At 52.4% G+C, this 138,991-nt stretch overlaps 5 protein-coding genes across 12 annotated transcripts in view; 1 reads left to right on the forward strand and 4 right to left on the reverse strand.

Moving 5' to 3' along the window:
* Positions 1-37,072: 37,072 nt before the first annotated feature.
* On the reverse strand, positions 37,073-76,441 carry RPS6KA1 (ribosomal protein S6 kinase A1). Of its 2 annotated transcripts, XM_086625969.1 has the most exons (24): positions 76,379-76,441; positions 69,990-70,034; positions 67,744-67,808; positions 54,269-54,323; positions 49,541-49,657; positions 48,384-48,465; positions 47,961-48,041; positions 47,076-47,155; positions 45,596-45,702; positions 45,013-45,050; positions 44,737-44,879; positions 44,134-44,204; positions 43,796-43,884; positions 43,510-43,574; positions 42,407-42,509; positions 41,984-42,111; positions 40,509-40,634; positions 39,951-40,040; positions 39,545-39,703; positions 39,172-39,333; positions 38,476-38,552; positions 38,206-38,323; positions 37,655-37,792; positions 37,073-37,329 (listed from the first exon to the last, which is right to left on the reverse strand). In XM_086625969.1, exons 1-24 carry the CDS (start codon positions 76,439-76,441, stop codon positions 37,207-37,209), a joined length of 2,325 nt encoding a protein of 774 aa, XP_086482095.1. In that variant the 3' UTR covers positions 37,073-37,206. The 2 variants fall into 2 exon arrangements, with proteins under 2 accessions (XP_086482095.1, XP_086482096.1); XM_086625970.1 differs by lacking the exon at positions 67,744-67,808 and having other exon boundaries at positions 54,269-54,322.
* A 15,747-nt stretch (positions 76,442-92,188) lies between these two features.
* Positions 92,189-95,695, reverse strand: HMGN2 (high mobility group nucleosomal binding domain 2). Its single transcript, XM_086625983.1, has 6 exons — positions 95,576-95,695; positions 94,705-94,749; positions 94,333-94,362; positions 93,976-94,026; positions 93,523-93,618; positions 92,189-93,109 (listed from the first exon to the last, which is right to left on the reverse strand). The coding sequence occupies exons 1-6, from the start codon at positions 95,588-95,590 to the stop codon at positions 93,074-93,076; spliced, it is 273 nt and encodes a 90-aa protein (XP_086482109.1). The 5' UTR covers positions 95,591-95,695; the 3' UTR covers positions 92,189-93,073.
* Positions 95,696-97,205: 1,510 nt separating this feature from the next.
* DHDDS (dehydrodolichyl diphosphate synthase subunit) lies at positions 97,206-109,538 on the reverse strand. Of its 6 annotated transcripts, none has more exons than XM_086625978.1 (10): positions 109,516-109,538; positions 108,172-108,252; positions 107,181-107,297; positions 106,413-106,555; positions 105,564-105,680; positions 105,267-105,368; positions 104,484-104,598; positions 102,118-102,225; positions 97,440-97,509; positions 97,206-97,335 (listed from the first exon to the last, which is right to left on the reverse strand). In XM_086625978.1, coding segments are annotated over exons 2-10 (837 nt in total). In that variant the 5' UTR covers positions 108,235-108,252; positions 109,516-109,538; the 3' UTR covers positions 97,206-97,333. The 6 variants fall into 6 exon arrangements, 5 of the variants coding, with proteins under 5 accessions (XP_086482104.1, XP_086482103.1, XP_086482105.1 ...); XR_015222838.1 differs by lacking the exon at positions 97,206-97,335 and adding an exon at positions 97,631-97,782 and having other exon boundaries at positions 97,491-97,509; XM_086625976.1 differs by lacking the exons at positions 97,206-97,335; positions 97,440-97,509 and adding exons at positions 97,747-97,782; positions 99,045-99,264.
* Positions 109,539-114,056: 4,518 nt separating this feature from the next.
* On the reverse strand, positions 114,057-126,324 carry LIN28A (lin-28 RNA binding posttranscriptional regulator A). The gene is made up of 4 exons (XM_086625982.1): positions 126,294-126,324; positions 125,284-125,462; positions 115,378-115,562; positions 114,057-114,270 (listed from the first exon to the last, which is right to left on the reverse strand). The coding sequence occupies exons 1-4, from the start codon at positions 126,322-126,324 to the stop codon at positions 114,057-114,059; spliced, it is 609 nt and encodes a 202-aa protein (XP_086482108.1).
* Positions 126,325-137,240: 10,916 nt separating this feature from the next.
* CRYBG2 (crystallin beta-gamma domain containing 2) overlaps positions 137,241-138,991 on the forward strand; it is a 7,681-nt gene continuing 5,930 nt past the window's right edge. The window contains exon 1 of one of the 2 annotated variants that reach the window (XM_086625968.1): positions 137,241-138,991. This exon is cut by the window's right edge and continues 289 nt beyond it. In XM_086625968.1, the coding sequence (XP_086482094.1) occupies positions 137,253-138,991 (1,739 nt within the window). In that variant the 5' untranslated portion in view covers positions 137,241-137,252. The other variant, XM_086625967.1, reaches the window with a different exon arrangement.

The following is a 138,991-nucleotide window of genomic DNA, read 5'->3' on the forward strand; positions in this document are numbered from 1 at the left end:
AGAGCAGGAAGAGGGAGGAGAGAAGCCCTGGATGCGGCCTGTCCTATGCCAGCAGGTTCTGTAGTTCTGAGGTTTCCTTCACATGGTACGGGTCTGCAGCAGAGCATGGAAGATACAAAAAGATGAGCTATTTGGATTACAAAAACCAAAGTCTCAGAGATCAGGATGCAGTTGCCCAGTAAAAATGGCAGTCATGGTATGGTTTGAATCTGGGTCCCGTGTACTCAATCTGTGCAGGTGTCTCCTCTGGAATATGGAAATATTTGGAAAAGTGAAGTTTAAGTAAATGCAACATCAAGGAGAGGGAAAACATCAGAAAACAATGGGTGCACACTCAAAAGATGCTTCTGAGGTCTGAGACTGCCATTTTAGAACATCACCTTAAAACAAAAAATGGAGCAGAAGCAGCCCCAATTACCAGCGGCACAGTGAAAAAAGCACAGGGCTCAGCCTGCGTCTAACAGTCCATGGGATACACCACAAAAAATCCCATTTTAACAACAGTGGTGACAGTGGGGAGACTTGAGTCCAGAGCAAGAGGTACGGCAACGCATAGAAGGGCTGAATCGGTGCCAGCACTGTGTGCCTGTTATGGATGAAAACGGATGAAAATTTTGGTGTCTACTGCTGTCAACTCAACACTCACACTCATTCTAAAAGTTATAATATAAAACATTTATCATCTAGAATGCAGGTGGCGAAACAAAGAGGTTTATTCCAAAGATGGAAAGTGGGAGGGGAGGCTGGACAGGGCAATAAATAGCAAAATTTTAAATGTATTCCAGAGCAATAAACTGCCCTGCAGGCCCTCAAACAAAGACAGCTTTGCCATTTTACAGTCTTTACAGTTGACTGTGCAACGCAGAGCAGATTCCGTCTCAGCAGATTGATCAGTTCCACAGCTGTAAACAAACTACTGGAAAGAAAAGGGTAATAAATGATGACATCGGTATTGTGATCATGTTCAAAGGTCTTCATGAAGGCTGGAGCCCCAGGATGGTGCTAGAATCTCACACAGAAGGCCCCGTGGCTTAATGATATCTCTGTGGACCACAGTGCAGCAAAACCGCCAAGATACTCTTCTTCAGAAGAGTCTGAAACTGTAGAACATGCTAGAACAAAAAGTTGATCTACATGCTCTCTTCAGAGGAGCCTCTGTTATTTGATCAAACCCTGAGTTCTAGAAAGACAAGCAAAGGGAAAAACTCCTTCAACACATCAGGCCAGACTCACAAGTGAGGCCTGTGACTTTAGTCACGTCTGTGGTGGGCTACAATGCACCACAGCACCAACATACTCTTCTTCAGATGTTTCATTTATGCTAAACTTATCAAAAAACACAGCAAACTGAAATCTGCCATTTAATCCCAGAACCGCCTCAAGCAACCATCTCCCCAGCTCCAAAGCTACAGTCTTACTTCAGGAAGCAAAGCCACAACATCTAACTGAGCACCACCAAAAGTCTAATGACTCCAGTTCAGGACCTTAGGTTGCAGCTCAGGTGCATCTGGATGAAGACCCCACTCTCACAACCCCTCTACGTGTGTCAGTCTTTTGGAACCTTCCTCAGAGAGCGCTATGGCAGACTATGAAACCCGGTGTTGATTGTAATGTGAAAAGCAGACTGGATTCCCCAGCCACCCACACAATGAGGAGACACTCACTTTACCAAATGTTTGTGAAAGCTGAAGCAGATTTTGGAATACGCCTCATCAATGAGGCCCTGGCACTTTAGTAAATACTAAGGCACTCGATGAAATTCCAACTATGGGGTTTGGGAAGCAGACGCCAGCACAGTTCTCAACAACGTTTCCATCTCATAGCTGAAAATCCTCTCACCAGCCACATCATCCCGTGTCGTTAACTACCATCTTTCCAGCTCGGCAGAACCGGACGAGACTTTTCATCACAACGCACCCAACACTCTTTTCTCAGCCTGAGCGATCCCGGCTAAGTGGCGTGCAGCATTCCTCTCTTCCCCATCTCCCCAAGCGCTGAGCACGCTTTCCTCCACGACAGGCTCAGCCCCTGGCTGCTCAGATAGGCTGGGGAGCCAGCCCAGCTCTCACATGGCACCGCAGGCCACCACCACCACTGGGCTGGCTCCTCCTGAGTGGAAGTCTCCTTCATGAAGGTGGCCATGCCATTTAACCCAACACTAAGGCAGTTTAGGAAACCTGGTCTAGATTAGAGGACTAGAAACAGGAGTAGTGTCTCCCCCCGCTGAAAAAAAAAAGAGGAAAGGCTCTGCCAACTGTGTGATGGCAAATATGGACTGAATCGTTGACATGGAAACCGGACTAAAGTCAGCCACGCTCCCTCCGCTCGCGCACACACAAGTTATCATTATCCTCAGCCTTCCAACTTGCTACAAACGTGGAGTGGATTATTACTTCGGGAATTGGGTGGAGTTTCTATAATAAAGTATTAACTGGCGCGACTAAGCTAGAACGAAACGAGCTGAGAAGCGATTAATATAGTTGGGCGAAGAAGGATGCTCTTCCATTTTCCTGAAAGGCACAGTGTGCTGAGATATGCAGACTGGACCCAAGAACAAGAGACCCATCTATTATAATTCATGGAGCACGCTGCAAAATATGGAATGGAGCGGAGAAAGGTTATCTGCTGTACCTCAGCTTCTCCGAGAGTAGTTTTGCTAAAGAAAATTACATTTCATAGAATCATAGAATCATAGAATGGCACAGGCTGGAAGGGAACCTTAGAGATCATTTAAGATCATCGACATTTCCTGTAAATATGTTTATATTTGGCCAGCCCATTCCTTCCAGCATTTTAGCCACTGTCGTATCTAGGTTAAGCGCTCTCGTTGCAGCTTCCTAACCACTAAGATTAATATTATTTGAATTATTTGGTTGCTGCAAGTGGCTAACGTGCTGGGCATCGTGCATGACAATGCTTATTTATCCTCTTAAAAAAAAAAATATGTCAAGATATTGTATGATGCCCCTCTCCAGCGCTGGCACAGTGGCACAGGGGCAGCCAGCGGAGAGCTCTGCCAACCCAAGAGGAGTTTCAGCAGAAGGTAACTCTGCCAGTTTGCTGAAGGCAGCAGCACAGCTCAAAGGCAGGAGTGGATCCCACAGGGAATTTTGCTGCTTCCCACGCAGCGAGCAGCGCAGGTTACAAAGGGAGGGGGCCGAGCCCCTGCCCCAGCCCCGCCGCTGCAGCCCGGTGCTAACATTTGACAGGGAGCTGCAAAACTTTGGATGCGCGTTAAGGGAGGAAAACGGGCTCAGCCTGGCTCAAGGAAACGCGTTATTTTAGCAGGAGGAAAAGGCGAAGCGGAGTTCGCGGAGCGGAGCCCCCTGCGCATCCTGCGCGGCGCCCCGCGGGGGGGGGGGGGGGCAGCCGGGGCCGGTGTCACGCGAGTTCGGTGCCCCACGGCCGCTGCCCCGCGCCCTCCGCCCCCCCTTCGCTCCGCCATCTCCCACCTGAGCCATCCCCGGCGGGGTGAAAGTGGAACAGGAGGAAGTTTTGGGGCACGTGTGTGCGGATTCGGGGGCTAATCGAGGGGAGCAGCTGTCCCCCATGAATGAAAACAAACAAACAAACAAAAAAAAACCCCACAGGTTGGAGCTGGAATTTGGTAATTCCAAAGAGAATTGAGAGATGTTGGGAAAAGGGGCAGCTCGGGGAGGGGAAACAAGAATAAAGTGCAGGGAAAGAGCAAACCGCATTTATTTTATACACGTGGGTGTGCACACCGGGCTCCGCAGCCGCCCTCAGACACCGCCGCTCCAGCACCGAGCACTGGGAGAAGGAAGAGTAAATCTACTTAAAAAAAAGAAGAAAAAAAAAAAAAACACAACCAAAACCCACCAAACAAAACGCGGACCGGAGCTTCTAAAAAACCCTGCACTGGATCAGGAGCCAACCGTCTAATTTCCTACCGAATCCCACTAGATTTGGGACCCGTCGGGTGGGCTGGCAGAGCAGCCACGTTACACTCCAAACCCCACTCGGAAGAGTTAAAAAAAAAAAAAAAAAAGGCTTTTAAAGCTGCCGAAAGAGAAAGACCTCAACTCTGGGCCTGGATTTTCCCACTGAAGCAAAACTATTATCCTGTTTGGAATACTTGGGAAGCGGCAGCGCCGTGCAGGGAGGTGCAATGAGCCGCGGGTTCGCCTGCGCGCAGAAAGCTCCGTGTACCGCGGTATTTCTCCCACCCTCAGCTGCTCTTTTCAGTGGAGTGTTAAAAAAGAAAAAAAAAAAAAAATCACTCCCGTGAAATTCTGCCCTCCTAAAGTGTATTTTTAGAGAAGTTTGAGTTCAGGCGTCACGACTGGGGCGGGGGGGGGGGGGGTTGCTGCGGGAGAGGCAGGCGCCGGGGAAGAAGGTTTTTCCACCCTTTTCATGAAGCTCTCGCACTGCCATTTTCCCGAGCAGGGAGGCAGGAGCGAGGGAGGCAGAGCCGAGCGCAGGCAGCGCTGGCGAGGAAGTTTCTCACGGCAACTGCGGGCTGGATCTGGAACGGAGCCTTTTGTTCCCGGCAAGTTCAGCAGGAGAGGGAGAGTTGGAGTGTGCTTGGAGAGAAAAACCAGCGGAGAAATAAAATGGAGGGGAGTAGAAAGAGAGGAGAGAGCTGAGCTGAGCTGCCCGAGCAGCGAGCGCGGGTGTTCTCCACCGCACGGCTGCTCGTTAGGAAGTTGGTGCGGGAGCCTCGGGCAGAAATCCCTTGTCCAGGGCATGGGAACGAGTTCGAGACTCGAGGACCGGCGCTGCTGTGCAGGAAGTGGAATTTTCCGAGGGGTTCACATCCTTCGGTGCTCTTTTTGCCAAGATTTTATCTCCTTGCTCCATGAAGGCTGTCTCATGGAGACATCGGGGAAAAGGCCTTAAAGACGAGGCGTGCTCTAGGTCTGCTTAAACTAAATAATTAGAGGTAGGGGACACCCTCCCTTAGAAATTACAGGGAGGTCTGATGACCAGATGCAACTTTGGGTACTCCCCTCCTTCCCTTCCCTTTCCCTTTCTCCCCAGTGAGTGTTGAAACATCCCACGTTATGACCAGGATCTCTGAATGGGGTGAAAAGGCACCTAAAAAAAAAGCCCCCCCCCCATTTAATGCTTATACACATAAACCCAGTATATCCTATATTCACATAAACAATTGGTTCTGCCTCCCAGTACCCACTGCGAATTCTTTGCTCCAAAACCACACGTACTTTACGCACGTATACAGACCCAGAATGCCAAACGCTATAAACTTGTCTGAATTAACCCTCACATCGCTGACAAACATCGATCACCTCAACAGTCACCCGCGGAAAGGTGGAGCAGAACTTTAATTCCGTCCTTATTAATACGCTCGGTGGTGGATTCAAAAAGCAAGAGCCTGCTGCTGAGGAGAGCTGCCTTTCCGCACAAGTTCGGTTTTCCGTGCGGTGTCCTGAAAATACCGCTTGATTAAAAATGTTAATCACCTTCTGCCTTGTCAGCAGAGGCAGGAGCGAAGCGCCTTCGCCCTGTGCCAGCAGCTCGACGAGGCACCACGTGGGAAATCTCAGTTCAGGATTTAAAACGTGCTTTTCCACTCCGGCCATGAGGGACTGAAAGCCTTTGGGGCGGGGGGGGGGGGTGTGTGGAAATAAATAAAAAAAAGCCCTTTTCGTGCTGCTCAGAAGCGACCTCTGTGGCTGCTCGGGGAGGGAGGCTGGAACAGCCCCGGGCCGGGAGCGCAGGCTGCGGGGTCGAGAAAAATCAAACAGCATTAAAAAAAAAAAAAAAAAAAAGGAAAGGAAAGGGGGGAGACAGCCACCAGGGAAGCGCAATTGGCTGAAAAGCGTTATTCTGCGCTTTGTAACGAGGAGTCCCACCCCGGCGATCGGAACTGGCTCTGGAGCGGCCGTTTTAACGTGCGGCCGAACACAATGATGCTCCGCGGGGTGCGCAATTACTGCGCCGTGTGCGCGATCTCCAGGTGCTGCGGGCAGCGAGCGCCGGATTTTCAAAGGCTCCCGGGGCCCGACGCGCTGAGCTCGGAAAAAAATCCGGGAGCGGCGGGGGGGACCAGGCGGAGCCCCCGGGGAGCGGCTCCCGGCCCGGCTCCCACACGGGACGGTGAACCGGGGGCGGGATGGCTGGGGCGGAGGGAGCGTCGGTAGCCACGGCTGGGTGGCCACCATGTCATCTTCGTGACTCGCTTCTGGAGTGTTTAATCAAATCGCCATCGGGGAGCTCCGAAAGGCCTGTAAAAGTTTAACGGGGAAATGTCATCAGGCGTCACACAGGAATTCCAGTTCGTCCCATTTTTAATGGTGGCACTAACTTTTACATATTCGAGAGCAATTAACAGCGTGGCTGTTAAAAGAAGATTTCAAGACAACCCAGCCCTTCTTTTTTTTTTTTTTTTTTTCTCCTTTTCCAAAATGGTGCAAATCCAGTTTACCTCTGACATGACACCCACCAGGACGGAGGTGCGATGAAAAGTATCAACGTCCCAGTTTATCCATGTATGCAGGAAAACACATTCAAACCTACGTATTAGTGAACATGTCCATTAAAATAAATATTATTTTGCTATGGTTATTTTTGGTTGTTCTCCTCTCCCCCCCCAACTTTGTTTTACTAAAGCAGGGAAACATATACAGAAACCTTCCCTGCAGTAGATGCTTTTTTTTTTTTTTTAAACGGAGCCCAGATGCTGGTCAGGATTAAGGTTACACCAAACACATTCTACATTGCCATTTTCCAAACAGAATGAAGCAGATAGATGGAAAAGACGGAGGAGGATAAAGCAGGAACGGAGCAGCACTGAAAACTGCAAGCCCTGCACTAAGGCTGGAGAGGAGTGAGCTGGGATGCCAGGAGAGACAGCAAGAAACCAGGCGGACCGCCTCGACTGCACTCCTCGCATTTAAAATAAGTATTTTGAATGAAGCAGCTGTCCGAATTTGTGCTTTAAACCTTGTATTTAAAACGGGAAAAGAAAATTCAGCTGTGACCCTCGTCTCCTTAGGGCTCAGTCCTAGAAAGCCACTGGCCTGAGGCCATCAGAGTACTTAAGTCTGTGCGTAATTTTAAACATCAGCAGTGCCGGTGATTTTCAGCATATACTCCCTTAAAGTTCACCATGTGCTCAGCACTTTGCAGGATCCGCCCATCATACTCATACTGGCTCCTCGCTCAAGAAAATGAGCATCTGTACCTCTGAGGAAACAAAGAAAATCTTTTGAAAAGGGCCAAAGATTTTTTTTTTTTTAATTTCTAAAAGACACCAGTTCATTAGTACTGGGAACTCAGACCACACTGAAGCAGAATCTCTAGGGCAAGTTATCTGAATCTATGGTTATTTTGTAAAATATTACCATTTGGCAAATTCATTCTAGTGTTTTATGTGAAATCCTGCAACAGCTTAGTTTACTCAGCACTGTGATTCAATCATATGATGTGCTTTGAAAATCTCTCACTAAAATTGATTTTAAGAGCATTTTGATATTACATAGGCACACACACGATACAGGGAAAGAACACACAAACTATTAAAAATTCATGCTATGGGGAGAACACTTAGTAACATCCCTCCATTCCAGATGTACAAAGGCAGGCACAAATAACTGATAAGAAAATTTAATCAAATAATTGCAATATTCCACATAAATAAGGTGCTGACCAGCTTTGAAACATTTGGTCGTGAAAGGCCGGACAGAAATTCTACTTATCCACCTTTCAACAGTCATCCACAAATGTGTATTTCAAAATCTTAATTCTGTAATCTAACCCACATGGGGAGCTTTAGGACTTTACATGTGTCTGTGTGCATGGATGTGACTGATTTTCCGCTTTCAAGGCCTCCATCCTGCAATTTTGCTCAAATGTACGTGGCCTAAAAGTAGGATTTTTAACTTCACAAGTAGGCACCTCAGTGAAACGAGAAATAAAATTTAGAAATTTTAAATAGAAATAAAAATTTAGAAATAAAATAAATAAAACTACTACTAATAATAAAATAAATAAAAATTTAAGCACATTCAGACCAGCTTCACTGGAACTTTTGGAATTCAGTACTGGAACTGTGAAACAAGGATATTTTTATCTAACAGTTTTCTGTGACCCTAAAGAGGCCCACAACCAAACCTCAGCAGCATCACTTCTTTATAAAGGCTGATACTACCTCGTCCACTTTCAGTAAAACAAAGGCGTTGGTCAGAACTGTTCATTTTCTCTGTCAAACAGAATCCTGAGCCCAAGACAGATGAAACATAAAAAAAGACATAATTTTCAAATATTTATAAAAATATTGAATATATCTGGAAAAAAACAGTGGGAAAAAAAAAACAAACCAAAACCCCCAAATCCAAACATTCAAGGGTTGTTGTTTCCATTCCTGTCTTTATAATTCGTACCCAAGTGAAAGGTGCTCAGAAAGTTCCATATTCATTATATGCATTGGTAAGAAGTGTCGATATGTACGTTATGAGACAACGAATTTAAAAATATTTTTTTGTCCTACCTTCAGGAAACATGGTTTCTGAGGGGGGTTTTCCAGCGGCACGGGTTCAGCGCTCCCTGGGAGCACTGCAGCCTTCCCTGTGTAATCCTCACCCTCCAGATTCACCATCTTCCTACCATATTGTTTTACTTACGAAGTCCTGGATTCAGCTCTCATTAGTTAAGAAGCTTATTTTTTTAAAAGACTTTGCCATACTTCCCAAATTCATTCTGTTTTCCTGTATCAACAGCCATGACATAGCATCTTTCCTTAGAAATACAAAAAACAAAACAAAAACCCAACAAACAAACCCCAAAAAACGTATGAAGCACTACAGTGGTGTTGTGATGCAAAAGAGTGATTTTTTTTTTTTTCTGCCACCTCTAGGAGTACAGAAATAATCTAGAATTTATATCCTACTGTAAGGAGAAAGAAAAAAAAAAATCAAGCCAAAGACTTGGAAAGTAATGTCCAGAGAACTGGAGACTAATTAGCCTGATCTCAGCAAGATATAAAACTTAAGTTATTTTTCCCCTGGAGGGGGAAAAGATCTGGAGGAAAATAAACAGATAAAATGCAACATAGGTTTAACAAAGGCAATCATGCCAGACAGATCTGATGTCTTTCTTTGATAAGAAAGCAGATTTTTCTTAGTGAAGGAAAACACAGTTGATCTCACCCACCTAAAATTCAGTAAAGCATTTGATCTGAAGCCACATGCGAAAATACAAGTTAAACTGGAAAATACGATGACTAGTCCAAGAAAAGTTTTGTGGGCAAAAAAAGGCTAAAAAACTCCGTGTTGAATTATGTTGAAATGGCAACTTTTGGGCTAGAGAGTGAGTGCTTTAAATGCTCCTCCAGCATTGGTCTCCAGAGCTGGTGCTATTTATTGCTTTTAAGTTGTATTAGCACAAAGAACTGAAAGAAGAGTGTCACTATAGCTGGTTATTGACAAAACTAAAAAGCATCAGAACAGAAGACTGGAAGATCCTAAATGAAGAACCAGATGAGGTTCTGGAACAGCACAGGAAACCTGAGGAATGGACTAATGGAATGAAGTAATAAGATTAATGCAAAGCATAAGGCTGTGCATACAGGGATTAACAGCCAAAATTATTATAAACTGGGAATTCATCGCAGTTAATAGAGACAGATGAAGACGCAGAATCATTATTTAGTCACAGAAATGACTAAACACTACAAAACCGAAGAAGATAAATGTGAGCTAAAGACCAGGTAAGGCAACCGCTCACTTGCAGAATTCTGGGTACAGTTTATATTCAAGAATTCGATGTGAAAACCAGAACAGTCATAGAAAAGGCTTCCTAAAATGGTTGTAAGGGCAAAGAATCCATCATCAGAAAAGACTAAAGTTTTATTCTAGCTAACTCCAGCAAAGGAAAGGCCGAGAAAGGATGGGGTTAGTTTGTATACATAGATTACAGCCTGAACACAAGTATTTAAAGGGTTATGTTGGCACCAAATATATATAAAGGCCTAAGTACATTCAGGATGAAAATTAGAATAGAATGTCATCTTATTAGAAAAATTAGATTTTTTAAAAAATCCTTCTAGTGGGACTACCAGACTCAAAGGAACTAACTGGTTTTATGCTGGAACTTGATGTCCTGATGGACAAAACGAGATATGACTGCCCGCAAAAGCTTGGCATAAGGCAGCTAAGGGAGGCTCCTCCAAACAGAGGGGATAACCAGTACCAGCAGCCCCCTCTGAAAGCTCACCTGCATCCTGGTGGATGATTAAGGAAGAAGATACTTACAATTAGCTTACTAAATCGGAAATTTGTTTGTTGTGACTGTGGAACACACAGATACAGTGAAAAACTTTGCCATTCATTTCCTCACTTTGCATCAGTGAAATGAGATGAAAATCTCCCTGCAATATTGTGAAGATATATTTATGGTGGTTAAAAAGTATTCAGATACTATAGTGAAAAGCATAACGAAAATCCATGACAATTAGTAATTCTGTATTTACTGCAGCACTTGAATTACATGCAATAAATAAAATATGTAAGCAAACATCAAATAACAAGGATAAAAGGAAAATCTGAAGAAAACCATTCATTGCATGAGACAGTCTGAGAAGGTTATGCGATCAGATTTGCAATTAGAGACCGTACCACAGTGGGAGGAACTGGACTAGGATGGGCAAAGCGTGAGAACTGTACCCAGGAACGCTGAACACACCGCTCAGTTCCCTGGGAAATTCATCCGGGCCACAAGAGCGTAAAGCAGCAGGGAACACAGCGAGGGAATCACACGTAGGCTGACCCGGCCCTGGAGCACGCACAAGCTCAGCAAATTCCCTGTGCCAGACAGTGCTCGGAGAACCGGGCAGGGATCCTGGTCGTAGCCAAGCCTCCACACACGGCCACCCCGGCAGCGCGATGCTCCTCCAGCTCTGCGGGGAACAGTCGACAGAAGCAGCTTTTCTACGGGTAAAGCTTTCCAAAAAGCCAGTGTTGCGCCTCCCCAGAAGACCATGAAAGCCTCACACCACATTTTCTAGTTTTTCCTAATGCCTTTTTGTTTCCATCATGAATAACATCACCAGGAATATGTATCACCCATTCCTTATCATCTAAGGTCTCCCAATCTCTCCCGACAAAACATACCTGCCTCAGCAATCCTGTTCTTCAGCGAACAAACCATGGCTTCCCTCCTGGGATCTTCTGCTTTGAACTGTTTGACCACTGGAGATGTTTTTCATGACTTCAAGTGCAGTGTTTCCATGCTGTCAAAGACTTCTTCCTTGTATCTGCCACCTCTTCACGTTTCCATAAACAATACCAAGGAGAGGCACGGAGCCAAAAGGCTTCTTCACTTTTGGTTTTCTTTTTCCCTTCTTTTTTTTTTGTTTCTTTTTCTTTTTTGCCAGTGTTCTGACCACATAACTGCATGAAAGACAAAGAGGACACCTCACATTAAATTTTATCTTCATGCCATCAATGTTTTGGACAAAATCAGAACCCCATAACTTTTCTGTTGTTGTTTTCTTCTTTCTTCAAATGCCTTTCAGATTTAACTTCGGTTCATCTCAACTCTAGCAACTCTATCTACTATTTTTTAAAAACAGCTAACAAAGTATTCTGCTCGTCTTGTTAATAGCAAAAGAATGGAAAAGTTTAACAAAAAATGATAATCTAAGACTCATAACTGTGTTCTTTCCCATTTTCATGCAAACATTCCTCTTCCAGCTCGTATTAGAACTTCTATGAAATTAACACTTTCTGAGTAATAACAAGATAAAACATAATTTCCATCCAATATTGAAAATTAACATTATTTCACAATTCCTCTTCCATTGGCAGGTTGACCCACTTGGAGTTCACAGGAAGAGTGCATTTGGAAACCCTTCTCAGATCTTTTTATTCCCTTTGTTTCCAGGCGTGACATTTTGAGTAGAGTTTATTTGTTGCCAAGGTTCAAGACACGAGCGAGGATGGGAGTTTCTGACTGGGCAGCAGTACTGCTCTAAGGAAGCCTGCGGTTATAATGGATCATGAATGGAATTTGAGTCAAGGCAATAAAGATAATACATCACAGAAATATAGAATAAGGCTGCTTTACGTAGGACACCCATGACAATTATCTTGCTCAACACAGTTGGTGAAATCTCAGCTGGAATATTGTATCCATTTGAAGTGGTTTAGCCCAGCTGGCAACTAAACATCAGGTTGGAGGAGCCCAACATGTCTTCAGGTCCCACATGAAAAAATGAAACCAGATATAAACCAACTGGAAAGGGCACAAAGAGAGTAACAGGAAAGCTGGAAGGCTGAGGAAATGCAGTCCCCAAGAACAAACTGAAATACTGGATTTGTTTCATAAAAAAAAAAAAAAAAAAAAAGAAAAGAAAAAGGAAAGCGCTCATGTGAGAATTGAGAAGGGACAAAATACCACGAGTCCGTTTTGTTACAGTAAAGGCCAGCAATGAAATGTTCATGTCTGCTGAAAGTAGACTTGATTCTCAGTAAGATTTGGCAGAGTAACAAAAGCGACGTTTAAACAATGAAAATACCAGTATGGGAAGTTGTAGAACACTTCACATTTCAGGTTTTCTAACGACAGGATACAGAACCATCTGTATGGGATACAGAGAAGCATCTTTCTTGTCTCAGAGTCGAGATGGGACCTCCTGATGTCCCCATGACAGCTATATTTATTATTATAGCAAATACAGGAAGAAAAATACTGGTGAGAAAGGCATATTTCAATTAGAAAAGTGGACTTTTAGATGAAGAACACACCATTCTGGGCCACCGTCTCAGGCTGCCAGTTCAGGAAGTTACCTGGAAGACTTTCTTGCAACTTCCAGCTCCAGAAGAGACGAGGGAGTGCGTTGAGTGGATCACTCGTGCAAATACATATCCACTCTGAGTTTAAAGTTTACAAGGCCTTTCAGATTAAATGCTTCTTGTTTTATTGCTTTTATTTTGCTGTCAAACTACTTTGATACATTTTTTTGTTGAAGATCTTCAGCGAGTGCCACCTCAGCCCACAGCAGCATGACATCACCTACAGTAATTGCTAATAAAGTCAAACACTGTTTCTTTGATTAATTTGCTCCGTTACCTCTTGTTGATAAAATCGTAGTGCAGTTTTTCCTTATAAAATGGCTTTTTTGCAGAGGCTTTTTCACTGGATGTCCATAACATTGGAAGTGTCTTTCCACTCCTTGCTTCTACCCACCTTTTGGTATTTTTCCCTGCCTCTTACAGACGTTGTACAAATCAGGGAAAGCTTAAGTTTCTAGCGAGCCTGTTCTGGAGAAGTTTCATAATACCATTCTACATCCATTCAATGGTAAATCACTTACATCGATGAGCAAGGCCATGTACAATCATTAAAAAGTTGTTCTCTGTGTTCAAAAACTCTTTCTTCTGATTCGACAGACCATGTTTATTCTTCGAACCCCCACAACCCTTATTTGATTCACGGACCTTACCTGGGAAAAACTCCAGGCAATTTCTGATGCAGTGCCAAGCTTTATGTCACAGAAGATCAGAACCTTCTTCAGATATATGCATAAAAAAAAAAAAAATTCCCAGGACAATATCTCTGACGCAAACCTGGCTAGTTTTCAGTTGGAAGTAATCAGAAATGATGCTCTTCCACAGGCGGCAAAGGGCTTCTGGATGTTGAGGAAAGTCTTTGCTTTGTATTCTGCCTCCGCAGCAGAGACCTGCATGGGTTTCCAGCAATGCAATTTTGTCATCCTGATGTTTGGCTGCCGCTACTGGCCATCCCAGTTCTGCACCAGTACCCTGTGCTATCAGTCACTGCTAGCTGACCACACCCAGAAACATTACACCAGTGAGTAAACTGCTCCAGATAAATCCCGTACAGAAGCAGGTCGATTACATCTTACCGTTTCTCTCTGTGTGTTTCTTCCATTATCAAAGTAGCAAAAACTTTCCAAAGCCACAGAACTAAATCCTTCCACCTGTGCAACCTCGCAGGAATATGCATTGTAACGGGTTTACCAGTTTCTTCTTCGTGCAACCTTGCTGCATTTTGAAAAAGAAGTGGCACAGGTGAAAAATCAATGGATGCCAAGAGAAAAGGAACAGTAATTTGCCAGGTTGACCCACAGAATTCCCAAATTCCTGAGAATTCCCTGTCAGCACGCTCTGAAAGAAAACCATACAGCTGAGGAGCAGAACACCCCCCCATGGGATAGCTGCTCAGAGGATTTGAGAGGTAAATTGATACAAGAACCAACCGTGCAGCTGATTAAGAGTGAAAACACCTGAAATGGGCATTAGGAAGTGGGGTGAGCACACTTGTGCTCAATATCGCTAACTAGCTGTAATTAGATCAAACGACCTAGATTGACGTGTCATCCCTTTGTAGACATGGCTCAGGAGGCAGGGCAGGAGCTAAGTTCAGCAAAACAGTTTCAGTACTGCAGCTTTCATCTAAGAAGGCATGGCCACACACCCACCCGAAAGTAAATGCTGCTTAGTAGAACTGCTGAATTCCAAAGAAAAGGAGTTTCTAGAGAAGATGGCATTCTTGAATCATAACCTTAACTTTTGTCATCAACAAAACTCTCCTAGTTGATTTGATAACGTATTTTCAGATGAATAACGCACAAAATTTTGATTACAAATTCATTGTGTCAAGACATTTGAAGGTCTTTATTGAGTTGTTCCCTCAGCAGTTAAGATGTCTGCATGGAAAGGGTGACTCCTAATTTGCGTTGTTCTTTTAGGACCTTTTAATTAAATTTTAAGAAAGTAACGTAGAACAACATTGCGTGAAAAAGGGTTGCTAAATTTCAGAGATGAGCAAAACATAATGTAGCAGATGGTACGAAGAAGATACGTGTGAAGCGATGTAAATAGCAGGGAACCTCACGAAAACGTGAGGCAGAACTGAAAGGACGTGCAAGACCCCTGGGAGAGCAGAGGTGATGAAGCAACAACTGAGCTGAAAGACATCAGACTTTCCTCACTCAGAAATGACAAAACACCAACAGGAAGCTCTCATCTAGTAGAAGGAAAGACCCATCGTAACGAGGGCAGTTGAGATTGTTGTGGAGGGTCCTTACAGTAAACATGGAAGGAGCAGAGGAAACAAGGACAGAGTTTGCAGGTGCCAGCAAATATATTCATCAAACACTCTCTGAACCAAAAAGAACCCCCTCAACTGTTGCAGAATTGTAATCAAAAGGTAATGAAGATAATGTCTCTTCTCCCACATTATGAACGACAGGACGAGAGGGAATGGCCTCAAGTTATGCCAGGGGAAATTTACGTTGGATATCAGGAAAAATTTCTTTACGGAGAGGGTTGTGAATGAAGTATTGGAACAGGCTGCCCAGGGAGGTGGTGGAGTCCCCATCCTTGGAGGTGTTTAAAAACCGTGTGGATTTGGTGTTGAGCAACATGTTTTAGGGACCCTGACAGTGCAGGGTGAACGGTTGGACTTGATGATCCTGAGGGTCTCTTCCAACCAGATGATCCAAATGATTCTATGAAGACATTATAAAAGAGCTAATAGTGGAAAATAACCTTGTACTGAGTAAAGACAAGATGAATTGTTTAAATTAAGCAGAAGACCAAACAAAGAGCAGCTTGGTAACTAATCAGGAGAGTTCTAATGATCAGAAAGAGCCGCAGCATCACTACGGGGTTAGGAGGAGATGCAGCCTGGGCATTAGCACCCTTTGGTGCAGAACCTGCACCCCAAGTCGTGCGAGTCACTGCGGCTGCACAGACTGCTGTCTGGTACCCCTGTCTTCTGTCATACAGCCTGACAAATTAGCGAGTAGATTCTGACATATCTGCATGTCATAGCAGAGTCAGGGTGAAGACCAAGAAGGTCTTTCTAATCTTTTGATAAAAAAGGTATCGATTAACAGACCGATAGCGTTAAATGGAAGCCACCAAACACTACTCCAATGGGTGAAGGGAGGCACACGTGAGAATCGCAATTCAGTTGAAGGAATAGTTGGAAAACAGGAACTATTCTAAATGTTTATATTTCGAACAGTTGTTAGTGACGGGCCCGTGAAATACATCACTAATTATAAAGCTGTTCGAATTAATCCTAATGAATATTCTACCAAACATGGAAGGCAGGGGGAAGAAGCAGCTAATGACCTGGTGTTACAAAAGTACCTACATCCAGAAGTTGAAAAGCATTTTCTTTCTTTGCACAAAAATATTACCATTTAAAGATGTCTTTACATGTCTCCATCTTCAACAGAAAGGTCAGATACTGAAATATAGACAGGTAAAGGTACAGAGTTTGGTTGACAAGTCTCAGGAACTGTAAGGAGGAAAGACTGGGCCATAGATTTTCTTAACATGCCTGTTCACCCAAGGTTAAACTCGGTTAGTAAAACCCAGGAAGATGGAGAGCTGCTGGTTTCTGAAGTGGCCCTTCCATGCAGCTGCAGAGAACACCCCATCGCTGTCAGGAAGTCACATACGTTGTTCTGTGAGCCAAGAGAGCGCACTGAGAAGACACCAAACTGCCCAACAACCTGTCTGCAGCTCATGGAAAATATCCATTGCATTCCAGGCGTCAGAAAAAGCGTTAACGGAGAGAAAATGGCAGCACTGCTTGGGAACGATGGCATCAAAGACGTACGGGACGACTACCTACACACGCTGTGTGGCTGCTGAGCCCATGGAAGTCGCCCTCGTGGTGCCCTCTCCATCAGGACAATGAACTCGGTGACAGGTGCATCCTCGTGGTGCCCTCTCCATCACGACGATGCACTCGGTGACAGGTGCCTCTCTCTGTCTCGTGCCCAGCACACCTCCATAACAGACCACCACAAAGTCCACTGAGCCGAAATCACAACGATTCGCGTTTTGTATCTTCTTCTGCCCCAAGTTCAATTTGTCTGGGTGATTCTATGAGGCGAACTCTGGCTACGCTAGGCTTCTCTCCTTCCGAATGGAGGAACAATTCAGATAAGAAACAAATCTCTTCTGAGTTAATAGAGGAAACTGGACGTAACTGCCTTCACTAAGGTATTTACCATACGTCTAGGCCAGATGAAGCTTAGCACATTCAGTACACATAAAACTGCAGATAGCTGCTAGGAAGAGCAGAAAACAAACAAAACAGATTCACAAGTTTCTTAGTAATTTAAATTAAGTCACTAAAGTAACAGAAAAACAAGAGTTGCTGGCAGTAGCAACAGATATCTATCAATTCCAGCTTGCTGCTTCCAGCAACACACAGGAACGGAAAAGCAGTTGGCCCCGTGTCCCCTTAGATACTGGGGGACTGGTAAACTGTAACCAGTGTGAACACGTGAGCCCCAACAGGCACTGCATTACTTTTGTGGCTGCTCATCTCATAAATTGTCTTGGAGTTCTTTCTCATGCAAGACATCGTATATAATTACAGAAAAAAAAGACGACTGCCACTCACGGGCCTGGTCCCGGGAAAGACTCGTCTTCTTTGCCGACTCAGCAGTCCACGGGGGATCGTCAGCGCTCTGTAGATGGGAGCCCAACGCCAAGAGATGATTTGGAAGAAACCAATCTCTATGGTATAACTTCAACTTATCAGTTTCGGAAAAGACCATGCACAGAATTCTTAAAATGCAATGAAATCACGGAATTTAAAATTTTAAGCATAAAAACCATTATTAAGTCATCCAAGTCCATTTACTATTATTGATGGTAAATCTATCTACTCCAGATGGGAAGAGGTCACTCTCTTCTTTTTCCAGGGCAAGTCTATGAATAATTTGAGTGATTAAAGCTCCAAGCAGGTGTGAAAATGAAAAAGACCAGGAAAGCACATGGGAAGGAAACCACATTCACATGAAGATACTTAGCTTTCATTCTGGAATCAAGAAAGGCACCTTTCATTCCCTCCAGTCCATACAGCCACGAAATACAGATGAGTTTGTACATTTTCTGAAAGAGTTGCCGCTTTTAAAGGCACACTGAAATCTTATTTTTACTTTTTAGGTCTTCCTTCTTCCATCGGAGATGACCTAAATTTTGAGCTGAAGCATTCACAGGATCCTTGCTTGGAATATAAAACAACAGCAGAAACATCAGGCTGCAAAAGAGGCAAAATAATAGGAAGGAAAATTGCAGTGAAGACCTCCCTGAATAACAGGAGGTCACAAACACGGCAGAAATAGATGCTGAAGTAGTACTATCCAGAGACAGTGGACAGAAAGTGACTGCATCCACAGAAACGCAGCAGAAGACAGGTGGGCAGGATGTGAATCTGAGCCAACGGCCGGAGTTCAGGGAATACCCAACATTTCTGAAATTTTCCCTTCAAATACATCGCTGTAGTCTTTGTGCAAAAAACGCCAGAGATACCAAAATCCAAGAGTCTCCTGCTACAAAAAAATAAAACTTGAAAGCTTACTAGGAAAGCATTCAAAGGGAATTAAACAGCTGCAGAAAGGAGCAGAGGTTGTATTTTATATGCTAAAGAGAAAAATGTATGGAAAACACATATGTGACTAGGTAATCAGTAGTACAGACTACTGAACGTCCATGCAGCTCATTATTAAAAAAAAAAAAAAGCACTTGCAGGTACATTTATTTTGTTTTATTTTATCACCTTAAACAGTCAACAGAAACCAAGATTATAATCTGTGCCTTTTTAAAATTCCATTCAACAGATGTTCATAAACAGACTTGAGACAAATTTCAGATCCCCAAAAGGATATTCAGCCAGAGAACTTTTACAAATGGATGATAAACTCCCGCTTTTTCCCTTGTAATGATTGCTTTTGTGAGACATCAAATCCTCTCTTAGCCTCATTACAAGTTCCCACCAGCATAAAACGTATTTTTCATTTCCATTTCCAGTAGTATTGTCTTCCAAAAATGGCACTGACGTTCCCAGCACAAGGCAACTCTTCTTTGCTCCTTTTTTTATGTCATCTCCTCGATATGGTATGAAGTGATTGCCTCACTGACAAGGCCCTGTTATTTTAAAAAGAGGAAAAGGTCCAACTGGTATTAATAAATATTTACTTAATGTAAGGAAAAAGGAATTCAACAATCAAGTATGAAAATCACAGGAAAAAAAAAAAGGTGTTTGGAAAGGCAAAGCTGTGAGAAGTTCAGTCCTTTTTATGAGAATGCCTGCTCAATAGCTCCTTTTGGGACACGGTGAGATGACTTCTTTAAAAGTACGGTCTAGAAATACCCCCAAATCACAGAAATTATAAGTCACTTGAGGATTTACAATGCGATACAAAATTAAGAAATAGCAGGACACACAATGAGAACGGTGGAACAAAACCAGTGTTGCACTTGTCTATGTTAAAAGGGGCAAGGCGGGGGGGGGGCTGAAATGAAATTATTTTTACTTAATTACACTCCAGTGTTCACTAGGGACTCCTTCCAAAGCGTATTTTATATTTGGACATAAATGCAAGCAGGATTCAGCCTTGATTTTACTCCTTATGACACTACGTTTCTTACATTCGAAGCCCCACAACTAGACAATGTTGATGCCACCACTACTGTTCCTCCAGCACCCGAGACCTCTTTCGTGTTATCAGTCTATTAATCCCAGAAGCAGTTAGCATAGGGGGAAAAAAAAAAAGAGATTGTTTAAAATAAAAATAAAAAAACCCCAGAAAATAATGAAAAGCTTGCAGCACCTTTCATTCAAGGATTTCAACATACTTTGAAATATGGAGTCTCAAAACACTTAAAAAACCCCCCAAACCTACCCAACTTGAAGATATTTTGAAAATGATAATACATTGAATGAACATCCACCTGTGATGCAATTACAAGAGTCTCCTACTGCAGCATTTCACACACATTCAATCCACCTTCTGGTTACAGCTTACAAGTTTGTGGTATGTAGAAGGAACAGCAGAGCTGGTTAAAGATTTTCTCTTGCTTCACATACTCTGCAAGCTTCTCATTAACTCATACATGACTTTAATCGGTGCTGAAGCACACGCTTCTTTCAGCGTGCATCACGGCTGGTCTGGAAGAAAACCCTCCACTCAATAAAATATTATTATAACCGTGAATTAGTAAAGAAAAAGGCAACCTTTTCCTAAAGTGACTGATTTTTACATGTAAAGGGTTAAACCGACCTTCACTGATCCAGAAGAGGCGATAAAACAGAACTTTAAGGACAAAAATGGAGCACTTCAAGAGATTATTATGAAGAGCTACATTCAAGAAGACAAAAACCTTATTTCTTAAAGCACAGATGCTTCTAAACCAAGAGATCGCACGTTTTAAAAAAGCACAACACCAACCCCTGGTAATGAATAAGCAAAACGAGGGGATATCAGTTTTTTTTTTCCCTGGCAGGGCTGTGGAGCTCGGAGGAAAGGGGCATTGAGCCGATGTGCTGGCTGAGCCACATGCACGTTTTGCACTTCTGCAGGGCTGTGGAGCTGGTATCGGCTGGCTGGGGGGGAGAACACAGAGTAAGCCTGAGAAAAACCCATCAGAGCTCCTGTCCTCCCCTTTCAGCGTTAATGGGAGGGATGGAAGTCTATGGGAGCTGCAGTGGGGGATGGGGCTGGCGGAGGGGGTGGGGAGAAGCAGAGCAAGGCCTTACAATCATCAGCAGCTCTTGTTCTCCTCGCCTTTCAGCCCTAGCAGGAGGATGCGAAGCTCGTGTAGCTGGGAATGGGATGGGGGAAGCAGAGCAGGATCATAGTTTAGCTTTTGTCCTTTCTCCACAGGGTTAATAGGAGGACACGAAGCCTGTGTAACTGGGATAGGGGGAGGGGATGGGGGGGGGGTTAAGGCCTCAGATCACAGCCTGTCGCCCCGCTCTCCCCGCAGGGTTAACGGGAGGATGTGAAGCTCGAGCAGGGGCAGCGTTGGGATCCGTGGGGTCCCGCGCGGAGTCAGACATCCGGGGGGGGAGGGCAGGGAACGACCGAGGGCAAAAACTTCCCTCGACGTAGCGGTGCGTTTCGGCGGGGGGGGGGTCCGCTGCTCCAGAGAAAGGAGCCACGGCCCTGGCCGCCCCCACCGGTGGGGCGGGGTGAGCCCCGCTCGCTTATCGGCGGGGCGCAGCAGGACCGGCCTGCCCGGCTGCCAGGGCGCCGGAGGGAGGGCCGGGCTGCGCCGGGGGGGGGGGAACCCGCACACGGGCGGGGGAAGGAGCGGCCCTGCGGGGCGCCCACCTGCCAGGCGGACACCGCGTCATGTGCGGCGGGGAGGGGGCTGAGGCACGACCCCAGACCCTCGTCCTAAACCAGGGGAAAGTTTCCCCCAACTTTGCCGCCCGGCCGCGGCCCGCGGAGCCGAGAGGCGGCGGGTCCCGGCCGGCCGCCCCCTCAGGCGCGGCGCAGCGCAGCCCCCCCGCGGGAGGGGGAGGGGGCGCTGTTCCCGGCTCCGCGCCGCGTTTTCCCGCTCACCCCCTCCCTCGCGCACAGCTCCCCGCGCCTCCTCACTCCTCCGCGCCTCCGGACCCCTCCGCCGCAGCCGGCGCTTGGTTTTTTTCACTTCCCCTCCCCCCCCCCCGCTCCCGCTTCCTCCTGACTTATCCCGGGCAAGGCCGAGGGGGTGAGGGTGGGGGAGCGAAGCACTTCTCTTCCCGTTTCTGTAACGGTTATCCCGCTACGGGAGAGGAGGACGGAGCCTTTCGCCGGGTGAGGGAGGAGAGGCGGTTGGGACTATTTGGCGTTGCTGCCACGGTCTCGGCGGAAGGAGCTCGCTGTGCGAGAGGCTGCGGCGTGATGCGGCTCTTCTCAGCGCTTCCTGGAAACTCCCGCTTAGGAGCGGGGGGGGGGGCGGGAGAGAAAGAGTCCCGGGCCGGGAGCGGGCGGGGGGGGGGGGACGCGGCACAGCGCAGCCCCTTCCCCAGCGCCGCACCGGGGGGGGCGCGCACGGAGCCCCCGAGCGCGCTGACCCCCCCCCCAAACCGACCCCCCCTCTCCGCCTTCCTGTGCAGATGGAGCGCAGAGAAGTGAGGGATAAACTCCCAGTAAATGTCGTGCAGGCTGGGGGGGGGGGCGGGGGGGCGCCCCTTTCCCCCTTCGTGCTCCGGGGAGCGCCTCTCGGCGCCCCTGAAAGAGAAGGATGGGGGGCGGGGAAACGTGGCGGGGGGACGAAGAGCCCTTCACCCCGGCCTTGGGGATGGAGGGGCCCGGGGGGGAGCAGGGGGCAGCGACCCTCCCACACTGCCCCCTTTTACCGCCGCGCTGCCGTGGGCTGGGGGAGGCCGCTCCCCCCGGCCCGGGGCAGTTGGCAGCCGCTCCGTGCCCGCCGCGGGCCGGCGGCAGCGGCCGGAGTTAAACGTGAGAGCGGCTGAGCGAAGGGGGAGGGGAGGGTCGGGCTTGTAAATGGGAACACTGGTACGGCAGCGCTTAGCACAATCGCGCTGGAAAGCTCCGACTGCGACGGGGCCGAGAACAAAAAAAAAAAAAAAAAGAAAAAAAAGAAAAAAAAAGAAAAAAAGTAAAATCCCTCCCTTTGCTGCCCTCTGCCTGCCGCCGCGCTCGGCGGGGCGAGCCCGGCCTGCGGCTGCTGCCGGCCGCCGGTGGAACGGAGCGCGGGGACCCGCCGAGCTCCTCGCTGTGGCTGGCGGAAAAGGAACTCCGTGTCTTTCCTTGGGGGAAGGAATTACAAGAAACCTACAAGAAACCTACAAGAAACCTGGAGAGGGACTTTTTGCAAGGGTGTGTAGGGATAGGACACGGGGCAATGGCTTTAAACTGAAAGGGGAGATTTCGATGAGATCTAAGGAAGAAATTTTTTACAATGAAGGTGGTGAGGCACTGGACCAGGTGGCCCAGAGAAGCTGTGGCTGCCCCATCCCTGGCAGCGTTCAAGGCCAGGTTGGATGAAGCTTTTGGCAACCTGGTATAGTGGAAGGTGTCCCTGCCCATGGCAGGGGGGTTGGAACTGGATGATCTTTGAGGTCCCTTCCAACCCAAACCATTCCATGATTTTATGATCTATGAATTGAGGGAACGGGGCCAGCTCGCACACCTGTGCTGCTCTTCTTGCTCAGAATACGGAAGGTTCTCCTTCCTCCCAGGTGTGCATACACTCCTCTTCCCCTCACTCCTGAGCATCGGGCTTAAAGGGCTAAAATTCATTCTCGTTAGACTTAGCTAAAGCAGGCCTGTGAGTTGAGAGGCCTTTGGGGTCTACACCTTAGTAGTTGCATTATTTAATAAGACAAGTAAACATGCACAACGTATGCAAGCCACAAAAAAAACAGTGGAGAAAACAGGAGGGGAAAGCAAGTCCGCTGATAAATGCCCGTAGTAGACAGACAAGGACACACAGCAGCGGTGAATTCCGTGTGGTTCATTAGATACGGGCTCTAGTGATTCTGCCTAACAGTTAAAGACCTTACTTCCTCTCTCTCCTCCAGTTTGTTGCCTTTTACAAGCTCATCTCTCCAGCTCTGCCAGTTTCCTGGAGTTTACCACCCTTCAAATGTGGTTGATCCTTTCTGGTGTTGCAATGCAACTCTTGGACACAAAAAAACCTGCTTTCCTCCACTGAATCCATGAGTTTTGGGGATTCTGGGACTACTCAGGAAAAGCAGGCAACATGTAATGAAATTATGTGGAAGAGAAAGATCCATTATAGCAAGTAGAGACCTGTAAATCCTGTTAGCGACCAAGCATTTCCATTGAAATTTCCTGATTCTAGATGCCCGGCACCTTTCATACACTTCCATTTCCTTAACACCATTCCCTAAACCTGTACGTGGCTTCACTTGCAAACCCAAAATCCAAATGTAGATTGAGGGTGAAGGTTGTCCTCGGCCTCCTGATCTCTTTGAAGTCGCTGTCCATCGGTTTTAGCTCTGAATTGCGTGGTTCAGGATTTACTGGAAAGAGCAGCCTCCAACTTTTGAGGACAAAGAGAGGAACATCTATCGGCTTCACGCTCCTCCAGCACCGGTCAATTAAAGACGATCTGTGCTCAGGCCTCAGTTCCCTTTTAATATCTGACTTTTAGTTAGCTGCTGTCATTATTGCACTTTTCTTATTTTGGTCTCTGTTCTCCGATCAGTACGGAACGTCTTGTAAATACATGGATTTGTTCTATCAGTCTTGCACTGCTTCCCTTCTACCATCAAAATATTAAATCACAAAAAGCTCACTGATTACTCATCAGGAGATCTGCGAATTTACACAAGACAGTTTTCTTTGGAGCAAGTCAGCAAATTAAAACCAACTCCTTCAAAAAACTTTGGCCGAGAATCGATCGTTTCCAGATCCTTTTTTTTTTTTTTCCCCTCAATAAAAAGGCAGGTTCCCGGGGAAAGCTAATAAACCGCCGCTGTTGAAAAGCCGATAGCGCACCACATTCTGATGCTCGTTGTTTTGGAGTAATTGCAATCTCGTGTTTAGATAGCAGGAGATAGGAAAATGTCACTTTGTCTACATGTCCCGTAAGAATAAATCATCCTGGATACTTCAAGGGGATAAAGTGTCTACCAACAAAGAGCTGATTCTTCAATAGTCTGGACTGAAAAGCTTTACGTTGCCTGGTAGATAGTTTAAATTATCATGGGAGGATTATCAAAAGCCTAAAAAAAAAAACCCTACGTGTTAAAATGAAGAACTCAAATTCTTCTTGTCCAACTGCAGGGAATTTGAATGTTGGAGAGAACAAGGAAAAAAAGCCCCCAGCTCCCTGATTTCATGAACTCTTAATTGAGGAAAAGCGGTTTATTCCTAAATGTCCTTTTAGTGTGCTCTAGTCCGAGTAAGTTATTGTTTTCCTCTTGTTTTTATGGCAACCACTCCAGTATTGATCACTTTAACATTAACCGCTTCAGCGTTTTTAGTGATTCCGGAGAACCGTGGGAGTGAAAAGGTGCCTCCCGCACCCACAGCCCACCCCGGGGACCCTCAGCACAAGGCTGTGCGATGTAAAGATCCACCTTGAAAAGTTCAGGTTCTGCAGTTAAGTATAAATCAATTATTCTGGCCGAAGTTTGTTCAATTAACGATGTTGATTAGCTGGCCGGCAGACATTTAGAATTTGAAACCGTTTTATAACTGATAGGTAAAGATTTTGCAGTTGGAAGTGATTTAACAGTATTGTTGATAATAGATCCAGCACAAATCCCTCTCCTGCTGTTACGTTCACTCCCCAGTGCCGGGTAGAAGAGCGCTCCTGCTTGCTCAGGGGAAAAAAAAAAAGATAATCTGGTTGACAATTGTGCGTTATTTTAAATAATTACCAGATCCGGTGTAATTTTTAATGTATTTTTTTTTCCCGCTGTATTTCTAATGTTCCAGCTAACAACGTTTTTTATTTTTAAAGTTTCTCAAGCGAGGGGAGATCACTGTGAATCCGGACTAGCGGAATCTGGTACAAAAGTGTTAGTTTTATATAGCTGCTGCTCCCGCGCTAAGCGCGTATTAAACAGGGAAAGCTGTGGTTCTCAGACCGGAGTGCTTGATGCTCGGTACTCCCACACGGCACGTCTGAAGTGATGTTACTGAAATACGCTGCAAGAGACTCCGCTCTTCAGCTTCCAAGCCTCCTGCTAGGCCTCTGGCAGAGGATGAGGGAAGTTTACAGGAGCTTCCCCAAAAAGTCAGTTAAATGATGTATTTGTGAATCAGCAGCTGAAGAAAGGGAAGGGAATCCCGCTATTAATGAAATATTTTCACGCCTGCGTGCTTAAGTGAACGCCCGTGCAGCACTGCCGTCCGCTCGCAGCTCCCGATCCGTGCAAACCCACCTCATTTCCACGCTCCAAGCGCAGCACAAGCGCGGAGAAGCGGAGGGAGGATGGCATCGGTCGTTGGAATGAGCTTCCGCCGTGCCCGCGGTCGCCTTCCCCACCTTCTCACCGGAGACTACGCGGCAGGTCGCAGGGGCCGCGGCCACGAGGAGGAAGAGCGGTGGAGGTTACCGAGCCAGAGCAAACACGTTGGAGAAGTCAGGCAAGTGCTTTTGGAGGAGGAAATTTCAAGCGTGCTTTTCCACCTGTCGCACAACCTGTTTGGCATCTGGCGAGGCTGTGTTAGTCCTTAGGCCAAAGAAGGAAAACGCAGGCAGGAGATGGATGGAGGTGTCTCCTCTCTGTGGCTGCCAAGGAGAGGTAGTGAGAAGACAGCACAAGACACGACAAAAATTGCCAAGCTGGCGTGCTCGTTTTTCAGAAAACATCCATTAGTGGAATTGTTTTCTTTGCTCAAATTTGACAAATCCATTCAAGCCCACGCACATCCTGCAGGATACATTACGCTCGAGTACCTACCTTCTCTGATTTCCCAAACAGCTCTGTCACCCTCCTGGTGATCATCTGTAGAAGGCACCTCATTGCAAGTTGTAGTCCCTTAAGATAAAATAATTCAAAATATTTATACCTTTTTTTTTTAAATGAATGAAAGATGCTCCTACGTGTAAGATGAAGACACAGTAAATATCAATAGAAGTGGCTAAACGTGTTTTATGTTTTCTGGTGATTTCAAGTTGCTCTCTTACCAATCTTTTTGCTGTTTTTCTGGCCTCAACAGATTTAGAATGATATTTCAAAGACCACTGGTTATACCATTCAGTAGCTGGAAAGAGAAGCTGTGGGTGGAGTTAAGAAGAGAGATAAAAGCAGTCTGTGTCCCAACCCCAAAACTTCCACGACGTACCTGGGTTGGCCGTGTGAACTGATGCAGAGAGCTACAGGGATGTTACACCGCAGTCCTACAACTCTTCATTCTTGCACATTTCAGGCTGTGCCTGGTTATGCATTTCTGTATTTTCTGAGTACGTAATTATCCAGCACAATACGTGCGGGGCATGGAGTAAACCCAGTTGGGAGCGGTGCACTGAGAAGGGGAGAAACGGTCTGCGTGTGGGTGGGTTTGTCTGCGTTGGTGATTGCAAAAAATGGGGAGTGCGGTGCAGAGAAAAGTCTTGTTGGGGAAGAAATAGAGATAAAATCACAGCTGTCTCCTCCTTGTAGACTAGGAGGATCCAGAGCACCCACTCAGTCATAGTCCCAAGCAGGTTACAGTCAAGGAAATAAAAGTTTCAGGCTTCTCAGAATCGAGGAGTTGGAGAAATCTAAGTGTCCTTGCTGTAAATGCAAGGTAAATTATTCATTCTCTCTCTCTCCCCCCCCTCTTTCCTCCCTCTAGTTCAGTTTTTCTTTTCATGCTTTAATCGTTTTGACACCAAGCTGTACAAAAGTAATTTAAAATTAACGTGACTGACACTTGGTAGATAGCAGGACCCCGCGCAGGGCTCCACCTTCTACTCGGGACTGCGGAGATGGGCTCTGGATTGGCTGCAGGTCCTCGGGCAGCTGATGGCGACCGAGGGAAAACATGGCAAACAATTAATTTGCTAATTTAGTTTTCTGTTTAATTTGAAACCAGAAAATTGTCAGGCACTCATCAGCCCACGAGCGAGGCTGAGCGGACTTAGGGCAGTGCTGCGCTCTTGACAGCGAAGAGGGTTTGATTAGGCAGCGAAGGCATTTCTTCTGCTGGTACCAGTAACGTTTTATAGGTTTGATAGAGTGTTTTAGCTCTGAAATTCTGCAGCATCAGGTTTCGTGTCGCCTCTCCTCAACCCGCTGCGTTTCGTGCATGTAACAACAGCCTCATTCACTGGGGGAGAGGTAACGTGCGCACGTGTGTTGCCAAAAATTTGAAAATTTGCCACCTTAAGCACAGAACGTGCTGCAGCCCATCGCGAACTGGGTACCTCCAAACGATGCCTCGGTCAGCTGGAATTTTTACAGGTGTAACTTGTGTCTACGATAAATGACGGTGAAGCGTAACAAGCCTGTATCAGGACTAATGTCCTTTGATGGAGGAAGAAATGCTCTAATTTGATTTCCTCCCTTCAGCTGTGAAGGAGAGTGTGTAATTTCAGATCTGCGCAGAGGGGGCCCTTTACGCTCAGTTTTGGGCCTATTTTGGGTTTAATAAATTGAATTGTATCTCTGTATTTCACGCATCCGATCCAGGATTTCGCTAGCGTCTCATCAGAGCGCAAAGGGGCGCGTTTATTGGGACCGAGCAATGACCACGGCCCTGTATTTAATTTCATGCGTTTGCCAGGATTTGCTGGTGTGTGTGGGAGAAGTTGGGAACCCATTAAATCCATCAGTTCGTTACCGGGAGCGTGGGACAGGGCTGGGTTCAGCGGGGAGTCAGTGGGCTAAAAATGGGACCCGTCTCCCCAGGAAGCGTCGCAGCACAGCTCTTGGAAAGAAAGACTCTTGCAGCATCAGCACAATTCGTCTCCTAAACCCAAGTGAACCGAGAGAGAAGATCTCATTTGCAAATCCGGGACTTCGCTTGGGCCTCCCTAATTCACGGATTTCCTTTTCCCCTTCTCCACGATGCTCTCTGGAGCTCGGAGTCACTAGATGGTACTGTTGCTGTTCGATTTTGACGCCTCTGCGGACCAGCGATCGGGGAAACTCACGTTTCTGCCGAGCGCTGAAGGAGGACCGTGTAATTTGTCAGGGAGACGCAAGCGAGGCGCCAGGGAAAAGAAGTAGGTCAGATCTGGTTCCTGGGATTCAGTTGTTGGAGGGGGAGCGGAGGAGGGGTGGCAAAGATTTCCCCCGAGCTGGTTTGCTTCCCAAAGAGGGGACAGGGTCAGGCGCCCATGTAAACCCCATGAAACGCCGGTGTCGGTGGCCGGGGGAAGGACGAGCCCTCTGCAGCGGCGGCCGGTGGAAGTTGTGTTGCTTTCTGACCTCGGCACACATGGAGTCGGGCTCCTGGCAGGAGGAAACGCCGGCTCGGGCGGCAAATCCCGACCTCTACAGCACACGAAAAGCTGACCCGAGGTGAGCGACTGGTTGCACAAATTCCTTAACCGCTCAGAAACACCCTCGAGCTTTCAGATGACATCATCGCCCGGGTCCCATCCCCGTTAGGAGGTCACCAACCTCTCCATCGCGGATGGTAACAAACAGGTTATTGTGCTCTGCTCTGCAAACAAGCCCCAGTCCTCCCAGTCATGAGAGAGACTCTGTCCCTGGCCGGGCAGGAGAGCTGCCTGCCCTGCCTCCGCTTGCGTTCCTGTTGGAGGGGAAAGTCAGGCCAATTAAATCAGGCAGCATTGAATCTCTAATTGACATAAATGAGACAGACAGACAGCTGGGAAGAGTGGGGGGGTGGGGAGGGAAAGGGGAGCAGGTGCCCTGGATGAGAAAGAGATGGAAATCCAACCTAATAATCCTGCAGCTTTTCTTACTCCGCGTGTTTATATTAGCCAGCAACATCTCGGAAAGTGCCTGAGCTCCTGCTGGAGGGAAATTAGTGACATAAACACAAGTTACAACCATTGCGTTGATTAGGATGTTCCCCAAAAGCTCCAAACAAACTCAAAGCAAAAAAAAAAACAACCCCAAAACTCTAAAAAGGCTTTTTAATGTGTGTAGCTAAACTAAAAAAAAAAATAAATCATTTTTTCCCCCATGTAATTTAACATAAGGCCTCGCAGCTGAACAATTACAAAATAATTTTAAATCATATTTGTTTGATTTTCCACATCTGAGCAGTGCATGACTGGGGACTTCCCCCTCTCTTTTCAACCAGGGACTGCTCTTTTGCCTTGAACAGACCCTTTCAAATACGAATTTATACAGAAACAAGTTATTGAAATTCGTACCTTTCAGAAGAATGAGGCACAAAGGGGAGTCACTTCCCGACGTCCCGTACGCCGGCGCTGCGGACGGAACCAGAATTACCAGCCCTTCGCGGGCGTCTCCCCGGGGAGGCTGTGCTGCCTCACCCAGGCTGTTGCCCTTCTGCAAACACAAATTCTTGGGGCCTTTTTTTCTCGAAACACACTTGTCCTCCGAGCAGAGGGAACCTCGCAGGGTACAAAAGTGAGGGGGAAAACGCAGGCTCGAGCGGATGCAGGTAACGAGGAGGTGGGGGGGCACGTTAAATTTTGCCGTGCTGGTAAATCCTCCGTTAGCATAAAACACTCCTGCAAACCAGAACAAAACCAACCTGTATCTTAGTTTTAAAACGATGAAGATTTGCACGTTGGGGTGCAAGAACACCGGAAATGTTTTTCCACTTAACATTTCCAGAAACTTTTGAAGTCTCTTCCCGAATATTTCAACACATTTGCCTTCATCGTTTTCCCAGCTGGGATCGTTTTTGCCGATACAGACGATTCTTCTCGGTATCCATGGGAATTGCCTCCATAATTAGACGTGCACCCAGCGCACAGATCAGAGCCTTCAGACCCAGCAGCTGGAACTGGGAGGCGGGTCTGATTAAATCTGCTCTGCCACCAGGAGAAAAGCCAGCTTTAATGAAACATCAGAAGAGCTCCCGACCCCGTCTTTAAACAGCGCAGGGAAAGGGACTCCTGCGTTACTTCGCTCATCGTGTGCTCACGACTCGCTGAGCAGAGAGCGAGCGTAGTAGCAAGTGATCTGGGGCCTTGAAATTGGGGATCTCTGTCATGAAAAAGGGGCTAATCGCCAACAATGGCATTTATTAAAGGGAGCTCACAATATGCCTTCAGAATTACAGTAAAGACACAAAACGTTAGCAGTTTCAGACCTTGGTTTTCTCCTTGATAGTTTAGAAAAACCCTTCCTCAAGCCAGCGAGATCAGGGTCAGCTCATACGTGTCTCGTAGAGGAACAACTGCTCATCTGGGTTTCCAGCCCTGACCAGAAGCGATGGTTTGCGTGCATCCACAAAAACACGCACGTGGCCGGCCAACAACTCTTCTCTTTTTTTTTTTTTTAAATTATGGAAAGTACATGATTTCTATTACTGCACACCCAATCTGCATTTAACTATCTGCCGTACAGAAAAGGGAGCTGGTGAAAGAGGCAGATGGTTGGATAGAAATTATTAATCTGAGAATTGGAGTTGTTGAGCCTGGAGAAGAGAAGGCTCTGGGGAGACCTTCCAGCACCTTCCAGTACCTAAAGGGGCTACAAGAAAGCTGGAGAGGGGCTTTGGACACGGGCGTGGAGTGACAGGACATGGGGCAATGGCTTTGAACTGAAAGAGGGGAGATTTTGATGGGATCTAAGGAAGAAATTCTTCCCTCTGAGGGTGGTGAGACACTGGAACAGGTTGCCCAGAGAAGCTGTGGCTGCCCCATCCCTGCAAGTGTTCAAGGCCAGGTTGGATGAGGCTTTGAGCAACCTGGTGTAGTGGAAGGTGTCCCTGCCCATGGCAGGGGGGTTGGAACTGGATGGTCTCGAAGGTCCCTTCCAACACAAACCAGTCTGTGATTCTATGATACAAGGTTTTTTACTTTTAGTTGCTGCTTCCACTTGATGTCACAAACCCCATGACTCCTGGGGGCTTCCGTGGAGGCTGAGACAGCGAGCTAACTGAGGAAGGCAGGCTGCGGGCGTGCTGGTGGCACGGCAGAAAAATCACCCTGTAAGCCCACGTTTCTCTGCCTTTTTTAAAAAAACAGAGCTGGGGGTTGGGGTGGAGAAGACATGTTAAAATTACAAGTAGTTTGGTGGGTGGGGGAAAAAAGCGATTTTTAACAAATAACGTTTTTCCTGCTGGTTACGGCAGCGGAGGACGCGGCGGGGACTGGGGATCAAACACGGCTCCAGTCTGGACGTAGCTGCAATCCCTGCCTGCCTCAGAAGTTGGTACAGCAAGGGCTGAGGAGAACTTACCATATCGTTTCCATAATACGATTAAAATGCAGCTCCCTGTCCAGGGGTACCTGGCCAACCCTCACATCCACAGGCATTGGAATCCACGTCCCTGTTCCCACTGCTGCACAAGCAACTCCCGTGGCGACCGCGGCAGCGGCGACGGGCGATGCTGCTCCCGGATCCCAACTAATGGAGGGTTCTTTAAGCAAAGTTTGAACTCAGCCCTTCTGGTAATTCTGCAATTTGAATATCATTTTCACAAACCTTGCCAAGACGCAGCTGAATGAGACATTCCTGGCTTTGAGTCAAACGCTGCAGTAATTAAATGTTTATAAAACACTTTCAGCACGCGAAGTGCTATTATCAGAGACAAGAAACCAACAGACTATGGCAGATCGGAGCCGGGTTCGGGGCACGCCGGCAAACACGGCACGTTTCTCCCCCTACATCTCTCTGAGAGTCGTTAACAGAGGATTATGGAGAACATCACCAGGTTCCTTTTATTATAACCAGAATAAGTCCAACCAGAATCGCTTTCTTCCATACAGACATATGTCATTCAAAAGTTTTCCCCTCTGTAGTAAATCCCCGAGTAGAGGCCAGTTGGCTGATTATTTCATGGAGGAACTACCCGTAGGGAAATGAGAAATTGCTGCTGCTTCTGATCTCTCATAAAACTGAAGAGGTTCCACCTGTCACAGGTTTCTAACACCATCTGCTGTTTAAAAATAAGATGGCATTTGAGCTAAACAGCACACGAGAGCTGGTACTTGTTTGATAAACCCGAAGTGACACCAGCTCATCTAGAAGGTTTGTGTAATCAGCACATTTCACTTTTTTGTTTTTTCAAACCCTGAACGTATTTTAGACTTGATCTTAATTACGAAGGGAATGATTTCTTGGTCAGAAGACCCAGAAACCCAACGAGCAGCAGCTGACAGCCACGTCCCCACCACAAAACTTAAATCTCCATCCAGTCCCAAGACCCCATATCCATCTTTCCAGGATTGATTGAAGCAGATTTCAAAGCAGTGTAATTCCACGCCAAAGTCTGGCCCAAAGAACCTACTTAAGAACTTTTTCTTGAGAGCTAAAGCCACCTCAGGGTATGAGGAACTCAAAGGAAAGCTTTCGTTCTATTAAAAGTAAAAATATTTACCTTTTGCCTTCTCACACTGCTGCTCATATGACAAAATAAATACTGTAACCAGGGATTCTTTTGCTGCTTCCTCGTTGAAAGCGATAACAAACTTTTTCTCCCAGAAAAACCAGCAGAGCCCTGGAATCCATGACACATCTAAATGGAAAGACTCGCCACCAATGCTCTTAGTTTTTGTTGCCTGTGTTAAAAAGCAAGGAGGGATTCTTAATAACAATATTTAAAAAAAAAAAAAGTTTTCTCCAAAGGGGTCCCTGCAGAGCACAGCCATTCACCCCGAGACAATGCAGTGGTTTTATGGCCGCAGATTTGGACAAAAATCCCCCCACATTTTAAAGTCTAATACCAAGCCGAGGATGCAGCTATGCCATCCGTCTCCTCTCATACCACGTCAGCCCCTTCACAGCATCACCCTCCATATTTAACATCTCTAACCCCCGCCACACACATCATTTTTGAAGAGTCAGAGGCTCCTTTTGTAAGCGATCGGCTCCTTACCCCAGCACTTTACACGTGCTCCTCGACAAAAGAGACCTTTTACATGTCAATTTATTTTCAGACAAGCATATCTGAAAGGGAGTTGCTCTCCGGAGTGGAATTAGTATTAATGGCAGGTGTTCCAGTGCAACACAAAAGGAGGAAGGCAGCAAGTTAGCTGAGCTTAAGTAGTAAGACAGCTTGATGTTTTAATAACCAGAGGCAAGAAAATGGAGTGGCAGCGGACCTCCAGCTTCCATGGCATGAATGAAGGTTTTATTCAGAGCCCCCTATGTACTCGCAAAAGAAGACCTTGAAATATTTTAAACGTTCCCTTTGCGTTAAAAGAGGGATTAAATTGTTGAATATTACATGAAAGCGCAGCGTCCGCCCCACATCCCGTCGAACACGCTCGGAGTCACCGAGTATTTCCGACGCCTCCGCGTGCTTGGGAAGGCGGCAGCGGCTGCCACGAGGAGGTGGTGGCACCCGGGAGGCCACCGGCTGCACAATTCGCTGCCTGCAAAAGGCAAAAGATGCAGGAAAAAGAATGAAATGCCCTAACTGGAAGGTGGGGATTTGAAGAGGAGATTTGCATTCGTTGGATGGAAAGTTAAAAAGCAGATCGGTTGCTTGGAGAAGTTCCACTAAGGAAAAAATAATAAAAAAAAAAGATTGCTGAGAAAGTTACCAGCCTTCGGTTTTCAAGACAGCCTAAATAATCATGATGGGAATATTTATCAGGCCAAAATACATTTATTTATGCTCCGTTTAATTGGGCAGAGGTCAGCACCACATCATTAAGAGGAAGGCACGACTACTTTACACAGTGGGAAGAAGGAAAACAGCCTCTCTGCTGGGTCAGCCTCTTTTACAACAGAAAATGTTGCTTCTTTACATCCCAAAATAGGAAACTTTAACTTTCCTCATAGACAAGCTGAATGAGAGCTGCTCAATATTATTTTCAGGCTCCTTGTCTATGGATTAACACGCTATTTCTGCACAGGTTAATTCCAGGTAGACTCAGCTACTAGAGGCTGGATTCCGGGATTTCTGCTCCCTTGAGCTTTCATGTGGACGTACAGAACAAAGTCTTAAAGGTCAAGTTGACTGTTAAACACCTGAAATAACACAAGCAGTTTTCCTTGTAAAGATTTCCTTCTGTACGAAAGTTAAATCCATTTTTGTCCCTTTTCAAATCAAGACAAAGGTCAGCCGTATATCCTCTTTGTCCCAAGTTCAAGCTGAATGACCTCAGACTCTGGTGAGAGCAGATCATTTGGTCTCCTCTAGGACACCTTCGAGCTCCCCCAACAAGCCTTAGTGACCCAGCCTGACACAGGCCCAACTTTCACCCCAAATAATGCAATTTCAGTTCAGATGACAGCAGTTGGTCCCAGCTGTATTTTGGCAAAGGTTTGACACCGTCTGGACAAAACCAGAAAGGGAACGAGAGGGCTCACCCGACCCGTCACAAACACCTACGGTTCTCATACGCAGAAAGATCAACAAATCTGGTTTTATTGAGCACTGGAATTAAAAAAGTAACAGCACTTGGTTGATTTGAAACTAAAAATTAAGACTTATTTTTACTTATGGAAAGATCACTCAAAACAAGTTGGTTAAAAGCACCCCAGAAAGCAAAGTGTAGCCCTTCTTGTTCACGCTGTTCTCCAAAGTGATGGAGGTCCCAGAAGCTACAGCTGCACCAAACACAAAGTTTCTCTGATTGAAACTTTGCCCCAGTGAGGCAGAGGGGTTTGATGATCTGGATATCGGGGTTTGATGGGAGGATTTAGCAAAGGTTGTAACATTTTTCCCGACTGGTATTTGCCAACATTCACAATTTCACACAAACAAGCCAGCTCCCATCCAAGCAGAGCAAACATTTGGATTAAGACCCCTCGTGACGGTCCATACTATTAAGAGGTTCCCAGTGAGTGGTGATCACCACCAACATGTCCCACCCCATCCATCGTTCCAGACCCCACCCTCTCCAACGTAGGAAATATTCAGAAAAACTGTCAAAGTGTCTGCTTCAATCCCAACGGCACCCAAAGGGACAGACCCCAGCTCCAGAAAGAAGCCGTTTAAAATTATATTTGTTTCAGTTCCCTACAATTTTCACACCTTTTCCCTTGGAACAGTTGTAGGAAACATAAGGCAGGTTCGCTGGCACGAAGGCAGACATCGCGTCAGAGGAGACAGCAAGTATTTTTAAGGAAGGCATTTCGCGTGGTGGAGCGTCCCCCTCCCCAGTTATCAGCAAAACATGAAATCCAGCTCTGCTGGGGGTCAGTGGCAAAGCCAGCGAGAAGATGGCACTGGCACTGAACACTAGGGCAGAACTTGGAAAAAATAGAGAAAAAAAATTGTGATTGTTTCAGCTTCTCACTGGCTGCTCCAGGGAGTAAAACAGGACCTGTCTGGGTGAGGCAGGAGGAGAGAGCTGCACATCTCAGATCAAGTTTTTTCATGGAATTTTCCACTTTAGAGTCAACCGGGACTAAGCAAAAGGGAAAAGCAAAAAAGAAAGTTTCCCCTCTCGTTAATACCATCAACCAAAAGTAGCAGAAATTCACATGAGAACCTTTGCTGGCTCCAGTCGCATCCTTGAGCACGCGAGCGTTGGCGGTCCCCGTAGCATTCCTGCTCCTCCTGAGAAACAGCCAGCGCCGAACCTGGGAGCTCCAACAATTCCCTGCAAGTCAGAATGGGTCGGGAATTTATTTCTAGCACGGTTTGCCTCCAGCTGTTGGTTTCTATTAGCACTAAAATGTCCTGAGAGTAAGAAATTTCCCTCCGCAACCCAAATCCTGCCGCCTCTCTTGTTGATTCCTGCCTTATTCCATAACTGGTTCTAATTCCTTCCCGCTGCAAGGTGAGGTATCGCGCCTGAGAGGCGGTGGCACAATTTGCAGCCCTACTACAGTACTGCTGGTTTTCCCATCACGGGGCCAGGTGGAAAAGCTTTGCGGATCTCCCAAAAAGCAGGCAAGCATCATTATTCCCATACGACGTGGGGAAACGACCGGGGTTGCTTATTCTGCAGCTAGAAGTCAGCGAGTAAAATCACGTCGACTGGATGACAACGTTTATTGTACAATTCAGAAAGAAACCCTGAGTTACCAGCTGTAGAAGAAAGTTAAATTAAAAAACCAACCAAACAAATAAAAAGGATGGTTTGTTTCATAGGTTCCTGCTGGAGGAAAAGGAAAAAAATCAAGAATGGTAAAAGCAGGAGGCAGAGCCCGAAGCTTTGCCGAGGAGAAGGTTCCTTCGTCATCCCGGGGGTGACAAACCGCCCGGGGAGCGATGGGGAGAACACGAAGACGGGAGGGCAGAGGGAAGGGATGAGCCAAACCCAGCAGGTGTTGTGGGCAGCCGAGCATCTGGGGGGTGCGTGGAACACCCATGGTTTATTTTGTTCAGAGAACTCCTGTCTGGGCATGGGGAGGGCAGGAGAGGGGAAGAAATGGAGCCTGAAAAAATCCACCTTACGCTCTGAACGCGCACACACACGCACAAAAAGTGAAGTGAAGGGGAGGGAAGTCCTGCACAACCACGAGTGCTGCTGGCAGGAGTCTGCAGGGTCGGCTTCGGGAAGGGCATCCAAAGGTTCACAGGAGGAAAAAGCCCAAAGCCTAAAACCCAAACGTTACGCAGTCTTCTGGCGTTGGAGAGGATCGATTCTAAAAAATGATGTAGCTACAACAAATACCTGGCCCTACACAGGAAAAGGTGAATCAGAGCTGCTTTTTAGTGCCACTTGACATCAGTTATACATTCTAGTTCTCATATACACAGAGGGATGTCTTTAAAAACTGATGATTTACACTTCAAAAAAAATTTTACAGTGACGTTCTCTCGGCAAAGATCAGTCCACACAAGGAGGAGCCAGTCTTTCGGCAGCAGGAAGGCACTTGGCCTTTGGAGAACAAGTCCTCAAGGGAGCTCCTGCGCAGGCACCGACCGCCCCGTCTCCTGCCCCTTGGCTTCAGGAGGTGCGCAGAGTCCGGCGTGCCCGTGTCGCGCGGCCGCAGACCGCCCCGGCTTCACAGGGTGGTGGAAGGAAGTTTTTTCACCCGTCTCTGTGCCAGAATGGAGGATTCGATGGGTTTCAGCTGGGGGCTTGGCTTGGAGCTGTTCAGTGCGGAGTACGTGGCGGCCATCGCCCCCTTGGAGAGAAGGGACGAGAAGTCATTTGGGTGTAGAAGAGGTATTTCAGACTCACGGCTTTACAGGATGAGGGACCAGAGTAGCCAGACCCACCAACAAAGCCAGAAGCTTTTTATTTTTATTTTTTTAATTTAAATCTCCCTCCCCTACCAACACGCAGGCTTTCCTGCTGGAAAAGCTCATCTTCTGTTGCCTGCCCTGGCCCACACCTCTCCAACCCACCGTCTCTTTGCCCACACTACCGTCGCCCCACCTGGACCGCTGCTCTCCGAAGAGGCCAGGGTACACCAGGGACCAGCTGAAGGCTTAGCCCACACTTTGTACCTTTACAAGCTGAACGTCCTGGTGATTCAGCTGGCTCTGGGGTAAGCTGTCCTTCTGCGTTATCCACGGATGCTGCAGGACCTGCTTAGCTGTTAGACGCTGATGAGGATCTACGTGAAGCATCTTTGATACCAGATCCTAAGGGCATCGGTTGGAAAGTTGGACTTCAGAAGATTTCGTACTTTAGATGCAAAAATACCACCTGTCCACCCTCAAATTAGGATTTAAATTCAGAGGCCAACTTTAAAGTCCCCAGACATCAATCTCCTTTATCCAAAATACGTTTTCAGTAGGGCTGGGAGGTATGACGCAGCAGCAAACCCCACACAGGTCACGCACGAGGTTGGTGTTGCACACAAATATTCACGGCCAGAGCTGAAACACCGCGGGGAGAGGGACGCTGCTGAGCTGCCGTGCGGGAGAGACGCACAGGGTAGAAGCTCCACAGCTGGTTTGCCCCTTTCCCTTCTGCTCCCCCTCCCCAGCCTGCTTTAAACTGGTCGTGCTTGACCTCAACCTTTAAGGGAACGCAGACGAATATCAAACCGTACCTTGGCCATGTCAGAAATAGTGTCCCAATTGCCTCCGCTGACGGAGAACTTCCCCCCACCTATCCGGGTCAGGATCTCCTCCGGAGTGTCACTGGGACCATTCGCAAACGGTGTACAGCTGAGGGCAGAGGTGAGAATATTTCATTGACTGGCCTGTGACCCAGCCAGGGAGCAGTGACCGAGGAGAGGTCCAACTGCCACCATGGAGCGTGTCCGAGAGCAAGGCGGTCATGGCCCCAGCTGCTGCCTTCCAGCCAGCCCGGCGCTTACCCTGCGAGCATCGTGTACAGGAGAACTCCCAGGCTCCAGATGTCGCAGCCCTCGTCGTAGCCTTGGCGTTTCAGGACCTGAACACGGTAAGCAAAGGGAAAAAAAAGTGTGTTTGGATCTTGTTGAGCTCCCATCAGCTCGTGAAAGCAGCTTGACCTCTGCATGCAGTCTGTAGGCAAAGCTCCCAGAGCCCGACTGAACAGCAAAGTTTTGGACTAAAGATCAGGATTCGTAACAGATTTTGGTTTCATGGAACGGAGGAACCCCGCCAGGCACATCGAAACAACAAGCGAGAAAGAAGCCACGTGCCAGTGCGGTGACACTGCAGCGCGCTCCGTTGCGTGCCTGCTCTTTTTCGTTCTTCCGCACCAAGACAGCCGAGTGGAAAATCATCCCACCTCTTTTAACTGGTCAGTTAATCAGGAAGAGAAGCAGCCTAGAAAATCCCTGGGATTTCGAAGTCTCAGTACTCTAAGCAGCCCCTCTCACAAGGACACTACAAGATGGAGGACTGCACTGTAACTGCACTTGAGATCCCCTATTTGTTCGTTACTACAGGTGGTATTTCCGTAATTACCTCTTCCAGGACGGAACAGAAATCAGGAACGGGGCAGACCCACCTGCACCGCCTGCGAGCACCGGCGAGGGAGGGACACGAGAGCTACCGAAGGGTCTCGGGTCAGGAGCGGCGCTTACCTCGGGTGCCACAAAGTTGGCCGTGTAACACGGAGTCATCAGGAGGCCGTTCTCAGCCCTCAGCTGCTTGGCAAAGCCGAAGTCACAAATGCGAATGCTCTCGGGGTTTCCCGACTCATCCACGTAGAGGATGTTGCTGGGTTTTAAGTCCCTGTGAACCACCTGTGGAGCAAAGACGGCGCCGTTCTCGTACCCCAGGCAGACACAGGTCTGAAGCTGCAGCAGGACACTCAAGCCCTGCTCTGGCCCCACGTCTGGCTGGCCAAGACAGCAACACCAGCAAGAAAGAACAGTCCTGACACGCACAGTTACTCCTTGGAGGAGAGGGAGTGTAGTGCGATGCCAGACAGCTTCCCAGGAAAACTGTACTCACCCCTTGGGAATGCAGATACTCCACCGTTTTACAGATCGTGTGCAGGACCGAGCTGGCTTCCCTCTCCGAGAAAAACTTCTGCCTGAGGATTTTATCCAGCAGCTCCCCTCCCCTCATCAGCTCAGTCACCAGATACACGTACTTCCCATCATCGTACACCTACCAAAGCACACAGGGAGGGGATTAACCGAAAAGTGCTCCCAGAGTTTCCCTTCTGTACCTCTAGCACCAAGCAGCAGACAGAAATGGGCAACACAGAGGTGGGTCTGGGGACGCGTCCCCCACCGGCCCGATCCATGGGGCAGTGCCATCGGGTTGCTCGTGCCGGAGCTGCGTTCTGCCCTGCCATAGACCAGTCTGCGCTTCCGAAACCAAAACACAGGGAAATCCTTCAAGTTACACTCACATCTTTCAAGGTGATGATGTTGGGGTGCTGCCCGTATCGCAGGAGGATTTCTATCTCCTCGGAAGGGTCGCGCTTGCTCTTGTCAATAACCTGGAAGAGCACGGAGGAGCGTCAGCCACAACAGGGTGGGAAAGGGGCCAGGACAACGTGAACCAGCTGAGCGTTCGGAGCCCTGCGGAGATCCTGTACCGTGTCCAGCCCCTGTCCCCTGCCCTCTTTAGCAGTAAGCTCTAGAAAACTCCTAATTGCTTCATCAGTTTGGTGTCTCCAAACCCCACAGTTTTATGCCTAGCTTATTTGTTAAGAGCTGACGGAGCCACAGGATGCTCTGCAAAGAAAGGGGAGATGCTGTCCTTGCCCTGACAGAGGGGAACACTGCTGCCCCGCCATTCCTAGATAATAAAACTCATGCAGTTACATGCACAGCAGCACAGAAATTATCCCTTTAGGCCCTACGCAAGCAGGGAAAGCAACTTCACTCCTGGAGGTTATTTTGGTCGTTACGGGGATGGACAGAAATCGAAAAGGGCAGTTCAGTTCAGCTAGGGAACCTCAGACCTTGACTGCGTATTCCATGTTGGTGGCTTTATGCACGCAGCGTTTACACACTGAGTAGGAGCCGACACCGATCGCCTCCTTCACCACGTAGCCATCGTTGAACTGGATGTTCTTGCCGTGCAGCTGCTGCAAGAGGAGAGTGGAGAGTTGGTGAGCTGGGAGGGTTCAGGGAAGGGTTTGTGCAACGTGATGAGTGAAATGCAACACAGAGTGAGTGACAGATGCTGTCTGCTATGTCCCACAGCTTCTCCTCCCGGCTGGAGAGGCAGATATAGGTCAGTCTATACGCTATCTGCATCTACCACGGTGCATTTCGGTGGCACCTATCGACCCGTGGGCATTCGCGTGGGTCCAGCTGGGGAGAGGAGAGCAAAGCAACTCGCATGTCCCGACCACCTTCGCACGTGACAGTTGATAGAAGTGAAAGAACAACAGGATGGAAGAATTCAGGACAGAACGATGCTGCCTCAGGCTTCCCGTCAGCTCTGCTCCAGACGGTACGGATGTCTCACAGACCCACTGTGGAGTCCTTCCTCTGTGTGATGGTTTGATGGGGGGGGAGGTTCTGGTGGCAGAAGCTGCCCACCAGATTGGACTCCCATCCCCCTCGAGATTTGAGCCAATTGGCGCCTCTGCGAATTGCCCAATTTACGCTGGGACAAAGGAACCAGGAAGGTGCTTTGCCCAGGAGCGAGGAGAGGGGAGGGGGGCGCTGCCCCGGCTCCCATCTGGGCGGCGGACTGCGCTGGGCCAGCGCCACCCGCTGAGGATGGCAGTGGTGGAGCCGTTTGGGGAACTCGAGGAGAGCCCCTCTCTGAGCCTGAGGGCCGTTGTGAAGCATGGGCACAGGCAGAGATGCATTTAGAGTCTATATGACGACCCACGCCGGAGCGAGTGGCCACAACTCCCTAAGAATCCGAGACTGTGGTAAAGCCCATGCCAGAGCAATCCGATGGGGTAAGGATGGCATCCTGCGGGTAGGACTCACGCTGGAGAAGTTTGTGTATTTTCCCCGTGAGTAGGGGATCCACTGGAGCAAGGGACAATGGTGTAAGGACTCCTCCTCCTTTAAGAGAAGCGGCAGTAACAACATGGAATGAACGTACCTGCACTCCCCCATTCCCTATCCTGCTGCACTGCTGGGGGAAGGAGGTAGAGCCGGGAAGAAAAGGAAAGGGGGGTGGAAAGGTGTTGTTTTAAGATCTGGCCTTGTTTTCTTTTTATCCTTTTAAGTAACTGGTTTTGTTTGTCTTTATTCTTTTAAGCAACTGTTAATAAATTGTTTTGCTTTAAGAAAGCCGAGTCTGTTTTGCCCGGGACCATGGTTGGTGGGTGCTCCCTCTGTTCTTGTCTCGACCCTCAGTCCTTTTATTATATTTTTCTCCTCTCCACTTTACTGGAGTGAGAGAGCGGCTGCATGGAGTTTAGTTGCCGGATCAGCCTAAAACCATGACACTCTGTCCCCCCTTTTTTACCTGTACCACGGAATGCAGAGGCGACTGGGCAGGTTTCACCTTCCCGTCCTCCATCAATCCCGTCGCCACGAAACTGAAGCCTCGGAAGAGCTGATGGGCCCCCGCGCTCGGGGGGACGCCTGGGGAATCTGCAACAAGGGTTGGGAGACAACGCGAAGGACGTTGAGACTGCGGAAGGAGAGGCCCCCCCTCGCTGCTCTTTAGTTTATTTGAGACAAGAGCCGCATCACGCAGTGCTGATCGTACCCCGTATCACCCCACACATCTATAACCTGGGGTCACCTCCTTGGTGCTGCGGCCACCCGGAGTTGGGGGCACTCGCGGGGGACAAACCTCACCCTCCTGGCACTGGCACACCCGTATTAAGCCGTACAGTATCATTTCACAGGGGAAAACTTTGGCTTTCCGTGAATTCACACGAACCTTTCGGTGTCCGCGATGTAAATTCCGTGTCGAAGTAAAAGGTGTCGTCCGGTTGGCCTACGGCGGGCTTGAAGGGCGGCTTGATTTCCCTGCGGTACAGCTTCTGCAAAACAAAAGGCAGCTCGAAAGTGCTCCGATGGGTCAGCGCTCTCGTGCGCGCTCAGAAGGGTGCAAAGGGCTCGCTGGGAACGAGGGGGCAAGAAGAGATAGAGTGAAACTGGAAGCAGCTCTGTGGCTTCGCGTTTAACTACAGCTCAGCAGCCTGAGGGAAGCCTTCTTGGCCAGTGGGATGCTTTTGAGTCAGTCTGTGGAGAAACGCTACAAGTTTTACCATATATTAAATCAAGGAAAAAAAAATAGGTAACTGGGCCCCACTCTGAAGTCAGTATCCAGAAAGTATTTACCTGGCCAGGCTCTTCCACCTCCCCCAACTCCCATTAGGGCTTTGCTGACATGTATCTCCCCAGGGACACCCAGAGGAGATGTCCTAGAAGGACGTTTGTATTGCAGCACTCTCACAAACAGCCTTTTTAAATTGCTTCTTGAAGCAAAGATTGAAATAAGTGTTACTGGCATTGCTGGAGGTTCAGTCCAGCAGCTTGCCGGGTGCCTTGAAAGCACGAGAAAACTGATCTTCAAAATCCTTTAACCAAGAAGGGGAAACCAGGGAGGAAACCAAATTATGGGGCAAAGCAGGCAGTTGGCCAGAAGCAACTGGGAAATGCTGGTTCCGTTATCACCTGCTTCTCCGTACAAAAAAAAAGTATTTCCTTCCCAGAAATGTTTCCCCGATTCCTTCCCACTTTGGGCAAGACAATCCGTGTTGTGCCAAACCCCAGCTGAAGCTGCACCTTACTGCTGAGAGATGAGTAAACTCAAACCGACGCGAGCTCGTAGGCAACTCGGGTATGAAAGTTATTCGCATGACGAACGGAATTTCAGTTTCAGGAAGGATTATTGGCAGAGGTGGAAGCAGGGGCTGGCAGCTCTCCCGTAGCCGGTCAGTCTGCCAGCATCACGGCCGTGCTATTGCCGTGGTCAGCAGAGCTGCGTTGCTGGCACCGAGCCGTGAAGAAGTTTCCTCTGATATTTCTGATACTCACGTTCCAGTCGATGGTGGAGTAGAAAGGATGGCGCTTGATCTCCTCCGCCCCATCTGGCCCAGAACCTGAAAGACGCACCCAGGGAGTGCGTTGCACTAAATCAGGACCACTGACAACGTGAAGGCTACTCCCGCGTGCGCGACACAGCCGGGTATCGCGGGGAACGGGGCTGTAACGGAACGAGCCCGCTGACCGAGCACGAGTACCAACGTGCTGCCGACCCACGAGGACGTGAGAGGCCCCGATACGGCATCAGGTGTGTTGAGAAACCAGAGCAACATCTCACCTAATCTGTTGGCTGGATTCCTTTTGAAGAGGGCTCGCAGGAGGCTCTGTGCTTCCGCGCTCAGGAACTGCGGCATGCCCAGCTTCGCTCTGCGGAGGAAGTTAAGCAATCGGTTGCAGGTTTCAAGAAGTCAACCCACAAACCAACTGCAGCACCTCCACCCCCAAAAATACAATCATCTGTTTGGCATTTACCCTGCGCCCTCCAAACTAACTGTTGGTACAAAGCTGCTTGCCAAACAATGCCACGGAGTTGCGAGAACCCCCAAATTGCGACACGGTCCGAGACACAGCCGAAGCTCGCCTCCGGTACACGCACAAAGGACAAACTCCTCTTACTTGAGGATGAGGGTCATCGTCTCCTTCCGATCCTTCCCCTGGAAGGGCAGCGAGCCGGTGAGCATTTCAAACTGGGAGGGAAGGAGAAGAAGGTCAAACATCTGAGCAAGTCAGAGGGTTGCACAGATCCCACTGCACCTTCTGGGAGCTCGCGAAAGGTTTGCGAGCGGTCAAAAGCCTGGCTCTGAAAAAAGGCAGCAGGCATCATATGTTCTCAGAAGGACCTTGGTTGGCAGCGGGAACGTGCTGGAGGCAGCGCCTGCTCCTGCGGGAGCCCTTGGATTCAGCAACCGCCAGACGGTGGCACCAGATCTGCGCAGACCCCGATGTCCCAGCGCTGGGGCGGACACGGACCCCCCAGTGCTGCGCATCCCACACCGTGCACCCCAACGCTGTGTGCCCCGGCGCTCACGGGGCCGACAGCCTCAGGAGCTCTGCCTCCCCCCCAAGGAACAGGCGTAGCTGCCTGGACAGCCCGTTATGGAGCCTTTTTGGGGAACTTGGAGAACATCCCCGGGTCAGCACATCTGCCGGACATGCAGAGTCACGTCCGGGGGTTGCAGCCGCGGAGGCAGGTCCCAGCCACGCTCGGCGGGTACGTACCATCAACACGCCGTACGACCACCAGTCCGCACTGTGGGAGTGGCCCTGGCGATTCACAACTTCGGGTGCCATATACTCCACCGTCCCGCAGAAGGAATAGGCTTTCTTCTCGTGGTCTATAGCCTCCTTACTCAAGCCAAAATCTACGTTAAGAGGCAAAGTGTCAGCGTGCAGCCACGTGCTCTGAGCCATCACACAGAGCAGAGAGGCCTAAGAGAAGCTCATATTTTGAGAACCAGCCTTGCTGGAGCACAAGGGGTTTGTGGAGTCCCTTACCTGTGAGTTTGATGTGCCCTTCTTCATCCAAGAGGATGCTACAGCATGAATGAAAAAAACCAATTTGTTATTCTCTGCAGTAAAGGCTGGTGAGAACAAGCACACGCAGCAGGGGCTGGTCTGAGAAGCCCCCAGAACCCAGAGGAGAAAGTTATCTGTCCCTTCCCCTGGACCTTTAAGCTCCCTCACCAAGACATGGGTGGGATGAAGAGCAGCTCCCTTCTCTCTATGCCCTCAGGAATGACCCGCACAGGTTGCACCACCTTTGATCCCCCAAGTAAGAACAACTGACTCATGCAGCTGGAATGCGTCTCTGCAGAGGCCCAGCCTGGTGCCTCTTCCCTCCGAAAGCTCTCAGTTGCTTCAAGCTGGAGCCAGAGACGGCCAACAATTACTGCTCAGACACGTGGTGCACGTGTGCTGCCTCCACAGCACCTCTGGCCCCAAGCTCTGAGGAGCACGAGCCGTGTCGACCGGCACTGCCACCTTCCATCAGGCTGCTCCGGGACCTCGGGGCATCCTTCAGCTTCGCCTTTGTGGAAGATGGTTGTGCCGTTCCCTGCCCGGGCTGCGCCGCACGTACTTCTCCGGTTTGAGATCCCTGTAGATGATTCCCAGGCTGTGCAAATGGTCAAGCCCCAGCGCCAGCTCTGCTAGGTAGAACTTCACGTCCTCCTCGGTGAACATGACCTGCAGGAAGGGAGAGGCAGGGGATGGGCACTGGGGTGACAATGCCAGCAGCGGGACCACCTCCGCTGCACCCACGCAAGAGCTTTCACATCCACGTTGCTCCCTCCTGCCCTTTCACACCCACATCTCCCAGGCTTCTCCCACCATCCTAATGCATCAATTGAGCAGCAGCACCAAAAAAAACGAAGCAGGTTGCTAAGCAGCAGATAGGTTTTTAAAAAACTCTTCATTTACTTTAACCAGGTTACGTTCCCAGCTGTCTTCACCTGGCACAACTTCTTGTTACCCGTCCCACTGCCTGCCCTCGCCTCGTCCCAGCGAGGCGACACGACCAGGCGACGCTGCAGCAGAACATGCTTCTCGCCTCTTTCTGTACTTGACGTGATGCTCGGCAGAAGCTGCGGCAGAGGGGAGACCTGCCTCCTCCGCTGCTGCTCTTCTGCCAGAGGACAGGGTTCCCCAGACATAGAATCATTAAGGTTGGAAAGGATCTCTAAGATCAAGTCCAACTGTCAACCCAGTACCACCATGCCCACTAAACCATGTCCTCACGTGCTACATCTACACGTTTTTTGAACACTGCCAGGGATGGTGACTCTGCCGCTTCCCTGGGCAGCCTGTTCCAATGTTTGACCACTCTTCTGGTAAAGAATTTTTTCCTAATATCTAATCTAAACCTCCCCTGGCGCAACTTGAGGCCATTTCCTCTCATCCTATCGTTACCTGGGAGAAGAGACCAACACTGACCTCGCTACGACCTCCTTGCAGGTAGTTGTAGGGAGTGAGAAGGTCTCCCTTCAGCCTCCTTTTCTCCAGGTTGAACAACCCCAGTTCCCTCACCTTCTCCTCACAGGACTTGTGCTCCAGACCCTTCACCAGCTTCATTGCCCTTCTCTGGACACACTCCCGCACCTCCATGTCCTTCTTGTAGTGAGGGGCCCAAAACTGAACACAGTATTGGACGTGCAGCCCCACCAGTACCAACTACCAGGGGCATGACCACTGCCCTAGTCCTGCTGGCCACACTACTTCTGATACAAGCCAGGATGCTATTTGGCCTTCTTGGCCACCTGGGCACACTGCTGGCTCACGTTCAGCGGACCGTTGACCAACGCCCCCAGGTCTTTTTCTGGGGCAGCTTTCCAGCCGCTCTCCCCCAGCCTGGAGCGTTGCGTGGGGTTGTTGTGACCAAAGTGCAGGTCCCGGCACTCGGCCTCTCCTCTCCTGTTGCCAGCTCTGGGCTAGCAGCAGGTTGGAGGTTGTTTCCACCCCTCTCAAAGACTTTGCGAGGGTCAATCGGCTTCTCCGGGCGATTAAGCCCAGATGAACTGAGAGCTTCAGTAAACCCCCCCGAGATGCCAGAGCATACCCACCTCTTTGGAAAGCCGAGTAAAAAGGTCACCTCCTCTGAGGAAATCCAAGATGAGATACAGCTTCCCCTCCGTCTGGAACGCTGAAACACAAGCCGGAGCAGGAATCAGACCCCTCCACTGCAGGAAGGCTCCAAGGGGTGGCATTAATCACCTAAATCCCAATGGCTCCAGTTGTGCAGATGCCCTGCGTGGTTACTGGGTTAAACACAGGTAGGGCTAATTATTTCGGGTCAATGGGATGGCCTGTCCGGGATGTTGGAACGGGAGCTCACCAGCAGCACTCTGGCACGGCAGAAAATCCTCGTTTTATGGGGGGCTGGTTCCCTCTCAGCCAGCGACGCTGCACTGAAAGGGCTGTTTTCCCGAGAGAAGGACCGGTCACGACAGGGAAAAAAGCCATCGGCGCCTTCCTCAGAGTCACAGCATCAGTCCTGCCAAACTCTGGCTTGCCTAGTTAACTCTGCTTTCCCAGTTTCTCCTGAATTAATGCTTTAATCCCAAGGATTTGAGGTTTAAACCTCTTTTCCCAGCCCATGCTCTGTTCCCCATTCAATACCTAGGGCGGGCGTGGGACCAAAGACTTTCCCGGAAAGCGTTTGTGTTCAGGGGATCGTGAAGGCTCCGGAGCAGCGCAGCCGTTGAGGGATACGGACTGACCCAGGCCTCTTCTCCATCTCAGGTATCTCCAGAAGCCTCTTAGGAACCCTGGGAGCATCCTCCAAGCAGCCTGTTGCTGGATGCCTCACGCTCATTATATATAGTTCTATAGTTTCTATTATATCAAAAAAACCCTATAGTTTCTATTATATCTTATTCTTAAAAGCAGTCAGTGTCTGTTTGAGCCTCCAGCTCCTCTCCCAGTGTCCCACCTGGCTCCACACTCACCGTAGTGGAGTTTCACCACAAAGGGATGGTTTACATCAGCCAGGATGTCCCTTTCTATCTTCGTCCTTACTCGATCACGCACTGTGGGAAGAGAGAGGAAGAGCTCAGGCACACGGTACCTCGGTGTTGGCCTCGGCCCCAGCCTTGAACCCTTTAGCACCAGGCAGCTCCAGCCAGATCTTTTCCCACCTCCAGCACTGCAACAGAGGTCTTTTACAGATGGAGAGAGAAGGAGGCTGTTTGGCTGAGATAAAAATACTTCTCAACTTGAGAGTTGGAACTAGATCGTCTTTAAGGTCCCTTCCAAACCAAACCATTCTGTGGTTCTGTGATTCATCCTGGGGCCAGCAGTGACTGCCGTGGCATCTCCCCAATGCTCTTTAAGACACGGAGGACAAGAGCATCGCAAGAAGAGTCTCCTACCTTTCAGTGTCGCCTTCTTGAGCACTTTCATAGCATAGAGGTGGTTGCTGTCTGGCGGTGTTATTTTTCTCACCAAGAAAACCTGAGGCAGAAGAACACCACGTTGGCCAAGCACTAAACATCAGCAGTAGGAGCTGGACGCCTCCCAAAGTGGTGAACCTCACAGAAACCCTAAGAAGCAGCTGGACACAGGACGGGGAAGACATAACCTCAAGCTCTCCCTGTGAAAACCATGGAGCTCTCAGGAAAGTGCTGTGTGTTGGCTCCTCTCAGCCCTGATCTCCAGCCATTACAGCATTCCTCCTTTCATACTGCACTTTCCTTCCTCTTCCACACCTCTGGCTCACTCCTGCAGCTCCTGGGGGGCTCATGGGAGCTGTCCCTTGAAGCATCGATGCTTCAATGTACCACAAACCCTCTCGGTGACTTGCTGGTCTGACAGCCAGATCAACGCCTTATTGCTCAGGTCCTGCATCCTCTCTGGATTTTTCCCTCCTTCCCTTCCCTGATGTCCCATTCGACCTGGTTTTAGGTGGCTTCAAAAGACACCAGCTCGCTTTTGCGTAAAGCCGCTGCTGCCCTTGCCCAGGCAGCAGCCCACCGTGCCCCACGAGCCCCCGCTGTTGGCGCTGGTGACTGATGGACACGATTTAACGTGCGAGCAGACGGTCTGTATGAGACCTGGGTTATTTACACGTTGAAATGGGTGTTACAGGCTACTTCCTTCCCCCTTCACAGAAGGGAAACTGGACCGTAAACACGGGCCAAAACCAGACACACGCAGCAGCGTTTCTGAGAAGAGAGGAACATGCCCAAGTCCTCCAGGTCCTCAATTCCACAGCTTGGCAGCCAGCTAGAGAGCTGCAGGAGGTCCCTCTGCCCTCTGGGACACCTGCATTCCCAAGCAGGATACTGCTCCTTTCTCCTGCTCATCTGAAAATGGAATTACAGGGGAGCTTTGGCTGTAGAGCTTCCCTTACAAGGAGGCATCTCTACAGTTGCCTTTCAAGTCAGAAGCAACTGTTTGCTAAGTGGGCTCCTCAGTCAGATTCTCCCAATCTGGTGGGAATCAGGAAAGTGGTTTTGTTGAGGGTGACAGTCCCTTTTGTCATCAAACCCATTTATCTGGCACGACACACAGTCAGCAGTGAACTCACCTTGCCGAAAGAGCCCTGTCCCAGCACCTTCAGCAGCTCGAACTGCGACGGATCGGCTTTCTCGGAGCCTTCCTTCACATGGTGCGTGATGTTGATTTCTTTCACAACACCTTCGCCCTGAAAAAGAAGGGACATGGTTGGCTGGGAATATCCTCCTGGAGAGGGGAAAGCAAGCCTTCTCGGATTAAGGAGCAAGGATTGTAGCTACGGACTCACAGGGACCACATCTGAGAGAACCATGAAGGTTGGTGCTTGTCACAGGTAATCACCTGGCTTCAACATCTGGAATAAATAAGCCATCAGTGGGCTCGTACCAGGCAGCTGTGTTAAATGTCCTCCCCAAACGCTCTGCTCCTCGCACCGCAGCCATGGCATTTCTTCGAACGGCGTTTCAGAAGGGTGCTCGAAAAGCACCTTCCTTTTTCAGGCACTGGTGGCAAAACTGGGAGTGTTTATGCCACTAGAAATCCCACAACACAAAAATACGGCACTGTTGTCAAAACACGGCCAGGGCTGGCACAAACCAGACATGTTGGAGCCCATCTGCTCGGCAATCTGAGCGACTCTGCAACATAAGTCTTAGTGCATCTTCAGCACATACAGATGATGCTTTAACAGACTCGAGCCTTCAAGAAGATTGAGGGGAAGCCAAGGTCTCTGGCACATGTTTTGTTTAAAACACATTATTTTATTAAAAAAAAAAAAAAACGTATATTGAAGAAAAAGAGCTTTAATCAGCAGCATCTAGAATAAACTCACCAAGGAAGCACACGAGAACAGCCACAGACCCCAAGGTGATGCTGGAAGACCTCCCCTCCCCAGCAAACCTTGTCCATACCTTGGTGCATAAAGCCAGAGTTCAGCTCAACACAAACACCTTGTGCTGCTTTCTCTTGGCATCCCAAACATAAAGAGACTTTTTGTACTGCTAGCCCTTCCAGCTGTGCCTTTCCCTCTTCTTCTCCTGACCACTCGTAGCCAATACATCTGTACTTGGGTCTCCTCTGACCTTGACCTGTTCCAGCCCCTCTCCTGGCTGACCACAGGGAGGGTTTGACTCAACTCCCCAGTTCTACAGACACGAATCATACTCAGAAATCCCTTGTAGCTGTACATCTTGTAAGGGCAAGTCCAGGCTTCTTAGCGCTTCGGTCCCACGTCATCCAGTGTTAGACATGGTCTGGTTGCTATTTGGACCTGAAGGCCAGCAATTATGTCCCAAAGGTCATTAAACTCGGTTGCTGTCTGACCCTTGGGCAGGTGTGGCCACCAGAGGCTGCCAGAAAGCTGGAACTACTATTGAGTTTTTCAGAAAAAAAAAAAGTTACGTGTTGTTTTCTAAAACTATTCGGCTACTTGGCGTGGAACCCACCTAATCAAAGCAGCTTTCAAAAACAACAGGAACCAAGTTTCAGCCTCTGCTTCTCCTCTGCACCCCAGCCCACTCCCCGCCCTCCCAGCACCTCCTCGGGGAGGGTGGCCTTGCCAAGTACCCGCGGATGTGGTTGCCTACCTGCACCAAGCACCCTTCCCTTCCCACTCTCACGCTTGGCTTTTTTCTAGCTTAGGAAGCTGCTTTGCTTCCCCCTTGGTCGCTTTGCTCTCTCGAGATCCTGCATTATTCAGACACAGAGATGGAGCAGAGAAGCCCACGCTCTCCGTGGGGCAGCACGGGCAGCCCCGGTGCCCGAGTGGGCAGGGGGACGGGCGCTGCCCCCGCGTCGCCCTGGCTTTTGCTGCTCTCAGCCATCACAGACAAGAAAGATCTTACAATCCCTGTAACGACAAGTTTTCACATTCCGTGTGCTCTCCCAGCTTAAATCAGCCGCCTCGAGCTTCTGCTTGCGTTTGGAGGCTCAGTCCGTGGCAGACAGCTGCTGGCTACGGACAGCTTCCTGTTTCCACCCAAAAACTGGAGCGGGAGGCAGCCAAGAGGTCTCCTCCGGCCAGTCCTTCCGCATTGCTCTCCAGGGAGAGACCCCACAGCAGGGAGAGATGCTGAGATGGACCAGAAGAAGCCGTAGGCTCTTCCCCTCCCCACCATCTTCTGGAAAACACTAGAAACCCAGTCTGCAGAGCATCAGCGCTCGCACAGCCGTGCGTGTTCCACCTCGTGGCATCCCACACCTATGCAGGGAGGAATGAACTCCTGGATCCACCTCCAAGGTGTCCAGACCCACCGTCCTACTACAGCTCTTCAGGAGCTGCGGAGCGACGTATTTCCACAGCTGTGGGAATTCTTCACCTTGGTCAACAGCAAGACCCAGAGTGTTTAACTGCCAGGTGGTTTCAGCAGCCCGAGCCGTGTCCCAGGGCGGGCAGGGATTTGCATACGCAGCCTGCCGGCCGGACCGCATCGGCAAACAGCCGCTTGTGCCAACGAGACCCAAAGTGGCATCGGCAGAGACGCTGTCGACAGCTTTCTGAGAAAAGCTTTGAGATGCCGTTTGGCATCTTGCTGACACAAGGGAGGTCTCCTCCCACGGACTCATCCAGTAACTTGCAATCCAACAGTTAGGACTCTGGAGACCAGCTCCTACAGCCCGTTTGGAAGTGCACCAGAATGAGTCCCCAGCACAGAAGCCCCGCAGCACAAACGGCCCAGATAAGTTTCTTCCAATGGCACCTTTAAACAAACTATCCCAGAAAACAGAGAAAGAAAAGCAAACCGGACCACTCCGAGCATCCATCCGAAGCATCGGCCCCACCTGGACGGGCAGCCGACGCCGCGGAGCGAAGCGGAGCGAGGTAGTGGTGGTACTGACCGGGCTGGGGAGCGGGCTGGGCGCCGGCAGCGGCAGGCTGCAGGGCTTGGCTCGGTGCTTCCTCTGCAGCCAGAGCGCCAGGAACGCGCAGATACGAGGCAGTTTAGGGTCCCTCTCCATTCTCCCATCCCGATCAACATCGCACAGCCCCAGGAACCGCCACCCCCGCGAGCTCCCGGGGAAGCACGGCCGGTTCCCGGGAACCAGGGGGGGTCCCCTGGAGCTGCCTGGATGCCCCGTGCTCGAGGCTGCCGGATGGAGGAGATACAGGTGGTTGAAGCTCAGCTGGCAGATGCGCAGTGGAGACAAGCGACTCGGTCGCACGGAGGCAGGTTCATGCTCCCACGCCTCGGCAACAGCGCTTGTGGTTGGGGCTTTTTTGTTTTTCTGGTTTTGCTTTTTTTGAAAAAAAAAAAAAAAAAAATCTCACAGCTCCTTGTTCACATTTGGGTTCCCTGGGTCAGACAAAGACGCTGACAGAAAACAGACACGGTCTAGTTAAAGTGATTTCCATCTAGTGCTGCATCAATCTCATGTCAGGCTGTGATATTGGGGGGTATTTCCATAACGGGGATATTCTGAGAAGCCACTTACTCTTTAAAAAGGAAGAGAAAAACTCCTGAAAGCCCTCCCAGAAGTCTGAGCCCACTGCGGAAATCTGCACATCTCCCTGCTCTCACCGATCCCACAGGCAAATCCTCCGGCATCACCAGGATTTGCATCTAGTCCTTTGGTCACTTTATGCTGCACGAGTCCTTGCCGTGGATGCTGGAGTTATCTAAGAGCCACCCTGGAAAGTTCCACGCGAGGTATTTTAACGGCGTTTCTGATGCAGACGGCTTCTGAGCCCACTGCTGCGCGGCTTTTATCGGCAGGACGGAGGGCAGGTATTTAGAGCGCTCGTTTTGCCTCCTTCCCCCTCCAAGCCTGGTCCCTTTTGACCCTTCTGTTGGGTCAGGACAGACAGATGTTTCCTGCAGCAAGACCCCAGAGAGTGCAGGTAAGAAAGAAACCCCTCGAGATGAGTAACGAGACGCCCACGCACCTTTGCAATTAGAAACAACCCCATGTCAGCGTTGGTGTCTGAATTTCTCCAGAGTGCAGAGCATGAAGACGACCTCGGTTTGGACTCAAGTGGAGAGACTACTTATGACTGTTGGGCCTCCTCCGCCCCCGTAACATGCTCTTTGAGAACCGATAACGAAAGAAACCAGTGACTTAATTCCAGCAAGGCAGCCGGTCCCAGCTCCGCAGAAGGAACCTCAATAGCTGATGAGATCCAAAACGGAGCTGGGGGGTAGAATGGCACCGTGCAGCTGCCGAGCACAAGTCTGGAGGAGCCTCGGTTCATACCGACACCTCCTTCGTTCTGCCACGGTCCCGGCGAAGCAGAAACCGTGTCCATAACGTGCCGTCCACAGATGAGCATCGCCGCTTCCAAGGAAGCTCGACGCTGCTCAGTGAAGCCGTGCAGGAGATGCAGCACAGCTCTCCGTGCGTGGGCCCGGCAAGATCTGATAAACCTCGTCCCGATTGAGACAATTTTGCTCGCTGTGTTATCGGGCACCCGGCACAGGGAGAGGAACCTCAGAAAAGCCATGGAAAACCCCCCTCCACCGAACGTCCGTGCGACTAAGGCTGGAGCATCCGCCCCAGCACACTGATGAGATCAGAAAGCCACAGGAGACATAAATGACAGCATGGAAAGGGGTTGGCGTGGGGAGGAAGGAGGAGGAGGAGGATGAAGTCAAGTCCAGGATGTCACGTGAGCAAGTGAGTAATAGCTGTTTTCTGTACGAGCAGCCCCAGCTCGGCGGGACGCACTGGCGGGGGAGTCGGTGCTCAGCGAGGTCCTGGCGAGCTCCGCGCATGCCCTCGCGTAGGTGGGATGAGCCATCATGGGATGAAGTGCGACCTGAACGCGTGAACCCCCCCGAGGTGCAGGTCTGCAGCAGGCTCTTACCTTGTCTGCTGCATCCACCAGGTCTTTCTCTATCCAAGTGATGTCTGATTTTGCCTGCGGGACAATAAACAAGCGTCAGCACGGAGGGGCTCTCCTACTCCACTAAAGTTTTTTCCCCCAACGAACGTGTTTAGCAAAAGCAGGTGAGCTGTTTGCAGTCGGTGTCTCACCAGACATCGCTCCTCGGGATGCGATTCGGAGCTGCGTCGGTGGCTCCAGGAGAAGAGCTGGAACCAGCTACTGTTAAAGGTTTTGATAAACTCTGAGGGGCGGTGGAGAAGGATGCGATGCCGGCGCTTAGTGTTTCCCAAGAAATCAGAGCATTGGCAAATTCTTGGCAAATCATGTTTCCCAAGAATCAGAGCACCGCCGCCAAGGAGAGAGAATTAATTTCTGGCAGGTTGATTACCGGCTAGATCCGATTTTACACCTGGACGAACTCCAAAAGCATCTGTTCTGGTAGGGATGTCCTGGATCTGCAGGGAGGTTTGGCACCTCCATGGCAAAGAGGGGGCTTCTCTCCAGGGGCACACTCAGCCTTTCTAAAGCAACCAGGAGGAACTATCCAAGTTCCAAAACTCAGCACATCCCTCAAGGGCAAGGCAGGGCCAGCCCAGCTGCTCAGCCAGGTCCCTGAGCAGCATTAGAATCACCGAATGGGTTGAGTTGGAAGGGACCTTCAAGACCATCTAGTTCCAACCCCCCTGCCATGGGCAGGGACACCTTCCACTCCAAAGGTTGCTCAAAGCCTCAGTTTACTTTGCCTCTGGGGCCAGATGCAAGGCTGTGAACCCTTACGGGGAGGGATGCAGAAGCATTTAAAGGGAGCTGCTCAGCTAGGACACAGCTCTTTCTGCCCCTAAAAACTCAAACTTGAGTGAAGCAGTAAGTTTTCGGAAGGTCAGAGCATTGATCCTCAAGCCCCCTGTATTTTAATGAACGTACAGAGGTTTGCTATCACATCCAGGTGCTTTCACCTGTTTTTCAGATAACGAGCTAAGTTTGAACAGAAAAATCACACCACCCCCCTCCAAAAAAAAAAAATCAAGTTAGGTTTGAAAAGTTTCATCTGAGAGGTTCAAGGCTTTGGCTGTAGATGAGATAAAAAACCCTAATGTGACTGCAGACAAGGGACCTAAGAGAGACTCGAGCTGTGACTTCTCTTGTTTCTTTTCAAGCCGTTTGTCAGCACGCCGGAGCCCACGGCGCTGGCGGGGCCCTTCAGCACCAGTAACATCAACCAGGTGGGCGCTGCGGGAGGCAGAAGGACCTGAAAGTAGGACAGGAGCTATGGGGAGAAGAGAGGAGGAAACACAAACCTTGAGCGAAGGGAGGAGCTGAGCGAAAACGGTGAGATCAGAGTTAAGAATTAACTGATCTTCAGCTCCGGAAGGACTGAATCAGATGGCAGGGGCCCCTCACAGTCACCTCTTCCCCTTCCTCCCCTCCATCGCTCCGCCTTTGCTGCCAGAGCAGCCGAAATCGCTTTGGCTCTGGGAGAAGGTGGTCGTCGTGGGGAGTGGGTGCCCGGGGCAGCTGGCTGCCACGTCTACCAAAGCCACAACTAAACCCCTTCCCGAGCACTCAAAAACGATCACAAAACCCTCCGCGTTCCCCATTTCCACCCCAGGGATCACACCGATCCCAAGGAAACCAGCTCCTCCATGGCTCTGCCAGCGAGCGGGCACCAAACCGCCTCGGACAGGGACGGATTGATTCCTGTCCCACAAGCGCGGATCTCCCTGCAGGGCCACCCCACCAGCACAAGCCATTGCTCCCGTGAGCTCCCAGCCATCTCCTGCCACCCATGGTCTGGGGGGGCCCATTTTACACAGATTCCTGCACCGCTGAGAAATTGTATTTGCTGCTCCTGGGATATAAAAGGAGACCAGGCCAGCAGCCAGGTCTGAGCCCAGGAGGTCGCTGAAGTCGGAGGAGGAGACAACTTCTTCTGAACTTCCCAATGCCGCCTCCGAACTGCTCCGAATGGATGGCTTAGTCATCCCAGATCAGGGGCTGGGGACATACGGTGGTTTGTTGTTTTTTGTTGTTTTTTTTTTTTTCCAACACCAAGTTGAAAATAGAAGTCCTCTTTCCTACTTTCCCCTTCTTGGAGGACGGATTTTACAAGCCAGAAGCCAAGAGACAGGTTTGTTTTAGCTCGCGTTCTGTCACTTTGCTGCTTGAGACCGTCACATCTAAATGCAAGCACAGAAAAAAAACAACCTACAAGAGCTAGAAACAGATTACGCTTTTGGCATTTCACTTCCTATTCATCAACAACTAACCAGAAGCTGTTTTAATTTCTGTTGCTTCAACACATGCTCTGGTCCCGAAACGCTCCCAAATTCTGGCAGCACCTAGGAAAGACGCTTCTTAGCAAGCAGCTTTACCATCAGAAATGCCTTTTTGGAAAGAGAAGCCGTTAATTAGAAGCGGGTGAGGGCTGGCTCGTTAAGGTCGGGCGATGCACCGACTTCTGGCGTCCTGCAGAAGAGACAAGAGCACGGCACTGTACGCACAGCGGATGTTTTACCAGCCAGACACTTGCCTCCGGGATCCTGGGCTTGCTGCGAAAGAGGAGCCTCAGCATCTCCACAGCTTTAGGCTGCTATTCTCCCATACTTTGCAAGCTGCTTTCTGAACCCAGAGCACCCCGCAGCACCCAGAGCGGCACGAGAACCCCGAGTGTAGTAGTTAACGTCACCGGGATGTATTTTGGGAGTTTTCGCTGAAAGGAAACTGTGGTTTCGTATGGGGAAATCGCGCCGCGCGGCGCCGGCTGCACAACACCAGCGGCCGAACGAAAGCGCTGGATGGCTTTACGGGTGCTTAGGCATGGCGCTTCCCATCAGCAAATCTCAGCAGGCTTTTCGAGAGGATCAGCGTTAGTCCCCCGTGCCGCAGGCAGGAAAACCCACACAGAAAGAGCAATTCCAGTCGCTACGCGAGTCGGCAGCGAGCAACCCAGCGCCCGCGCCGCCTTCCCCAAAGCTACGCCGTCCCTGCTCTGCGCAGCACCAGCGGTCCGTGGCCAACGCTCCAACGGTAGGATCGGCTGAACTGCAGGTGTCCAGGGGAGGGTTCAGCAGGAGGCAGCTCCTGCATCCTCCCCTGCTTTGTCCCTGCCCCCTGGCAGTCCCTGCTCAGCCATCTGCTGTATCAGGTCTTTGGGACGCTGGTGCAAGGTCCCACGTGAGGTTTGCACACTGACGTGTCAAAAAAGGATCCCACAATCCTGCCTGCTGGCTCAGAGGCCAGATCCTGCACCCTGACACTGCTGCGCACCCTCCTCTTGCACATCCAGGGACACCTGAACAGAGCTGGAGCAGGAAGCAGGTGGGAATTGGCCAAGTCAGGCAGTGCTGACACAGGGAGCAGAGCGGGAAGAAGGGCTTCAGCCCTTTGGTTCTGAATCAGTTCTCCCCCAATTTCTGTGTTTGCAGGGAGAAGAGCGAGGCACGTGCTCACCTCCAGCTCCCATCAAGAGGCCATCTGCATTTCAGCTATGCAAAACAGATGCCCTGGGTGGTTTCAAAAGTTACCCAGCTGCTTCACCAGTGTCACTGCAAGGGCCTTTGCTGTTTGGCAGAATACTTTTACCTGTCCCCACTCTGTACCTTAAAAAAGTCTTAGATAAAAGGAAGAAATTCTTCCCTCTGAGGGTGCTGAGGCACTGGACCAGGTTGCCCAGAGAAGCTGTGGCTGCCCCATCCCTGGAAGTGTTCAAGGCCAGGTTGGATGAGGCTTTGAGCAACCTGGTGTAGTGGAAGGTGTCCCTGCCCATGGCAGGGGGGTTGGAGCTAGATGGTCTTGAAGGTCCCTTCCAACCCAAACCAGTCTGTGATTCCATGATTCTATGAAAATAACTTCATGCAGAAGTTCAGGAAAGTGAAGCTCCCGCTCCTGAGGCTGGCACCCAGGAGCAGTCTGCACTGGAAGGCTCTGCACGAGCAGTAGATCATGTTCTTCATCCAGCGCTTCCTGGCCAGCAGCTGAATCCTGTGCTGAGACATTCCGAGCCATCCCTTTGGTCCAGCATGGAGACACCAGTCCCACTCTGGAGCGTGTGGACGTGCCAGCAGTGGGCTCTCTTCAGGCAGAGTGCCTCATCAGCCTCAGAGGGAAGAACTTCTTCCTTAGATCTCATCAAAATCTCCTCTTTTCCAGTTTATACAACTTAATCAAGAGCAATAACCTCCCTGTGGAGCAGCACCTCCCGCTCTGGAGGGAGCTCGAAATAAACGGGAAGCAAGAGACGTTGCAGCTCTGCAGAGGAAGCAGCTCTGCTTTTTGCTGTTGAAAAGAGCAGAGAGGCAAAGGCTGCTCTGTCTGGAACTTTTTTTTTTTTTTTGAAGTGGTGGTTCTCCAAAAGGGGAACAAAGAAAGAAACCTCCCGGGCCACCGCCTGCCCTCCTGCAAAGGCCTTATTTGGGCAAAGCTGATGGTTGGTCTCATTTGCAACCACAGAATCGGCCAGAACCACGTACTTTTGTCTGCGCTTCTTCGGTGGATCACCCTCGGTGCTCCCAGGCGCTCCCAGACACAGCTCCAGCCTGAGAAATTCTGCGAGACACTTGTTCCTGCACAGCTTTGCAAAGCAAAGGGCTTCAGCTGGCAGCACCTGCATCCGAACGGACCCTCCAGCTAGCACGGATGATGGGATGGACCCGTCTGGAGAGACGGGATGGAAAGAAGGGGGCTGTGCCTCGAGGCAGAGCCGTTCCAACGCGAGAGGAAGCGCTGCCCACAGCGACGAGATGGTCGTATCAGCAGCTGCAGATTTGAACTCGCTTCGCTGCCAGCCAGCGACTTCCAGGAAAGCCAGGCAGGCGATGCTCAGCACCCCCACAGGAAACCTGCCCTCCGAGCGACGCCTCTCGAGACGCCCACAGCCGCACCGGGACCTCTCGGCAGCTGAGAAGTGTCACCCCCATACCGGCGGTACCTGCACATCCCACACGCGGCAGCGTCACCACGTCGGTCCCTGCCGCCTTGCTGGGATGGCAGAGCGAGAGCCAGGGGGAGTGAGCAGGTCTAACACTCGGTATTTATCAGGAAAGGAGATGTTTCCTGGCCCGCCTGTTGAAAAGAGAAGTCCAGCCAAGCAGAACGTTTTGTAAGATCGTACCGATTTCATTCAGTTACCGAAGCTCAAAAAAAAAAAAAAAACCTGGGAGAATTCAGGAGTTTCGCTCTATCTAATTAAGCAGGCGTTGCGGTATCAAGGTTGCATTCAAAGATTAAACACCAAACCTCTCTCTCTCATGCTTGCGCATACCACACAGGCAATTAGAGAAAAAAAAATAATAATTTGAAGCCTCCAGCAGATTTAAAAACCTCTCTGCCCAAGGGGAACCTCTGTCCTGTTCTCCTGTACACATTCCACTGGGCTGAGTCCCAGCCCACGCTCCCTCGGCCGCCCTCCCTTCTGGTATGAAATCTCGTGGGCTCTGGTTTTCCCACTCCAGCATCATCCCAAACATCACTGATCCGGCATCGCTGCAGGGCAGCCTGCTCAGGGCAAAGCTCTGACCATCACTTCAACACATTTTATAAGACAGGGTGGGCTATTTCTGCTTAGTACATGCACACTGGCGTCTGCAAAAAGTCAGGGAGAAAAGATGTGAGACCTCTCACTTGAGCTCCTCAGCCACTTCCAACCACACTTGGAGCTGGAAAAGCAGCAAAAAAAAAAAAAAAAAAAAAAATCAGTCCTGGGGGTTTTATCAAAGCAGGTGGCAGATGGAGGGAAGATGAGCCCATGCCCCTACAAGACATCAGAGAGTCAGCAACAGCTTTTGCAGGAGGAGCATAAATGCTTGGGGTCAAGGACAGAGCTTAAAAGAAGAGGGAGATTCTTACAGCAATCCAAGAGGATCTGCAGGGAAAGAGCCAGCTTCCTTAGTCCTTGAAACTCTCGCTGAACAGGGATATTTGCTGTTTGGACAGACAAAAGCCTCGGGAGGCAGCGGGAGTTGGGGGGAGGCAGCGCCCACCACGGGGCAGCTTTGAAGCTGGAAGTCTTGGACAGAGTCACTTGTGCAAACACAGGTAAGGAACGCCGGAGACTTGGGCAACTGGAACTTCCCAATAAGTACATAAGGATGGAGGTGGATTCCTGGCAGGAGCTTTCCTGCTCGAGGTTTGCAGGAAGGGATTACCGAGAGGGAACAGCGCAGCGGTGGGAAAGAGACACGTTTCACCCTCCGCCGTCTCCGAGGGCTGTTTTATTGGTCTCCTGAAAAACAAACCAAACCAAAAAACAAGGGAGAGAGAAGAAACGCAGGACGCACGGTCGGAGCTGCACAGCGAGGCTGTCGGCAACGCTGGCCTCTGGAAATCTGGCTCATCCCCACCTTCGTGCACAAACTCTTACAGGGCCGAGGCAGCTGGGAGAAGGGAACGACCAACTCCACCGTGGCCCAGATAACGCCAGGAACCTCCTTCCGTACGGCTTAAACCCAAAGCCTTTGACTCCAAGCATCCTAGAAACGCTCCGCTGCCTTCCTCGAGGCGATCCCTCTCCAGAGAGGCAGCCAAATGCTCCATGTCAAATTAATTTGGTCACCCTCGGGAAGGATGTTGCTGCCGCTCCAAGCAATGATCCCGGCTCCCCGCAACGGGGGTTACAAGCAAATCCCTAAAAAGGGAAAACTCAGTCCCAGCCAGCGTAATTTTACCCTGTTTGGTGTTTAGATGGAGCCGAGTTCCGTCTTTTTACATGGGCTCCTTTCTCTCACCAGGAAGTTCTTCTCTTGTCTGCAAGAAAGTGACCCACATCACCTTCCGTGGAGGTGGACAGAGATGCCACAGGCAGGAAACGCTGCGAAATCCTGGAGGCCACAGACACCAGCACGCTCCGGCAACGGGCGGCAGAGCAGCGGTAAGAGAGCACGGGACTCGCCGGCAGAGCGCGGTGGGACAGCAGTGACAGGTACTGGGGTCTGCAGCCACGGGACAGGCTGGGGCACCCCCAAAGAGGCTGAGAGCCCCGGGGGACCCTGCGAGGCTTGCTGCCCAGCTCCGCTCCCCCTCCTCCAGCACGTTCCAGCAGGTGGCACTCGGAGCATCCTTAATGCCCAAAACGTGTTTCTGTCCTGAAACAGGAGGGTGAGAGCCAGAAGGACCCATTCCATGAATGCCTCTGCGGGAAGGTTCAGCACCCCTAAAACAGGGGGGACCTCGGAACTGATGAAGGAGTGAGATGTTTTCTCAAGCAAAGCCTGAGGATGAAGAGGGAGAAGGCAGAAGGTGGCCTCACGCAGCCGAGCTCCCACGGCAAGGCAAGTCCTTTTGCTTCACAACAATGTTTTCAATCTGTTGTTACCTGTCTCCTTTGACCAGGAGCATCAAAATATCTGCTTTATGCCAGAGAAATCGGGTCCCTTGTGGGATGGAGAGAGCAGGGACGCTCAGGCACAGACACCCACCTTGCTCTCCCCATTCTCCTCCCTGCTCCTGGCTCTCTCCAAGGGCATTCTGGCACCAGATCCTGCAAGTTTCTCTAAAAAAAAAAAAAATTAAAAAAATATCTCCCCACTCATTCCAGGCACTACGAGCCACGGCTGGCCAGGATCAGCTGACAACGAGCAGTTTGGGCTCAACATACAAGCTCAGGCAAAAGATGTTCCCAAATCCCAGCGAGACTTGCCGACAGCTCTCCTGGGCCTCCGCCGCAGAGCCGTGAGAGAAGCACTCGCAGCCGGCAGGACCGGGTGAAATGAGAGGTGCCAGAGAGGAAAACACCTTTAACTGCCAGGAAACAAAGAACTACTTAATTATGCAGCTTCCACAGACCAAATTAGTCCCTGTTTAGAAAATGCAAAGGATGCTGCAGCCCTACGCACGTTTCCCACCAAGGGGGAAAGGTCTGCTCACGGCAAACTCACACCAACACCTGCTCTGATGGTGGTAAAACCAGGAGACCCTGTCCCAGGCTTTTCTAAACGAAGAATAACATTCTCAGGAACCAGCATTAAAGCGCTGTCCTCCATCTAGGCACGAGGCAGTTTTGCTACTTTCAGCAGAGAAGATGAAAACTCTTTCTAACTGAATTATAAAACATAACGCCGGTTTCGCGACGAGAACCGAGACTTGTTTGCTGCCCTTGGAGTTATCGTGGGATGTGGAAACTATTCTCTATCGCAGGAACGCAGGAATTCCATCCTCCTCCCACAGCACACATGCTGCTGGCAGTTTTCTTGTTGCAACACACATGAAAAGTCATCTCAGGGCTTGGTAAAGCCTCTGCTCGGTCCCTACCAGGTTTGGGTACGTGGAATAACTCATCTCTCTCCCACCCTCCGGGAAGGACACGCGTGTAAGATACAGCGAGAGAAAAGAGATCGTCGCATTTTCATGCTGGCTCTGAACTTTATCAGTGTTAAAAAAACCCCAACAAGCATCCAAAACACCCCCTGAGCTGGGCTGGGTGTTACCAACACCCCTGGAGGAGCGTCCGCCGCAGCAAAGCACCAGTTTTCAAATAATTCTTGTAAAGAAAAAGATACGGTGGCAGCCAGCAGCCACCTGCTCCGCGGCTCAGCCGTGCCACGGGAATTCCAGTCACCCTGAATCATTGAATCACAAAATGGTTTGGGTTGGAAGGGATCTTCACCTAGTTCCACCCCCCTGCCATGGGCAGGGACACCCTCCACTACACCAGGTTGCTCAAAGCCTCACTGAACACTGGGAATAACGTGTTTTGCCCCGTTCCACTACGATATCCCTCCAAGTACAACCGAGGGGTAACCCCCCTCGTTTTCCGTTAGGGTGACGTTTCCTAAGGACGAGCGAGGGAAGGACCCGGATTTCAACGCCGCAGTCGGGAAACCCCTTTTTGCCTCAGAGCATCGTTGCAATGAGATCAGCGGGAGTTTCTGGGAGGCAAAGCCTCCGCTTCCCTCGCCGCGCAGGCAGCCCCAGGCACGTGGCTTTTCCTACAGGCGAAGGGCTCCAGGCCAGGCAGGAATCCTTAGGGAACAGCGGGGAGTGTGCTCAGAGCACCGGGAGAAGCCTGGCCAAGGCAGGAGAACCCCTCGAGGAGCTGGATGACACAGGTTTCCTCCAGGTACAGCACACAGGAAAAGATTTTTAAAATTTTTTTTTTTTTTCCCTTCAATAACAGAGACAGAGCTTGAGGCGGGTTAACCCATGACGGGGTTTGGCAATGGAAGAGGAAAAGCTGGAGTGGTTTTGAGGGGTGAGCCATGCCGTGCCATGCTGGAGGGCTGTTGGAGGGCGGCTCTTGCCGATACCGCAGCCTCTGCCGCATTCCTCGTGTGCAAGGCCTGTAAACTGACCCCTCTTCAATTATTCATTCGAGTCTGCAGCTCGTCAGAGACTCTGCTCCTCAAACTGGCATTTATTTGGGCTTTTTTTTGCTTGCTGTTCACCACAGCCCGGCCTTGCCAAGGACGAAGAGCAAACGCTCCGGCAGGAAGGAGCCCGGCAGCTGTCCGGCGTCACACCAAAACCAAACCCACTCCATTACTTCGACGGACGGGACAGAGCAACCAGTTTAAACTGGGCTGAAAAAGCCGAACGTTCCGAGCGGCGATGGGTGCAGCCCGGTCCCTGCGGCGCAGAGGGGAAGGCAGATTTCCAGGCAGCGCTGTGCCGCGCTCCAGATGTTCTGCTCCCACCAGGGTATCCCAGGTCCTGGGTTATCCCACCGCCCTGGGGCACCAGAGCAGTTGGGATGCTCTCGGCCGAGCAGCTGGAAGCACCAGAAGATGGCAGAGAAGGGATTTGCCGAGGTTCCCGACTTTTCCCACGTTCGACACCTTTCCAGCTCTCGGAGAAAGCAGTGGCAGCTGTGCAAACACGCCGGGACGGGTTCAAAGCGGAGCGTTTCACTCGTGTGTTTTGAAGCCCGTCGCGTTAGGGGGCTGCAGTTAGAGCAGTGTCCAACACCGACGGGGACCACGGCACTGGACGTGCCTTCTGTCCTGCGCTCAGCCTGGCGCCGGAGCTCCCGTGCCACGCTGGCAGCACGCAGCCCACACACCGAGAGCCCTCCATCACCCGGATGCTACGTGGGCACGCAGGACTCGCCCTTTGGTGGCCAACACGTCTTGGATGACTCTTTCTTCTTCCCACACCGTGAAGAGAAGGTGCTTCAAGTTTCCCCTCTGACCACCCAGTTAGCGATGCAGCTCCAGAGAAGACAGCACAACTGGCAGCAGATGTTCTGCCAGTCGGCGAAGCCTACAGCAAAGTGTGGGTGAAGAAGAGAGGTGCTGCTGGAAAGCTGAGCTATGAGCAAGCGCTAATGCAGTATGCCATGACGGAGCAGCACAAAGCCTCCCTCTCTCACATCCCACCAGAGGAGTGTTAAGAATTCCCAGCTCATGACTAGAAGTTTGGGCAGAGTTCCTCACCAGCAGTGAAGTCCAGCCTGCTGGAAAGCTGCTCCAGCTACATCCAGTTGGCAGGTGGGAGTGAAGAGCTGGCCTCAGGGACCTCGGCAGGTGCAGGAGAAGCGCAGCAAAACCAAGAACCAGCCTTACTTCTAACAGCTACTGCACCACAGAGAGGACTGGCACAGGGCCAGCACAGGTAGATGGCTCCAACCCTGTTCGCTCCAACTCATCCCAAAGAATTACAGTTCAGAGCTGTGACTGCAGCTGTGCTTTGTCATCACTATGGTGTTATAGCAGGGTGTTTCACCCAGAACAACACAAGCTGAGGTTTACACTGGTGAGGCAGGTGTTTCTCTGGCCAGAAGTTCCGGGTTCATAGAACCACGGAATGCTTTGGGTTGGAAGGGACCTCAAAGACCACCCAGTTCCAACCCCCCTGCCATGGGCAGGGACACCTTCCACTACACCAGGTTGCTCAAAGCCTCATCCAAGCCGGCCTTGAACATTACCAGGGACGGGGCAGCCACAACTTCTCTGGGCAACCTGATCCAGTGCCTCACCACCCTCATGGTAAAAAGTTTCTTCCTTAGATCCCATCGAAACCTCCCCTCGAAATTTCAGTTTAAAGCCATTGCCCTGTGTCCTGTCACTCCATGCCCGTGTCCAAAGCCCCTCTCCAGCTTTCCTATAGCCCCTTTAGGCACTGGAAGGTGCTCAAAGGTCTCCCCGGAGCCTTCTCTTCTCCAGGCTCAACAACCCCAACTCTCTCAGCCTGTCTCCATAGGTTCCTGCCCATAGCTTCCCTTGCTGAAGATGCTGCAGGGGTGGACCTTTCTGCAGGCTTCACCTAGTCAGGACATGAGGATAAATCAGCAGGAACCACACAGTTCTGGGAAAGAGCCATGTCTTCCCCTTCACCGCATTCCCGTGACAGTTTGCTGCCCGACAGCGAGGCCCAGCCCGAGCAGGTGGGGCTCCTCATGCCTGGTGCGTGCAGGTCTCAAAGGTCTCATTTATGGTGCAAAGCAGAGCTGGAAGAGGTTACTTATTCACCTCCCCGGTTTTCACTGCCATTATCACCCAAGAACAGGCTGATCAGCGCTCCCAGCCCGCACCGGCGTTACCTCCGGAGAGAGTGTGGGCACGCTCAGCACTGCAGCTCCACTCCTCTGCTCTTCATTATGAAGTGATTTCACTAATTGGGTGTTGTACTTTCAGGCATAATTCCTCACGCTTGGCACCTTCACGGAGCACAAGCTCACCCCTCAGCCAAGCTGGCTGCAGAGCAGCCTCTAAAACCCCAATTACGCCGGGTTCCATTTTTCCACTGAATTCAAGCCCTCTGTTGCCGTTCCCCGGCTGAACAAGGACCGATCTTCAGCCTACTCGACAATTAAAATCTGAAGAACGTAGGAGAGAACGAGGTTTGGCACCTGGGGACCGAGGCACAGCGCTGCTGCTGAGCCCCTGGGGCAGAGCAGCTTTTGGGAGCATGGCAAGAGACGCCCGTTCTGCTCCTGGCCTGCACGGAGACGCCGCTGGGGTTAACCCAAGGCTGCAGCAGGAGACACTTCTCTCAGTGACAGCTCAGGCTGTGTCAAGGGAAACCAGACGAGGAAGAAAGCAACCTCTGAGCCCTGAATCACAGAACGGTTTGGGCTGGAAGGGACCTTCAAGATCAACTAGTTCCAACCCCCCTGCCATGGGCAGGGACACCTTCCTCTACACCAGGCTGCTCAAAGCCTCATCCAACCTGGCCTTGAACACTTCCAGGGATGGGGCAGCCACAGCTTCTCTGGGCAACCTGGTCCTGTGCCTCAGCACCCTCAGAGTGAAAAATTTCCTCCTTAGACCTCATCGAAATCTCTCCTCTTTCAGTTTAAAGCCATTGTCCCTTGTCCTGTCACTCCATGCTCTTGTCCAAAGCCCTTCTGCAGCTTTCTTGTAGCCCCTTTAGGTACTGGAAGGCTGCTGGAAGGTCTCCCCAGAGCCTTCTCTTCTCCAGGCTCAACAGCCCCAACTCTCTCAGACTGTCTCCATAGCAGAGGTGCTCCAGCCCTTGCATCACCTCCGTGGCCTCCTCTGGACCCGCTCCAACAGCTCCAAGTCCTTCGAAAAGGAAACACAGAGGATATCAGGATAGCAGCCCTGCTCCATGAGCATCAGTCCTGCTCCTCTACCACCAACACAAACGTGAACAGGCAGCTCTTCTGTTGAGTGGCTGCAGATGTTGCACTGAAACCTGGCACCAACTGCACCGCTGCTGTCCTAAAGCCAACATCAAATTTAAAACAGGGTCAAACACCTCCAAAGAGGAGAGGAAAACTAAACACCCACCCTTGAACCTGTCTTTGCCAAAGGCTCCTGTTCAATGTAGTGTTGGATTAGCAATCTGGTTTTAGGGATGTGGAGAGGATTGCCTGGCAGATCTCAAACTCCTACAGTAGGGATACACTAGCAACATCCAGATAAGGAAAGATTTGGGCATGAGCAATCTAGGATTGCGCTCGCTGCCAGGAGACAGTTTGGCTTGGACATCCTTATGGCCACAGAGCTGGAATGCTGTTGGGACAGCCCCGACTGCAGACCCAGGCTCCTTCCCCTGTGACCATGCAAAGGGAGGCAGACGCTCCAGACAGCTCCTGGCCCGACCTGCAGGATCTTGCAGGCACTTCCAAGATACTCCGATAAACACACTGAGGTACGATGCTTGCAGGGACTTGTGTGCCACAATTGTTCTTGAAAGGTGGGAATCCACAGAGGGATAAAAGCCACAAGAAGTTGTGAAATACACCAGCTGTCCTTGGTAGGAAGCTGAGTTGGAGCTACAAAGGCAGCTCGAAAGCAGCAGATCAAGCCAGTCTGGCCCAAAACATCCCCTCGCTACCTCCGCGGCGACCATTTCATCACGGTTCATGCCCAACGACCCTCATGAGCAACAACAGCAGGGGGAAAGATGACGGAAGCATTGGACCACATCGGTCTCGCACCACCAGCTGCAAAGTTCCCAACTCTTTTGAGGAACTCTTGGATTTCGTCCTTTGCAAAGTATCTTTGGTTATTGCCCAAGCAAATAACGATTGTGCTTCTGGCAGCATCCCACTCATGGGGATAGGGAGAGGGACGGCGCTTCTGCGTGGGCGTTGAGTAATCGCCGCCGTCGCAGCTTCTGGCTATTTTTAGAAGAGATCACAGAATTAGCCGCAAAAGGAGAGCAAGTACAAACCTAGAATAAAGGTGCCTCTTCCCCTCACAGCTCTCCACGCACAGCTGGAACAGAAGGACACGGCAACGATCCCGAGCAACCTCCAACTTGAGGATAGCCAACCTCAGATGTTTACCGCCGCTTACTTCTCCTTTAGTCCTTGTTGTAGGTAGAGCCAGTGCCAGAAGCTGCTGCTGACAATGTCTACCCCCAAATGAACAGAAAAACATGTAGGCATTCAGAGAGCTGCCCGCTTGCCCCAGCTGTGGCATCACAGCTGGCTCAGGGTGCCAGAGCGTGGCCCGAAGCTGAAGGTATGTGTTTACAGGAGGGATTTCATTTGTCTGCGCTGGTAGGAAACGTACCTTGTACAAACTTGGAAAACGCGACCGCGGTTAATTCAGGAGCGCGGAGCAGGGCTTCACGTGTTCAAGAGTTACCGAAAATGGGATTGTCAGACAGCGCTCACAGGCATTTTGGCCACGGTGCCTCAGAAGAGCGCAAAGTGGGACACCTGCCCGCAGCACAGGGGCTGTGGAACGTTGGACAACTTGCCTGCTCCTCTGCACCAGCTCCCCAGCTGCAACAGGGACATCAGTTCCACATCCCACGGAGGGACGGACACAGGCACAGGGCAGCAAAGAGAACCCCACGTGCTTTTTGGCCTCTACCACCTGATATTTCTGTGGGGCTGCATCTACAGAAGGAATCAGCTGGGGTTTGTCCCAGCGATGTCCTTCAAAGGAAAAAAAAAAATTACATCTTCAATTATGTTTAAAGCAACATCCTTCAGCTGCTTTTACAGGAGGGCAGTTTAGCCAAGTGTTTGAAGATGAAAGAGGCAAAGTCTCGGCTCAAGTCTCAGAAGCCCAGCTGGAATCCAACCAGAACAGACAAGATTTTTTTTTTTTTTTTTTTTTCCCCATGCCAGAGATGCAGGCACAGGGAAGAACCGTGAAATCCCTGTTCTCAGGGGAGGGAAGTGCACAGTCTCACTGACCTGAGTTCATCTGACCCATGCCAGACTTCTTGCAGGCCACTGGAAAAGCTCCAGTCCAGCAAACGGGACGGAAACCCAGAAAACACAGTTGAGACGCAACGGCAACACTGCAAGTCCAGCGTAAGTTCCTAGAAAAAGAACTGGCTGAAGAGTGGACAATTGGGTTTTAGGTTTAAACGCCTTTTACTAAAAATGTGACGGTAAACAACTGGAAAAACGACACAAAAAGCACCTCAAGGCCTTTAGCATGGAGGATGATTCAGAGGGAGGAACGGCCGCGGGGCACTGAGGGTAAGGACGAGCTCTTGACAGCCTGCTCAGCCAGGGCTCCCAAGCCAAATCAAACACGTCGTGTCATTCCTCACCGTTACAGCGTGTACGTATCAGAAAAGGAAATCCTGAAAGGCTTATGATTTCCAGGCACTGATATGGACAGAGAAGGATGGGCACAATTAGGAAACACCCGTGCTAGCGACATCAGTCCTCGGTCTTGTACTTGGAGAGGGCTCACATCAGAGAAACCAAGTCCTTCAACATCGTGCTGCTCATGTGTGGAGCAGGAAGAGCTCCAGGTGTCTGAAGAAAGTCTAGCAGATCCAGACCCTTGCCCAAAACATGGCAGACAGCAGCTCAGCTCCTCTGCCATCCCCAGCTGATGTTAACGGCGACGCAGAGGGCGACTGGACAGAAGTAGAGCTCCTCCCAGCCCCACCGAGGCAGGAGAATAAACAGATACCAGGCGCTCAGCAAGGGCAGCTGTGCCAAAACCACCAAATACTCTGGTATTTCTCATCCCAGTTGGCAAGATCACAACACAGAGAAAGGCGTAAACACGGCACTGAAACACTCCAGTGATTCTCCCTCGTCCCCTCTGCTACGGTCTCCGGTCCGTCTCCCGTGTGCTGGACCGAGGTAGCCCTTTGGAAAACTTCCCAGGTGCGTGTGGATGACCAAAGGGACAGGAAGACAGAGGGTTTATCTTTTCCCCTACCCCAGTCCCTCACAATCCTGCACGCACTCATCCAGATTACAAAGCAGCAGCTTACAGGATTTAAAAATAGCCGTCCCTGACCCGCTCCCCAAGTCAGCTCACATCCCGCCCGCAGCTCAGAGGGATGACGGAAAGACGTAACCCCAGAGCATTTTTACCTTGGATGGAGGATCCCCACCTTCTTCTGGAGCAGCCTGCCCATTCTGCAAAGGAAGAGAATCTGCCGTTAGCACACGCGTGCACGGGGGTGTGGAGTGACAGGACACGGGGCAATGGCTTTACACTGAAAGGGGGGAGATTTCGATGGGATCTAAGGAAGAAATTCTTCCCTCTGAGGGTGGTGAGGCACTGGACCAGGTTGCCCAGAGAAGCTGTGGCTGCCCCATCCCTGGAAGTGTTCAAGGCCAGGTTGGATGAGGCTTTGAGCAACCTGGTGTAGTGGAGGGTGTCCCTGCCCATGGCAGGGGGACTGGAACTAGATGATCTTTGAGGTCCCTTCCAACTCAAACCAGTCTGTGATTCTCTGGGATGGCTGGAAGCAGCAAAGCAGGGGAGATCAGGGAACGCAGCGCTAAGAGCACAATTAACAGCCATTTTGCCGTGACGTTGGCTTTAAAACGAACATTTATCAGTTATTTTATTACCTTATCACAGCCAACAGTGCTGCAGGAAACCCGCACCACCTGCTCAGCCCCAGGCCAGCCCTGGCCTGCGAGTCCAGCTTCTGCTGCTGGAGCTCTGTGCCAAGCGACCTGGACCGCCCGGAGCAGCAGCAGCCGCCTGCACCGAACCAAAGCCCCAGCAGGTTGGGCGCAGCGCCGTGCCGGGGAAGGCAGCGGGAGCAGAAGCAGGTGGGATTTAGACACGGACACTCAGAGCAGGATAAGCACATTCAAAAGGTTTTCTGTGGATCGTGGAGGAAAACAAGGGCGAGGAGATCTTGCTTTGACATCTATTCACGCTACAGCCTCAGGCTCCAAAAATTCATGGAAGTCCTCTCTTTCCTTGAAAGAACAAGGGAAATTTATACGCTTCTCTTTCCATGTTATGGTCCAAGGGAAGAGGTGCGATGCGATTGTGTTTCAGCCTCAGATTTGTAGTGGAATGCCTGGGTTTTAGAGTCTTTCAGGAATCTAACAGAAAGCAAGCTAGCTCCTTCCCTGGAGAATCAAAGCAACATCAACCTGCCACCCATGTTAGGACTACACTATGCCCTTCTCCTCCTTGGGCCAAATTTCACTTCCTTCCTTTAAACACAAAGCCAAACTTGCATTTGTTGATCTTGACGGAGCTTCGGGGCCACTGAGAAAACCTCCCTCTAACGCTGCGCTCGCTTTCTGCAACGTTCAACGGGTGCGTCCAGGTCCACACCCTTCAGCATCCCACAGCAGGTCACTCCCTGCCTGCAGCTACCCCACAATGAAAGGTGTAACGCTAAGGAGCTAAATTGAAGCACAAGTTTAGTTCTCAGATACTTCAGATCCACAGACAACAGTCCGGAGTCTCCATATATCTTCATGTTTAGGTCTCTCCACTCCCACCTCAGCCCAACCCGTGCTGCCCACAGCACCTCGCAGAACAGCTTAGTCCTATCACAACGCGGAGTACCACCACACCAGCTGGGTGGAGAAGACCAGCTGCCTCTTGGCCTGACACTGGCCCTGCAACATTTATCTTTATATGGATCCACTCTGAGCTCCACGAGTCACCTTAGTACCAACTTAAACCGGGCTTAAGTTCCTTGCACTACCACGCAAGCCAAGTCCTTCCCGAGGAACGTTGCCCTGATGTTTACACGGAGCTCTCGGTGCCACTGGCACAAAGAACAGCTAAGAAGTCAAGTCAGAGTTTGTGTTTACGCACAGCCTCCACAAAGAGGGGGGAGACACTGCGCTCAAGATAACCAGAATTGGAAACGCGCTTACGTTTGCTGGCTCAGCTGTCACCGACCAACAATTCCTAACTCGCTGCTAATCAAAACCAGAGCTCGAGGAGGGCTGTTTATGTCCAAAACAGCTGAAGAAGTAGAATTTCCATGTCAGACACAGGGAAGCAGCGCCTGGGCCAGGGTCTGGAGAACAGACCTACAAGGCATGTGTCAAGAGAAGGGTGAGTTGATGCGTGGGATGAGCTTTTTTATTCCCCTGGGAAGACCAGCATGTGGTGAGTGAGCACAGGGTCTCTCCAACCTTTTGGCTTCAAGGAGAGCTTAGGAGACACCAGGTGCTACCTCCAGACCTGCCAGACCTCTTGAGTGCTGCGTAGCATTGCTCCCAACCCCAAGGAACACTTGTCCAACACGCTGCTGTTGAAATCCAGTCTACCGGGGATGGAAGGGATGCAGAAAGAAAGAGAACAGTGTCCGTCCCAGGGAGGTTTCCTGGGCGTGTAGGTCCATGGTCTTAGAGGGATGAAGCTCCTGATGCCACAGTCACTTTCTCCAGCTGACATAAAGCAGACGTGGAAGGAGAGAATCGCAGTATTTAGAGCCAAGTATTCTCCTTCAACCCCAGAGCAGAACCCGTACTTATTCCCTCATATGGAATTCAAGAGCCATGTGTAAGTGTCCAAGATGGAAACACACTCACAGCTACAGACTCATCACCTCCCCAGATAAAATATGGCCATTCACCACGTCGTAAGTAGAGCTGAAATGGTTTGTGGGTTTCTTGGTTTGATGCTTGTCTCTTCGCTGTCAGAAAAGAGCCTCCTGAACGTCCTGCCCCGGGAGCAACCCCGAGGATCTCCCCGCAGGCAGCACCCAGGCGATAGCTGCTGCAGGAGGGAGGGACGGCTCCTTCCCCTGGGTGCCCAGGGCAGCGAGGAGTGGATGCGGATGGTGGCAGAGCAGGGCTTGGGCTACCAAGAAAGCAACAGCATGAGCCTCACCGGGGCCCAGCAGCCTGTCCCTGCAGCTTTCCAGTGATCCCCGCTCCGGGGCAAGCGGAAACGGGGATTACAGAGCTAATCTGATGGGCATGTGGAGTGGCAGCCTGGCAGCGAGGGCATCTCCAGGCGAGCAACAGCTAAAACTGCCCGAGAGGGACCACAAAAGCCCTTCTGCACACACGCTGCTCTAATAAGTTTTCTTAATAGCAGGCAGAAAAGTGCACGGGAAAACAAATACATTCGGTTACACAATTGCCAGCCTGGCTGAACTTGGGAGATATTTATCTTAGGACATCTTGCATTTTAAATCTCTTTAATTCCACATAATCTGCAGCACAGGGAGCAATTTACAGAACAGGCCAGGGCTGCTCTGATCTGAAACCAGGACGAGTCGAACCCCTGGCAGGACCATGCCCGCTCCTGCTGCCGTCGAGGGCTGCGCTCCATAGTAGCACCATGGGCACAAGTCATCCCAGATTATCGATGGCTCTGCTCGGAAAAGCAGCCTGCTGCTATTTGTGGACCTCCAGGTTTTGATTAGTCACTTCTGAGGTGCCTGTATACAGGTACCAGGTACCCAGAGATGCTCTTTCACCCAACTTTGATGAACCATGAAGCATTTGAGCAGGAAGGAGTGGGGGAAGAAACCCTTCACCCCAAAGCTTCTTCTACTTTGACACATGAACAAGGCATTTTGTTATTATTAAGTGGAATTTATGGATCTTGCCTATCGCAGTTCAGAGGAAGGAAATGATTCTGCAAAAATAAAGATCTCCAAAAGAACTCCAAACAGACCGAGGGGTCTATGCACAAGCGTACCAGCGACGGCAGTTGCTCAGCTTCCTCCTCTGTCTTTTGATCATTGTTTCATGCATTGTTCAGCTGAGATGCTTGAAAAAGATGGTTATTCCTTTAGCAAGCAGGAGCTATTCACGACGCTACGCATATACAGGCAAAAATAATTAGCTTGAAGTGGCTGGGTTTGGCGTAATCCCACGTCAGTTGTGTCGCTGGATGTTTGCACAACAAGACAAGAGTTTAAGGAAAAGCACAGCCCTGATGACAGGATCCATCGCTATGGTGATGAAGTCATTCAACTCCACTCTCTATCGCTGGTACTCTGCCCCAGCCAGATTTTTCTACTACATAAGCAATATTCTGAATAATATAAGCAGCAGAAAGAACAAGGAGGAGAAAAAAAAAGGGAAAAAGTATTACAAAGCCAGCTCAGTCCCCAGGACGGAGGGACTTGTCTCTGCAAAGGATCAGTTGAAGCTCCCGCTGCCACCCGCTCCAGTGCGTTTTCCCGGCACGGCTCCAGGCTGAGCTCCAGCGGGCCAGGACAAGGGGCACCAGGCACGGGCCGTCCCCAGCAGCAGCCAGCCAATGCTCCCCAGGCGCAATGGAAAAACCCCAAATCCCTGAACAATAGGACTGATGCCTCCACCAGTGCGGTGACAGCACCTCTGCTCCGTGACTCAGAAAGCAAAGGTTGGAGGAAGCCGGTTTCTAACCTGGATGGCAGCGATCCCAGGGCAATTTACGTAACCGGTGTTCCAGAAAAGTCTCCTTGGTTTCTCAGTGGTGCCACCTTATCCCAGGAGAGGGTGAACACTTTCTCCTTGGGCCCCTACCCTTGGGTGATTTTAACCTCGAGGTGCAAAACTCCCTCCAAGCCCGAGTCCCAGTTCGCAGATAAGCTGCTGGATCTAAAGGAACCCTTCAACGCCTGGCACAGGCGGCGGCAGCCACCTTCGGAGGTGAAAAACAACCGTATTATCTTCCTCGTTGGATACAACTGCGCGTCCCCGCTCACCTTAAAACAAAGGGAGGTGAATCGCTAACGTCCCACTTGTGATCCTGAGACATAAAAAGACGGATCTGCAGAAATATCACCTGCAAGCGGCTCCCGACCCTGACCTAGAGCTCTGGCCAAGGTCAGACGGGGGAAGGAGGCAGCTCCGAAGCCAGAGGCAGGCCCTCCAGTTTCAGTTTACAATTACTAACACCCTGTTAGTAATGCAACGGGAAAAACAGTCCTTGCTGCTGCCACCGTGATCTTCACAGCTGACTCGGGCTGACAAATACACCGTACCCCCCTCTCTGGCTGTTTCCGCTCAGGAGAGATGCCGTGGTGCTGACACAGCGCCTGTCTGGCACCTGGAGACCTGGGATTAAGTAGTAAACGAATCTCGCCCACGGCATTCAGCGCCCTGGGCGCTGGCATTAGTTTCCTCCCGTTACAGTCTAGTTTCTAGCCTTTCAGGCTATCTTTCTACTTGGGAAGAGAGAAACCACAAATAAAAAGCCCTATCTCCCAGCAATAACCCACACCCCAGCTCTGGGTGAACGATGAGGTTTCAGAAATCACCATCAAGTCGCCGCAGGACTTTCCTCTTATCATAGAATGGTTTGGGTTGGAAGGGACCTCAAAAGTCATCTAGTTCCAAGCCCCCTGCCATGGGCAGGGACACCCTCCACTACACCAGGCTGCTCAAAGCCTCTTCTCCCACCTTCGAGCATGAACCCATCCTCGTGACTCAATCGATGCCTCAGAACAGAGGCTCTCAGCCCACCCCAGGACGTGCCCACACCTTTGCACCCACAGCGCGGGTGAACCCTCCACCCAGCACCCCACCCGCACGGGAAGGGGGTCTCTAGGAGAAGCCATGCCGTATCTGGCTGATGAAAACGAGACAACCTCACCTCCCACCGCCAGCAGACCTTCCTGCTGTCAGTACAGCGGTGGTGAAACACGGCCTCTGCTCAAAAGAGATCTCTTAAGAGGCAATTTTAAACAGGAATGAGCAAATCTGGCTGATTAACCATCACGACATCCCTAGGCATGATAGAGGAGCACCACGGCATCGAATCCAGCCAAAATGATGGGAAAGCACCGAGGTCTGAGTAAACACCTGGGACAAAATCCCCACCGTCCCTCTGGTTTCTCCAAGAGAGCTGCTGGTTCCAGTTCGGATGAGGAGATGTTTAACTAAAGCGTGCCAGCACACAGTGCCCCAGCGGGCTGCTCTGCCACGAGCCGTCTCTTCGCTCCGAAATGGCTGTGACACGAGCCTGCAGATGTGGGCAGATGCTGTGCACGGTCCCGCACGTCTGGCTTAAGAGATCTTAATTAAAAGGAAAGGAGCAAAGCAGGAGGGAAGAGCAGCCCGGCAGCAAAGTGACACAGGACCGCGACCGGAGTTGGAAACGCAGGCCTGGGAGAGCGGCTGGGGCTGGGAATAGGGAGGGCGAGGAAGCCTGCAAGGAAAAGACCCCGAATCCGAGACGCTCATCCCCGGGGCCTTCAGCAGGGACCCTCCTCCTCTGTGTCTGGGGGCAGATTTAGGAGCACGCTGCTCACGCTCCCCGAGAAGCCAACGCCTGGAAGGGCAGCAGCGCAGCCGGGAAGCCCCCGGCGCCCCGGCCGGCTGCGACCCCCTTCCCCACCCCGGGCCGCCAAACCACCCCCCCCCCCAGAGAACCGCCCGGGGCCGGGGTCACCGCAGCACCCGCAGCCGGGCGGGGCGGGGGGAGGCCGGGCCGGGCGCTCCTTTGTTCGCCGGAGCCCCGCGGCGAGGCGGCGGCGGGGGAAGGGGGGAAGCGGCGCGGAGCCCCCGCCCGCAGCGCGGCCGGGAAGGGCCGGTGCCCCGCTCACCTCCGTGTCCAGATGCACCAGCTCCATGTTGGGCCAGGGCTCGGCCAGCTGGGCGAGCGGCATGCTGCCGGCGGGCTGCCTGGCCCCGCGGGGCTCGGAGCGGAGCGGCTCGGCTCGGCGCGGCCGCCCCGCGCTGGGCACCGGCTCCCCGGGCCGGGCCGGGAGCGGCGGGGCGGGGAAGGGCGGGGCGAGGCGGGGAGGCTCCGCCCACCGAGCTGCGGGGCCTGGGGGGGGTCTCGGAGGTTTTGCCGGGGTGGGGGGGGGGTCCTCCAGGGAGGGTTTGTTAAGGGCTAAAGGCGAGGGGCTGCGTGTTGGTGTCACACGCGGGTGCTGGGGGCGGCGGGGGTGACCCCTTCCCTGCGCCTTTCGCCCGGATAAAATTTTGGATGCGAACAGAGCTTAAAAGTGCTGGGTGGGTGCTGCTCGCTCCTCGCCAGGGGTAATTACTCCGCGCTAATTAGCAAGGGGAGCCTCGAGAACACCGGGCACCTGCTGAAAAATACACAGCACCGACCGTCCCACTCTTCTGTTCCTTGGAAGGATATATATTTTTTTTTTTTCTTCTCTAGCGCTTTCGCTGTGCACACAGCGCTCCGGAGCATCCCCAGAAGAAGAGGTGGTGAGGATAAACTCGGTGACACGATTCAGGTTGCTGCTTAGCAGGAAAGTGCTCCAGGAAATCCGGATTCCAAGTTAGAGATCTGCAATGAGTCACTGCTCATCACCACCTGCGGTGTGTGTCCCCCCGCCTCCCTACAAAACATGGATAAAAAACATATCCACCTTTCTACAGCGCTTGGAGATCTGCAGAGGAAAGGATTCTAATCATGTCCCTAATTCATGGCTATTCTCACCTGCAAAGTTTCCCAAATAGGAAAAAGTTCCCTTCTACTCACATTTTACCAAAGCCCAGAGCACCATGTTTTCATGCTTCATTATAAAATTATTTGTTAAAAAAAAAAAAAAATCTTTCTAAAAGGGTGCATCGTTAAGGGTTGACTTCATCAAGGTGTGGCTGGAAATATTTAATGAGCCTGAGTGAAAGCACATCCAGCTGGGGTTCTGCGGGCAGCTGTGCCAGGGAGCCAGGGCTCTACAGCCCTTCACCTGTTCAGAGAGGCCAGCGGACTCAAAAAAAGCCAAATTAGGACAAAGCCCAGCACTTTGAAAAATTCCAGTTAATCTTGACGGCACCTGAAGCTAATCTGTAAGTCATCATCGGGCCCTGCTTGTGATTCAGGCTAAAGCTGTCATCTCTTCTGCATGTGGGGGAATCTAGCGTAGGAAATTCCCCCGGTGCCAGTAAGCATTTGAGCCAAGCTGGGAACTGCTGCCTCCGGTGCTCGGAGCCCCGCTCCGTGCCAGAAGTGTTGGAGCCCCAGATGAAGGCATTAAATCACACAGATCCACCAGACTGGTACTAAGTGAGGTCCTGTTATAGCCAATTAAACTCATGTCACTTACTGTCGGAGCAAGCTGAAGCAGATCTTGTGGAGGGTTATTCATTCAGCTCCAAAGCTATCCCTAATTTCCCCTTATTGCCTGGTACACGGTGTGCCGTCTGGTTACATCCATCCTCCAGCTGCTGCAACCTGCTTTAAATGGCATCGATAACATGATGATGTCAACACTGGCATCCCGTTTGCCTTCTCCATTTGCCTGCGAAACGCATCTCCTTTTTCTTCTGCTCCGTGCACGTAGGTGGGTCCAGGGTGGGCAAGGGTAGGACAGCACTCTGCAGCCTCCCTGGGAGGAGAAACAAAATTAGAAGCTACTCTGCGACCTGCTGTGCTTTAACGCCAGGCCCCATGAATCCAACCTTTGGACATCGCATCCTGGTGTACCTGGAGCTTCCCACCCTGGTGACATGCCCGCAGGGAATATTTAAGCCATAACGCCAGGCACAAAAGGCATTTCCCAGGACGTGACCCACTGAATGCCTCCTCCCGACATTCCAAGGAGGGTTCCGTGTGGAAGTGAGGCAGGATGAGGTGCTGAGCAGTTGCCTGCAGCAGCTGAGGGGGTAGCCTTGGTCAGGCTGGTCACTGGCTCCTGGGAAATTTCTGACTCCAAGGTCACAACTGTTATTCTAAACAGTAAAAAAAAAATAATATTAAAAATAAGATTAATTCCTTTTGAAGTGTTGAAAAGTGGCAGTTACAGGGTGGTACAACAACCAGTAGAAAAGCAAATCTTCATTGTCAAGGTCTCAGCGAAAGGTTCATGGGCAAAATCCAGAGGAACTGTTGGAAAGGCAGAGCAAGGCCTGTTGCAATTCAGCGAGGGAAGGGAGACAGGAACCCACTGCTGCTTCCATCCCCCCGTAGCTCTATTGAGATGCAGAAAGTCCTTCTTATTTCACAGCAGAAAGACAGGCAGCCTGACCGTGAACTTGACAAAAGACAGAAATTACGAAGCTTTATGGAGCAATAATTTCTTTAGAATGGAAGAAAAAGATCGCTCTAAACCCCCAGATACAACTGCAACCAAATCAAACTACCAAATTATCCTGCCCAATTCTTTTAATAAACCAGCAAATTAAAGATATTGGGGAGACCACGAACGACTTGTGCACGATTATTCCCTGCAGCTATTGTTAAAGGATAGAAGATTTTGCTGCGGTAGCTCTCTGTTATCTTCAAAATTATACTAACAACCCCAAAAAGCCGAGGTAATCGAAAGCATCAAATCCTCCTCAAATCCAAGTGTAGATATTTTTGCCTCTGCGGCTGGCTGGCTTTTGGTGTGCAACGTTTTCCTTCTCCGGGAGCCTGACAACATTTGTTAAGCCAGTTATCCCCAAAGAAGCACTTCCAAAGCGGACGTATGGAGACTGGTCCTTATCCACGCTACCAGATCCAATTTTTCCTCATCATTCCAAAAGCTGCCTCAGCGATTCCCCACCTCACCGTACAGAACCCCAGTGCTCCCGTGGCTCACCATACCCGTGCTTTTTACGGAAGGCAGGGAGCGTCTCTCGTTAGCTGCCTGCTTCATGCTACGCTGCTTTTACACATATAAGGAAATGCAAAAAGCTTGCAGGCACGAGAACACGCAAGGCTGCGTCCCAAATGCCTGCTACGATTTGCAGACTCGTGTAATCCGCTTTGTGTTTGTGCTGGGAGTCACTTAATTAGAGCTCCCAGCAACCCTCTTTGCATTTTTAAGATTGACTAATCAGTTCTGTAGTTCATCGTTCTCCCCGCTGTACTACTAGGGAAACTGAGTCATGTTTGCAATAGGTTGTCGGGGTAGAACTTGAACTCTACGTCCTGTCTTCTAATCCCCAGCTCTCAATTCCCCATCTCATTTCGTCACCTCTTCTGCTTTGTTTTTGCTCTACGAAGGAAGAGATGATAGATCACCTTGTTTTGATCCCAGGGACACGTTCTTCCCGAGCGCGGTACAAACATCACATCGAAGATAGAACGCAGGGGCCCTGGAAATGAGAACCTCTGGCTGCGTTGAACAGCAGAATTGCGTTCGGCTTTTCCGACAGATTCCTTTCCGTTCCTTAGCACCGTGTGCGACTGCAGCTGCCTCAAATGCCAGCGTTTTCCGAGGCAGGTCCAGGCAGCGGTCGGAATGCAGAAACTACACCGCAGCAGGCAGTGGGATGAAGAGCTCCGCGGGGATCGCAGCTCTCATTCCCCTGAACGGGGTCTGTGCAGACCGAAGGCTTATCCACAGAGCAAACACCTGTAACTGCTGCAGATATGTCCCGCAAAGGTGAGCATCGTGCTACCCCGCTCAGCTCACTTGTGTTTCTGAAGGTGTCTAGCACATCTGAAACCCTTTCTTTTGCAGAATATATCGCATTTTGGTTCTGCAAACTGACTATCAGTCTGCTAAGCCCACCCTGTTTCTACGTGGTATTGCTGTAAACCATGGTGTCCCTCCATGGACCAGATCTTCTGAAACGTCTCCCAGGGAGCCCCTGGCTGAAGCACACCCAGCTCACGCCAGGGAAGAGTTTTTCTAGCAGAACTGATTGAGCTGTCAGCTCCAGGAAACGCATGTGATTTGTGAATTTTGCGCCTCTCAGGAACATTGAACCGCAGCCAAGAGGTGCCTTGAGGAGAGGGACCCGTCGGAGCTGGGATGTGCCCCAGGAAGGCAGGGGAGGAGATGGGGAATGAGCTGTGAGGCGGCGAGGCCATATCTGCTGGTTGCCATGGATACAGTCGCTGCCGGTCTCCTGTATCAGTTACCTTCCCTTTCCTGGATGCACATAAACGAGTGGTGGTCTGCTCCTGTTCCTATGCAGGACGCAACCCTTGACATCCAACCAAGAAGAGAAAATCACGTTTCAAACCCAGACATCTCTTCTTAACATCATCTAAGGCGAGAGTGGGAGGTGACTTGCTTTTTCGGTATTCGAACTATGTGAGCCTGATAACGCTCCCAACCTTCGGCTGCTTCCTGGGACCTCGGAGGAGCTGTTTTCACAGCCCATTCAGCCTTTGCTCTCCTGCAGCCTTTTGGATTCGTGACAAGCTGCTACGGACTTGGACTCTGCCGCCTGCACGCGCTCGCTGTCGCCTTCGCGCACACGCACCGGGGCAGAGCTCCGCAGGCTCCCGTCACTCCAGCTCCCTGTTCGAAAGGAAAAACGAGAGGTCAGGCGTGGCTCAAACTACACCTGGAAAAGGCTTTTACAAAACACCATATAAAATACAAGCAATTTATTTATTTTTATTTTTAATTTTAATTTTTGAAGCAGGTTTGCAGCCCAGATGGTAAGTTATTTAGACCGAGTTATCCAGAAAATTTTGGTTTTAATTAGCATACAGATATGTTTGTAGCTTATTTCAGTGCAGTGTTATGCGAGGGAGTGATAACATGAAAGAGAAAACTATTAGAAACTGTAAACAGAAGTGAAACTGCCAGGCCTGTTTTCACTGTCCCCTAGCCAGGGAGAAAGCTGAGTAAACAACAGTGCTAAGTACAGTCAGTTTTTATGGTTCTTTTAGGTTTAAGAACTTGTAAACAAGCGATAGGGCTTTTAAGTGGCTACAAATAGAAGCCCTGAGTTTTGTGCTACTTGCAGAGCACACAGGTCCCAGTTTCTCCAGCCAGGGTAGGGGAAAACAAAAGCACGTTTCAACAGAAACCCAGCTCTGGTGAGAGGAAAATGTCATTGCAGCGTTCGCGGTCTCAAGCCTACATCATGCAGCTGAACAAGTCTCGTCCTGCTTCATAGAGGGCACACACAAACACTCGTTCCTAATTATCCCATTCCACAGTTTGGGATGCCATTGTTCAAAGTCAAGGAAAAAACAAAGAAACCATTTCAGAATTGGAAGTGAATTTCAGAAATCCTGATGAGAAGACAAAGGACCCCAGTAAACTATTTTCCTCAGGGAAGAAAACAAACTTCATTTCCAATTTGTTCAAGACTGACATACTCAGGACTGGCCGTATTTTATTTCTCAGTCCTCTTACGAAACAGAGACTGTTGCACACATCCAGCCTTGAAAAGCCACATCCTAAAAATAACCAGAGAAATAAACTTTCAAACTATCAGAAATTATCCTGACCGGGAACATTTTGGCCTCATGACCAATTGTATCACATAGGAAGACACAATACAAGCAAGATTTTCTAGAGAGGTGTGGGAAAGAGGTGCCTTCATTCAGGGAGAGAGAAGCAGGTCTCCAACTTTTCTTCTATTAACACTTGCTGTCTATATTTTAGAAACGAATTAAGACAGTGCAGCAGCACAGAGAGGCCCCAGCCAGCGAGCATGGTCAGGCAGCAGGTACAGCTACACGGTGCTCAATGGTCTCCTTGTTGGGGAGCGAACAAAAGGCACAACAGGTTCAGGGATGTCAGAAATTCGATTACCTGGCAAAAGAAAATCTATCCGTCCCTCATCAGCACTACAAATCCACCCAGATTCTGGACTTAGAGAGGCTCTTAGATATTTCACAGAGTTGCATGTCTCTCAGCACACCATAAAATGGGGCAGAAATACAAAGTTGGCACTTCGCTGCTTGACTATTTCAGAATATTCCCTCTTTGCTTCCCCGGGGGCAAGATCTATACCTGACAGCAGAAGAGAATTTGCTAACAGTGGGAGAACTTTTTGTTTTAGCTTTTCAAATTACTCTTTTGCTCCTCTCACCTTCATGATGAGGAAAGGAAGGGAGCTTGGAGACTGCTCTTTAGACATTTCCTCTTTCCAGAAGAGGCACTTGTGGTTTATGTTAGAAATGTAAGGGCTGACCAGCTGGGCTTTTTCTGGCTCTCTCTGACGAGAGGTTTGGTGCATTTCTCAGTGTGTTTACCTAGAGTGCTTACACCTTTGCTGATGAGGGAGGAACCACTTGATCCTTAACTAGAAAAACCCTCTTTCAGAATTATTCTCTAGTGACCATATAAGCATTCAAAGTTCAGCCCAAAGGGTTTTCTGTTAGCAGACTAAAAATCCACCCACCTGATTCTTGTGTGCTGCTCTCGTTCCATTGACATACTCCAGAATGGCTCAGAAAAGATAATTTCTAAGATCAAAAGCAAGAAGCTTACTTTTATCTTTCTTCCACTAAACTTTGTGGGTATCCGTGTGATCGAAAGCCATCTCCTTGTTACGCTGCCGCTGTGTCTTCCCTCTGTCACTGTAAAGAGGGGAGGGTGGCCTTGATCAGACAGTAAAGTTTTACCACTGGGGACTAAGTATCTTTTACAGAGAAATGTGTCCCAACGTTCATATTCAAGAACTCATAAAATAACCATATAAAAAAAAATTAAAGCAATCAAAGACTGCTCAATGCACCGAAAAACCTCCGGCACCCAGAGTGCTCAAGGGACCCGTCCTCACCGTCGGTGGGACCTCCCGTCTCGCTCGCCTCTGCTTTGCTCACACGTGCGTCTCCAGCCACTGAGTAACAGTAATTTACAAAGTAAAAACTTCAGAGACAGGTATTTTGCCACCCAGTGTACAGGTAAAAGCTGCGGTCCCCACTGCGTTGTACCAGTAAAGGTTTTGCCAGGGGCAGTGAGCGTTTTAAAAGTTCCAACTTTGCAACACGGTTGGAGTTTTGCCACTGACTTCAGAGACAGCAAAAACGAGACTTGCAGGGTGGGTAAAACGGCTTCTTTCACTCTTCTCCTGTGGGAAATCAGATATTTGCTCACAACTTGGTTTCAGAAAGTCCTGGCCAGACTTGCTGTCTTATTTGTCTATTTAGAGTCTGCACAGAATCATTTTCCCCTTAACCTAAGAAGCCACTAACACAATGCTGGAGATAAATGTCTTGTGGCAGCAGTCCAGCATAAGATAACGGTGGAAATAGGGTCAGTGGGTTGGAAATGGATAATAAATAACATCTGATGTAACTCAAAAGTCTTCTCTCAAATAGAAGTACTCTGGGGTATGCTGCAGTCCTTAAAATAGTGCGAGAAACACGGTGCTATTAGCTGTTAAGACTCAGTAACACCATATACTTGTTGAAAGGTAATATTGATCAACAGAGATGGAAAACAGTTTTTCAGCAGCTGTTTGCCAGCTCCTTGGAAATTAATACGGGAATCAATTACCAAAGGACAAATGTCCCTTCTACAACATCACCAGCTCACTTCTGGCACAAGCTCGCCTGCCGCCAGAAGGGTTTCGGAAGAGGAAGATACAGGCGGGATGGATGGGTTTAAATATCAGCACTATGGCCTTAGGAATTGTTCAGTAAAGCGAAAGGGTGATGTTGGAAAGTGAACCAGTCTGGATCAGGGTAAACCAGCCTACCCAGAGCATCGGTTAGTTACCCCTTACGGTCCCGCGGTTCTTAGCAGCAGTCACGGGGAAAACCGAGTTCTTTGCCTCCCAGTGCAAGATGGGGACGGGGTCTGAAATGCAAAAACTCTGCAGAACTCGAGTGCGGGTGAGGTGGCGATGCTGGATGAATCCCTCTTGCGAGGGAAGCCCGGTATTGCACGGAGACTTACATAAGGCAGCTGGGCATGGGAACTGCTGCTGGGTTAGCTGCACACACGAGTGCAAAGGAGCCACAGTTCTGTCTTCACCTATGTCTGGTTGTGTAACGAGCTACCTGCTCACACACCGTTTCTTCATACTGGGCAGGAACCCAACGCCTTTGATTTCGAAAAATAAATCGTTGCGCTTCTCACCGCTCCGGTGCACAAAGGCAGCGAATGCGCAAACCCGGCGGTGAGCACGCAGCGTGTGAGACGGACCTTGGGATGACTTTGGGGTGTCTCATCTCCAACAATCTGCTTACTCGTGCGTGCAAGCCGGGCACTGCATAGAATATAACCCAGCAGGGGCCAGTACACTTCAGTCCAACCAGTACGCTCGCTCAGGCAGCTGTGGGGCTGCCAGCCCAACCACCTCTGTGAAGAACAGCAGGAAAGGGTCTATCAGCACCCCCAATTCTGGGCTGAGCTGGTCTAGTATTTTCCTCCCCAAACCCAAGCCGTAAGCTCATCTAAAAGCTGGCTCATCCTTACTTTGCAGACAGAAATTGCTCAATAAACTCAACTCCCAACGCATTCCCATGCAAACGGATAAGAACCCGTGTCTGCTCGTTTAGATAATCACTGAATAATCACTGTAGGTTTGTTATCTAGGAACTAGTGGGGCGTGGTGACAGGGGCTGTTTAATGGAGCCTTGCGGATAAAATCCACGTCATATTTCTCAGTACAGCGCACACTCAGATGTCCCTGAAACATTTGGTTTCAATGTTTGCTACAACATCACGTCACAGCGCCAGTGACTGGAAATCTCCGTGTTTTTTCTTTAATTCTGGGCAGTGTCGTGTCCACTTCATCCAATAAATACATACATCCCTGCCCCAATGAATGCATAAATCCCTGCTCCAAGCAGATACTGAGAACTGAAGAAAAAGAATGAGTTTGGCTTACCAGGAGCTCATCTTCCCGTTTTGCATCCACTTCAAGGAAGTATCGGGAGGGTGTTGAGTGCTCCATGTGCAATCTCGCCAACTAAACATGGAAAGCATGTGTTAGAAGGAGAGAATCCAATGACTAAGATATTTCATAACATAAAAGGTGACGGAAAACCAGCTCTCTGCAGTTGATGGCATTGCTTCAGCCCAACACACTTTATGGGATGGCATTCCGTGAGACTTAACGAACACAACGCTGCTAAAACTTCCTGGCCAGCAAACTGAGCACGGAGTTTTACGGCAACACTAAAAATCTCGCCAGTCAGACTTTTAAGGAACATTGTGATCTAGCACAAATATTACAATTCGATTTCCTAGACTGTATTTAGCTTGTAGAGAAAAAGCACACACACTCAAAATACTGGTGTCCAAAAGCAAAAGGAGATGTGACAAAAAGCACAGGAAGCTTTTCAGTGAAGTGTTGTTTCTTTGAACGCTACGACTTATTCTGTAATCTCAGGTTTAAGATTCGGCAAGTCTGATATATGTAGTTTGTCTCAACAAGCCTAAAAGTGACCAGGCTTATATGATACCTATCTAAATCTGAGTTTATGATAAAGTATCCCTTCCCCGGTTGAGGACAGATGAAATGGATAGCAGCAGCTCTAGTTTAGGCTTAAAACTTTCAGGACATATGCCACAGCAGCTGCAATAACTGCCTGAGGAAGAAAAGGAATGGTCCAGTGATTCTTAAAATAGAATTTGGGAAGCTGAAGTTCAAAGGCTGGCTATAGCATGGACAGGTTCCTGTGCGATGTCAGCTAGGTCTGTAAACTGACAATGAATTGTGCATCTGCTCAATTAACTGAGACAGGCTGAGAGAGTTGGGCTTGTTCATCTGGAGAAGAGAAGGCTCAGGGAGACCTTCCAGCACCTTCCAGTACCTAAAGGGGCTACAAGAAAGCTGGAGAGGGACTTTGGACAAGGGTGCGGAGTGACAGGACACGGGGCAATGGCTTTAAACTGAAAGGGGAGAGATTTCAATGGGATCCAAGGAAGAAATTCTTCCCTTTGAGAGTGGTGAGGCACTGGCACAGGTTGCCCAGAGAAGCTGTGGCTGCCCCATCCCTGGAAGTGTTCAAGGCCAGGTTGGATGAGGCTTTGATCAACCTGGTGTAGTGGAAGGTGTCCCTGCCCATGGCAGGGGGGTTGGAGCTAGATGGTCTTGAATGTCCCTTCCAACCCAAACCAGTCTGTGATTCTATGACTCTGTCCGGCTTTCAAGCAAAAGCATAAGGCAAACGGAAAGTGCTCACATGCTGTGATCGCATCGATCCATTAGAGGGGCTCGGAGGGGACTCGCTGCTCAGGCGACTGTCCTTTCTCCAACGCTGACCCTCCGAAGGTGGCAGAGGAGCAGGGGCATGGCGGCTGCTGGAGGAGCGCCCCTCCCGCTTTCTAAAAGCAACTAACACTTGTGATAAACCAGCTTTCAGCCTCTCGAGCTGGCCACCAGGCAGCTTGGCTGCAGTTGGACGCTGCCTGCCATTTACCGGCTTCGAGCATCGATTCTGTGTTTCCTGGTACCACCGTGTGGTGAAGGGCAGGAACAGGCTGTTAATCAAAGCGATGCTTAATGAGATTAAACAGCGCTACACAAATCCCCCGGCCCACTGGGCTGTGGCAAGGAGGTACCGCGGGGCTGCCAAATCCAGCCTTCCCCTGCCAGCGTGCCTCACATCCAGCTCACTTTTGAAACACGGGGATAAATTAATTCAGTATCAACGGAATTTTCCTTCCTTGATTTCTGCAGGGCTCGCCAACACAGAAGCTAATTTGATGATGGTATGGCAGGGAAACCCGGGCATCTCGAACCAGGCTGCAGTCCAACAAAACCTATTCACCAACCACCCACAACATAGTAACAATCTCTGGTATTATCTCCAGTAAGAAGGAAATTACGACAAAAACTAATTTAATTGCCTAAGTTTACAATCAAGTCCTCAGGCTAGACCAGGAACCCCTAATACAGGTACAGTCAGTTCTTGTACTGAGATAACACTTATTCCCATCAACAACAGGCACCGAGATACCACTTTATTAGAATAAGGGCACACAAAATCTCCTGTCTGGGCAACGCTAAAATAGTAATGTAGTGTAACCAGATTAATAGTAACCCAATAGTAGCTCCTCTCTTGCTTCACGATTGCCATATACACAGCAACCAACAAGCTGGAGAGCAGGGGAGAGCTGTTGCCCGCAGGGAGATTTGTTAAAAATCCAAAAGTAAACTCAGTGGGACAATTGAGTAAGATAAAATAAAATCCACTGCCAAATCTGTTTAGAAGGGGAAACCTGGAGAGTTTGGGGTTTAAGTATCCAGTAGCAAAATTCAAAGTCTTTCAGTACCTGCAGTTGCTTTGGAAGGTGGAGTGATGAGATGCTACACCTCTGGGTCACCTGCAGCCACCGTAGGGCCAGTCCTTCTACGTTCTCTTAGTCCTTTCTCCAGGCTGGTTTTAGGTACTTAAGGCGATGAAATGTTCTTGTTCAGAGGCTTTAATGCATTTTAATAGCTCTCACATTTAGGGAGTTTTTCTTGATGTTTTCTTTTGCTGTTTCTTCTGCCACACCGTAGATTTTCTGGCACCCTAAAAATTCCCTTTGCAAGGAGATGATTAAAAACCCAAAAGATGGTCAAAATAGTGGGGGTTTTTTTAAGAAAAAAAAAAGCTCAGCCTTTCACATCAGAAGTCTTCGCAATGCCAACTTACTAAAGCTCTTCATTAGTCACTATCTCCTCATTAGCCTCAATCAAACTTTACTCAGCATCAGCTCCCCCTGTGCCATCTCCTTCCCGTCCCTTGCCAACGAGGACGGGCTCGTACTGTAAATTGTGAGTTTAACTAGAGCTTCATTTCATCTCTACGAACTGCAGGATAAGGACTCATTTCTCAGAAATTATAGTCAGAATATTAGTCCCTGGGTATGGGATTACCATATCTAGGATGATTTAGGGACAATGAAATCCCCGTGCCATCAAGCTAGGTGATTCTTCTGACACAAATGATCCTGCAACTCCATATTCGCTGCGTGCGCTCACGGAAATTCAGTCCGTTTTCCTTCCTTGTTCCTTTTTACACCCACCGTGGCAGGGCTCGGCTGACGGGAGGAGCATACTCTCACTTTTTCCAAATATAACTGAGCTCTGTGAACGCAAGATGAAAACCGCTGCAGGAGAAAGTGATCCTGAAACTCCAAACTGTTAATCCAAGGGCACTGCGTTAGGAGGAGCAGGGACAGGAGTTTGTCGTTCTCGGGGAGCCCTCCCAACACCAGCTAGTTCAGTTGTTCTCGTGCTTTTTTTAGCCCAACAAATGCACTTTCACTTGAAAGTAAAACCACTGTTGGGGTAAAGGTGGTTCTGCAGGATTTCGGTGAGTGACCCACTGGCCTGCGACTAGCTCGAATTAATTTCTACACAGTTTTAATCGAACACTGCTTTGAGGAGTCCAGAGACTTTTCTCAATCGTTTCTCAGTAATCTAAATGTTCTTAAGACCTCAGCAAAAATCTGAAGCATCAGGAAAACAAGGAATCATCTACAGGCTCCGCTGGAAGCCTGCCAAAGGTTTCGGCGCCGTTAAGAACTCGGCCATTCTCTGTGATCTTACCTATTAAGAGGCAAATAAATGATAACAGCAGTTTGGGTCTATTTCCCAGACAATTTGTGCTGAAATTAATAAACTGAGAAACAATTTAGCCACTAATTTTACACGGATTTAAACCATTTTGGTACACAACTACTTCTTCAAGGCCTGATAAGGAACACTGAACCTACTCATTTGCCTTTCTATTGTCAGTGGTGACTTTCTGGATGCTGGATGTTCTCTCTGCATACAAGCAGCTGCGACTCCGAGCAAAAGATTCCCCTGGCATATTGAAGCAGGCTTCTGGTTCATTGTAGGTCCCTTGTGCAAGTCAAGTTTTTCTGTAAGAGGATGGATAAAAAGAAGGTGGGAAAGGTATCAGACAGCAGAACAAGAATAATTATCATGTAAATTGACAGGGAATGTTCAGAATGGGGTAATTAGCAGGAAGACAAAAAGCTTTCATGTCTTATTCTGAGTCCAGGACACATCCAACCTACCCAGCGCTGCCTCACAGCCCAGCACAGCTGGGAGTGACAGCTCCGCACAGGGGTTTCAATGCTCAAATCCTCAGCCTGGTTTCAAACAAGATGCTTTCTGTCTTTTAAGTTGGAAAATAATGGCACGTTACAGCATAGCACCCTGGTACTGTATCACCGGAGCATCTCAAGGTGCTGCCTTCCGACAGGAGATCATTGGGTGGTTTCTCCCGTTAGCTTCGTTTCCATCAAACACTGGTGGGCTCCAGTTTTTGTAAGCTCTAACAAACAGGACAAAACACACGCTAATGCAAAGACCACCTGACAGGCCAGGTTTTTAAATGCACCCAGCAGCATAAATCGCATCCCCAGACGATACACAGAGACAATTTTCCATGTCAAATGATTCTGATTTAACAGAAAAACTTATTTTTAGCTTAAGGCGTTCTGGCAGCTGGAGATGCAGATTTGTGGCCGTTCTAACCACTGAACGCGCGCGGATTGCAGCACGGGGCTGCCTGCTCTTTAGCTTTTAATTTACAGAACTAATTAGTTGGATTTACTGTCTTTAGCATCCCTTCCCCTCCATTTGCTTAAGGAGAAGTAGACGAGCCCTGCGTGTCAAGTCAAGCCCAACAGGATAATAACTCCAGCGCAAGGGCACATCCACTGGGAAACACCTTGGATGTAGCAAGAGGTTCAGCTCTTGCAGCACCGAACATATGTGTCGCTTCCCGTAGAGACAGGCAGACCCCTCACCCAGCCAAGACACATCATCCAGGGGGGTGAAAACTTCTCTGGCAACTTTTACATGTTTGGAGGAGAGGAGACATTCTGATCAGCGAGTATGTTTCAGACCAGGATAAAGGAAAACAAAACAAAATAAAACAAAACAGGAGTTTTGTAGCAAAAATGAAAGTCTCAACACTTTCCAAGGCGTATTATGCTACGAGCACGGAGCAATATGCGTGGCAAAGGCGGTAAGGCAGTGGACTCGGTGTAACCGAGGTGTAAGGATGTTTGGAAGTTCACTGGTTAGCAGCAAGATACACAGCTGAGTAACTACAGAGCAACGTACGTGGCAGTTACCGCGTTAAAATAAAGGATTGTTTTCCTGCTCGGCTGGAGAAAACGTCCTGTACAGTAACACGCAGCACAGCACCACCCAGTTTAGACTTCAAGGTACTGAAAAGATTAATTAACAGTTAAACAGTAAGTTCTTCAACAAGGAATCCCGCAGTTACACTTTATTAGCAGTGCTTTATTTTATGAGTGGGGAATGAAGAGGCCTTCCAACCACAAAGATGTTCGCAGAGAACACCACAGCATTCCAGCTGGCAGCACTGGAATAAAGCTCTACGAAGGCAAGGTAGGGCATTTCAAAATTTCTGACTTTAAAACATTTAATTATTATTTTAACGTAATGATAATGACATGAAATCTCGATTTCACCCTCCAGAGAGCACTTACAGCATCACCAGGTTGTGACCAACTCTCAGACCATTCCGCAGCCTCAAGGCTTACCTCCCTCTGGTCCTTGAAAATTCCGACTCATTTTAAAATCCAGATTTCCAACCTGCCATCAGGTGCCTGAACTGCAACTCGCAGGACAAGGCAGAGCGCAGCCAACAGCACTGCACCCCAACAGCCTTTTTCTTGTAAAGTCTCTTCTACTCTCCACTTCACCCCAACATCTCAATCCCCCCCCAGGGATGTCCTGGGGATTCTCACAAACTGCGCCTCTTGGAGAAGGCCCTGGACAACCTCTTGAAGAGGGCAAGAATCTCTTCTCCCTGCTCCCGCATGTAGGAGTTGCAGCCTTTCAGCAGCTGCATCCTACCACTTGGTTGCTCAAGTAAGTTGTCAGTATTTTTGTTGGCCGTTTCTAAGCTGCTTCTGGGTGGAGCAGATGGCAGATTATTAAACCTCATCATTTTCACTAAGGCAAATTTAAGACCTAGCAGCTATGATAACGCGAGATGGAAAACCAGTTTCTATCTGTACGTTTCAAACTGGCTGTTTTCTGTACGTCCAGCAGCCATTCCGTGACACTTGCAGCACTTGAGACACAGAAAATTTCTTGATGTGAAACTCTGCTGCGTGTGTTTTCATCGGATTCCCTCTGGTAACGGCACAGGTTGAAACTGGTCACTCAACTCCCATCAAGAACACACTGAAGTCCCAGGAAAGGCCAAGGCGAGATGGAAAAAACACTTTGAGAAAGTTACTGAAGGAGATACTCACACATCAGGGTTTGGCTCTGATCTATAGGGTAAGTAGCAACTATAAAAATGGCACGTTTTTACTCAACAAGTCTTGTTTGCTGCTTACTCACCACCACAGCAAAGCCCGTCTTCAATCCGCAGAAGCGACAATATTCTAACACACAATCAGTTTTACGCAGCTAGTTCTGGTTTCGCTACCAAGAAAAGCTTACCAGAATTTAGTTTTCTCTGCAGAGACTGAAAGATGGCTGTATCCTTCCCCTTTTTGAATAGTACTACTTTTTAGACAATACCAAAGATCATTTATCCCAGTGGATTCACTTACACGCTCCATTTTGGGCCTCCTAAGAAGTCAAAGAGTTTCAAAACATCCTACAGCGATCTAGCTTGTAGGTGAGCAAATCTCACTTTTCACTTGTGCACGAAGACTGAATTCATCATCTGAATTAAGATGCTTAAAACAAATTCTTGGCCATTAGCAAAAACATTTCCTAACTACAAACACAATATGCAGCAAATATTCTTCTGGCATTAACCACGTCAGAGACGAAACAAAGGCAAGAGAAAGGAGAAAGGCGTTAAGAACAGTCCAAGCCAAACCGTATCCAGCTTTATTAAAGGTACTTTTCATAAACAATCATGGTAATTTAGGCAGGACATGGGCTACAATCTGCAACATTTTACAACAACTGTCAAACTCCCCTCCCTTCACGGACTACCAAAACGTAAAAGTTGCTATAAAACCGAAGAATCTTCATTTCATACTTGTAGAGGGAAAAGTTTAGAGTGAGGGTGGACACTTTCACATTTAGCATGTTGTTTAACAACTCTTCACAAACCTACCCTGACTTTTTTTGAGGAAAAAAAAAAATTAAAAACGCAGGTTTCTTAATCTGAAGCTCCACAATATAAAAGAGGAAGTAGGGCTCCTTTCAGAGCCATTCTATTCCAAATTAGACACCAGAAGTCCGGATCACCTGACAACACGTTTATAGAGTGGTAAGCCCGAAAATGCCATTTTTTTGCCATGTTTTGGAGTGACAGGCTCTAGGCAAACACCGAGGATGCGAAAGGAAACACCGAGGGATTACAAACTGCGGTTTTGAAGTCGGCAACAGGCATCTTGGGAGCTTCGATGTTCACCTGGATGCACTTCACAGAACTTAACAGATGTGCAGCACGAAGGAATCCCTTCCTCCTCTATTCAGGAAGAGCCCTTCCTCCAAAAACCAGCGGATGGGGAAATCTTTTCGTATTAAAATTTAGGTTCTGAGAAATAGACTAAGTGACATTTGTCCCCACTGTCCCTCCCCCTCCCCCCCCCCCCCTCAAAACACAACAACGAAGCGGTCTGTGTGCTAACAACATAGCTTAAAAAAAAGTAAACCAAAATTCTGCATTGTTATAAAACTTGATAAAAAATAGTATTTCAAACTGTACAGTCACCAGAAGTACACAGTTATCAAAAATTCACACGTTTTTACTTGGCTTCACCAGCACCTTCGGCTTTCTGTGCCTACAAGAAAAAGGGGAACCAGTCAATACACAAACAACTGATAACTCATTTTTCAGTTAAAAAACAGCAATTCTCTGAACAGAAGGAACCTTATCTGGGTTGCACCTCTCTATTTTTTAACAAAACTAAATCTAACATTCAAGGTACTGTAAGACAGCTTTATTATTTGCAAATTTTCCACACTTTCAGAACTTTCCCATGGCAATTCAATTGACAGACAACTTTTAACTCTTTACCAAGGGAGCAACGCCCCCCAGCACGGCTGTTGATGTGTTGCTAGTGTCATAAGCAACAGGTCTAAATAATCAGGCAATAATTCCTCTTAATTAGCGCAAGTCTAGACCTGTCTTATGTTTGATATGGAAAAAAATAATTTGCTGACGTGACAGAAGCTGCCAGAGCCGCTGTTATACCTGGTCTGTTTTGGCATCTCCGTTTTCTGCAGGGTTGTTTCCCTCCTTGCCAGCATCAGCTTTTCCCTTCTTTCCCTTGGGCAACTTCTCGCTCTTCTGTGAAGGTAAGATGACGTACACCGTTACCAGCATCAGTCACTAAGCCACAAGAACCCAAAAACCAGAACGCTAAAAACCGACATCAGACGCTGGCCTAAAAATCACGCGACGCACAATGTACGTTTGCATCTTTAAGAGATCTGACAACAACTGTGACGAGTCTTCACTTTGGTATTTTTTATGCGAGTTTTGTAAAATTCACAAGCTTTCAGTGCAAGTTCATAGAAGTGATGATGCAGCTCAACTTCACCGCTACGTAACACTGTTGCTCAAAGTTTTCTTAGTTATTAGTGGACAAATCTAAACCTCATAACCCACTCACCCTTCAGTAAGAGCACTGATGCAACGACTTACCTTTGGAGCTGCCTTTTTAGGTTTAGGCTCTGGCTTCGGAGGAGCAGGCTTCTGCAAGTGAGAAAAAAAAATCTTGTTACTCAAATTATTTTAAGAGAAACATACTACTTTTTTAAAACATTCAACCCAAATGGTATTGTTTTAGGAAAGCAAATCAAAACATCCGAAATTGAAGCACTTACGTGGTTTCTCAATTATTCTACCACTCTCACAGGGCAGTTCGTTAAGCCAGTAACTTTCAACTGAAGAACACGTCTCTCCAGAATACCCACAGTTCTCACACAGGTGCAGTATCTAATACTCAAACCTAAAACCATTAAGTTTTGTGACATCTCTGCTCAACAGGAGAATACTCACAGCAGATAACCTCGCCGATCTCCGTTGTGGCTGTTTAAAAAGAAAAATGATTGAGTTTAATGTGAGGGAATATGAACTCTCAAACACTCATAAAGTAGCTCTCATTTCAAAGTAGTAAAATCCTGGAACTAATGTTTAAGTTTTTACTTCCCTTTTCTCAAGAAACACGAGACTATCCCGTTTAAATCACTACTAACGGCTCACGACAGTTAAATAAATTTTTCATCGTTGAAGTTAAAAGACAGTTAATACTCCAAAAAGCCAGGATCAAGTAAGACCAACTCCCCAGTTCTTTATTTTGATGAAGTTAAACCTCAGCTTCCAACGTAAACACTTTATAACCCAACTTTCTCAAAACATTGAACTTCTTACCTCATCTTTAACTTTGGCCTTATCGCCCTTGGTATCTCCTTCAGCCTGAGACGTGAAGCACAAGCCATACGGACAAGTTAAGGGGAGGCCCCCTCAGCCCCCGCGGTTATTTCCAACCCCCCACCCGCAAGGGAAACCCTTCCGACCCGCTCCCGCCACCTGTCCTGGACTGGGCGGGCCGGCCGCGGACAGCACTCCAGAGGCCGCCGAGACGCGGGGAGGGGCCGGAGGCACCGGCGGGTCAGGATCCCCGGGCCAAGCCCCGGAAGCCCCGCACCGACCCACCCCACGGCGGGGCGGGAGCAGACGCCTCCCCCGGGGGTGTGGGGAAGGGGGAGGCGGGGGAGCGGCGCGGCCCCTTCAGGGAGGCCCCGCTCCCGCCCACGGCTGCCCCCGCGGGGCGGCGGTTTTGGCGGCAAAGCAGCGCGGGCGCCGCTTCCCGCCCTTTCCCGCCCCACCGGCGCTCCCCTCCCCCCCCCCCCCCCCCCCCTCCGCCCCGACCTCCCGCCAAAACCAACCGGATCGGACCGGCGCCGCTCGGCGCGCGCCCCTCCCCTCCCTCTCCCTCCCCGCTCGCCCCCGCCGCAGGGCCCCCGCGGCCGTTAGTCCCCGCGCGCGCAGCCGGTAACGGTCCCCGCGCCGCCCCGCCCCCACCCCCGTCGGGGCCTCGCGCGCCACCTCGCAACCGTTACCGCCCCGAACGGGGCGGGGGGGGGGGGGAAGAAAGGAAGGGGGGGAGGGGGGGGGTGAGCGCGTAGTCCCGCCCCCCCTTCCACAGACGCGAGCGGTGCGGGGGGGGGGGGAAGGTAGGCCGCTACGGCGGAGAGGGGCGCGGCGGGGCGGCCCGCTCCGCTCCCCCGGCGCCACGTACCTTTCTCTTCGGCATGGCTCCGCGCGGGCGCGTTGTGTGTGTGTGTGTGTGTGTGTGAGGGAGAGAGGAGCTCGGCTGGGCGGCGTGAGGGGGCGGAGGGAGAAGGCGGAGGAAGAGAGGAGGGGGGTGGAGGAAGCCGGGGCGCGCTCGGCCCGGGGCGGCGGCGAGAAGCGGGGGATGGAGGGGGGGGGGGGGTGAGGGGAGGGAAGGAAGGGAGCGGAGCGGCTGGCGGCGCGGCGCGGGCGGCGCGGCCGGGCTGCCTCCCGGCTGGCTCCGCTGGCTCCCGACCCCACTAATTCGAATCGGGTGTTTATAAAGTTTTATATAGAGCCGGACGCGGCCCAACCGGTTCCAGCCGGATCCCCACCGCCCCGCCCGCCCATTGGCCCGCCAGGGTCACGTGGGGCGGGGGCCAGGCGGGGAAGGCAGAGACGCGCTGAGGAGGCGGCGCGCGCGCAACTGGGCCGCGCGCCCCCCGCCTCCCCGCCGCCTTCCCGCGCGCGCCGTCGCGCGCCTGCCCGCCGAGCTCCGCGGGCGGGAAACACCCGGGAGCGCGGGGGGGAAGTCCCCCCCCCCCCCCCCCCCCCCAAAAAAAAGGGGGAAAAGGAGAAAAAAAAGCAGGAACGCAGAAGGCAGCAGGGCCCTGCGCGGGCGCGGGGGAGCGCGGGAAAGGGGGGGCACCGCTGCGCGGGGAGCGCCGGGCCCGCCCGCGCGGGGTTGCGCGGAGCCGCGCGCAGGTGCGCGGAGCTGTTCGTTCAGCACCTCCGCGCCCCGCCGAGCGCGGCACCCCCCGCCCCGCCATCCCCCCCCCGAGCCCCCGGAGGGCGGCGCGGGGAGCCGGAGGGGCGCTCCCGGAGGCACCGCAGGGCGGGGGAGGCAAGGTTGGCGCTTTTACCTGGAAAAAAAATAAAATAAAAGGGAGATGGGGAGAGGTATAAGCAAAGAGAGGTAAGGGGAGGGCGAGACAGTGCTAAAAATAAAAGAGAAAAATAAAAACGCATGAAAATTTACGCTGAACCAATTCGCACCAGTTCCCGCTTCTTGCCCCCTTCCAAAGGGGCCATTCCTCCCCCCTGGATGCAGGCACAGCCCGTTTGCTGCAAGTCCCATTCCAAGATACACACTTCATTGTGCCCCGAGCTTTTAACCTTCTAATGAACCTCGTCCAGAAAAACAGCCCAAGGAGCAGGCTTCCCCGTTCCCTCCCCAGGTGATCTTTCAGGCTTTTCCAAACCTCAAATGGCAGAAGAGCACATTTTTCCCAGTTGTGCTTATTTTTCACATCTTCGCCATATAAACATAAAATAGGGAAGCAGAACTGTCACTTTACTGCAAAGATGCACTCCTCAAACTCAGGGTTTGCCCGCATAACTTACACTCACCCTCTAATGAACCAGGGCTTACGTGGAAAGTTGGTATTTTACTAGAATAACGGTGGAATAAAGAAACTGTCAGGTAACATAAATCTTTTTCCACTGCTTTCCTCCCCTACTACAGCGATGGCTTTTATAAAAGGGATTAAAACTTTCCCTACAAGCCTTTTGTAAACCAGATCCTTCAATTACCACACCTACTACTTTGTGGAAAACCACCGCTGTAGCTTTGGTCACCTGTATCGTCATAACACAACTGAAAAGCGTAATTTTTTTTTAAGGCAAAAATACATTCTCAGGTAGAAGACAGTCTCCCCATCAGCCTGGCAAAGCAGACTGGAGAGTGCTCCATCTCACGGACAGTAAACTATTTCCACAGACAGCTTCCTGAAACGTGAAGACAGAGAAAACAAAATACAGCAGGAGGAGTTTAAATCAGCAGCTCCCATCGTCTTGGCACACTTTTATCCAAGCTACTGTCTGCTACTTACATGAGAGGAGGTCTGTGCATGGAGCTTCCTTCAGCCAGCCTGGGGCTACCAGCAAACGGCTCACACTAGACTGTAAAAAGAACACGGCCTTCAAATGGTTTCCAGTCCTACAGGAATCAGCTGAGGAGTCTATCGTAGGTTAAACAACGTTACATTAGACCTGGATGCCAACTTCATTACATCTTACGTACTTTTAAACGTTCCGCTTATTTTTAAAAGAAGTTTGGTACGAATATGCTTTATTCACAATTCGACAATGTAGTCATCCTCTTCACAATCACATTCAAAGCGCTGACTTTGCAGCACTTACAAGTCTTTTGGGTCTGCGTTTTCTAGGTTTCACCTGGAGGTAAAAAGGAACGCTGTAAATCCAGCAAGAGCTGGTACTGCTGCACCTGCTTGTGCATCAGAGACAAAAAAAATCAAGATGTTTTCTGTTATTTTGACCACAGGACGGAAACCAGGAGAAATCAGAGACGGAAATAATCTTGGAAATTAGCTAGTCCATCTCCCTGCCGATGGAAAATTGAGAACAAACAACACTCCACAGCTGCTTCGGCCACTCCCATTAAAATCAGCTAAATAGCCCTTCTAAACCATTTTGGCTGGGGTCAGAGGTTGGTTTTGGCCAACTGTGTTCCTGAACTAAGCCCACCCTCACTCCCTGGAAACGGGCTGTTAAGTCCTAGCTCCAGGGAGGTCTCAGAGGGATTTGGCATATTGTATCCATCACCTGGGTTTAGCTAACTTCTTCCCCTTTTTAAGCCACAAAGTTAATTCCCAACCAAACCAATCCCTTTTCCTTACCTGCTCGGAGCCTCTTTCCTAAGCACAGTCAGTCTGTTCCAACACCAGCATCCTCAGCATTTGGTTTTCCCCACATACACTGCTCAGAAGGTATCACAGGTGATACTGGTATCACTGGTGAAGCTTTGCAGTATCTTTTTTTTTTTTTTCCCTCTTTACAGCAAGGTTGACAACACCTCGCTTTAGCTCTTTGTAAGAGCAGATACACCAAAACCAGCACACTAAGGTGGGGGAAACATGAGGTAGGCAGTGGGGAATATCTCTGCCACTGCTTGGCACAGGGCACCCTCCTACACCAAGAATAACCCTCTCCCTACAGAAAGCAAGGCTCCCCTTAAGGGACAGCAGAGGAAATGGCAACAGAAGATTCACTGCCACGAAGCCATGGAAAGAATTCAAGTCCAGAAGACCGAATTGGTTTGCCTGGACCAATTAATGGAGTCAAAACAGAACTGGAGGCTCATTTTAGTTAACTTTTTGTCACTGAAACACCCAGGCCTGTAAAGTACCAAGCAGCAGAGATATCACGGAGTGCACATATTCTCCATCTCGGGGCAGGGAGATGAGACAAGGACGGCATCACCTTCCTCAGCAGCATTCACAGAACTAGAAAGGTTCACAGTACTCTGTCCCAGCCCTCGGACAGGGCCAGTGGGGACGTAAAGTCCTACAGCAGCCCTGCATCCCCGCTGCAGAACCGCACCGAATGAACTCCTCTGGGCAAGCTGTTCCCTCTAACGTGGTTAAAAACTGTCTTCCCAAGAAGAACCCAGCACCTATGTCATGCAGACACCGTACACAATCTTTCAAAGAAGTCCGCTCGCTTGTGCTCTAGTGCCTGTAGAAAGCCCTGGATTCTCTCCTCCCGCATGGCGGTGCATTTCTGCAACAGTGTCCGTCGACGCCGAGAGTCTCCGTGGGATGCAAACCCCTCCTGCTGCAGCTTCTTTGTCACATAAGCCTGATCCCTTTCCATCTGTTGTCGCCTCCTTTCCTCCATGTAGGAGTCTCTGGCCTTCTAGAGTGAAAAGCAGTAGAGCGTTAGCACTTCACCAGGCCTTTCGGCTCACCTGCGGTGCAGATGCAAGGCAGCACAGGTTACAGAAGCCTCTGCTTGGCCATCAATCTATAGGTTAAATGAAGGGTGGCTCTGCGTGTGCCTCCTCTGCTTTGAGGCAGCTTGCTTGATTGGTTATAAAAAACGCCCAAAACCAACAGAGATATCCTCCTGGACCTTCTCCCCAAGATACAAGTCTGCTCACAGCATTAACTCCTAGTTAAAATAGGTAAAGGTCATGACAGATTGTGGAAAAGCCTTCAGATATCGCAATCGGAGAGGAACAGCACACACGAGGACTTTCAAACCACAGACAAGCTGTCCTCGCCAGTGTCATGACAGGAACTTTGATCCTCTTCACATGGCAGCTGAGAGGTTTTAGGGGATTCAGAGCAATAATTTACGGGGCAATTCTTCGAGCTGATGATCAGGTATTGAGCTAATTAGCTTCAGTAAAATAGCACAAGAGGGCTCAGCATTCCCAGATGTCTGTGATCTAATAATGTACTTGAGACACAGCAGGATGGGCAGGAGAAAGGTAAAGGCAGTAGCTACCCTTGCCTACTCTTCAAGTATTTGAAATATTTTTGCAGAACATCACTCCTGGATTTCTTCTTATTGCACATATCCTAGCCTGCAGCCTCCAACAGCAAAGACACATCTGCATGCAGGAATATTGAGCTTTCATTTCTAAAAAGAGTACAACTGGTCACCGTGACATAACCTGACACACACTTCAGGAGTGCTGGCCTTTCAAATGAGCAAGAAGAAATAATTATTATAATGAGAGCCTGACTCACTGTTTAGCACACTTTCCCTGTGCCCAAGTCAGTAGTTATGCTCTGCCACTGTAAATTAGCTTTTGTTGTGCTGGAAATGAGAGTAGAAACATCCCTAGCTACAGAAAACCCCACTGAATTGGTAGCACTCTGCTGCTGTAGCTCTGCTTCTTTGAAATGCAAAGATCATCCGCCTGTTCAGCGTAAGACTTCCGCGCTTGGACAAAGTGAATTTGTGCCTGTTCACTACAGGCTAACTGGAAAATTAAGATGGCCATTAAATGCGATGCTGCTGGAGCTGATGGAAGGATATCTTTTGTCAAATGCCTCCAAATCAAGTTTTTTTCTGTACCTTGTCAAACCTTCCATCCAGCTGCCTATCCACACCGTAACTGCCTCCAGCATCCTGAGCACTCTCCCAGACACAGCCGCTGTCATAGATTCTGGCTTCTCAGCAAGTCAACACCCTAACCTCACCACCCTCACTCACAAGCAACCCTTCCACCAAGGTAATTTGTTTCAAGAACTCTAGATACTCTTGGCTTTCAAGATCACCTATTTCAAATTAAAAAAAAAAAACCCACCCCAAAACCCAGTTCCTAAATCTCAGCAATTCCTTTGAGTGAAAAGTCCTTCCCTCTGCATAACTAGGCTGCATCACTTGAAAAAAAGGCAGCCTTATATACTGCAAAGTGGGTCTTAGAGCAAGAAAACTGTCCAAAGAGCAAATCTGGACAATAAAAACCCTTGATAATAGCACAGCATGAACACATAGACCCACAAACGAGAACTAAGAAAAGATGAGATTAGCTAGGAACAGAAGAAGCATTTGTTACCCATCAGAAATTAGCACTAGGAGCAAAGTCAGAACAGTGACCTCACTGTTCAATACTGTTCAAGACAGAGGCAAAGCTAATGTCAGTGACAAACACTACTGCCTTTTTCGCTCTCCTCTCAGTGCAGAAGGTGAATTGCCATTAGTTGTATTAATATAATGAATTGCTGGTAGGAAAAGGGCAGAGTTGAGGCAGAAAAAGGAAAAAAAAGAGGTTAAAGACGTGGAGAATTTGGATGCTTCCAGACTGGACCTGATTAAATTCACCCATAATTATGATCATCTACAATCTCTTTGACAACTCTCAAAGGTTAGCAAGGCCTCCGAAGGTAGAAAAGGGCAATATAATGCTTGTCTTTACAAACAGAGGACCCAAATAATTAGACACACTCAGCAAGCAGATATGGTGGAGGTAAGTCACCACAGTGAGTTCCTCTTCCTGCCAGTTAGGGCTGCCTTTGTGCTACAAGCTGCTCCCCCCCCAGATTTCCCTTTTGAGAGCTCCAGCTCCCAAACTTGTTTTGCTTAAAAATAGTCAGATTACTAAGTCACTACTAAATCAGCCAGATTTCTCTGAAGCAAGTCAGGGAAAGCTCATAATAACAGATCTAAGAGAGGAGGAACAATGACAACAGGAACACTCTCTTCAGTAGACACATCTGGACCTACAAGAGGACACTTGTTCAGTGGCTCTCAGCCCAGGTAGCCTCACTTCAGCTCCCAGAAAGGAAACTCTAAACCCCCTTGTTACAACCCTAAAAACAACAGCGGAGTTAGAGGAAGAGCATGCAAATTCTCCCTGCTCATTCCAGAGTGAACTCCGCAGTCTTTGCTTAAATCACTGACGAAGTGGTTTGAGTTAAACTGACTGATTTTGCTCCGTAGCAAATGAGGAGTGCTTATTCCATCCTGTCGGCTGAGGAGTGGGGACGGATACTTCCAGCTGGTGGAATGAGCAGTAGAGACCGTGCTGATGTGAGATTCTTTAGGTATTCCCGAAAGGAGAGGAGCCTGGCCACCAGCTAAGATGTTGAAGAAGCCACATAGGTACAGCAGGAGCAACACATCTGGCATTAGCTGCTACTGAAACAAGATCTTAACTGCATTAAACAAACAATTTCTGTTCCCACTTTGCACACTCTCACCTGGCCTCCAGCACGCTGCTGTGCAGAGTTTTCCATCTCCCCAGGGCTCCCTTACCTGTAAGGCATTGTAGTTCATCTGGAACCGAAGGATAGCCTCGCACAAGTTCCAAAAGGAATATTCTGGCCACAAGACTGACTGAAACACCAGGCACGAATGGGACGTCTGCAGAAAGCAAGATCACCAAGAATTTAAAGCATCTAGAGAGGGAAAAGTAATCAAGATGCAGCTCTATTGGTCAAACTATGCCAGTCTCCCCACAAAGGTTTTACCTAGGTCTGTTATCAGATTCTACTTAAAATTAAATAAATACCAGCCAGGAGAGTTTGAAATTGCACAAGGTAGAGTCTTTCTAATTAGTTTTTAACGCTGGGACATGAGTAATCCATTCCTGTAAAGATACCAGCAGAATTTTTTCTAATGCTATGTTGGTCTTCATAGAGGTGAAGATGCTGAAGCATCACAGACGTATAATAAAACTAAAATAGCAACACTGGACTACCGAAGGCTGAGTTAAGGGAATAACAGATGCACTGAGGATCAGGACGTGAATTTAAGCCACTCATCAAATGACACCTCGTGATATTCCTTGCTGCCCACTCATGGCATGTAAAGTGCTTAATGAATCTAAGAGTTGTGGTGCACTGAAGACATCCTACAGCTGAAAGATGCAAGATTTCAAGTTAAAACCTATTTGTGCCATCGAGTCCCTTGAAGTTTCAGTAAATGTGTTCCTATAACCACTACTACGGAATCTAATGCTGAAAAGGACTCTGTATTACTCAAAGTTGTAACGATACAGAAAATCTTAGTGTCAATTCTACACAAAAACCATTATGAGGACACGTTCTTTGATGCCAGAGAATCATCCTGAATAGAATCACAGAATCATGGAATGGTTTGGGTTGGAAGGGACCTCAAAGGCCGTCTAGTTTCAACCCCCACACCATGGGCAGGGACACCCTCCACTCCACCAGGTTGCCCAAAGCCTCATCCAACCTGGCCTTGAACACTTCCACGGATGGGGCATCTACAAGTTCTCTGGGCAACTTGTCCCAGTGCCTCACCACCCTCAGAGTGAAAAATTTCTTCCTTATATCCAATCTAAATCTCCCCTCTTTCAGTTTAAAGCCATTGCCCCTTGTCCAAAGTCCCTCTCCAGCTTTCCTGTAGGCCCCCTGTAAGTACTGGAAGGCTGCTATAAGATCACCCCGGAATAGCAAAATGCCCTCCTACTTTGGGGCTGTCAGGACACACAGGATTGCTAGTGAAGGGAAACCTGGCATGTGAGCTGGCCGAGTGGGAGCACAACACGTCTGCTGTAATTCACGGCACGGGAGAGGGGCACCGCGCCAGCCAGGCTCACGGAGCACTGACTCCCTTGGTAACACTTCAGCAGTTACAGCCTCAGTCTCTGAGGAACCTCTGCCAGCACTACCACTGAGAGAAGAAAGCAAAACATCAGTTCAGAGCACTGACACCCATCCAGTGTACAGGTGTGCCCAAAAAGAGAGGGAGGAGAGGGAGATCCCTGGGGAGGCAACCGCAACTCAGGCCAGACAACTTCTGTGAACTTGCTAATAAGTTGGAAAAGGAACATTTGATGTGGTTGCTTAAAGGCAGTTGGGTTTTGGCTCTGAGTTGTTCATGTAAAACAAAATGTTAGCTTTAAGTAAAGCAGCTTGACTCAAACGTTCTCCTGCAAAGTCTGGGTTACAAACAAGTCAATATTGCCCAGCACAGGAGAAAGAGAAATGGAAGCGGCTTTGGATACTGTCACTGCAAATACACAAACTTTAAACGTGTTAAGAACTTGCTGTGTTCTAGCTTAGCAGCCCAGTCCTGCTGATCTGACTCTGCCACCCCCAGAACCTGTCTTGTAGGGTCCTGTCTTACTGTCAAAGTCAAAGGCACTTCTGAAACTGTGACGAGTCAGGCATGCACATCACACATGTTGTAGGGTTACACCTCCGATACCTACAGCTGACAGATGACAAACACCACTCCCAGGAATCTAGAAATCCTTCCTGGGATTTCCTCACCCCAGGAAATATATTGCCAGGTTAAATGAATCAAAGCCAGGAATTCATCATAAAATGAGGAATTACCTAAATGTGAGAAGCGGAGCAAAAGGATGAGCAATTAATTATTTCCTTGACTGCTGTCAGCTAGACTCATTTGTGATTTCTTATTAAGTGTTTTCAGGATGATACAATTTCAGATTTGTGCTGCAAGGTATTTTAGGCAATCACAGAACTGTGAGAAACAGATTCCTCAGAGGTGCCCCAGCACTCAGTCCATCCAAGAAGTTACCTAACCCCTGGCAGAGAGAGCTTAAGAACCCTCATGCCAGCTCATGCCCGGAGTCAGTAGAACATGGATGCAAAAATGGAATATTTCAAGGAGAAAAACAAAGACTTTACCTGCCAGAGCAAGAAATCACTCAATCGAACCTCTCCAGAGGTTCGGATCAGGAGGTCTGGGTCAGGGGAGTTGCTGGTGTACAGACACTTATCAAGCAACGATTCAGACACATCACTAAGAGAGACAGATGCATCTTATTAAGATCATTCTGACCCAACAGAGGTGGCATTACTAAATCAAAATTACTGAAGGGTTTTGTGTTTTTTTTTTTAAAAAAAAACAAGACTGCAGATTAAAACTGGGTGGTAGAGCTGTACCACAGCCAGTCGTCTTGTTTCTGATGGATGCTGTTGTCAGGCTATTTTAAATGCTCTTTCAGCCCCAGAGCATTCCCCCCCATGCTCTTTGAAACATAATACAGTGGTGGAACCAGGCTGTGAGGACTTCCATCTGGAGCAGAGAGCAGAGTGCTAACTGCCCCATCTCCTCCAGGGTGGAGGAACAGTTCAGTATTCATGATTCATCTGTTGTTTGACCTCATCGCTAAGACTGCCAGCCAAGCAGCCAATTGTTGTGGCATAAAAACTGCCTTCACGTTTAAACTAACTTAAGACACAGACCTAATTTCTCTTCTGTCTTGATTGTGTATCTATCACCACGGTAACCGAAATAATAAAAACCAAACATTGCATCGTAACTTTAAGTCATTTGTTCCAGTCCTACTGGTTTAATGAGATCTATTTAAAAGCCACTTGGTTTCTGGGAAGTTATTAGTAAAGCGTAGGAGGTAAGACAGGCACAGTCTTCATCTACGAAGCCTCATACAGAAAGACAAGAGTTACCTGGGTTCGAGCAGTCCTTGTTCCACCCCCCATGCCATCTCCCTGACAGCATTGCTGATTTCATGTCTCGATGTGTACGCAAAGCAGACATTTAGAAAGCATCTGAAAGAGGAGAAATATGTTAAAGACTAACCTAAGGAAGGTCCGGTGATGACAGAGAGAACATCATCTACAACAGTTATGTGTGTTTGTAGGACAAACTGGAAAAAAAAGGCGTATCATGTCTGCCAAGTCTCAGCCTTCAGGTAGAAGAGGAAGGTGTGAGGTATCAGCTACTTTAAACCATGTGTTACTCACTTGTTGTAGTTCCTAGTGGCCAGCACAGCTTGGGCAATCAGCTCCTGAATATCCAAGGGCAGAAGCGGCAGGTCCCCAAGGACACGGATACACACGCCATGCTTCTTCAAGTTCTCCCTGCACCCAACAACGAGAGTGAGACTACAGAAAACAGATCGGTCCCTGCTGCGCGAGCACCATCTTTGCCTTGCACAACATCCACCGAATGAAACAGCAGGCACATAGCAGGCACAGCATCAGCAAAACTAAGAACTAGAAAAAGGCAAAATGACCAAACGTTTTTCAGGTGTTGACATCTGGCTTAGAGTTGATCATTCCACGTCATTCCATAAAGGGAAACTGAGAATTGCCCAGAGAAGTTGTGGATGCCTCATCCCGGGAAGTGTTCAAGGCCAGGCTGGATGAGGCTTTGGGCAACCTGGTGGAGTGGAGGGTGTCCCTGCCCATGGCAGGGGGGTTGGAGCTGGATGATCTTTGAGGTCCCTTCCAACCCAAACCACTCTAGGATTCTATGACCATTCCCCATACAAGTTCTAGAGGTACAGACATAACCAGAGGACTAGAAAACGATCAAAGGTCCAGCATTCCTACCTGAAATTATAGAAATCCATATGGAAAGCTTAGAATACAACCATAGACTCTGGCCACCTATAACTAATCAAAAATTAAGATGACTAATGGTCACCCACAGGGTAGCACAACTCTGCATAACACAGATTTCTAGCTGGAGATGGAGAACAGCTTCCTTCATTTATCCATTTTCACAACTTCCAACATCCCTGTAACACCTCTTAATGGTGTTCTGCTTTAGTTGCACCCTGTGGGATATGGACATGAGAGGATTCTTACTGTTCTCCCAGTAGGCGGCTGAACTTCTGTCTTGCCAGATCCATTAGTCCATCCACCTCCTCCTTGGAGCGTTTGAAGTTCTCAATGCTAAAGGCATAAACAGTGACCTCCTGAATGCCCAGATTCAAGCACCACCGTAGTGTCTGCAAGAAGATAAAATATAATGGAAAAAAAAGGTCAGATCAGCAGATCCAGACAAGTCAGCAAGATCCAGCTTCTCCACTGCTAGAACATTCCTGTTGTTTCCCACTATGCCAAGACTGACTCAAAAGAAACAACCATCAAGAGCTGACAACAAAACCCACTTGATGAGAATTTCAGATTCATCTTAAAGACCAGGAAGGAAATATCACTGTCTAAGGATGTGAATCCACAAGAGACATGGGACTAATCCAGCCAGGGAAGGCACTTCTTGTAGATAACATTATAAATTATACAATACTGCACTTTTCAAGACCTTTTCAAAGAAATTCAACCTGCTTCACAGAACTAAAAGCTTCCAGATCTGCAAGGCAGATATTTTAATCGAGTGTAAAACAGAGAGAGGGGGGGAAAACAGCTGATTGGAATGACTCTGCAAGATAACAGGGAAAGAGAGAGAGAAGCTGAGGTTGGGAACCCTGATGACTAACATCAGCTCAAAGCACAGGCCTGACCCCAGTGGAGAAAAGGAACACAATACACCAGCCAAGCAGCAAACACAGTCAGCTGGTGGACATGGCTCACACTTTCAGCACACAATTTCAAGGCAGCAAACATCCTTCCCACCTGTGCCAGCTTATCAAAGCCTTGCGAATGCCCCTGCTGCCTCTCCACGTGACACTTTTGGGCATAACGGCGGTTGCCATCCATGATGAAGGCGACATGCTTGGGCATTGGACCTGCCTAGAGAACAAGGAGAAACAAAACAGACCAGAGAGGCAACAGCCAGGCTGGCATCTTGCATCGCAGAGAGTTTACTCCCACCCATCCCGGCAGCACTGTCTCTTTGCAGGAGTGCAGCACAGATCTCCCGCTTCAAGGATGGAGCTGGAAGAAGCAAGATGCTAATTCCTTCTTTGCCAACCCAAATTTAGGCTCCCTAATAAAGCACGTCAGTATTGACAATTGCCTAAACTGAAAAGCAGCTTTGCCCTCCCCGCTTCTGTTGTGTGGCAGAGAACTGCAGTACTTAGGAGAGTTTTACGCTGCTGTAATTTTAAGTATTTTTATTTCAGAGTTCAAGGGCATTTTTACAGACATAATTAACTTAAAAAAAGCAAAAAAAAGTCATGAGACTTCCTCACTTAAAAGGAGTATTCCTTTCCACTGACCTCATCAGGTCTGCACAGATCCTTTTGCGAGAAGGACAGCATCACCAGTCTCAAGACTCGGCTGAGCAAGGACAGAATTTTCCTGGAACTGGTGGGTGATTATTCCCATCAAGAGAAACTCAGTTTCATTTCTTAGACTCGTAATCCGACCACCTTGCTTCTCTCCCTCCTTCCCATGCCCTGCCTTCATCAGCAAGGGCACAAAACACGGCAGCCCGGAGTGTAAACTCATTACTGGCAAGCGCTGCCTGCAGCCCTGCTCATTTGCAAGACGAAGCTTAAGGAATTTTCCATCCTCAAACATCGTTTAGGGATGTGCATCCAGTGCCAGCATTACCACGCACCTGTGCGAGCACCACCATCGTTCTAGAGCGGCACAGTCGCAGAGACAGTCCCACTCGGAGCTCACCAACTCTCTACCACAGGTAACCAAATTCAGTCCTCACCTTGATGATGTTGGCACAGAATCTCTCGATGATGGTCAGCTCACCTTCTCGGATCCACGACATGTCTCACCAAGAGCTCCTCTTCTTTCCCAAAGGAACGATGAAAACAAAGGCGTTAGACGTACAAAAGATTCTGTTTGAGCCCCAAGCAATACTACAAACAATCACCTTGGAAAAATAAGCTTTGACTCGCTGATCTGGAGCCTTTTATCATCTGTACAAGTACCTCGACAGGCAGATGTTGGGGGAGCTCAGAAATGAGCTCTGGATTTTTCCAGCTGGAATTCAAGAGTGGATTCTGCACTAGCTGGTAGCAAGAAAAAAAAAAACATTCCTGCATCTTCCAGCCGAACCAGTACAGATCCTCAATTTGGGCCACCACCAGGCGAGTCACAGGGGGGCAGCAGCGCAAACTGACCTTCAGTGCTTTTGTGCTGGTGTTGTTGGAGACCCTTCAAATGAAGTAACCACCTGCATCGCCAGCTACCCTGCACTTCTGCCACCACTGGTATTTCTTTTCCTTCACAAGTAGGAAACTTTACCCTCTGGAGCTGTAAAAGCACTGGGTTTTTTACCACTTTCCCTGCACACTAAATTCCACATTAATCTTCAAATCTCTCCGCCGGGAACCCTGAGTGCCATGGGCAAAGAGGTGCGGAGAGAGCGCTGTGGGGGCGACAGTCCGGATCCGACCACCCGGTGCCCATCTAGGGACCGAAGTGGATTCTAATTACACCGATTGCCTTCATTTTCCATACGGCCCTCTCCGCCTCTTCCCTCAGGAAGGGCGTGCAGCCACAAAACGTTAAGGCAAGGACCTGCCGAGCCCTGAGGGGTCACTGAAGCTCCAACGCTCCCTCGAGCAGCTCCGGGTGAAAACACATCCTCTTCCCACGCCATCCTCGGCCGTTAACAGCCCTTCATCTCTCACACGCCATTTTACGCGGCCACCTCACAAAAACGCACCTCACCAAGACGCCTCTCGTCTCGAGCGCAGGGACGGAGCACCGGAAAGGCCGCGGCCCGCTCGCGCCCCGCCGGCCGCTTTCCGCCCCCCCACCTCGGCCGCTCCCTCCGGGAAACGGCTCTCCCCACCGCCAGCGGAACCGGGGCAGGGGGAGAAGGACTCCCGGACCGCCCCCCACCGGGTGAGACGGGCCCCGGGCAGCCTCTCCGCAGCCCTCCCCGCCGGGCACGGGGCAGGCAGGGAGCGGCCGCCGCGTCTCGCCGCTCACGGCGGGGACGGAGCGTCCCTCGGGCCTCCCCCGGCTCCGCACCGGGAGAGACGCGGTAGAAGGGAGACCCCCACCCCGAGCAGCCGCCCCGCCGCCGCCCGCCCGTTACCTCGCCCGGCGGCGCCGCCTCAGCCCCCCCGCAGCGTGACGTGCCCTTCCGCCTGCGTCACACGCCCGCGCCCAGGGCGGGAGGCGCGCGCAGGCGCCGGCGCCGAGGGGCGGGGGCGGGACGCGGGGCTCGTGCGCATGCGCGGGGGCGCTGGGAGGCGGTGGCGGGGGGGGCGGGCGGTTATGGGGGGCTGTGGGCTGGCAGGGCCGGGGGTTATGGGGGGCTGTGGGCTGACAGGGCCTGGGCAGTTATGGGGGGCTGGGGGCTGGCAGGCCCTGGTGGTTGTAGGGGGCTGGGGGCTGATGGCAGAGCTGGGGCGGTTATGGGGGTGCTGCGCGCTGGCAGGGCCATGCCAGAACTGGGGTGCCCTGGTGCAGCGGGTCCCTGCGAGCTGGCAGCGGGACTGGGTTGGTTGTGGGGGGCTGTGAGGACAGGCAGGGTATGGGGAGAGATGGCCGCAGGCTGGTGGTGAGGCCAGCGGGGTGGTGGGGAGCTGGAAGCTGGTGGCACGGCCAGGGTTGTTGTCGGCTGCGAGTAGAGGCAGCTGTGGGGTACCCCAGATCCCAGCACACCCTCCCCCTCTGCCCAGGCAGAACCCATTTTTGGGAGAGGGAAAAAAAGTAACTGCACGCAGAACATCACCAGCAGCCATTGCCCATGGTCTTTATTTATTTTTTTTCCCAGAAAAGAAAAAAAAAAACACACAACACATTTTACATAATTGGTACAAAAAATTTAAAAAACAAAAATGAAAGGAGAGGGAAAAACCTGCAGCAACAGGAACTGGGGATCTCACTGCAGGGACTCCAGCAGGAAATCTCTTTGGAAAGCGCAGCTTGAGGTAACCCCTGAGCCACACGCAGCCACCCCGGTTCTTCCCTTCCCTCCCACCCACTTGATAAAAAATTCACGAGTTTGACACAAACAAGCTTTGGTTGCTAGCAGTAAACATGGATTACATTCTTCCGTCTCCTCACAGACACTCTTGCACAAGACTCAAGGCTTTGGCAGCAGGGGAGACGCCCTCGCGTGAGGGACAGCTTTTCCTCTACATTCCAACGCTCCCGTGTTCCAGCAGGACCCTGAGTGTGCAGCCTCACCCGCCCGGAATGCATAGTGCCCAGCGCCCATGAGCCGAGCACCGGCAGCGGGGCGACGAGGCAGCAATTCACGTAATTATTGTCAAGCTACGGGAAGACCCACAATGGCAAACGTGAGAAGATGCAAATTGATCCCATCTTCTCCAACGTGGCTTCCCTTCACAGCTAAAAATCCCTGTTTTTCTTGGATCCCGGTGCCACGCTGGCGCCGGGGGAAACCTGAGTGATTCTCTAAGCCGTGTGCTATTTGCTCTAGCCTAGGACAGGGCTGGTTACAGAGCTCGTATCCCCACGCAGAGTTGCAAGGCAGAGTACACAGAGAAGATCCTGTCTCCCTGCTCTGTAACCTATTAGATGCTTTGGCTATTTTTTTTTTTCCTTTTTAATTTTTTTTATTTTTTCCCTCTTACTTTTGTAAACAATGATCAAGGAGAATACTGAGAGAAAAATGGAAAGATTTACAGAGGTATTTACACACACTAGACATCTAGCAGAAAAAAAATCACCAAACCATTATACTGGGGGCGAGGGGGGGAAAGGTCCTACACGATTCTTCAAGACAGGTACAAGAATTAGGGGGGCAGCAGTTTCCCTGGCACAACCGAGGTGCCAGGGGACGGCCAGCAGCCCCCCCCGCAACGCGGCAGCGGGACCGAGGCCAGGCTTAGAGGCGCAGCCCAGTGCGCTCTATTGCATTTACCCCGTGCAGACAAAAGCCGTTTTCCTGAAGTGGTTTTTGTACAGATCCCGTTGCTAGTCAAGAACTCACAGTCCTTCCCCCCACCCTCCCAAAAAGAGACCACCACCTCACCATAAAAACTACTGGAGCAGGGCAGAGCAAGCAGCTGGGGAGCCGCTCGCCATCCTCCCGGGTGCCCGCGTGCCGCAGGGCAGAGTGAAGCCTCAGAGGGGTCACTGGGCTCCAGCAGCCTCAGCGAGTCCCCCCGGGGTGCCCGTTGGTGAGGATGGAGTAGGTGCTCCCCGTCTGTTCCAGCCCCGCTCTACATCTAAACCTACAGCTACCTAAAAAACAGCAGAAACCGTGCCCGTGTCCTGACACGCCAGCACGGCGAGATGCCCTCCCTGGGAAGGCTCCAGCCAGCCCCCAAGCTGCAAAGCGGAGTGTTAATGCCCCAAAAACTGGAGATCCAGAGTTTCCCCTGGCCGTTGTGAGCCAGCATTTGGGGGGAGCCGGGAAGGGAAAAGAAAGATGGAGCAGTTGCACCTGCCTTAGACTTGGGTCCACCTTGGCACCAAGTCCCTCGTCCCAGGAGGTCATGGGCAGCCAGCCAGCCCTTTGCTCAACGCCGAGTTAGGGCAGGGGATTGAGGAAAACCCTCAGTCTCCCAACAACCTCCCCAGCTGCTGTCAGCTCTTGCCAGATCTCCCTGAATGAGCTGGGACCCCTGTCCTGGCTCTCTGACCCCCAGCCACACGGCACCAGCCTGCTGGGAGCCTGTGCGACGTCCCAAGCCATGGGTGATGACGGAGAAGACTCAAGCATGGGGCAGACTGGAGTGTTCCCATTGAGACGGTGGGGAGGGGATGGGTGAGCGTACACAGGAGAGAGAAATGGAGGACAGTCCTCAAAAGCCACCGGGCTGGGAGAAAATCTGGAGTTGGGGAGCCGACACGGGCTCTAGCAGCTGTTCCCTGCCCCGTGGCACTGCCTGGCCTCTCTGTCCCCACAGCGGGACTACACGGATCTACAGACTCAAATTCCTCCTCAGTCCAGTGGGGAAGGGAAAGAGACTCTATTAAAATACAGTTAAAAAGAAAACAAACCCCAAACATACCAAAAAACCACAACCAAAAAGCTCGACAACACGTCAGTCCACCTAGCGAACATCCAGTGAGGTAGATCTACGCTTCCAATACGAACTTCATCACGTCTTTGTGCTGTTAGAAAAAAAAACCCTCCTCTCTGTCCAGCACTGGGCTACAGAGGCATTTTATCCCTGAGATTGCTCGAATACCTGAGAATAAGTTGCAGGAATTACGTCCTTTCTCTCTCTCTCTTTTTTTTTTTTCCCCTTAAAGATTAAAATATACAAAAATACAAACCCAGAATATTTATATTAAAAAAAAAAAAAAATCAAAAACCAAAATGAAACCAAAAAACAAGCCAAAACAAAGACGACAAACAAACCCAGAGATACGTCATTCACGCACGTCCTAGTGCAGGTTTCACTTGGCGTTGGCTCCGGCACGGACGGGGAGGCTGCCCCGGGAGAAGGGCTGTCCACCGGGGCCAATAAATAACGGCAAGACTCGAGGGGCCGGTGGGGAGGGAGGACAGCAGCCGCTAATGACCTGGGACACCCGTTTCCTCTGTCCCTGGGAAGGCTCAGCCCAGGAGCCATCGGTTTCTGGAGCGTGGGATGGGTAGAAGGAGCAGAGGCTGGTTTTTGTCCTGCGTGGCTTCGATCCAGAGCCCGTGGGAAGACCCAGGCAGTCCAGTGTCTGGGTCGAGCCATGGCTGGATCTGTGTGAGCCCCGGGTGGGCTGGGTACACAGCTTCCGAAGGAAACAGTGCCAGCAACATCCCCGGGAGCCGAGTCTGCCCCATGTCCGGCGCACAAGGCTTAACAAAGAGCATTTCTGCTCTGTGAAGCTCTCCCATTCCCCAGCTCCGCATTTCGGAGGCGGGAAGAAGCCTTAGAGGGGCAGAGCTGGCTGCTTAAAACACCCTGCGTTCTCTGGGCTGGTGCTTGGGAAGGCTTAGGGGGGAAAAAAAAAGTGTTTTTCTTTTGACCTGATCTCCCCCAAGCCCATGAGCAGGCGGTGAGCGTTAGCCCAGCCACGAGAGATGCCCCGATTCCTTCCAGACTGAGCCCAAATCTGGGCTCTGCTGGTTTCAGCAATGGGGCGACCACAGAAAAACTGCAAATTCTCGCACCCACCTGCGCGTGAGAAGCCACGAGGAGCAGAGGGACCCGTGGGGCCGGCCCACGGGCATCTCCCCAGCGCTCTGCTGCCAGCCTTCCCCCCTCGCCCTCCCTCCTGGGGCAGGGAGGGACGGGGCAGGGTCCCCCACTGCTCACCCAGGCTGTGCCAGAGCCTGTTTAAAGCTCAGGAGAACAAGGAGCCATGAGCTCCTCCAGAAGATGTTGCTTTTCTGCTCCTCCTCCCAGAGACTCCACCGCCTGGCTTCGTTTAGGAAAAGAATAAAAATGAACCAAATATGTGGGCTTTTTTCAGCTGGAAGTGGTGCGTTGGGTGCTGCCTCCCCCTATTTTTGAAACGAGCCATCCCAATTAAAGCAGGGCTTTCCCTGGGAAGAAAGGTCCGTGCAGGGACACCGGGTCCCCGCCGTTAGCGCTGCCGTCTTCCCTCCCCAGCCCTCACCCTGCCCGCCCTCCTCCGAGCCCCCGCAGCTGCCCGTTGCCTTGCCAAAGCCTTTTCATCCCGGTGGAAGCCCCCCCTCCCCGCCACCCGCCATCATTCCCGGGTTTCGGGGAGGAGGGCTGAGCTGTGCATATCTTCCTCCTCTCGGAAGTAGGCAGGTTTTCCCTGGGAGCTGGGGGACTGCTGCGCTTTCGCGGGGCAGTTGGCGACCATGTGGCTGATGCTCTGGCAGAAGTGGCATTTCTTGGGCTGCGGCGGGAGCTTGCACTCTTTGGCGTGGTGGTCCAGCCCGCCGCAGTTGTAGCATCTGCGGGGAGGAGCAGGAAAAGATTCGAGGAAGAGAAACAAAATGAGGTGGGGCGCTGCCACGGCCGTGCCCGGGACCCATCTGGCTTCGCAGAATGGGCTTGAAATGGCCCAGCCGCTGTGGGGATGTGGGGTTGGCTCTCTGGGAGCACTGGGTTTGGTCCCCAGGGAGCTCCAGCTCCAGCACGACCAGTTTGGACCCGGCTCAGTGGTGCTGTACCCAGGAGATGGCAGCAAACTCCTGCATCGAAGGACAAAAAAATCGGGGATATCGGGGACTTCCACCCCTCTGGCTCCATCACGGTTCTCACTCCTTTGTCTGCACCCAGTGTCACACACTACGGACCGACAGCCTGCGGCAGAGTGGGAACAGGCAACGGGATGACTGACAGCCCCAGGCAGGAGAACAGTTGCAGGGACCGTGGCCACCGGTGCGGGGACAGCCCCAAAGGTGGTTTCTCTCACGGCTGTGCCCTTGTAGAGCTCGTCCCCCGGGTGCCACCTTCGCACCCGAGCGGTGCGGGCAGAGGGACCTGCCTTGTGTCTGTTGTAAATCCTGCATCGGTTTAGGATGGCCACGACCCTTTACTCTTTCCTTTTCCTCTCCAGCTCCTTTCCAACGAATTTGAAAAGCCGCTTGTGAGAACAGGCGGATGGGGAGGGCAGCAGCCACTGGGAAAACCCGAGTGAGGCATCCCGGAGCAACCGGGATGGAGAGGAGAGGGGGGACGAAGGGCTGGCCAGAAACTCGCCCCGAGGCTCCCAGCCTCACCGTGGGAGATGCTGCCAGGACGTCCGGCCATTTCCTTCCCACAAGGAAGGGTTTCTCCTCGAGAAAATTACCCCTGCCCAGCGCGGCTCCCCCAGACGAGGGGAGCGGCCGCCCGGGGTGTCCCTGACCTCTGCCCCTTCGCTGCTGCTTTGCTGCCCTTTGCCCACCAAACTGCATCTGCCACTCATTAACCGCCGAAGGAAGCCACTTTCCCAGAGAAAGGGTCGCTGCCTGCCCTGCCGGACCCGAGCCCATCCCCATGCTGCGGGCAGCGTGCCGGGCACCTCCTGGTACCCACAGATCCCTGCCCCGGATCAGGCCCCGGCTGCCCCTTACCGATCTCCTTTTGATCTGCGTTTCTGGAGGCTCTTGCCCTTGGGTCTCCTCTCGCTGCCGATGCAGAAGACGCCTCCCGGGCCGGTCACCCGGATGGACTCCAAACCTTTGGATGACTTCTTGAAGGTGAACTCAACAGCTTCGCCCTCCTTCAGGCTGCGGAAACCCTCCATGTGGAGCTTGCTCTGGGGGAAACACGGGGAAAGGACGGGGGTCAGCACCGAGCCGGGGCGCATGCTGGGCACACGACAAGCCCCAGCCTAGCAAACACCTCCCATGGCATGAGAGCTGCCCAAGTCCCCTGTACCTGCCCCTGGTGAGGGGACAGATATCGGGGACCAAGCTCAACCAGGCACCTTCATCTCCCCAAAATCTCTGGAGCCCCGTTTGATAACACAGAGCCTTCAGTGAGCTGAGACACCAGTCAAGTAGGGCTCGCTCATTTGGCAAGTGAGGGCTGGCAGAGCCAGCTCTGACCCGAATTTCAACAATATTTGCTACAAAACAGCCCCTTTCTCCCACTGACACCCTGGGCTGAGGAGCAAGAGCTGCCCCTGCACCTCCCATCGCCACCCTGGGCTCGGAACACTCGCAGGGAGACCCAAACCACCATTTTAAAAAGACAAAGGGATCTTGAGGCTCTGCACAGGCACGAGCAGCCCCACTCAGGGCAGGACCTGCAGCAAGGCCAGGAGCCCCATCACTGCAGCTCACCTCAGTTCAAGCCCTTTAATCGCCTCCAATAATTAATTAAACAGCTGTTTGGCCCTGGATCGTTACTGCTGGAAGCATCTCCCGTTCCTCCCAGGATCACATCGGCCATCACCGTGCAACCAAAATCAGGAGTTCAGAAAGACCCAGGCTGGGGAGGGGGGTTGTGAGATGATAGAAAAATCCACTCCACTCTCCTGAGCTCTGTTCATTTTAGCAGAACAAATTCCTAAGGAGCCGAGCTGGGCGATGCCGCCGGCACCTCTTGCCCCGCTGTGCCAGCGAGCACAGCCGTGAGCATCGCCGCCTGCTCTGCCCGAGGATCACCGCATCCCGGACAGCCATTTGAGCAGGACTTTGGCTCCACTTCGTTAGCGGAGCCCAAACGAGCATGAGCAAAGAGTTAAGGGGGATTCGGTGGCAGAGGGAGGAGCAGCTCCGGCAGCCGGGCTGGGGATTCCCGGCAGAGCCGGCGCCAATGCCTGCGCGGCTGGAGCAGGACCCGCATTTATGAATGGAGCATCTCCCCCATTCATGTGCTGGCGAGTTCCCGTCACGTGGGCTGCGGTCGCCCATTCTTCCCGCACTGAGCCTCTGCAGGCATGGCCAGTTCCCCCTCTTCCACCCCAAATTTCACCAGGACCCACGTGGAAACATCCCGCATAAAAGCAGAGAGGGATGAAACGGAGTTGGTGGGTGTTAGGAGTGATATTTTTGCGGCGGGTCTTGCAGGATGTGGCTGCGTCCGTGGGCACTCGAGGGAAGTGGGAACGCAGCAGAGCTCAAGGAAGAACCCTTGAGGCCCCTTTTTCTGCTGCTTTTCCCCAGCTTCCATGCCCTGGGGCCCAGCTCTGGGTGGGACAGACCCCATGGGCTGGGCCAAGCCACCCACACCCACCCAGTCCGTTTGCCTGCTGGGATGGGGTCCAGGGTGGGCCAGATGGGACCATCAGAAACCTTTGCTCTCTGACCAGTTCTGGCTCCCGAAACGTAGAACCAAACCACAAGCTACGAGGTCCCCAATGAGAACAAGGACGCGACAGCATCTCACGGCAACCTCTGGGCACCCGGGGCTGGTCTGGGCAGTCCCATCACCACCTACTGCTGGCAAACACCCCGTCACGCTCAACGCGATGGCCGGGTGCTGCTCCCCAACCCCAACTTGGCTTTCCCCCGGTGCTGAGCATCACCCAAGCAGGAGCTGTGGGTCCAAAACAGCTGCCAGCACAACACAGGTTTGGCCACCGGCCCTGCGCTGTCCCCAACGTGTCACTCCACTGGACCCCTCAAACCCCTCGTGAGAGGCGGTTTGGGCGACGGGGGCTGCCACGGATGGTGAATTTGCCCCACTCCAGCAGCAGCCACAGCGTTTTGGGGACAAGGAAGAGCTGAGCATCGCTCCACGGCGCAGGAGGCAGCTCCAGAGGCTGGGGGACGAGAGCCAGAGACCCTTATCGGGGTAGAAGGGGGGGTACAGCCCCAGCCTGCCCAGCTGTGTTTACACTGCGGAGATGAAAACTCCCAGGCGCTTGGCCCCCAGGCTTCGGGACAAAGCTGAACCGTGGCGGGGGGGACCCCAGTGCACAAGCTGGGCCCCCCCAGCCCACGCCTTGGGCACCATCATCCATGGCAGCCAAACCACTGTACCCCACAGTGCCGGAGGTGCAGCTCCTTCCCCCTTCCTCCACCATGAGCCATCCATTACCCCCATTCGGAGGAAGAGGAGGGCTGGGGCAGAAGCTGTCACAAGATGATGGGGGGGGTGAAGAAGCGATTTATTTTCCAGGAGCGGGTGAGGATGACAACTGCCTCCCCAGCCCCCCAGCCCCCTCCACCAAAAGGCCAAAGGAAACGCCCTCTCCCCGGGGAAGAAGTGGGGAGGGGGGGACGGGACAGCGGCTGGGGTGCCCCAGCATCCCCCCCCCCCTCCCTTCCACCGCAGCCTTTTGATGTGAGCTGCAGAGTGGCTGGTGGTCCCTGCGCATCCCCCCTGCCCCCTTCCCAAAACACACACATTGCTGGCATTCCTCTGTTATCAGATAGGTAATCAAACTGCAGCCCATTGAATTAGCTGCATACCTCCTGCATCTGAAAGGAAGGGGCCCAGAGCCCCTGCCCCACACCACACACAAAGCCGGAGCCTTCCCAGGCCTCCACACAGCTCCCTCCCCCCCCCCCAAAAAAAAAAAATAAAGAGAGGAAGGGGGGGATTGGAGCGAGCCGGGGATGCTGGGGATGAGGGGGAGCGCAGGGGAGGGCCAGGGCCGGGAGCCACCGGCCAGCGAGAACAAAGGGCCGGCGGCGGCCGCGCTCCCGCTGCCCAAATTCCAGGAGTTCCAGGACACTGCGGGGGGAGGAAGGGTGGCCGGCATGGCCGCGGCCCCGCTGACCCCCTGCAGCCCCTCCACGCATCAGCCCTGCGCCCTGCTCGCCCGCTGCAGGAGAGTCGGGTGTTGCCCGTTGGGTGTTGGAGGAGTCTGGGTCCCACAGCTGAGCTGAGGGGTCAGTTTTGGTATGGGGGGGTGTGGGGTGACCCTGGGCTCCCTCTGGGCTCAGAATCACAAAGCATTGCCATCTTCGTAATAAAACTGTTACAAAGCATGTCCAAGAGCAACAATTTCACTTGTTATCATTAGGGTCCAGAGTTAACCAGCAGGACAAGGAACAGCAGCAGAGCTGGCACCACTTCTTCTGAGCTCTCTGCGGCCCCCCAGGCACCCCCTCGCCAGGCGACACCACGGGCACCTCTCTGCTTCTCCACCCATCCCGCATGCCAGCAGCTCTGCGGTTATTTATGGCAGACAAAGACGCAGCACATGAGCGGCTGAGCGCTGCCCACCATCCTGATTGCGCTGGGTGTCCCCCACCCTCACCCCTTCCCCACCTACACCTGGGTGCCTTCATCCCTCCTCTTCCTCCCACCCAGCAAATCCCTCATCACAGATCCCAGCGTTAGACCCGCTTCCCCTCCCGGAGGGTTGACACCGTGGAGAACCCCAGATCCAGCCACTGCTCCCCAAACTGCCAGGCTCCGGTTCGCCCCCACCCCGCTGGGCTCCCGAGGGGCTCGGTCGGCCCCGGGGTCACCATTGTCCCCATGGCCTCCCCAGCGCGACACAAGGGGACGTTTATTCCCAGCCAGCCCCGGCCACTCAATCAAACCATCTTTGTGTCCGGAGGGGCCCGGGGCGGAGCGGTCGCCGCACCTCGTACCAGTGCAGGAGCATTACAGCCGTTTAAACTTAAATCCCTCGGAAAACAAGCCGGGTTGGGATGCTGGGATAAGAACGGCTGCACCGAGCTGTGCCAGGGGTACAGCTGGGCCATGCCCAGACCATTTCGGGCAGCCTGACTCCACTTGCAGCCAGTGCCCATGCCTCAGTTTCCCCTACTCTGCAGCGGGGAAGAGGCATGAAGGGCCCAGGGGAGATGAACCCCTCAGCAGGTCCCAGCACTGGGCACGGGGATTGCTGAGCCCCAAGAGGGTCACCACACCCCATGACTGCACCCCACCTTCACCCTCAGGCTGGGGGTACCCTGACTGTGGTCCCCTCTGCTCAGCCTGCACCCACAATGGTGCCCAGGGCACCCCAGCCACTGTGCTGCCCCTTCACCTCTGTACCCCTCTGTCCTCCAGAGCCACAGCATTCCCACCCCCCCACATTCCTTGGTTTGTGCCAACCCCAGCCACTTTTGTCCCACTACGACCCCCACGGACCATCCTGGGGGACACACATGTCCCCAGGGGAGCAGCCCCAGCCCTCAGCCACCCCCGGCCCCGCAGGGCTCGGGCTTAGCCCAGAGCAGCCCCTTCCTCAGCCCTCGCACCCGCAATCAGCTGGTGCGCAGGGGGCCAATGCTCGCCCAGATTTTTGGGGCACAACTCCCCTTGCCACCGGACGATGCCTTTGCAATCCCGCTGGAACGGGGCAGCGCCAGCCCAGCTCCGAGCCCTGTCCCGGCGGAGCAAACCTCCTCTTGCAAACAGCCCCCAGAGCAGATTTCGGCAGGGTCAGACTCTGCCAACGCGGAGCAGTGACCCGAGCCCCCGTGCCACGGCAGGGCCAGCTCAGCTCCCCGCCGCCAGCCACGAGGCCAGCAGGAAAACATCCCTTTGCCTTCACAGCCCGCGCCGGGATCCGTCCCCCTGGCAAAGCCCTTCCCTCTCCCCACACCACGCAGTAAATCATCTCCCGGTGCCGGGGGACTGCACCGATGCTATTTTTGGACTCGGGCACGTACAGCTCGGAGCAGGAATCGCCCCACGGACCCTTCCTGCAGCTCAGCCCCTGTGCCAGTGGCCAGTAAGAGGGTGCCCCCTCAGCTCCGGGGGCTTGGTGCAGAGATGAAGAGGGTGATGCCTGCGGGATCCCGTTGCAGAGAGCACAGGGGGTTTAATGAAACATCACCAGGGCTTCCCAGTCTGTCTACACCATCATCTGGAGTAATATCCCCCAGGATTTTTTTCCCCGATTCAAGTAAAACCAAAATAAAACCACTTTCCTGCCAAAGTAACTATGCCTGGTCTTAATTTTCCACCATAAACCAGCAAAATTAAACGCTAGATACTAATTATAGGGGAAAAATAAAAAGTATCAATCAAGGAGTTTAATCCATCCGATACCAACCCTAAATCCACACCTTCAGCTCCTTCTGTTGTATTTTTCCTATTTTTCCCCACCCCGAGGGTGCCGAAAACTCCCGCACAGCCCAGGGGGCAGCTAATTAGGATGAGCTGCTGCGTATTAATTTCATGCTCCGCTATGAAAGCCGGGGCACGGCCGGGAGCAGCAGTGCACCTTCCGGCACTGATTTCGGCTTCATCCCACTTATCCTTAGGACCAAATAAGAAGGGAAAAGGAAACACCGGAGCCGGGGGCAGCAGGGAAAGCGGCTCGCCAAGCCAGCGGCTCCATCCTCCCCAGCTCCAACGGGAGCAATCCCATTCATTTGGGCCGTTTTATCTGGGAGACCATTTAAGGGTGGTTTCTCTCCCTGCCCCTCGCCCTGGGGCTGAGAGGGGGAGCTGGGGGAAGGGATGTGCCTGCAGCCATCGGTTAATCTTTAGACAGAGACAGGAGGCTTTTTTTGTGTGTGTGTGTCTCTCGAGGGAGTTTCAGGGGGGGGTAATAAAGCTGCTCTCTTTCCCTATTTGCCGTCAGGACGTGGGGCACAAGCGGTGCACTACAATTTTATTCCAGCAGTTAATTGATAAAACCAACAACAAAGAAATTGCTCCTACCCATCTCCTGCTAGAAAGGAGGATGCCACCCTGCCTTCCTACCCCAGGGGGTCCCTTCCCCAGGGACACACGTAACCCTTGGTGCTCCCTGGTCCTGCAGCCACCCACGCCGGCACCTCAGGGTGACCCGGGTCCCAGAGAGCAAACGCAGGAGCAAGCAGAAAAAGTGAGATATTAAGTGTCCTGTGCCTCTATAGGCATCACGGTCCAACGCACCGATTAACTCAAACCGCTGCTCTGAGCGGGTTCCCCCTTCCTCTTGCTGCCACACAGACGAAATCCCCCCGGCCGGATCCTGCACCCCAGCCCAGGAGAAAGGCAGCAGCGGACCCCACGGGAAGGCAGGACCCTGCTCCCCAGCAGGAAAACCCTCCCTTGTGCCTCTGCCTTTGCTCTCCTGCGCGGTCAGGGATGGAGCTGCCTCCAAACACGTGCTTTGTATTTTTTTTTTAAGACCTCATGTCATGCTCGGGGCTTGCCTGGCTCCATCCCTGGCTGCATGCAGGGGGATGGCATGGGCACAGGTGGGCGGCAGCCCAGGTTTGCTCAGGGAAACCCACAGCCCAATGGCAGCCATCGTGCCCCTCTGCCTAGCTGAGCAGGGATGGAGCCCCCTGCCAGCCCCAACCCCTGCGAGGCTCCCGGGGAGGGCAGCACCCATGGGACCGTGGGGGGACTGAAGAACCCCCGGTGTCCACACTGCCCCAGGGAATTGGGGAAGGCCAGGAATGCCCATGCCAGCCCCAGTGGGCAGAGTCTTACGTCCCTGCAAGGACCCCTGGGACCATCTTACCGAGATGCCACCGAACACCCTGCGGCTACTGCAGCCGCGGGGTCCCAGCGGCGCCCAGAAGCTCTGCTTGTCGGAATCACGAGAAGGAACAAAAGAGGTAAAACCAACTAACGTTGCCCTTATCAAGGCTTTGGACCCGGCGGCTTAAAGAAACGCTCGGAGACTCGGAGCCGAGCTGCATGGAGCTGCTGTTCCCAGAGGCCAGGGCGAGCAGGGCCAGGTTTGGCGACAGGCTCCAAACCCCGTCCTGCCCAGGCCAGCGGCGCTGAGCCTCGGGGCCATGGGGTGCCCAGATTTTTCCCTCTCCCTTTTTCCAGGTTGCCTTCCCTGGCAACCCCGCACTCCTCTAAGCAATGCCCAGAGCCACGGGGCAAGCCCAGAGACTCATCCACAGGGAAACACCGCAGCTTTGGGGTCTTCCCCAGCACCAGCCTGGTTTCTGCCAGCTGGAGACCCCCCACCCCTTCACAGGTGCTGCTGCTGAGCCATTCGCCTCCCTGGGACAAGCTGCTCCGCTCCTCCATGCTTCAATCCCCCCGTCTCCTCGCAGCCCCCAAATGAATCCATCTCCAGTGTCCAGGGAAGGCGTTTGAACGCAAACGCCTCATTTTTAGCTCACAATGCGAGGGAAAGGCAGCCCCGAGGAGCCCTGTTAGTCTCCTGTCCTGCCGAGATTTTAATCTCTTTGTGATCAGATAAAGGCAGAGGGAGATGGAGACGCGCTCCCTGCGGAGAAGGGCCATTCAGACCTGGTTCCTGTAATAAAGTGATTTAATAGATCTAAAGAGGCCAATTCCCTTCTTTCTCCCACAATTACTTCCTGTGGGTCATCATTCACATATGTAAATGAAGAGGGGAAGGAGCGGGTTATGGGGGGCTCTGGGGTGTTAAACCCCAATGGCTGGTTTGGGGCACCATGTGTGGTGCGGGTGGTGGGTGCCAGCACAGCACCCTGACCCCAGCACCCTGAGCCCCTCACGTGTGTGTCCCCAAGCTCATTCTGGCTTTTGCCCTCCCAGGCCTGACTCCCTCCCTGGGGAGTGGAGCCGGCACTGACTCTCAGGAAGCAGCCAGATGCTGGGATGGAGAGAGCATCAGCAGAAGAGCCCAATTCCCCACGAGCCACCCAAAAGTAGCAGGGCCGGGATGGGAACGTGAGTTTAGTCCCTCTCCGAGGAGGAGCTGGGGCTGAGCCAGTGCCAGGATGCTCCGCAGTGGGAGAGCTGCCAGGATCAGCCCTGGCCGGTTTCACTGCAGGCGAGCAGTGACTTCGTGCCACCCACAATTGGGGCAGGAGGCGAAGCCCGACCTGGAGGAGAAAATCTCGGCATGAGCCCAAAGCCGCCCAGCTTCTGGTAGTGTAAATCCTGGCACCGGGAGCCCCTGCCCTGGCACTGGGAGCCCCTGCCCCGGCACTGGGAGCCGCGCATCCACTCTGCCCCTCTACTACCCGAAATAACCCGCTCGTACCCAGCACTGCCCGTATCTCCCGAACGAAGCAAACCCTGCGCATGGGACCCTGTGGCTCCCCCAGCCCCAGCAAACCAGGGACGCCGGGAAGCTGCACCTCTGCCCAGGCGGGTGGGATGCTCCCGGCAGAGACACCCCAGCTAATTCTCTTTTCCTGCAGGAATGTGAGCAAGAGCAATCAGGAAACCAGACTGTCTGGGGGCAATAAACCCCGGGGAGAAGGGAGGGAGGGTGGGAGGCTTCTCCCCACCGGCACTGGGTCCCGCTGTGCTACACTGAGATGCAAAGACCCATTTGCTGCCTCTTGAGCACCAGGATCTTGATTTTCCCTGGCTGATTTGGAGCTCTCACCTCCAAACCCAGCAGTGTTTCTGGCCTGGAATGGCTGCTCCTACCAAGGCACCTTCCCCACGCTGCAGCCAAAAAAGGGATTTGCGTCTGCCCTGGTCATCGCTCACTTGCCAAACCACCGTAGCCCTGCCTGGAGCAGCCGCTGCCTTGTGGGCAGGCGGTAAGAGACCCCCAGGACCTCCCCGGTCCCAGGAGCGCTGTACAACCCAGGGGCTCAGTCCTGTACCCCCAACCCATCAGCAGACTGCAGGACAGACCCTGATTTGGGGGGATTTGGGAAGAGCAGCAGCCACTGAAGCTGGCTGGTCCAGGGGCAGGCATGGCACCATCATCCTGCTCCAGCCTGAATCTCACGCGGCTGCTCCCAGCTGTACCCACAAAACCACTTGTGTTTGCTCCAGAGATGCCCGAGCCCCCGTCACTCCTGCTCGCTCCACTCCCCGGCCCCAAAGGCTGCTGTCTTCCCGGGGCGAGGGGGCACAGGGCACACTCATCACACAGACCCCTTTCCACGCAAGCCGGTGCCGAGCCCCACGTCTCCCTCACAATGCCAGCCCGGATTTGGGCCCCGTCCCCAAACCCATTTCCCCAGCCCCTAAACAGGGTCTCCCCCAGCAGATCCTCCCCCGCCAGCCGGTTCAAAGCAGCCGCGGCCCCGAATTTGCGACTTCCCTCAGTGCAGGATCACCAACACGTGTGGGGTTTCCCTGCTCAGTGAGCTGCACGCGGGTCAAATCCGGACACGGGACTGTCACCATGATACAGGATCCATAGGGGCACATACGTGATCCCGCACGCCTTTGTGCCAGCCCCAGACAAAACCAGGAGTGCGGGCAGAGATACTCCCTCCCGGGGATAAGCCACAGCTGAGGGAAACCCCAACTTCGCATCCCTGCCTGGCTCAGGACCCTGTCCTCGGGGCAAAACCAGCTCTTCCCCAGGTCCCTTCACGGGGTGAACAGCATTCCTGCTCCGGCACATCCCGCTCAGCCCCACGGACACCTGCTCCCCGAGATCCAGTCCCGAAGGGCTCCCCAGGGAACCATAATGGGAAAATGAAATCGCTCGAGGATCCGCTTACAGGACCGGTCCCCAGAGAGGAGCCCTGGGCTACAATGGGGCAAGCAGCTGTACCTGCCCATCGCCACCCGCCTCGCTCCAGGGAAACGAGCCCGGGAGACCCTGGCTCGCCCAGGATGCTGGTGGGATGAAGGAGAGCCGTGACCTCGCGTGGAGGCGGCATGAGGGTCCCCATCCTGCCTTGCATCCTCCATGGTGGAGTGCCAGGGGCTGCATCCCCTTCCCTCCCCAGAACCCCCCGCGGGATCCGGCCTCGTACCTGATGGACGAAGACATCGACGGGCGAGTCCAGCGTCGCACCGCCCTTGGCGGTCATGGAGAGGAAGCCGAAGCCCATGCGGACATTGAACCACTTACAGATGCCGGAGCCGTGCAGCGGCTGGGGCTCGTTGTCGGCCTTGGGCGAGTCTCCGGCCGGCTCCTCGCCCGGCTTCGCACCTGGGGAAAGACCCACCAAGCCGCTGAGCCGAGGGGCTGGGGGATGCGGGGGGTCCCCTCCCTGGCCCAGCTGCCCCGCACCCAACCAGGCAGCCCGGAGCAGGAGCCCCAGATCCTGCTCGGGTTCTCCAGGCAGGAAAAGGCAAGGAAAAAAACCTCAAAAAAACCAAAAACCACCCCAAACGGAGCAGTCAGCTCTGCCTCCACATGTGCGTGGGGATCACCCCAGGAGCGGGGGAAAATGAAGGCAGGTCCTGCCGGCAGGACCCGGGCGGTGTGTGGGGTGGGGACCCTAAATTCGTTCTCCTCTCAAAATTGTTAAAAACGAAAAAAAAAAAAATCAAATCCAAACCAACAGCTCCAAACCCAAAAAACAAATGAAAAAGCCAAACTTTAAAAAAAATAATTAAATAATCACGAAAAAGGGAAAAAATACCCTAAAATACCAACCCGAAATCCCCCTGCCCCCAGCAAACCACGCTGGAGAAAGTCTCTCTCCTGCCGTCAGCATCCCCCTGCTGCACGGGGACCCCCCCGCTCCCAAACGACCCCAGCAGCCACCACCGGCCCCGAACTTCTGGGCTCATCCTGGGGCTGGGAGGGGGATGTTGAAACAAAAAAATCCCCCCCCCCTCCCTTCACCGAGCCCCCCAGAGCTGCAGCGGGGGAGCGAACCCACCCGGGCCCGGCCTCGCTGCTGGGGCGCAGCGGGGCTGGGTGGGCCGGGGTCGGGGGGGCGTGGGGGGGGTCCCTGCGCCCCCCGGCCGGGCTCTGCCGCCGTTATTAATAATCGCGGAGCCGAGGCGGGCTGCGACAATAATATAACTTAACCTGCAAACTGCTGGTTGGAAACAGACCCCATCCCGACACTCGCTTGCAAATTCCGAGTTTGTGGCTGTTACCGCCTCCTCCCTCCTCCTCCTCGGCCAGCTTTGAGGGTATCAGCCCAGCCAAAAAAAAAAAAAAAAAAAAAAAAAAAGGAAAAAAAAAAAGGAAAAAAAAAACCCTCAACAAAAAAAAAACCAGCTTAGACCCCGCCGGGAGGGAGCCGGGAGAGGTTTGACTCCATCTTCACTCCAACAATAGGGGTGGGAGGGAGCGGGAAGGTTTTTTCAAAGGCTCCCAAATTCTCGCAGACAATAGCAGCCCCCGCCCCCCCCCCGCTACCCCCCACCCCCAGGACCCACCCGCGGGGCTGGGGGGCGCCGGGCCCTGCTCCGCCATCCCGCCCCCACGTGATCCTAATTAACACCCACCCCCCCACCCCCCCCCGGTAATAGCGACACATTCCGGGAGGGATTTGGAGGGGGGGGGGGGGTGGGTTGACCCCCCCGACACTTAGGGGCGAGGCCACCTGTCAAGGGAAGACGTGACCCCCGGGGGGGTGAGGAGGTGGGACCCCCGAGGACTGGGGGCAGTTTCCACGCCGTTTCTCCGCGCCCCCCGCCCCAGCCGCCCCCACGAGCGGAGCCACCTGCGAGCCACGACCCGTGTCCCGGGACACGGCGCGGCGAGAGAACCGGGACTGGGACACCGCGTGGGGAGATGGGGGCCGGTTTTCCGTGACACCGGGGCCTTCCTGCAGCCCCATCCCGTGTCCCGCGAGTGGGGCGTGCAGCCCCCCGGGGGCTGTGCCCCCCCTCACCCCCGCCCCGTGCTTCCCCCCGGCCCGGCGGCACAGGCTGCCCTCCCGCCGGCGGGGGAGCGGTGCCGGAGGCGCGGCGGGGGCGGGGGCCCGGCGCCCCCCGGGCCGGGCGGGGACAAAGGGCGAGTGACCAGCGGCTCCATTTCCGGCGGGCGGACAATGCCCCGCTGCCGCCCCGGCCCGTGGGGCCACAGCGCCGCCCGCCGCCCCTCCCGGGCGGTGTGGGGTGCCCGTGGGGTCCCCCCCCCATCACCGCCCCCGAAGCGGGGGGAACCGGCAGTGCCCCCCCATCCCCCGCCGCCGGGGTGAGCCAGGGGCGGGGGGAGCTGGGGCTGACCGCGGCCGCCCCACGCGGGACTCGCCCCGCGTGGTGCCACTGCGCGGGGTAGGGGCAGGGGGGCACCGTGAGGCGGCTGGGCACGCTGGAGACCGCGGTGCCACCCGGGGGCCCCTCGGCCCGGCCCGGTGCTACCGGCAACGTCCCGCGTGGGGAAGCCCCGCGCGAGCGCCCCGCGGCCGCCGCTGGCGCTGGCCATGGTGCTGAACGGCGCCGCCCCTGTCCAGGGTCCTGGGCGGCTGCCGGCCTCCTCCTGCCCTTCCTCCTCCTCTTCCTCCTCCTCCTGCCCCGCACACCCTCCCCTCGACCGCCACCGAGGCACCCACACCCGGGGGCTCCGCGTTGCTCCTTCCCCACGGAGCCGAGCAGCCCCGCGTGACTCCCACCTGCCGGTCTAGGGTGACAGTGAAGGAGGAAGAGGAGGAGGAAGATGGTCTTTCTCTGCGTGGGCACCCTGAGGGCAGGGAGATGGGTGAACCCTCGGGAGGAGGCTGGAGCAGAGCTGCCCTCCGAGCCCCTGCCCCCCGACACGTCAGTACCAGTGAACCAGGGTCCCACGGGGCACGGGTGGAGCAGGGGGTGCCCGTGACTCACCCACAGTAGCGTTAATAATTCCATGACGCTCACAGGGTGTCACCTCATCTTTGTGCTGGTTTTCAGGGGAAAACTCCACTGGTCTCTTGTTCACGGCATCAGTCTTGAGTCAAGTCCACAAAGCCAACGAGCAGCTCCTCATCTTCGACAGCAGGAGAGCAGAGTCTGGCCAGGTGCTTCCCGGCCACAGACCAGGATTCCTGCTCCCACCCATGACCAGGCTCCGGCAGCCTCCAGAGCTCCCTGCCCAGAGGGGACACCAGGCTGGGGATAGTCTTGGCAAGAGGAAAACCACGCTGTGTCTTCACACTCACTCGTCTTCATGCTCCCCCTCTCCCTCCCAGCATCCATGGCCGTCCTGGGTGGGGATCCGCTGCGGGACCACCCCAGCAGCTGCAGGAGCCGGGGCACACCTGGGTGCCTCTCCCAGCTGGTGAGGCCAGGTTCATGAGTTCCCTTTATTCTTGTTCTCCTCTTTGTGGGATAATTAAGGCAAGAGGAAAGAAGGGGGGAAAAAAACCCCCAAGACTTGCGGGACATCCCTGTGGTCTCTCCTTTCCTCTCAGCTCATCCCTCCTTCCAGCCCTTCTCCTTCCTCACTTCCTCCCTTTCACCTGGGATTTGGGAAGGGCACAGTGATTCGCTCCCATGCTTCTGCAAAAAAAAGCCCACGAGTGACCTCAGCCCACTCGTGGGGGATAAGGGGAACCCGAACAAGACCCTGGCGCTGAGCAGGGCCAGGGCCAAGGTTTGCAGAGCAGCCCAGAGAAACAGGGTCCCCTTCCGTCCCCAGAGGGGACACTCCGATGGCAGCATTCACACGGCCTGGGGACGGTGCCCTGGGGCACACAGGACACCCCGCAGCGGGGCGGGAGGTGGGCAGAGGCATTGAGGGAAGGATTTGGTGAGGAATTAGCCCTTGCTTTCTCCAAAACGAATCCTTCAGAAAATAATCCATCACCGCGCACCAGCTCCCTCCCCCCAGCCCCTTCCTGATGGACGGAGGAGACCAGCTGCCCTCAGAGACGCTTTCCTGGGACTCCAGTTAAACTCAGCAGCAAGTTTCTCAGTGTCCCCCAATTTCTGCCCGTCTTCCGTGACTTTCCATCCAAGCGATGTCTCCGAGCACGGCACTTCCAGGCAACGTCCCTTTACATCCCGACCCCATCTCCCCCAGCCCCTGCGACACAGCCCCGCAGCAGCGACAGCCCCGCATCATATTTCTGTGTGTGGCGTATTTGTTTTTTGGGGGCCTGTTGAATGGCAGACGCGAAAGGGAAGGGGACTCCTTCCTGTTCTTTCAGAGCCCGTCGCTCTGCCCTGCTCGGCTTCAAGGGAATAGCCGGCAAAGCGGCCGCTTTCACAAATAATGGCTTCATTAGATTGAAAGAAGTGGACAGTGACCTCTCCGAAATGGACTTTCTGACCCCTGCTGACCTCTGGCCCCGGCTCTGACAGCCTGTAAATCTTCCCCCTCGCCGCACGGCCAGGCTGAGGGGAGGCGATGCTCTGCTGGAGCCCAACGCCGCCGGTGCTGCCCACGGTCCGGTGTCGCGGACCCCTGCGCAGGCAGCACGGTGCTGCCCGGGGTCCGCATGGCTCTGGCCGAGTTCTGAGCCAGGCAGGATGAGGCCTGGGGATGTGCAAAGCCGGGGCATGTGGGTCATAGCTTTGGCAGAGATGGGGACTGGTCCTCAGTGCGTTGCAGATCCCATCAGGGGCTGGTCCCGGCATGCTGAAGGGCCCTGGGAATGGTGTTATTGGGGCTGTGGCTCCAGCACCGTCTACCCAGTAGGAAGGTGGAAACCAGCTCAACAGCAGCCTCTGAGTCCCCATGGGGCAGAGCTGAGCCCATTCCCTGCCCGTCCCATAGACACAGCCCTCCCAGCTGCCCACGGACACGCACAAACCTCTTCCAGCCCCCACTGAGCCAGCTCCACCCCGCTCCCACGGCACAGACCCTGCAGCCCCCAGCACCCCCTTCTCCACCCGCACAGCCCAGGGTGCTGCTGACCCCCGCGCAGCCTGGCCACCCGATCCGCTGGTGGAGAAACTGAGGCACAATGGGGATCCATGGCCAGTGGGGGGCTGTGCAATGGGAACCCATGCCGGGCTCTCCACATCGGCTCCGTGCCCTGCGCTCCCCAAGGCTGGCACTTGCCCCCCACGGCACAGCCGCAGTGCTGGCAGCGAGCCCCTCGCGTCCCAGTGCCACCCGCCTCCCTCTTCCCCGGCCTTGCACGCTCACCGCTGACCTTTGGCTATGAAGCAATCAATAACGGAGGCCACAGTTCCACTCCTCCCCCTCACTGGCCCCCTGCACCCCCCCCCCCCGTCCCTCTAACGAGCCTGGCCGGGATTGAGGGATGCTCCGGTACCCCCTGGCGCTGGGGACATGGGGCTGGGGGTGCATCAACCCACCAAAGACACAAATGTGCTCCCAAGGATGCTCTAACCAGGCACCCCCTTCCCAACATCCCAAAAATGCTCCCCTGGGGCTGCTTTCCAGCTGCGGGTGCCCCACACCTCTGGGTTTGGGGCTCTGGGGTGCCCATGGCGGGGATGGAGCGTGGGCATCGGAAACGGGGCTCCCCAGGGCACTGGCACTCGGCAAGGGAAGGGCAAGGACCGTGCCTGCGGGGTGACCCCCCTGGTGCCAGCCTCCCCCAGGGCTTCGGTGCCTTTCGAATATGGCAGGAGGGGGGAAAAGAGGCAGGTAGGGACAGTCCTGGCCTGGAATGATGGGTCATCCCCAAATTCGGCTGCTCCTCTTCGCATCGCCAGCTCCCTTCGATAAGAGCCCTCGGGCAGCAGCTGATGGATGGGCTGCGGAGCAGGGATTGATCAGGATTTCAGCCCATCCATATTCCTGCTCCCTGATAAAGGCGGATCGATAGCTGAAGGGGATATTCCTCCGAGACAGCAGCTTCCAGCAGATCAGGGCTCACGAACCTTCCCTCGCCCCCCTAAATCCCCCCGCGCTGGTTCGAGCCTCGTTCCTCCTGCCAGCAAACCTGGGAAGCAGGAGAGGAAATGGCTCTGGGGGAGTCCCGGGGCCGTGGCGGAATGAGAGGAGGCAAAGCCTCTCCTCATGCAGCTGAATCTTACCTCCCAAAGTGCTGGGCTGCCCTTCCTCTTCCTCTTCTCACCGCTGGTCTGGCAAAGGGGTGGTTTTGCTCCTTCTCAGGGTGCTACAGACCCCCCCATCCCACTCCCAAAGCCCTGGGCAGGGCGAGCCTGGGGAATCACAGACTGGTTTGGGTTGGAAGGGACCTTCAAGACCATCCAGTTCCAACCCCCCTGCCATGGGCAGGGACACCCTCCACCACACCAGGTTGCTCAAAGCCTCATCCAACCTGGCCTGGAACACTTCCAGGGATGGGGCAGCCACAGCTTCTCTGGGCAACCTGCTCCAGTGCCTCACCACCCTCAGAGGGAAGAATTTCTTCCTTAGATTTCACCGAAATCTCCCCTCTTTCAGTTTAAAGCCATTGCTCTGTGTCCTGTCACTCCACACCCTTGTCCAAAGCCCCTCTCCAGCTTTCTTGTAGCCCCTTTAGGTGCTAGAAGGTCTCCCTGGAGCCTTCTCTTCTCCAGGCTGAACAGCCCCAACTCTCTCAGCCTGTCTCCATAGCAGAGGTGCTCCAGCCCTTTCATCATCTCCGTGGCCTCCTCTGGACCCGCTCCAACAGCTCCATGTCCTTCTGATGTTGGGGACCCCAGAGCTGGACACAGCACTGCAGGGGGGTCTCACGAGAGCGGGGAAGAGGGGCAGAATAGAGAACAGAGAAAGCTGCACTGGTTGGCGCACCCACAGCCCATCACCTCCAAACGGCAGCAGCTGCAGCCGACACTGCCCCTTCCCCAGTGCTGAAACCTGGAAACTCATTGCAGGTGTGGCCGGAGCGGCACCCTCCAGGTGCCTGTCCCATAGGAACGGGGTGGGATGGGGGACACCCAGTGTTCACCCGGATGGGGGGCTCTGCCTGAAGACAATACAGCCCTGTGTGCCTATGGGTGCAAATGGGCACAGGGGCTCAATCCCCCACCCCAAAATACAGCCCATGGGGGTGGAGTGGGTCTGGGTCAGCTCAGACAGACCATTCGCAAGTCCCTGTTCCTGCTGTGCCTCAGTTTCCCTACCCATAAAACGGCTCTCATGCCCAGGAGCTTTCAGATGTTTTGAGACCATCCGTGGGGCCATGCCCCATGCCAGGCACCTCCACATGGACAGTCCCCAGCTCAGAGTCCCCTGGGGCTGGGGTAGCTCTATCCCTGCCATCACAGGTGCCCCAAAAGCCCGTCGAAAATGGGCAAAGGCCTCTCCCTGGAGCATCCCCATCCCTGTGTGCTGCTGCAGAGACCTGACACACTCAGTGCACCTTGGCAAGCCTCCGCTCTTCCCGCTGGGTGCCAGCTGGGCAGCCGGACCTGAAGCCGTTTATTACCAACAGCCCGGGTTGTTTTAAGCTCTTTGGCCCTTCCAGGAAAACTCAACTCAAGCATTTCCAAAAAGCACCCACTGCCAGGGCCACTCCCACACCAAAAGGCCACAGGCCAATGGGGAGCACGGGGGAGGAATTGGGGACCCCCTGTCCCAACCCCTGGGCATGGGGATGGCACCAGCACCCAACACTGCCAGGAATCCCGGCTCCATGGATGGTCCAGGGACCGATCCTGGATGCTGCTGCCGGGATGCCAGCAAACAGCCCTGGGTGCTGGAGGGGTTGAGGCGGGAGGGGGGGATATAGGGGACTTGTGCAGGTCACACATAGCACAAGCGTGTCGGGTCCCAGCTCCGGCTGCGTGCTGGCGAGCCGCTGCCACCCGAGATGCTTAACTGGAGCCACGGAGGGCAAGGAGGGGAGGTGTGAAATTTTGAAGGGGGAGATGCTCAGGCACTGGGCAGCACCAAGTGGGTGCTCGGTGCTATGAGCTCAGGGTGCAGGCAGAGGGGACGGTGGTGCCCACGGTCTTTTTGAAGTGCTGGCAGGGAGGAAGTGGTGACATCTCCCCCCCCAGCTCCAAGCACCTCCGTGTCCCCAAAGCCTTCAGGAAGGGCGTCCCCCTGGCCAGCCTCACATCCCAGGCCATGCCCGTGCCCCCACCCTGCAGCATTACTGCCCCTGGACTGTGCCCGGGGTGCCACAAATCCCCCTTTCCACGGAAAAGCTTTAATTTCTCGGCCCCCGCCCTGATCTCAGGCACACTCCGAGTTCCCGGTGTGACACTGCCATGGCTCCCACTGGGACATGGCTCCATGGCTGGGAGTGGTGGCCCTGGGGTGAGGCTGGCACCATGGCGGGGCACCCACGGGTGCTGGGGAGGAGCGAGAGGGCAGGGCAAGGATATGGGGCGGGTGCTGGCTCCACTGTGGCTCCGAGCCCCGCTGGGAAAGGGCTCTGCACCCTGGGGCCAAGTCTCCTGCAGTGGCCCAGGGCCACTGTTACCCCCGTTCTATCCCCAAGCCTGCACGAAGCCCCCTGAGACCCCCAACTCCCTGAGACCTGGGAGACCTCCCAGCGCTGGGACCCTCCTGGGAGTGCGCTGCAGTGCTGGGGGCTCCGTGGGGGACCCCCACGGAGCCAATGAATCCAGACGCAATCATGGTCCCGGGGACCCCCAGCCCCTCACGGCAGCATGTCAGGACCCCACCTCAGCCCAGCCGAGCCCAGTTGACGTGGTGCCCTGGCAGGCTGGCAGTGAAAAGCTAGGGCAGTGAAATCGGGCACCAAGATCCCCTCCAAAGTTATGATCACGCTCTCCAAGATGGGTGGCGGGGAGGGGGTGGCTGGGTGGGGGTCCAAGGGGGGCCCAAAGCCACCCAGGCCAGCTGGGCTACCTCCCGGCGCTGCTGAGTCGGAGGAAACAGAGGAGCCGGGTGCTGGGGAACCAGCCTGACCGGCTCCCGGGCTGTCAGCACCTGAGGAATGCCAAACCTCCGCTGCGCCAGGGCTGGGTGCTGAGGGCTGGGTGCTCAGCGAGGGCTGGGTGCTCGCCGGGTGACTCTGCCGGTCCGCCCAGCCGTGGCGTGCAGGGAGCAGCACTCCCAGCCCCGCTCGGCACAGCACCCCGCCACCGTGGGACCCTTGGCCGGCAGGTACGTGGGGGTGCAGGGTGGGGGGTTCCCTGGGTGCGGGGTGCCGCCCATGCTGGCCCGGCTTGCACAAGTGCTGGTGGAGACGGAGGATTTGGGGTGCTGGGAGCCGGAGAGCAGCGGTGCTCCCGTCCCGTGGGGGCTGCCTGGTGCTTGGACCTGAGCCCTGGCTCGGCGGGTGCTGGGAGGGGTCCCTGCTTACCTGGGATCGGGATCGACAGTGGCTGGGGAGGGGGGACAGGGCTGGGAGGTGGGGGCTGAGCCCAGCTCTGCCCCTCTCACCTTCACTCCCCGACACTGGGGGGGCTGCTGGGGCTGTAACCCCTCTCCTGCCACCAAAGTGCATCCCCGGAGCTCCTGGAGTGAGCTGGGGCTCTTCCACCTCCAGTGGCACTGCGACTTGGGCTGGGGGGACAGCGGGGCACCCCCATCACCCCTATCCCCCTCCTCCCCGCAGGGCACATGGCTGCCCATGGCACAGCTGGGTGCAGGGAGGCAGGGGCAGCGGGGGGACGCGGCAGTTCCCCTGCCCTCGCCATGAACCTCACCCAGCCTGCGCAGCAGCCGCCCAAACCCAATCCCTGATTTTCCTGAAGCGGCAGGTCCAGCTCTCGCCCCGCAGCGCCAGGGCTCAGCCTGGCGTGGCCGCGGGCTCGGCTAATCCGTGGTCACCGGCTCAAAGGCAGCCGCAGCCGCTGCCCTCGGCCCCTCCGTCACTTCTGAATATTAAATGGCACCTCGTGCCTTTTTCTCAGGTGCTGGGACACCTGGGCTGGGCGCTGGGAGACCTTTTGGGATGAAGGGAGACAGCAAACGAGCTGAGGCTGGCTCGGCTTGGCCGGCGGGGATGAATTAGCCATGCCAGGTGTCCTGGGTGGCAATGTCACTGAGATCCAGCGCGGCATGTTCTGGCGGGTAGGGACAGTCAGGCTGCGGGGTCTTATTCTTGTGTCCTCGTGTCCTTGTGTCCTCGTGTCCTCATGTCCTTGACTCACCATCGCAATAGGAAATTTTTTAGTGAAAATGAGGTTCTGGGTGGTGCAAGGCTCCGGGGCGAGCTCCTTTCCCAGGGCCGGTGGGGTGTCGGGCAGTCGAGGGTGGCACCAAGTGCCGGGTCTAGCTGCAGGGGTGGGATGGGAAAGACAGACCTGGAGATCTTTGGAAATTCAGCTCTGGGCGAGAGGCAGCGATGGTGCTGAGTCAGCAGCTCCCGCCTGCCCCCAGCACCTCGGTGCGGCACGGAGCTGGCGTCCCTGTCCCGGTGCCACCCTGGGGCCACGGGCACGGCGGGTCCGGGCACCACCAGTGAGCGCTTGAGAAACCAGCGCTGAAGCAAGCCCGGGGTGCAGCCGGGTGCCAGGCAGCTCCGGCTCTGGCGCGGCGGGGATATTGCAGGGCTGCAGCCCTGCCCAAACTGCACCGTCCTGGCACCAGCATCCCCAGCGCGGGGGTCCCTGTGTGCCCACTGCAGAGCCCCCAGCTTGGGGTGCTGCGGCTCCCTCCAACCTGATCCTGCCCTTGGCTGTTTGCTCTGACCCCCGGCTTGTCCCCAGCGCATTTGAGCAGCTTTTCCTCCACGTTAGTGGGTTCACCCGTGGCCCTGGGGATCCAGCTGTGGCTTTGCCAATCCAGCTGTGGCTTTGCCAATGCAGATGTGCAGCCCCACCCAGGCCGGTCTCAGCCTTGAGCGGTGCTGGTTGTCCCAGACGAGGTCTCATCGCTTCCTGGAAAATGACACAAACCTTTCCTATCTCTACCGGAAAGACCTGCCGGGCCAGGGAGAACCAGACACGGAGGGCGCGTGGCGGGGCTGGCAGGAGGGACAGGCAGCTGCCGGCACCAGGCGCTTCTCTGCCTGTCCCCCCCCCTCACTGACCCCCCTTAGGGACTGGTAAAACCCAACCTCAGAGGTGACGGGGTTGGAGGGAGCCCAGCCCCAGACGGCGCAGGATGAGGCCGTCTCCCAAGGCGTCCCCTGGGGAACCTGGGGGCTGTGCAGGGAGATGTCCCCATCCCCAGCCGGGGGATCCCGAACTCAGCCTGTCCCCGGGCTGAGCCCAAAGCCTGTTACTGTCCCCGGAGTCGGGCGGTGACACCACACAGCTCTTAATTGGGAGATGCCGAGATGCCGGCGCGTTTCCGGCTGCCTCCCCGGCACCTGCTGCGTCAGCTGCTTCCCAAACCCAAACCCAGCAATAAAACCCTCCTGGGGCAGGGCTGCAGCCATGGCATAGTGCCACCTCCACCGGCGTCCCCCCATGCCGGGGCAGCATGTCCCTCACCCCGCACCCCAGGGACCACAGTGGTGCCCATCCTGCAGCACCTGATGCAAGGGCACAGGGGCCGGGTGCCGGGTACGCACTCAGGTCGGGGTGCAAGTGCCAGGTGATTAGTGCAGCTCATTTTCTCCTGCCGACGGGGCGGCAGAGGTGGATGGAGCCATCCCGTCTTTGCCAAGCAGTAACAGGGAAGGGTCAAGGGAAGACGCTGCCCAGGTCCCCACCTCCTCCTGCCAACCCCACGAGCCCTTTTCCCCCCTGGAGCAGCTTCCCTGTTGCCTTTTGAGCTTGTTTGTTCGTTGCATTTGCTGACTCGGCTCAGCCCTGCTGCCCGCCTGACTCATCCTGCAGCTTGCGGCACGGCACGGCTCGGGGCATGGCATGGCCAGGCTGGATCCTGCACACTCATCCGCACTGTGCCGGCCCGCCAGGCTCTGCCGGACCCCACCTCGGCGGTGTGGTGGAGCTCCCCACCATCTCTGCTGGACGCAGAAGCGTTGGCATGGGCAGGTGGAGGGGCCCACGGTGCCCCCCATGTCCTGCACCTGCCAGGATGGATGACATGAGCACCTCAAGAACTGCAGAGAGCCCCAAAGTCACCTCCTGCACTCATGGGACCCTCCCCAAAAATGTCCTGGAGGATCAGAGGGAGGTCAGGAGGTTCTAGGGTCTGGTTCAGGGTTCAGGCTGGTCTCTGCAGGGTGGTTTCTGTTCAGTTCTCCCAGGGTCTCCTTCTCTCCCTGCAGCTCCGCCAGCCCCAGCACAGCAGCCGCGGGGCCTGAGCTCGGCAGCGTGGGGTGTTACGGCACCGCGGCAGCCCCCTGCCCAGCCCCCCGCCATGGATTCGCCGTTCCGGCATGCCAAGGCCAGGGGCTTCGTCTCCAGTGCGGAGCTGAGCATGAAGCAGGTGGCAGCGGGTGCCCCAGGTCCCGAGGGCAGGTCCCGCTTCCAGAAGGTCTCGCTGGTGTCGCGGCGGCTGGAGAACACTGGGAGGGCGCGGGGCCGGGAAGGGAGTCCCTCCCGCGTCTCCCTCCTGCTGCAGGCCTGGGAGAGGGAGATTGTGGAGAAGACGGCGTCCGGCTCCGCCACCCTGACACACCGGGAACGCTCGTCCTCCATCAACCTCCTCAAGGACTTCACCACGCACGGCCCCATCTTCTCGCAGGTGTATTCCCCTGCGCAGAAACCGCGGCGCCAGGACGAGAGGGGGAAGGTGGGGGCCGGCGGCGGCGGTGATGACATCCCCCTGCCGGCGGGTGCCCCCCATGAAGTGCCCGTGCACAGGGAGAGCTACGTGCATGGCACCCTCCTCCCCACCCGACCCACCCAACGCCCCGCGGCGGGTCCCAGGGAAGGTCCTGGTGTCCCTCGTGCAGCCGAGCCCGGCTGTGGCTCTGCCCTGCCCAGGGCCAGGCACGTCACCGTGCTGCGGACGGGCAGGGACACCGCCGGGCCTGAGCCAGGGCTGGCAGAGGGAAGAGAAGCCCGAAATGGGGTGCATGGTACTGCCAGCACCACGATGGCCCCGCCGCAGCAGGAGAGCCGCGGGCAGGATGGCGGCGGCTTCGCTGGGGCTGCAGCAAGCAGTGAGACCTCGCCGGGCACCGCGGAGGCCGCCGAGGTCCCGGCTGAGGGATGCCCTGGGGAGAAGGACTCACCACAAGCAGAGGCTGCGCCAGCGGACGCAACCCCGAGAGCCGGCGACAGACCCGGGGACCCACAAACCAGCGTAACCAGCTCCCCGCAGCGTCCCTCGGCAGGTGCCGGTGGCCAGGCTGATCCAGCTGGCGTGGGAGAGGGAAGTGCAGCAGACGGGGACGGCACCATTTCAGCCACACCGTCGAGGACAGAGAGCTCCCTGGGAGCTGGCGGCACCCCCGAAAACCCCTCCTCGGAGGCGAACGATGGTCCAGAGCCTTCGTGCAAAGCACCATCATCTCCGAAGGCTGAGCTTGAGTTGGAGGGGGGTGAGACAACGAGAGCCCGAGAGCCTGAGAGCAGCCCAGACCCCCCCACTGAGCCCCCAGCCCCCCCCACTGAGCCCCCAGCCCCTGACTCACCAGAGAGCCCCGCGGACGCCACCGAGGAGGACCCCGAGCTGCTGGTGGACATGGAGATCTTTGTGGACACGCTCCGCAACATGGAGCCCTCGGAGATGCGGAAGGCGCCCAAAGCCCCCCGTCAGCGTCAGCCCCGACCGTCATCGCTGGGCCGCTGTGCCGCTCTGCCCCCCATCCAGGAGGACCGCGTGGCCCCCCGTGCCCCCGTCTCCCTGCCCGTGGCCCTGCGGGAGCTGCTGGCACGGGGGCCGGTGGGGCGGCGGGAGGAGAGCCCCGAGGAGGAGGTGGAGATTGAGAACCCCTACCTGAGCCCCGAGGAGCGGGCGGCAGCGGCGGGGACCCTCCACGGGGCGCCTGGGGACAGCGTGGCCGGTGATGGCCGGGTGGAGGGGGGCTCGCCACTGGGGACGTCGAGGCAGGGGGGAGCGGAGGAAAAAGCCAAACCAGTGGCTGAGGGCTTGGAGCGGAGCGTGCTCTTCCGAGGGAACGTCCTCAAGGGCATGGCGCTGCTCTCCCA

This window comes from Tauraco erythrolophus, chromosome 24 (assembly GCF_009769465.1).
Source record: "Tauraco erythrolophus isolate bTauEry1 chromosome 24, bTauEry1.pri, whole genome shotgun sequence".
Lineage (NCBI taxonomy): Eukaryota > Metazoa > Chordata > Aves > Musophagiformes > Musophagidae > Tauraco > Tauraco erythrolophus.

What these genes read in the sequence shown, in the direction of transcription:
- DHDDS (XM_086625975.1), bottom strand. Translation starts at nt 108,234, where the DNA reads ATGTCGTGGATCCGAGAAGGTGAGCTGACCATCATCGAGAGATTCTGT. An exon ending in TCTGTGCCAACATCATCAAG is followed by an intron (nt 107,298 to 108,171) that starts GTGAGGACTGAA and finishes CTTGTTCTCTAG; the next exon opens with GCAGGTCCAATGCCCAAGCA. An exon ending in GCCACTAGGAACTACAACAA is followed by an intron (nt 105,369 to 105,563) that starts GTGAGTAACACA and finishes CTCCTCTTTCAG; the next exon opens with ATGCTTTCTAAATGTCTGCT.
- RPS6KA1 (XM_086625969.1), bottom strand. Translation starts at nt 76,441, where the DNA reads ATGCCGCTCGCCCAGCTGGCCGAGCCCTGGCCCAACATGGAGCTGGTG. An exon ending in TGGTGCATCTGGACACGGAG is followed by an intron (nt 70,035 to 76,378) that starts GTGAGCGGGGCA and finishes CTTCCTTTGCAG; the next exon opens with AATGGGCAGGCTGCTCCAGA. An exon ending in GACAGGGCTCTTTCGGCAAG is followed by an intron (nt 48,466 to 49,540) that starts GTGAGTTCACTG and finishes CTTCTGCCTCAG; the next exon opens with GTTTTCTTGGTGAGAAAAAT.
- LIN28A (XM_086625982.1), bottom strand. Translation starts at nt 126,324, where the DNA reads ATGGGGTCTGTTTCCAACCAGCAGTTTGCAG. An exon ending in TTCCAACCAGCAGTTTGCAG is followed by an intron (nt 125,463 to 126,293) that starts GTTAAGTTATAT and finishes GTCTTTCCCCAG; the next exon opens with GTGCGAAGCCGGGCGAGGAG. An exon ending in CGCAGATCAAAAGGAGATCG is followed by an intron (nt 114,271 to 115,377) that starts GTAAGGGGCAGC and finishes TCCTCCCCGCAG; the next exon opens with ATGCTACAACTGCGGCGGGC.
- HMGN2 (XM_086625983.1), bottom strand. An exon ending in AGGCCAAAGTTAAAGATGAG is followed by an intron (nt 94,363 to 94,704) that starts GTAAGAAGTTCA and finishes CTTTTTAAACAG; the next exon opens with CCACAACGGAGATCGGCGAG. An exon ending in CTAAAAAGGCAGCTCCAAAG is followed by an intron (nt 93,619 to 93,975) that starts GTAAGTCGTTGC and finishes TTACCTTCACAG; the next exon opens with AAGAGCGAGAAGTTGCCCAA.